This window comes from Castor canadensis, chromosome 6 (assembly GCF_047511655.1).
Source record: "Castor canadensis chromosome 6, mCasCan1.hap1v2, whole genome shotgun sequence".
Taxonomy (NCBI): domain Eukaryota; kingdom Metazoa; phylum Chordata; class Mammalia; order Rodentia; family Castoridae; genus Castor; species Castor canadensis.
Genome location: NC_133391.1, coordinates 130,374,186 through 130,518,364, shown reverse-complemented (window position 1 = coordinate 130,518,364; position 144,179 = coordinate 130,374,186). Strand labels below are relative to the sequence as shown.

Below are 144,179 nucleotides of genomic sequence, written 5' to 3'. Positions count from 1 at the left end.
TGGGTAAAGCTGTGATAACTGTATTATCATATTTCTGAAAAAAATTAAGGTCAGCTTTTATGGTTTGGATATGTATGATATGTTCCTCCAAAAGGTTCTTGGGTTGAAAGTCTGGTCCCCAAATGGTGGATGTAGTTATTGAGAGATGATTGGGTCATGGCAGCTCTGATCTAATCAATGTATTAATCCACTGATGGACTCATAATTTGATGGCATTATTGAGGGTGACAGAAACTTTCAGAGGTAGGGCATGGTTGAAAGTAGATCACTAGGGATATGTCCTTAGGGGCTATATCTTATCTTCACTTTCCCTTCACCCTCTGCCACCCCATTTGCTTTCTAACCATTACGAGTTGAGCAACTTTGCCACATACTTCTGCTGTAAGATATTCTGCTCTACCACAAGGCTCACAGCAAGGGAGTAAGCCAACCAAGCCTGAAACCTCTGAAATTAAGTATTTTGTGGCAGCAATGGAAACCAACTAACACATTAGTGAATTACAATGAACACTGGACTAACGGTAAAAAATCTGGTTTCTTAAATAAGGTCAGACACTAGTAGAACTCTCAGATGAACTTCTGTAAATCTTAAGTACCTCAACTCAAAGTGAGAAGAATATGATCTTCTCATCTCAAGTGTGTCCTTCAGAAAACTTAAGTGTTCCCTAGAACCCATCCAAGGCTGATAAGAACAATGGAGAGCAAAAATTGTATTTAAGTGGTTTCTATATTTCTTCTCCAACTTTAATTGAAGACTCTACATTTCTCTCTTTTGAATTTTGAACTTTTTAGAATATTCCCTTTTGAGAAATAGTGTCTCTGTCTGTTTCTTTATTGTTAGTGAACTAAATGATCTCTGAGATTCTTTGCTGTACTAATATTCCCCTACTTTGCTCCTACTGAAAGTTAAGACTTTAATACACGGACACAGTTAATCCTTTTGAAATTCAGCTTGAGATATTTGCAGAATAAGTCAGACTAAGCAGGGGGAAAAGGCTGGAAAAAAACATTTTAAATTAACCATAAATACCTGAGTTTTGACTTATCTAAAATATAAGAATAAAATGTGTAGCATATTTTGTATGATATAATGAATATTCATTTAAAGTAGATTTTATTCTTAGAATAGAACACCAAAATCTAAAGAAGTAACATCTTATTTTGGAAGTCTTTTACTGAAGGTTAATATTTTTTAAATGTATTCTGGTCAACATTATTTGCATATATATCATGTACTAGCCACATACTGTTAGGTTTTGAAAAAAAATTGTCACCAACCTTGAAGAATGTAGTCTAGCATGGAAGATAGAGCCAAAGAATAGTTAATTACAAAATAATGAGGTATGTATAAGAATAAAAGCATAAAACAAATGAAAAAGTGACAATGAAGTATGGTGACTAAAAACACAGGGTCTGGGGTTGGCGATATGGCTCAAGTAGTAGAGCACATCTTGCAAACATGAAACTCTGAGTTCAAATCCACACCCCCCACACACAAAAGAGCACAGAGTCTGTGTTCAGATTCTAGTTCCATTGCTAAATAAAGGCTTCTAATTTAATGACTTACTGAATGACTTACTAATGGCTTCATTTTTTGCAGTTAAACAGAGTAAAAAAAAATACTTCCAAGGTTTTTTTTAAATGTCAATTGAATGTTGTAATCAATGTTTAACACTTGGAACAATGTCTGCATTTACCTCTACTTAAATGGTAGCTATTATTATTATATCAATTAAACAATTGCTTTTTATTCTTGTTTTTTATGTATTAAGTGTTTGGAGGCAGTTTCTGCATATCTTTGAAGCAGAGACACTGGCTTCGTTTATTGCATACTGTCTTTTCAAAAGTGCCTAAGTGATCAGCCTTGGAAGATAGAGCCATTTTCTTCTCCGGGAGGAAAATATAAGTTTGTTTACTATTCCTTAGAATGAATATACTCTCTCCCTCTGGAGTACACATCAGGCAGGCTTTTACTACCTACTGTGAGAGGTTTAGATTTTCTGAACTTGGATTTCCTTCCTGTAACAACCCATAGCTTGTGTAAGCGTCACAGGAGTCCCCTTTGGGGACTGGGACTTGGGGACCTTGTACACATGAGGGTGCTCTGGTTGCTGTGATTGCTGCAGGTAATAAAGTCCTTTGTCTCTGAGTCAGGAATCTTATGCGTTTTTACATTTTCCATTCAATTGTGTCAGGCTAATTTGCTAGCTTGAAAGAGGGGCAAAATCTTTGACTTTTCACAGTTCTTGATACTAAAGAGACTGAGGAGGGAACATGGTGCCATCCAGAGGATCATTGCTTTTTTAAAGCCCTATTTTCTTTCTTTCTCAGCAGTTTATTATGAAAATTACCAAGTATATAGCAAGGCAAGCACCTATGTACCCACTATCTAGATTATACCAGAAATATTTGGTTACATTGCAAAACTGTTTTGATTAAGAGAAAAAGTAACACTTTGATTGTTATTACAATTGATATTCATACTTTACAAACAAACTTTACATTATTTCTCACTGAAAATACAAGCAATGAATGAAGAAATCTTGGACTAGGGAATGGCAACTCCTTTGGGGTTTTCTGTATCACTTTAACTGACATCATTGGATTTATCAGTACCTGAAGCATTGCTGTTATTGTGGCCAACAAAAACCTGGACCCCAAGAGCTTCTATAACCTCTTCATAAACAACAAAGAGGCGTTTTTTGTTGTAGTCATCATCACTAGAGGACGTGAGGGGAAATACAGGGAGAAAAGGCAAGAGAGACTATTCTGTGACAGGCAAGTCTCTTGTGGTCTGAAATGAAAGCAGAATCTAAAAATTGAATGAGTTGTGAATGACACAACATTTATGATCTGACCTAGGCCCTGTTCAAAATTTATCTTATTGTCCTATAGTAAACAGTTTTAATTTATAAATAAACTTTTAATTGACAATATGCTACAATTTGGAGATAAATGATAAACAATTATGATCCTTAGGCTTTAATTCTAACATTTGCAACTTTAAAAATATATTGTTTTTATTTCATATAAGTATATCATGACATGCCTGCTAGGAACATGCCTTATTGAGTTATTTCCAAAAATGTATCCATTCTGAACTCCAGATTCTTGTTTACAGTTGTCAGTGGGTTCACTCAATGAAGTTCTTCTCTCAGGATTCATAAAATCAACAATATCTCTGACTGGTAAAAATCACTGGTACTTTGGTCAGGGAGCTGACACATTTGAGGTATTAAAAGCATTCCTTAAAAAATTAACTAACGAATGAAGGAACCCAAACTGCAAGAATAATTGTGTACAAAAACACACACACATATATATATATACCACATTTCATTCCTTCTAAGATACAAATTTTTCACACTCAAATATCCCTGAAATTAAGAAGTGCTTTAATTAGATGATATAAGTAGACTTTTTCTTTCATGTAAATTCATGATACATCTTATTATTATTATAATTGTGAATACTCAATAAAATGCAGTTTGTACTTCTACTCTACCTATGTATTATATATTCCTATTAGGTAGACCTGTCCCTTTGTTACTTAAAGAGATGATCTATTCATTTTTCATAATTCATAATTCCAAATAAAACATTTCCATTTGCTTTCATTTCATAGCTTTAACTATATGTTCGTGCCTACTACCATTCATATACATGAAGGGTGGGACCAAAACCTTTTTCTCTCCTCTGAAAAATTGTCAGCTGCAATTACCTAACAGCATAACAATGACAATTTAGTGTCTACAGATATATAGCAGGTTAAACTCATTTGTGTTCTACATTTTAACAGACTAAACTCTACCTGAAGAAATTTCCCTCAATACTCAGAGGTCACTTCCCCATCTCTCAAAGTTTCCATCACTCCTGTGTTGTCTGGAGCTTGACTTCTTAGCTTTTGATATCCACTTCTGTGTGGGCTTCATTTTCCTTCTGTGTTCATGACTTAAGTATTTCTATTGGAGGGAGTGGTACACATCCCAGGTTTATTTTTCCATCTGTAGAAACCTTTTTTAAAAATATTTTATGATGAATGAGACATATTCTAAATTAACTAGATTAAGAAAAATTTTAATCAGTTTGTCAACAGAATGAAGTAAAGGACAATGAATATTTTGTGAGTTTGGAGGTAGGGGCAGTAATATCTTAATATAAAACCCAGAGTCCCTGGGTTTGTCCAGTATATTTATATTTTCTCCTTTTTAATTTTCTGAGATAGACTCAATTCTAGAGATTTATAAAAGTAGAGTGCTCATTTCTTACATGTAATACTTTAACGTGTCACCTTGAGAGAATTTCACTGGCTTCTTGTTTATAAATTGAAATGAGTTTTTATTTTGTCGAAATTTGCATAGCTTCCTATAGCAATGAGATTAAAAAATACTACCAAAACATGCTAAATGCCATCTCCTCATCCAACTCCTGGAACACAGAAGGGATGTCAGTAAGTGTAAAGTGAAAAAGCATGCTTTCATGAAGGATTTAAATTATAGTGTTTCATTATGAATGCTTGGGTTTAAATCATTGCTTACATATTAGATTTACATAAAATCAAAATTGTTTCTAGTTACTCATTTTGACATGATTCATGATGGCCTCATTTGATATCAGAGTTGTTGACAAACATGCTTATCTGGTATTTCCATTACATCTCAGTGGACTCTTACCACCTAGGGAACACAAATAGGATTTCTGCAGTTGTAGCTCAGTTGATGGGACGATACAAAGATACTTTGTGCTGTGTGCTATATGCTCTGGAATGTGCGTTCTATAAATATTTTTATGAGCCATCAACTTACTGAGCAATATCTTAGCTGATTTTTTAATGAGGAACATAGCATCTTCTTTGGCTATTTAAAATTTAATTCTTTATGCCATGTTTTCTTTTTCATTTGATGGTTCTCTGAATTAAGTCAGGCAAAAATAAAGGGAGAAGACAAATGAGGATAGTTTAAAAACACCTAAGTTGTAATTTAGCTTGAATTCCCTACACCCAGACAAGGGTGTATGTCAAAGAAAACTTGAGGAGCTTTTTAAAGTAAGGACTTTAGAGCTGCCTAAGACCTCCCCATTCAGAAACCTCCAGAGGAAAGGCCCCAGGCAAGTCTTTTAAAATAGATTTCAGTTGCTTCTGGCCCTTTCCCCTGACTGAGAACTGCAAATCTAAATAAATATTTTGTTAATGATTAATTTGGTATGTACACTTACAATTTGTGTCTTTTTTTTTTTTGAAAAATTCACATGCCACAGGATTTTTCTAAATGTCTTGTTTAGATGACAATATTTGATTATATCCATGTGTATTTATTCCCTTAGAGTTGTGTTGCACTTTAAATGTTATAAAGTACCTTTATTATTTCTTCACAACCAATCAGCTATGAGAAAGGCCATGGCGAATGTGCATGGATGTACAAGTTGATTCTCTTTCCATGAGCAACTGGTTGAGAGCACATATGGGTCTCAACCTCCATCTACATACCTATCAGTACGTGTGAGTCCACACAAGGACGAATTTTCCCACAGGAGATTATTCCGACAAAGGTATACCAGGGGCTAGTGGCAATGCCAAGGTGAGTAAACCAGGGATCATTATCACCACATAGGATGTGAATAGTTCTTTGTGGTAGCCATTCTAACAGGAGTGAGGTGGAATCTTAAAGTGGCTTTGGTTTGCATTTCCTTTATGGCCAGGGATGTTGAGCATTTCTTTGTGTGTTTTTTAGCTATTTGGACTTCTTCCTTTGAATAAGCTCTGTTCAGTTCTTTTACCCATTTCTTCATTGGGTCATTGGTTTTTTTCTTTGGGAGTTTAGTTTTTTGAGCTTCCTGTATATTCTGGTTATTAATCCCTTGTCAGATACATAGCTGGCAAAGATTTTTTCCCATTCTGTGGGTGGCCTCTTCAATCTGGTGACCATTTCTTTTGTTTTGCAGAAGCTTTATAATTTCATGTAGTCCCACATGGGACTGACAAGTCCTTTCTCTTAGTTGCTGAGTCATTTGGGTTCTAGTTAGGAAATCATTGTCTATGCCTATTAATTCAGTGTATTCCTGGTTAGTGAGGATGTAGGGGAAAAGGAACCCTCATAAACTGTTGGTAGGAAAGTAAATCAGTACAACACTATGGAAAACAGTATGGAGGCTCCTCAAAAAAACTAAAAATAGAACTACCATATTATCCAACAATTCCACTTCTAGGGATATATCCAAAGGAATATAAGTCAGGTTAAAGTAAAGGCCCCTGCACATCCATGTTTATTGCAGCATTATTCACAATAGCTAAGATATGAAAATAGCCAAGATGTCCCACTACTGGTAAATAGATTAAGAAAATGTGACATTTATATGCAATGAAATTTTATTCAGCCATAAAGATGAATGAAAATTTCCATTCATAAAGTCCATTCATTTGCAGGTAAACAGATGGAACTGGAGAACATTACCTTAAGTGAAGTTAGCCAGGTTCAGAAGGTCAAAAGCCACATATTTTCTCTTATATGTTGACAATAGACCTTATACAAATACAGCAATATTATGAAAAACAGGTCACACTAAGGGGAGGTCACATATGAGAGAGGGAGGGTAAAAGAAGGAAGTTAAGATGAATATGGTTAATGTATTTCCTATACAAGAATAAATATAGAATTTTCAGACCTGCTGAAATCACCATAAGAAGGTGACTAATGTTGAAAGAAGAAAAATAGAAGAGATGAATCAATTTGGGTTATAATCCATATATACATGGAAATGTCACAAGGAAATGGCCTATTAGCTAATTTAAACAAAAAATATCATTTTTTTCTCATTTACAAAATCAGAGAACAGGAGGGCAGAACAAGTCATGTCTGGAGGGATTGGTACCAGAGGGAGGGGAAGGGTGTAGGGAAAGGGTGAAGGCAGGTGAATATAGTGTAAATACTGTGTACACATATATGTAAATGGAAAAATGAGACCTGTTGAAACTATTCCAGGAATGGGGGGGATAGGGATAAAGGAGAATGATGGAGGGGATGAATTAACGTATAACACATTTGATATAGAACTTTTGTAAATGCCACAACGTACCTCTAACCAACAATGAAAAACAAGTTAAAAATTTTAAAAATGTGAAGTGTTTGAGAGGCTCAGAGAGGACAGTAGCAGGCTGTCCTCCTGTTCTCTCTGACTTTAAGCATGTACAGCATTAACCTGGTTTATGAAGAAATGTTAACTGCATAGCTTTGTGTATGTGTGTATGAATTAGTAGTACTCAGATGTGTTTCTTGCTAATCTGCATGGCTCTAAGTGTAGACCTTTTGTATTCATCTATCTATGTCCCTGTGCCCTCACCAGATGACCTTATGATCAGAATCTCCCTTCTCATTATTTTCTCTGTTGACCCTTGCTTCTCAGAGAACCAGTTGTTCCAAGGTTTCACAGGTGATGGGTGGCCAGCTCTCTTCTGTTCACTCTACAGCTGACAACATTGTTCTTGCCTCTTATTTTCCAAGTCTGGAACAAGACTATCCTCTCAACTCTCCTTATAAGACAGAGACTAGGCTGTGAATATTTACACATCTTTATTAACACATAATAAATAGTGACTAAGAATAGTGGATAGGAAGTTCAACACCAAAAATACTTCATAGCTACTAAACTGATCCTAGATCCCTTTCTGGGTCAGCTTCCTTACTATATAACCTATTTCCGTGTGCCAGAGTGGCTCACTCAAAATATTGACAGATCTTAAGCCTCTCCACATATTGCAGTCCAAACACGACTATCTCTCAGCTACAGAAAGGAGAGAAGGTTTTTTCTCCTATCTCATTTTGAGATATGTCTCCATAATCCTTAGTCTGTGCTTCAGGTTTTGTTTCTGTCTAGGTTTACTAACAGTAGCAGCATCCATTCAGTGTAGGGGAAACCTCACTGTTGCCCAGAGGTATATGGTATGTTTCTTTAGACCATCCAAGGCAGGCAGTTGAGTCAAAAACCATGTATCAGTCATAGTCAGACATTACTACATTAATCAACATTTGAGTTATTTCATCTTAAATAAACATTTAAAGATTCCATGAAGAATATTGAAGCTCCACCAGTGTATAGCTATCCCATATTTGATATAGTCTATCTATAATCTATTTGAAGATTTCAAATAATGTTGGGTTTAGTCTTGAGTGTCTCTTTTTATATGTGTCTGTTCTCCATGTGTTAAATGGAGATAAAAATTCTTTATAGGGTTTAAAAGGATCAAATATAATGCATGTTATCATGCTATTTGAATGGTAGCTTTTGTACAAAATTCCAAGTATTTAATTTTTTATAAACATATTCATGTATTTTAATTTAACAAACACAAAAATAGTACTCAACATATTCCATGTACTATTCTAAAAGCTTTAAAAATAATTTCATCTTTACACTTCATTTTTTGTGCAATTCCTTTGAAGAGCTATAGTTATTTACATTTTATCTTGTCTATGAGGCTTAGAGAAGTTAAGCAATTTGTCCAAAGTCACACAACTTGTGGTGGAAAAGTCAGTCTAGTTCAAAATCCATGTTCCTAGCTACCTTGTGTAGGCTTAGAATTTCGCTATCCTGCAGTCATGAACAAAGGAAATTAAAAAACAATGTACTTATGTCATAGTTATTTGTTTGTGTCAATTTGCTGGAGTCAACATATCTGTAAAGGTGATTCTGGATGAGATTAACATTAGAACTGGTGGCTCTATAAAGTAGATTTTCCTTTTCACTATAGGTGGATATCATCCAATCCATTTTGTTCCTGAATAGAACAAAATGGAAAGGAGAATTCACTTGGCCTGATGGCTTGAGACAGGATATTGCTTCTCCTGTACCTGGACGAGACTTGCACAATCCTGAGTGTCAAACTTCTGGACTTGAACTGGAACTACAGTGCCATCTTTCCTGTTTCTTCAACTTTCAGATAGCAGCTCATGGAACTTCTCAACCTCCATAGTTGTGTGAGCCAATTCCTCAAAATTTCCCTCTCTCTCTCCTCACACATATTATTGGTACTGTTTCTCTGTCAGATCTTGACAAATAACCAATACTACTTTCAACAGGAATAAAATCTTATTATCCAAACTTATATCCAAACTTATAAACCACCAAGAAGATAAGGATTCTGTTCTCTAGGATGCCAGTTCTGTGTGGTCTATTATATTATTCTTATACATATCAATCATAGAAACAAAAATAAACCATTCATCCTTAACCTAGTGCCTTGTTACTTAAGTGTGGTGTTAGGAGTAGCCACATCAGTACCATGTGAGCGTTTATTGGAAATTTAAATTCCCAGGTCCACCTAGGCTTATTAAATCTGAATCTGGATTTTAAACAAGAATCCCAGGTGATTTGTATGCATATTAAAGTTGGAGAAGTGCAGTTCTTCAGGATTAAATATTCAAGCAGTAACAAATGATTGTAATATTACAAAAATGTAAGCATCTCTTTACCAAATGTGTCCAGGTAGGGGATCAATATGCTGGCATATCTGCAATGCATTTGTACTATGCCATGGTACATCTCCTGAAGAACTGGTGATAGTAAATGGCATTTAGTATTAAGAAAGTTTCTTCTATTAGATGCAAAGATCTCAGAGCACCATTTTCAAGTGCATTTCAAAAGTTTGAGATGATAAGGATTGAGATTACATGGATATATAATTCATTCCAGAACATGATTTATTAATCTGCTTGTGAACAGGCACCCATGTAGGCTTTTCTACAACATCACTGTGTGTTTCAGAGTCTTGATACTTTTATCTTTTGATTTACACTTTGACTCTTCTCTTCCCACTTAGGGGTTTTCTGACTCTTAGCTATCTGTAGTGACTTCTCCTGTCTGTGTGCTGGGTTCTGGTATGAATAGCCTTGGCAAGTTTTTCTTGTGTCTTCTTTTGTTTTGACATCCTGCTCCTCATCTGAGCACTCTTCAGGCTCTACAAATTCTTAAGCTATGCTATATGTAGGTCATCATTCTCAATGTTCACAATAGCTACATGACTGGAATCTATAGGATTGCTCACACACATGCGGTTTATCTCAGATTCAAATCCTGCTCTTTAAGGTTTTCTTGCCTCCTGTCTGTCCACAACCCATCAGATTCCCTTGCTCTCTACAGATGTTCAAGAACTGTAGGCACATTTTTATTGTGTATGAGAACACAAGTACACAACAAACAAGGTGACTGTGAACACATTTAGCCAGAGTCTAATTGTGTTAACAGAAAAAATTGAATCTCATAATCAAACCAGATTGGATATTTTATGGTCCAATCAGCTGCTTAAATAAAATAATACACCTCAGGTTCTTAGGATGATGCTTGACCTACAATATGTGTGTTAGTAAGTGCTAGTTCTCCTTCCCCTGGCAATCAGTTCAAATAACACAGAAAGGTAATGCTTTAATGCAGTGAGTAAAATTGGCTTTGGTGATTTATTCTGAATTTGTCCTCCCTGGAGAAGATTTTATGATTTTTCCCATAATTGATAAAAACTACAGAATAGTTTTTGCAAAACCCAGGGTTGCTGGAGGAGTGTGATGCCAGCTTGTGAATGAACAATATGCATTCTGTTCAACTTGGTTCAAATCATTCAACATCTGGTTTAGGCAGATAATGGAGAGAATTTGTCCAGACACCTGGCATGTGCAAATCACCTCTCATTTTTGTACTTTCAACTCAGGAATCCAAGACCCATGCAAGGTTATGAATAAATAACAGGGCTAAGGGTTTACAGACCAAAGTCAACATTAAAATAAACAAGCTTTAGCTCAAAATTTAACAAGATAGCCACTCCACAAGAACTGCATTCCCATTTCTTCATTGTCACCTGGGTTATGTTCACCAGGAATTTCTCTTTCCAAGAGATTATCCTCATTTCCTCATTTTGTTAGCTTTTGGCAGATGGGGCACAAAAGAAACATGGCTTAGTTGGTGAGGATGGATGATATAAGAATGATTTGCTACTCTTTGTAAAGTCTCAGAAAAGAATTGGTTCTGGACAAATTGTGAAGAAGTACATCCTTCCATTCTTTGAGGTTCTCTTTTCTCTACTCTGACTTTAACTTTTGGGAAATTGGTACTCTTTGATGTTCTTTTACTTCTTCACCTTCTGAAAACTTGTTTTCAGGAGTATGCAGAAAATCCATACTAATAAGCACTAATAAGTTAACATTGTAATATGCTCCTTTTTCCCAGAAAATTGGTATTTTAACTGGAGACAAGAAGTCACATATCAAAAGGAATAACAAAGAATTTGTTAATTGGGAAATGTTAAGCATTAGTGAACAAGAGGAGGGAAATTTTAATGTGGGGATAAAGATCTTAAATTCCATTAACATCACCCCACACAGACTATTTGCTCTGCCTATACAGAGAAAATATACTTGCTTCAGAGATGGAAAGTCAGGATTGAAATGAAATAGTGGGAAAGAAGTTGGTAGCTGTAAGGATCAGGGAAGGAAAAGAGAAAGAAGAAATTCATATAATGCTAAGGGATTGAAATTAGCTTCCAATGTAAAGGTATTCTTTTGAGACCTAAGTAAAAGCTTCAAATCATTATTCATTTGTAAATATTTTCATTTGTTTCACATTTGATTGGTTTCAAGTAGACCACTATCATATAAAAAATAAACCATAGGCAGTAAAATTTAATCAGAAATAATGTAATAACAATCCTTTAAGATGGCTCCCAGTGATTCATGCCTCCCAATATCCATACATTTGTATAGTCTTTTCTCACATTGAATATTATTGAGTCATGGGACAAATAGCATAGCATGGAAATGATCGTATGCGACTTTTGCAAGGTTATGTCACAAACTTATTGCACTTTCTGCTTGGTATTATCTTGAATCATCTGTTCTAGAAGAAGCCATGTGCCATGTGATAAGAATACCCACCCAGATCCTTGGAAGGCCTATGAAGAGAGGAAGTAAGTCTCTGGCTGTCATTCAGTTCCAACTCATGACCAATATGAGTGACCCACCTTGGAAGTAGATCCTTTAAACTTTGTTGAGCCTTCACGTAACTGTAGTTCCAACTGATGTTCTAACTGCATCCTCATGAGAGACTCCGAGCCAGAACCCTCCAACTAAGCTGCTCCCAAATTCCTGACCCATGGAAGATATGAAAGCTAATAAATGCTTATTGTTATTTTAAGCTAGTAAGTTTTGGGGTGATATGTATGTTTCCATATACATATATACACACGTGGGAAGATGAGTTTACATTCTGCAGATATTTGGAGCATAGAATGGAGAAGACTATTGTAATATAGACCAGAGGGTGGACATGGCACTTGAAGTGTCCCAGGAAAGAAGACTTAAGGACAGATTTAAAAGAGGTTTTCTTGATGAAAAGAAGTGATTAGAGGGAAAAGTAATAGAAATGACTGACCTCATTATGAAAGATTTAGTGTGTGTGTGTGTGTGTGTGTGTGAAGGCCTTCAGTGCTAGCTTCTTGGAACATAATCTGAGAAGTAGGAGAGTTTTTAAAACTTTGAAGCATTAGAAATGTAATTTTGTTTGAAACTGAAGGAGCAATTAGGAGAGAGTGGTGATCATTGAGAAGAAACTTATGGGAATCCAGGTTTGAAAATGATTTTGTTGGGGATAGTAGAACTCAAGAGAAAGTGCAAATCTTGGAAGAAAATGGGTGAGGGTTGGGGGTGGAGTAGGGAGGAAATCCCTGAACTGCAAACCCTGTGGCATTGGGAATTCTGCTCCTATTGCTGAGCACATGATTGGCGTTAGTAAACAGTCAATGAATGTGTAGTGAATGAATAAAATAAATAGAGTCAGTCAATGGAAGGATGTCAATAAACAAATTAATTAATCGATAATTGGGAAATGGGAGCCACAGGAAGTATGAACAACTCCCATCCACAATCATGCTCTTTTTACTATCATCCTGGTCACTTACCCCATTCTTGATATACTGGCCTACTTTCAGGGTGTCATGGGGTCATTTTATTTACCAAGTCATTTGCTGTCCCTAGGCTCACCATTTTTATATTGTTAAGGTAACAACAGGTGTGAAGACTATTTGATTAGTGTCTGGTTCTCCTGTTAAAGTGCAAATAAACTCCACAAGGAGAGAGACCTTGTCTGTTGGAATCATCATATCTTTAGTGTGTTTTATTGCACACAGCTATGTTAAGCATGAGATACCATGTAGTTCTGCTCTTCTGGTCTTTCACACATGCTTTTTCAGTGCTTAGGTACACCTTATCTTCTATTTCTCTACGTCAACAGCTCTTTATATCATCTCTTATATTCCATCAATGTAGAAAAGAGTGACCATAGCTCTGTGAATGATATACATCAAAGGGCTGCTTGCTTAATTGGTCTTGGTGAAGAATTTGAATTTCTGGAGGAGTTTCCACCATTTTAAAAGTAGCTTGCAGTACCTAAACTGTTTGAACAATATTCATGTTGCTTCCTTATGAGGGGTCTGGAAATTCTATGCAGGGGGTAACTATAGTGCCAGCCCTCAATATCAAGCTTGGCACCATGTATCTGTGAGTTTCCTGCTAGACAATTTTTCACATCTGCTGTTACAATTCTATGCTAAAGAATTAAACACATCCTGTGTGATTCCAAGGAGAGATGAGACGTAGAAGGTTGCATTCATTTTCTTTGGCCTCTTACTCATGTGTTTTCCCCTTGCTGAGTTTTTCTGTGTCCTTTTACTGTAGAAAATCATAGTCAAAAGTATAAGCATCTGCCGAGTCTTATAAGTCCTTGTAGAAAATCATAGAACCTGGTAGTGGTACTGAGAACCCCTGAGAAACTATTGACAACTTCTGTTAGGATTGTCTTCACAATATATCCAAAATATGACTGCTTCTCATCTCCTCTATGGCTTCCATCCTTGTCAAAAACATTGTCATCTCTCTCCTAGATTGCTGATCTTCCTAGCTGTCTCCCTGTTTTCATTTCTATTTTTCCAACAACAGAGCAGAGTTAACTGATCAAAACATAAACATGACTCCATTGCTCTTCAATCAAGCCCTCCAGAGACCAGACATCACACTCAAGGAAAAAGCAAAGTGCTTACTATGACTACTATGACCAAATTAATCTGAATATCCTTGTTGCCTCCCAGCCTACATATCCTCTTTTACCTTCATTCAGGTTTCCTCATAGACACCTTCCCTCCTCGTATCCTTTCCACTCACAGTCACCTCATCCTGGACTGTCCTGCCCTGAAGAACCTGTGTGGCTCAATATCTCACTGCCCTTAGATGGTCCATCAAATATGGCCACCCTCCTAAAGATATCAACTTCTTTCCCATATTTCATGGCCTTCTTTTTTTTTTAACCTAACACTTACTGTCTACCTACTGTATGTGTTGTTTATTTATCTTGTTTCTCTGACTAAAATGTAACCTTAGTGACAGGGGGATTTTTGTCTATTGTGTCAACTGCTGTCTCTAAAAGAGTTCCTGACATACAGAGGGTATTCAATAAATACTCGATGAATAAAAGAATGCATAAATGAATGTATGCATGAATGGTATGTGACCTAGCCCAAGTCTTACCTCTTCTGTACATCTGTTTTCAATTCCCCAGAGAATTTTATATGTACCTCCTTTTTAAAAAATTTATCTCATTCTCTTGTTCACAAGTTCTAATTGACAATTAGAAATATTTCATATACCTAGACCAATATCTGACATGTAATTGCTAAATGACAATAATCATTTTGGGTGAATAAATAAATCAATTAATGAACTTTATTGTGGTGTCAAATTGCTTTCCAAAAGAATATTCTAAATTATACTACTATTATTGCCACTAAAGATAAATTAGGACTTGGGTTTGGTTTTGTTAATGTAATCTTAAATAGCTATATTGTGTTACTGTTTTCTTGGTCTTTTTTTTTTTGATTAATACAGCATAACTATTTCAATTATTTTTGTTAAACTTAGAAAGTCATTCTGCTGGTATTTTGTGGTTTATATTAGAAACCATGAGAAAACCAATAATTTCCCAAGAACAGGGAAGGAAATTATTTCCTTGCTTAAACAGGATTGGAGAATGTGTGAGTTCTGGACCCAAATGCTCCCAGGTACTAGATGGACAGAATCAGTGAGAAAACCTGGAGGTGAACGTGCAGACCCTGACCAGAGGAAATCTGGGTTTCACAGCCTGCCTTTGGCACTCAGTACACCTATTAAGCACCACTTGGGAAGTAGGGTCAGTGTTGCCAAATCTCTCTTATCAAAACTAAACCTTTTATTTTTTAGCCCCAGAGGTTAAAACTTAGAGGTGAAAATGGACATTAAAATTTGTAGTAAAAATATTTATCTAAAAGATAATGAAATAGTTAAAGCACTAAAAGATAATCAAGGGTACTAACATGAGACGTGTTCTATGGTATGTGTTCCATGATATACATGCAACACCCTTAAAAGTGTTGAGCATACTGTGTGTTTCATATAGAATTTCATACGGCCTATGATGATTAAGGAATTATTTTTATTCTTCTCCCCTTTATCAGCTCTATAAATTGCAATGATTGTAATGGTAGCTGGTTGAAGGCCACTCTCCTGTTTGGTTTGGAATATGATGATTCATTATAGTCACTAACAAGTATCTGGCAGAGCTTTTGACGAGCAGAATGCACACAGAGTGCACATTCTATCAACCACACAGGGCAGCAGAATGACACATTTGTATTACCAGTTACCCTGTGCAAACACTCTCCTGGAGCTTATATGCGAAATAATGAGACTTATTGTCAAAAGTCTGTATTCTGGAAGAGATTACTTTGTTTTCAAAGAGTCTCTTGCCATAAAAGAGAACTGGTATTAATAATACAGGGGGGGTGTCTATCATTCACACAGCTCCTTTGGTGATCAATTATAGCTGGCATCCTAGGGTAAGGAGCATCTGTTATATAGATTTTAAGTTTTCTTCTCATAATACAAGATTGAGAAGCTGTTGAACGTACATTGGGAATCGTCCCAAGTTCTGTAGGTGGCATTTCCAAAGCCTAAGTCTTGGTAATTACCTTGTGTTAATCTTTTGAAGTTTTTCTTCTTTAAAATCCGAGGTTTTTCTATCAATGCCTAGGGGATTTCATGACACATGAATAGTGCACACATGCCTTTCTGTGAAAATATCTACAGTACTTATACAGTACTCAAAATTCCAGAGGAAATGGCATTTGCCAAGTGCAGCGTTTCAATCAGGTATAATGGATGAATAGAGAGAAAGAGAAGTTTGTTTTATAAGGTGGCATCAAATGTGTAAAAGTAGTTTGTTTAGTTTTGCTTGGGGCAAGATTGTTATGTTCATATACAAAGGAAATTATCCAAAGCCCATTTTCATAATATCCACTAATGACTATACTTTGTCATAGTACCATCCTCCTGTTATCTAAACATTATTGCCTTTTTCATCATACCAATGCATTATCTTCAAATCATACCTGTTTGTTTCCACTGTTAAAGAAGGCAATATGTACACGAAATTGCTTTAACTTTCTTTGGGCAAAACCAAACAATAATTAACCTTTTTCCCCTTTAAATATAATATTTTCTACACTTAGAATTAGACCCTTGAAATTTGAATGGCGTCTCATCTTGTTATGTGTCCCAGTAAAAAAGAGATGACTGTAGTTTCCTCTTAAAAACAAGATCAAAATAAATGCACAGTATAATGTATCTGAGAGCCTGGTCATTAGTCTGTAAGCATGTATGTGATTCAGAGCCCACTGTGTATTAGATATGGATGTGACGATTTTAAAATATTCTTCATTTCTATAAAGAAACAGCCTTATTTAGTGAGTATTATATTTCTCTTTTTATAAAGAAAAAAACAAAAAACATGTTTCAGAGAAGTTAGTAGCTTGCCTTATTGAGCTAGTAAAGGTTAGGGACATTTCTATGAAACTTCTATATTTGAAACTAAATTCTCTCTTTGTATAAATAGCAGAAGGATTCAGGACACATCTGTGTAGATAAATTAACTGCATGCTGAAACTTTGGCTTGTTGACCGCAAAAGGAACAAATGCAGCAAACCAATTTATTGTCATAGCAGCTGTGTTCTGTTCTGCTTTAGTTGCCCTTTACGATGGAATTGAGTTTTTTAAACTCACAGGACCAGGTGCTTCTATATGAGTTCTGGGTCCTTTAGAATAGACACTTTTGGGATGCTGAGCATCAAGAAAGTAAGCCAAATATTTCTATAGCTCTTCTTGTAGAATTACCTGGAGAATGCCTGCCACTTTCTTTTTAATATTTTCAGTGTTACAACTCTTAAGTCTTTGATGGTTTGAAAAATGCAGAAAAATAAAATAAAAAGCTGTCTAGAGCTAAGTCTAAACATTATGGCAATAATTGCATTAATCAAGGTCCAATTTAGACATGATTATGAATTAGCAAGCATAATTTTTCCTCTTTTCTCCCTCCCTCCCTCCTTTCCTTCCTCCCTTCCTTCCTTCTTCCCTCCCTCCCTTCCTCATCCTCCTCCCCTTCCTCCTCATTTCCCTCCTCCTCCTTCTAGGCTCATAAAGTACTTCTGTTGGGGAAATTTCAAGAGTGTGTTCAAGATGAAAAATTTTGAAATAAGTTTAATATTCTTCCAAAGTGACAACTCTGAATACTAAAACTTTGAGAAGCAAGTTCTATTGTGTTGATTAAAAAAGAAAGATATCTTTTTACTTATAGTCAACTCTAGTGGAAATACCTTCTCTATCAAGTACTGTGTATAAACTATTTCCAAACTTAGTGGTGTAAAACAATATTTTTTTTATTACACACAGTTTCCTGGGTCAGTAAATTGGGCAGACATCACAGGCATAGCATATATTAAATCATGATAGCTGGGATCTCTTCTGGCTCTATGGCAAGAAGTAACTCAGATAGGGCTATTCACCTGCTGCTTTGGTTTGGTTCTTCTGTATATCCAAGATCACTTGTTTCCACTCATGTGTCTGACATCTGGCATATGATGTCTGGAATGTCTGGGCTGGCTGGTCTTCTCTCTCCATGTGAACTTTCAAAAACTTCTAGCTTCAGCTTCCTCACATTGTCTTGGTTTCAGTAGTTAGACTTTTATATGGTGGCTAGCTTTTCTCAGAACAAGTGTTTTTCCTCAGAACAAGAGGCAAGAGGTGGAAGTTGCTAGTTTTACCATGCCTTGGCCCAGAAACTGACATCTCTTCTGCCATATTCTGTCAGTAAAATCAGTAACAAGTCTGCCCAGATTCAAGGGACACATACATGAACTCCCAGAACTTGAGAGAAGTGGCAATGAACTATGCAACCACCTTTAATCTACCACAAAACCTAAAGCTCTCCAAATAGATAGAAGATACACTCTTCTTTGGATTCTCTCTTTTGAACACATTAAAAGTATTTGAGGCTCTATGAATTAAGTGTTAAACATTAGGCATGTATGTGCTCAAATGTAGACATATTTATTATAATGTAGAAATAATTCTGGTCAATTTTTATGTCTATGTGGCACACTCATTCTAAGGATGAATCTATCAGCTAATTTTAGACACTTTATTTGGAAAGGAATCACCTGATATATTAATAGTTTACTTATTCTGCATTACAAATCACATATTACTCTCTTCTTTGCTTATCTTCCCCTTAAAATACCCCATTCATATCCATGTTGCTTTGCTTCCTGAAATGTCTATCTATTTATAAAAATCTATGTCTTCTGCTAAGCCTTTTCTCAACTCCAGGCCGGATATTTTATGCCTTTCATCTAACTTCTCCATAATTTGAGGAAGGGAGCCTTTATTATGATTCTTTACAGACTTTATCTCAAATTAAAGCTATTCCTTTACTTATTATCTTCTCATTCTCTTTAAGGTCTTAGGAGGTGGGGCTACATCTCATTTATTTTTTCATCTGTCGGTATTCTTAGTGTGGTGCCTGCCCAGAGTAGTTGCTTGAGAAGTATTATTCAAAAGGGATAATTGAAAGATCATATATGAGGATTTCTGTGGATTTTGCCACTTTTATAGGAGGTCCATTATCTAAAAGGTGTGGTTAAGCACTTAAACTGGTCAGAATGATGCCAGTGCTTTACCTACAAGATCCATTCAGCAAGTGGTAAATGAGTATCTTATCACTTGCCTAAGCATGGTGCTAGGTAAGCTTGGCAATAGTTCATCACTCCAGGACAATTGTTCTAGTAGGAGAACTAGATCTAAAAAAGAATTTAGACAACAATTTTATAGAATTGCACTAAGTGCTATTAAGGAGAAGAAGAGAGGTAAAACAGGGAGACCAATCAGAAGGGTGGCAGTCAAGAAAAGCTTCCCTTGCTGTCTTTGAGCTGAATGCTTAAGGGTAATTGGGTAATCAGCCAGAGGGGCAAGAGTGACATTCCAGGACTTGACGGGGGGACATAGGTCCTGATGGAAGACAAAAGTGATGCTTTGCTGACATCAGAAGGACATTTAGGAGTTAATAGGATACATAGGTGAGAGAGGAGATAACAGGCTGAAGAAATGACTTATATAAGGGATGTGAGGTAGGAGGGCACAGGAAATAGAGAAATAGAAGGCTGGCTAATGGAGCTTTTCAAAGAATATTCATTTAACCTTGATTATGACAATTTACTTCTACTTTAAACATTAGGAGTTTGTCTAAGGTAAAAAAATGTATTGCAAAGATGGGACTTAAATTCAGGCTCTGGGATCCAAAACTCAGAGCTTTTGCTTCAAAGAATACTTACAAGTACCATTCCTTCTAAAGTTTAGTGTGGTCTATCCCACCTATTCTTCAGATCCACTCAAAATTAATGATATCTTCTGCATGCCCAATGTGGCTTCTTCTCTCCTCTCTATTCACAGCAGAAACAGGGCCATGGTTAGAGAAAGCAAACAAATGATGTCAGTACTCCACTCCAGAGTAAAGACTGCAGCTACAAAATCCAGGCAGCATTTTCTGAATAGCTGTAAATTATGTTCTCTGAGAAATTCTTTCTCTATGCAGTGAAGAGGAAGTCTGTGGTCATCTCTTCAGTGTCAGTGTAGAGTGACAAACTGCCTACAGACACACTAGAAACAATGTAAAGAAGTCTGTTATAGGAATTGAAATGACTTACACTAGATGTTTGGGCTGGCTTAATTTAAAATCCTAGACTAAAATTACTAGTCTATAACAGTGTTCACATCATCAGGCTTAAGTCTTTCACCTGTAAGTATGATCACCTGACTCCATAGACGTTCTGCTGGGATTGTAAAATACTTCCATAAATTCATGTTAGAATTATTTTTGTTGTTATACTATTTAATATTTTGTTTCTTTCAGTTACCAGAGCAGGAATAATTGTTATTCAAATATTTAATTATTTTTTCTCTCTTTGTAATATCTCTATGTGTGGCACACAGAATAATTTTCCCATTCCCAGAATTGGCTACATTAGTCTTTGGGACCCAACAGGTCTCAGACCTTTTATCTTTTTGTTTGTTTGTTTGTTTTGTTATTGTTGTTGTTTGTTTGTTTTGTTTGGTGGCACTGGGATTTGAACTCAGGGCCTTTTGTTTCCTAGGTCAGAGCTCTACCACTTAAGTCATACCCCCAGCCCTTTTTCCATTAAACGTATTTCAAATAGGGTCTCACATTTATGCCTGGCCAGACTGGACCATAATTGTCCTATTTTACACTTCTTGCATAGCTGGGATGACAGGTGCATGCCACCACACCCAGCTTTTATTGTTGAGATGAAGTCTTGCTTCCAACTTAGATTCTTCTGATCTCTGCCTCCCACATAGCTAAGCTAACAGGTCTGAAATACAGAGGTTGGCTCCAGGATTTTTAAAATGAGAAAATTTTCCTTGATTGCTCATGTGGACTCAATGTAGTATCACAATGGTCATCAAATATTCAAGCAGGCCAGAGTTAGAAAGACTGAAAGGTTCTACATTGTTGGCTTTGAAGATGAAGAAAGTATCCACAAGCTAAGGCATGCAGTGACTTCTGGAAGCTGGAAAAGACAAGGCAATTAATTCTCCCCCTAAAGTCAGAAGGGGTGCAGAGAAAGCAGTCCTATCAACACCTTAGTTCTCCACCCAATAGGACACATTTTGAACTTCTATCAGACTGCAAATTATGTTGCCTTAAGCCATTAAGTTTGTGGTGATTTGTTATGGCAGCAATATGTGATACTAATAGACAATGGAACAAAGAATTTTAACTGGAAATTGTTTGTGCACAACATTAGTGTACATGAGGACATCTTTGCTTATATGTATGAGTCTTAAATAATTATTTTCTCTGATAATTGAAAGTGCCTTTACTGATAGGGAGAAAAAGCATGCATTGAATCTATCCCTGGATATGAATTGAATTTATCTCTGGGCTGGAGCTATAGCTCAGTTGGTTGCATCCTTGCCTGGCAGTGTTTGATCTCTAGTACTGCACAAAAATAAAAAGAAAAGAAAAAATAAATTTATCATAGTAATTATTTTATTCTCTTTCCTTACCCTAATATTTTTCTCTATGTATTTTAAGAGTGTAATAATCAAAATATAAAATTAATACACTGGAAAGCCTTTTTGAGAAGAAGATTTCCTAAAATGTCACTATATCTGGCATGATGAAGCAACTATTTCCCCCAATGAAACTTGTAATTGGAAGGCACAAGGTTTTCCAGAGTTCACACCGAAAGAGAATCCGGCCTCTGGGCAGACAGATGCCATCTGTCATCACTCTGACTCTCTTCCAGAAGGCCTGCTTGCCTGCTCTAGGAAGGACACTTTCAGGCAAGAGCTGACAGTAAAATCTGCTCCAATGAAAGTGGAATTTTAGAGCACTTTAATAATTCTGCATTATTGTTGGTACTGCTTGGTTTAGTTAACAGAAGCAAGGTGGACATTTTTCTTTCCCCCTGCTTATTCTTATTTTCAGACTATAACTATCTAACCTCTCACCTGTAACTATTCAGTACTCTGCAGCTGAAAGTAGGGCATTTTTTTTGCTTGGGCGTAAGTCCAGTGTGCCTGTTTGTGTATGCTTTACTTGTTAGAAAGTAAAATTTAAGGCATTTTAACAAACATTTCTATCTGATGAATAAAGATAAAGCCAAAAAGTATAAAATTCAATATAAAAAAAGACAGTGAGGAAAATTTTAGAGTTTTATTAGGGGTTGTTTTTCTAGAAGTGTATTAACTTTTATATTTTATGATTAAGCCGTTGAATCTTCAAGAACATAACAAAGCTTTTGAAACAAAATGCCAAGAATATTTGCTAATGTCATTTATTTCTGAATGCTGCTCCTAGAGGCACAGTTTTCTTTTATTCTTCTGAATATAAGCCATGGTTTTATATTATAAGCTATCAAAATTGCTCTATTTAATTAAGTAATTCTTTTTACTGATGAAGAAAAATATTTGCTTAGAATGGTTTAAGTCATACTAATGAGCAAAATAGTTACATTAGTTGAAACTCTTATGATATCTGGCTTAGGAAAATAGAATTTAAATTGTTTTAAAGTCACATTTCCCTATTCAGAATTAGTGTTTAAAACTATGACAGTTGGGCTGTTCACAGAGAACTTTCATACTTTTCTTGACATATGCAATGAACTTCCATTTTTTAGCACAGAGCATTGCTTCCCTTGGTAGGGAGGGGACAATTTGACAATTTCCTTCAAAACACATTGTGGGATGTTGCAAATTCCCATATGTTATTCTGATCCAGGGATCCCCACTTTTACACTAACACCGAATATGAAAAGTGCCTCTTTAGAGTATCTTTTAGTTTATGTAAACCTAAAAGCTAGTAATCTATTCTCTCAATGAGGCAAAGGACGAAAGAAATGTTATAAGCCCAAGAAACTGGAATGACACTTTCTAGAAAGAAATAGTCATTTATCTCAAAGTTGAGGTAAAGGAGGAGCTTTAGTAGATGTTGTTGGTACTTTGCCCATCTCCCCTCATCTCTACCTGTTTAGTACACTCTGACCAAATTCCAATCAATTTCTCTGCCTAAGGAGTTTCTCAACACTCCAGAGTTCACTTTGCTGCCCAAGAGACAGGCTGGAAGAGGCATGGAGTTAATTCCCTTTCTTGAAATAGCCTTTGACTAATGACTAACAGGGATTGTTGTCTAAATATCCCAGCCTCATCATCCCTCAGGTAGGATAAATCCAAGCATACATTTTATACTGGTTATCTCTGGAAGAATTATCCAGCAGTTACCCACAGCAGGGCTACTTGCTTTATTTTTTAAAATCCTTTATTGTCTCATTCTTCCATGTATTTGTGGGAGTTTCCTGGAGTTGTCTTCAGTATTAACCATAGTGTACACTCCTGTAGTCCATCTCTAGAAAATAAGTTAATAGCTTTTTAAAAACTACATCTTACTAGGCCCTGGCAAATATGACACTCTGAGAATGGACCCCTAGTGACCATGAGTCCAGAAGTGCCCCTCATGAGCTAGGATCTGTAAGCTTCACCAAGTTTTAAGATTGTGTGGGTCTAGTGACAACCCACAATGTAACAACAGTGATACAGAAGTAGCTCCACTTCAGTGAATAAGCAGCAGGATAAATTTGAGTTTTTATAGATATCAGTTGGCTTTAAGAAGATTTCAGCTACATTAAGGTTCACTCAGGTATAACCCTGAAAGTTTAGAAAAAACCCTCCCAAAAGAGCAGATTTTTTTCACTTTGTGGGAAGAAGTAGCCTAAATTAGAATATATACTAACTCATGGGCAGTAGCAGATGGGCTGGCCAGATGAGGAGGGACCTGGAAGAAAAGATTGGAAGGTTGGGGAAGATCTGCAGGAGAGGCATGTGTTTGGGCATATGGGAGTAGGCACAAAGTGTGAACATCTTAATATCCATTACATGGTATACACCATGGAAAAGGAGCTCAAAAAATATCTTGGTCAGTGGGCATCAGCCAGTCTGTCACTTATTGACTTAATGATGGTATAAAGTGTGGGCATGATGGTGGAGGTGAAGACCACGTGTGTGCCGACCAGCATGTATTCCCATCTCCTTCACTAATCTAGCAGGTGTCACCACTGAAAATCCAACCTGTTAGCAACAATCTATGAGGTGAAAATCCAAATTGCACCATTTGTCAAGGAGGAGAACCAGTCTTTGGGGGCAAGATTACATTGGGTTCCTTCTACTTTAAAACTCCTGGTTTGTTCTCTCAGAAAAAGACTTGTGTTACAAGTATAGGTTTGCCTTTCTGGCTAAGTAAGCTTGTTGATTCCTTGGATACATAGGGCATTTGAGTCACCTGCTGCGATCTCATGTAATATATCAGATAAGGGAACCCACTTTGTAGCAAAAGAAAAGCAGAAATAAGATCATATCAAGGCATTCACTAATCCTGTCACATACTGGATCCCTCCAAAGCTACCAGCTATGCTTTGCAAGGATGAGACACCGTCCTTCAAGAGGAATCAGAGACTTTACATGAGACTTTACAAAGGATGGAAGCAGAGATGGTTCCATTTGCATGACTTCCAATAATCAACTTTGGCTTTCCTCTATGCAATTATGGGACACAGATTCCAGCCTTCAAAGGGTTCATATTTTCTCCAGGGGATAGAGAGTCTATTATACTGTAGGCCAAAACTGCTGCCTGAGAATTTTTTGGTGTCCTTCCTTTCAAAAGCCAGCAAATAAGGAAAGGAGTCATCACCTTACTAGGGATAATTGACTTGATCATCAGGAAGTTGTAAACTGACCATTACAAATGGGGATGGGGAAGAAGCTGTTTGGCATTCAGGTGATCTACTTGGTTTCCCTTGATACTTCCTTGCTGGGTTGTGACTATAAACAGACAGATTGAGCAACTCCAACCTGCAAAGGCATGGTTATCAGAAGCAAGGACCTCTTGGTGATATGAGTTCTGGGTCACATCCCAATAGATTTAGATTCAATTGTGGGAAAGGAAACAATGAGTAACAATTGTAATTCAAGAGCAGGGTCAGAGGCTATAATTCATCTCACTAATCTCCCACTTCTATTTTTCCCTTAAGAAGGGAGGCCCCCTGAATTTTGGAGGAGCTGCTGCCTGAAAGTATATGGAGAAGGAAATCTGTAAAGAACTAGGGGTGTGCTGTGACAGACACAGAGCTGCAGATCCCTATCTAGAGAAGGATTATTGCCCAGCTATGGTGAGTTCAATAAGCAGACAGTATCTAACTGTTGCCAACTTCAGGGTTTGCCTTATCTGCAAAGACCTGTTTTGTTTGAGGTAATATCTTTCAAATGACAATCCATCTGGTAACCAAGACAGCAAGGACATAAAGTCATTTTGCTCAAAATGAGACAATTTTAATAGACAATGTTCATTCTAGATTTTTCTGCAGGTTGTCTGCATTTTACTTTAGCGAAGTAAAGATGCTTAAGTACAAATTAGTCATTATTTCACAAAAGGAACATTTCATATGCAAAGATTCAGTGAGGAGAAAAGAGTTTTCTTTCCTTTAAGGAAAAAAATAACTGTATTGTCCTCAATTTTGTCATTTAACCTTGGGTTTTTGACAATATTATTAAGGTAAATACATAACATAGTCTAGCTTTTGGGTTCTTTGGTGCCAAAGACAGTCGTTCAAAAGAAGGAGGAGAGCTGTATGTAGTATATCACGTAGCTTATTCCACGAAGCTAGGAGGTTTCCTTCTAAACTTAAATGCAGCTATCCTAAATTTTAGATTATAAAGGGTAAGTTTAAACATAATTACTAAGAGCTTCGTGGAGGACAAAGAAAGATGAAATTCACCGTGTAGATCAATTCACAGCTTCATCTGAAAAAGAAAGATGCTCTCATTGTTGACGAAAATGGCAAATGTGTCCCTGAGCATTTCAATGAGATTAATCCAATTTCTGGATGTTAGGATAGCATCAAAGGAAGCATTGTGTTGGAGGTAAGGAGGTACAATCACAGGTGTGGAGATTCTCATTGGAGGTACTGATGAAGGAGGAAGCTAATTTTCTATCAGTTCCTCTATTATGTTCCTTTTATGTCAAACAGGACCAAGAAGTATGAGTCAGAGAAAATATTTTCTGACTAAAAGGTTTGGTTTGAAAGAGTTCTAACGCATGGTTCTAATTTATACAGGTAATAATAATCACTTTCTAACAGTTCATGCCAGTAATTCAACAGTTTTCTGTCAGCAGCATTTTAAAGGTTTTTAAGGGAATAGCCATGTTATAAAATGATTCACTGTCTCTTAGCACTCAGAAAATATGATTGTCGGTTTGACTCAGAGATTATAATTATTATATGGTTTTTGGCTCTTTTCTAAAGTTCTCTTTAGAGATTGTCTTTTAGCTTTCTGTTGATTTCCTTTTAAAAATTGTTTTCTTGTCCTGAGCCCTAAGAAAAAAGAGAAGTATCTAAGGAAAGCATGTTGGATAAAATTGATATTGAATTTGACCTTAATTTATTACATAATACTTTTTTCATAGTGAAAATTGTATCAGAAACAGATTAATAGAATCCGGATGGGGATCTGTGCCAAATTTTCTAGGACTGCCCAGGGTGGTGGTATTTGAGTTGGAGCTCCAGTAACGAGTATTGCATGAATGAGAGAATAGTCTAGTCGAATCCACAAGCTCGGGTGTAAAGCATTTTGCATTTCTGCAGTTCTTGAGAACTGTAAATAAACATTCTAAAACCAAATGAAGTGAAACCCTACCAATGTAATCAAAATAATGTTTTAAATTCTTCCTTCTTCCCATAATGAACATTCAAAGGACATTCAAGATCTGTGTAAATTAATAGCAACCTATCAACTCATTAAGTTCTTCTGAAGATACTGAAGACAAATGGAAAAATTACAATAAACATTAATGATATCCTTCTCCTGTTTATTCTCTAGTATTTCCTTAGAAACCTGGGGATGCATAATATATCAGAGCAGTTACAGTTCTATAACTGTAACTCATTTCTCATTTCTAACTAGAAATGAGAGCTATCAATTTTAAGCTCTGTTGAGTCTTTGCTTCTCTTAACCTGAATTAGATTAAATGACCTAAGGTATTTGGTACAACTTTAAAATTAGCAATAATAAAAGCAATAATAAACCCTACTAGCAATTTATTAAAAGGACAATCCCTTTTGTATAATAGTCTCAGTTTATCCATAGGGGATACATTCTAAGACTCTACTGGATGCCTGCAACTGTGGCATATATATATATGCCACAGCATATATATATATATATACAGTGTATATATATATATACACTGTAATTTCTTGTACATAATTACCTATGATAAAACTTAACTCATAAGTTAGGCACATTCAGAGATTAACAATAATAAATAATAACAAAATAGAGCAATTATGACAACATACTATAATACAAGCTATGTGAATATGGTCTCAGTCTATGCTTCTGTGTCAAAATATCTGACTATACTCTGCTCACAAATATTCTTCTTGAGAGGCTACAGTGCCTATACATGATGAGGTAAAGTGAGGTAATGACATAGGCTTTTGTTTATTTTTATTTTATTCATATGTGCATACAATGTTTGGGTCATTTCTCACCCCTTTCCCCCCCACCCCCTCCCTTAACATCCCCTCCTACTTCCCCCCTTACCCCTCACTACCAGGCAGAAACTATTCTGCCCTTATCTCTGATTTTGTTGAAGAGAGAGTATAAGCAATAATAGGAAGGACCAAGAGTTTTTGCTAGTTGAGATAAGGATAGCTATACAGGGAGTTGACTCACATGCTTTCCCGTACATGTGTGTTACCCTCTAAGTTAATTCTTCTCGAACTATGACATAGGCTTTGTCATGTAGTATTAGGGTACTATGTAAGGGTAACTTGAACACAGGCACTGCAATACTGAAACAATCTGACAACTGAGATGGCTATTAACTGGTGGAAGGGCAATATATACAGCATGGATACACTGGACAAGGGGATGATTCAGGTCCAGAGTGGGATCAAGTGGGACAGTATACAATTTCATTACACTATGCAGAAAGGTGAATAAAAGTAATGAATAACTTATTTCTGGAATTTTTTGCATTTTATTTATTTTAAATTTTATTTTATTAGCATATTATTGTTCTACTGGAGGTATACTGTGACATTTACAAAAATGCTTACAATATATCTTAGTTAAATGCACCCTCTCCATCATTCTCCTTTATTCCCCTCTCCCCCTTCTTAGAGCAGTTTCAACATCTAATTTTTCCATTTTCATACATGAATAAATAATATTTCCACCATATTCACCCTCTAACACCTTTTCCTTATATCCTCTCCCCTCCCACTGGTACCAGTCTTTAGGTAGGACCTGTTTTACCTTCCTGTTCTTTGTTTTTGAAAAATGATGTTTTTGTTTGTTTAAAATAGCTGTACAGGGAGTTTCATTATGACATTTCCATATATATATTATCCTGAACTGGTTCATTTTTGGACCATAGTTAATAATGAATAACTTAAACCTCTGAAAGAAAACCCACAAGTAAGGAGGAACAAAACTATTCAGGAAATAAGACTAGTAGAAGACAGACATCCCTGAGTAAGCTGATTTAAATTGATTAGACATGTGTTAAGACATGAGATTGCATGAAAAAGTAATCTGTTCAGAATTGTTTGAATTAGTCCCTTTGTTGGAACACAGAACCTTATAGCTTTTAAATCAGTCTGTTTCCAGAGCAAGATAGTCCTATTGAAAAAGGGAGGGTGGAACTAAGTAAAGCCCTGACAAAAAGTGGTTGAAACACAGGGACAATGGGAATGGTAACCATGTAGGAGTAAATGACTACCACACTGCTTTTATACAAAAAAAGTCTGGTAAGTTTTGCTGACTGATGGTGAGCAGAACCAGAGGAAAAAGGCTTTTCTCCAAAATTGCCCCATTCCCAAATCAGGGCAGGTTCTAAAGTCCTAATGATACACACTTTGAATAGAACTTGAGACTATTTTATACAGCATCTTAGATATAGCTTTGGGAGAAACTAACATATTTTTGTCAAGTCTTAGTTTTATCACCCATAAACTAATTGTCATTTTTCCTACCTGCTTCCAAGGAAGTTTTAAATTTCTTGAACTTTTAATCATTTAGTATAAATGGAATTTGTTAGCAAATCATGGTTCTAGTCCGTGGATGCTCTAGGCTTCTCGGTTAACAACCTCATTTTTACAATATTTTCTAATATACAAAATAAAGACCAGAAAAGCTTCTGGACCTTGTAAATGTTGGACTAAGCTTGTAGTCTTTGATTCTGTGTATCCATGTCCTCCAGTGCTCTTCACTGCTTAAAGACAAATCATTATTTCTCATTCATTATGTGAGCCTTCACTCAAACCGAGCTCTTGTTGTCCCCATCCCATGCCAGTCTTCCTAATTCATTTGAACGTAACTGAATTCTTAGTGTATACACACACACACACACACACACACACACACACACACTCTCACACACACACTCACACATACACACACTCACACACACACACACACTCACAGAGGGAAAGGGGAAAGAGAAAGAGAGAAAACACAATGGTTCTAAAATAATTCCAATTATAACTCTTAATTCTTGTGTGTGTGTCTGTGTGTTTGTGTATGAGAGACAGAGACAGGAAGAGAAAAAGAGAGAGAGAGAGAGAGAGAAAAGGAGGGGAGGGAGGGGAGGAGAGGGGAGGGGAGGGGAGGAGAGGGGGAAGGAAGGGGAGGGCAGGGGAGGGGTGGAATGGGAGAAAGAAGAGAAGAGAAGAGGACATTAGGGATCAAACCCAGTACTGCATGCATGTTAGGCAAGTGCTCTACAACTGAGCTATGTTCCCAGCCCCTGATGCTTGATTCTTAGTTGGCCTAATTATGTAAGATCCATGGACTAGATGACATATTTCAAGAGACATATTCTGGGTAGTTATTAACTAAAATTCCACAAAAAATAGACTCTTGCTAACTAAAAGTTGGTTCTGGATTACTTTTGAAATGATTCAGGTGTCAAACCTATAAACACAGCAAAAAAATGAGTTGCAGCAGTATAACTTATTGACTTTCTTGTTTTCTTTAAGATCATGATGTTCTTCAGAGGCACAATGGAAGATATGCAGATAGAGCAGTTTTCACTGAAAGACCATATGTGCAGCATTGAGATAGAGGCTGGTATGACAAGAGTGGGTGGAGTGCACTGTCACACCAAGCTGGTGTTCAGAATCCCAAAGAACAGGTTGTGGCCCTGATGGTAGCTAGAATTATGCTGCAACATATTTTTGTCTCATGAACTTTCCCCTCTGTCTTTTGAAAATGTTTATATTGGTAAGGTTTGTTCAGAAGACAAGATAGTTTCCTAGTACCAACTGAATTAAAAAATGGAAGTCAAAACCTCACCATATCCATTAGAGATGAATAATTGTATTTCTTGAATGTCCTTCCAGGGAGAACAGTTTGAATATGAGTCATTCCTAGCACTTATTTTTCTTTCACTATTCATCACTGAGAGAGGTGAATATTAAGACTATTTAGTTACTAATAAAATTTTAATCATACTCTAATAAACAAAATATTGGGACATAGGTGGTTTCTTAGGGATGGTGTTTAGGAGTGGGAGAAGTATGATAAAGAATATTTTCCAATGAAGGAGCAATATTTCTTTCAAGGATAGAAGCAGTTAGAAAAAAGAATTCAGGAAAAACATAGCCTGCCTTTACATGATAAACTCTTTGATACCAGGCTTCCTTCCTGAAAGTAAAGGTCCTTGGTAAAACTAGCCCACACCTTCCTGTGACAATCTTAGCTAGTGTGTAAGAACATTTATAGGCAGACAGTTCTTCCCCATAACTAACTTTCTTTCTTCCTTATTTCCTCTTTTTTAGGCCTGGAGGAAATGGAACCCACTAGTCACTCTTCTCCATTCAAATAATTGAAGACAGTCCTTCTGTGTCCAAGTTAAATAACCACAATTTTAAAATATTTACTTAGAGGGCCTGTCCTCTAATTCTTTTATTGTTTAATTTCCCTTCCCATTGAACTCTAAATCAATTTCTTACATGTACTTTGAGCACATAGTACCCTGAACCCTAATTAATACTCAAATGAAAAACATAATTTCTCCTCTCTGTTTCTCTTATTTTTAAGTAATACATTACATTTCATAGTTAAGAGTGTGTCACATTTAAACCCCTAGGTTTTATGTCACAATCCTGAAAAGTAGTAAACTTTCTGAGATACCTGCAATATTCATATTTTCAAATTCTTGGTTGCCTCCTGATTTCAGTAAGTTAAGTTGAAAATTGATATTTTTTTAAGTATGCAACTTATTTGTTCTGATTTTGAATAAAAATTAAGTTCACTTTCATGTATATGAGTAAAAAAGCTGGGAATTAGAGTTCTATTTTCCTATCCCTTTAAATTTAACTTAGATTGTGTTGCTTGTTTACCATATCGATGTGAGAAAAGAGATGGAATAACTAAAACTCTTCATTTCATAATACAAATGAACCATCATTCTAATTGTGATAAAATTTGTTTCAAGAAATGGGATTTGCTAGGGGACTATTCAAGTGATGCTGAATACTAAAGAATTACTACCTAACCGAGCATAATCTCCTAATGATATAGAGTCTGTATTTGTTTTCTCATAATGTACCACAGCCACCCTATTAATCTTTACCCTCAAATTCTTGGCCATTGACTTTTTATTCACATATATTAAATTGTACATAGTAAGGGTTTCATCATGACATTTCTATATATGCATATAATACACTTTGATCATGTTAACATTTTCCACCACTCTTTCTTATCCCCTTTCTCTCATTTTATCTCTTTCCCTGCTATTTCCCTAGTATTCCCCCTTTTACTTTCATGACCATGGTGTCTTTGTTTTGGTTGCTTTGCATTGTTTTCCCCTTGCTTCCACAAACACAAGAAGACATATAAAACTTGTCTTTGTGAGACTGTGTTTAACATGTTGATCTCCAGTTCCATTCATTTTCTATTAAGTGATATAATTGAGTTCTTTTTAATGGGTGAGTAAAACTCCATTTGTGTGTGTGTGTGTATGTGTGTGTATTTCCTTAATCCATCCATTGATGGGCACCTAGGCTGATTTCATAACTTGGCTATGGTTAATAACGGCACAATAAACACAGATATGTAAGTATCTCCATGGTAAACTGACTTTGATTCTTTTGGGTATATACCCACGAGTGGTATGGCTGAATTATATGAGTCCTACTTTTAATACATTGAGAAACCTCCACACTGATTTCCATAGTAGCTGAACTAATTTACATTTCTACCAGCAGTGAATAAGAGTTCCATTTCCCATCCCCTACATTCTTCTCAGCATTTGTTGCGATGTGTTCTCTTGATGATAGCCATTCTGACCTGGGTGAGGAGGAATGTAATATAGTTTTGATTTGCATTTACCTGATGGCTAAGGATGCTGGACATTTATTTTTTCATGTATTTATCAACCATTTCTACTACTTCATTGAAAAAGTATCTGTTCAGTTCATTTGCCCATTTATTTATTGGATTATTTGTTATTTTGGTGCTTAATTTTTTGAGTTTTATATATCTAGATATTCATCCCCTATTAGATGAATACCTTTTCCCATTGGTTTTATCATAGAACATAGCTGCTTTTGAGCATCTTTCAAATTTGTTTTTAAAATTCCCCATCATAAACTGTTGCTAGTTTTGTTCATTTATCTTTTTTTAGTACTTAAGAATTTGTATTTTATCCAAGACAATCTTTTTGAAAATTGCTGTTATGATAAAATTTCTTATTGGATATACATTAAATCTTAATTAGTATTTATCACTTTCTTTTTGATCTTTTATCTGAAAACTTGATGTGAATGAGAGATCAGGGTAGAAGTAAAGCATAAATAAGTTTATGGGGAAGGTAAGATGTTAGCTAAGGTCCTTGTTCACAGCTTTTCACTTCAGATGTGAGCTTGCTTTAGTCTTTCATTCAAGGAAAGACTCATAGGAATTAGTACATGCATGTACCACAATTCTCTCCTTTTGAGCTTTTGGCAGAACAGTGAATTAAGAACAGAAAATAACATGTGCTAGTATAGGATTTATCTTTTTTATATCACAATATAAAAGCCTAAATACAGTTTTTCTAAAACCATTCAGAGCACTGGAATCAATGTTGTAGGAATTTCAGGAGCTAAGTATAGGTGCAAAATGTAGAAAAGTATGCTTGATACTTCACATATCACAAGTCCACTCACATATGTTCTATCTTCTTATACTCATAAAGCTATGAAGCAGGTAGGGTAAACCCCAGGTAAAAAGAGGTCAGGAAAGTTAAGGGACTTTTCCAAGTTCACTCACTATTAAGAAGCTGACCAGTTATTCAGAGACTCTATTGTACTTCCTGTTAGACTAGAGGCTTTCACCAGAGGCTTGTTAACATAACTCACGGTATATTACTCTTGGATGAAATCCTCTTGATAGGAATTGTCTAGGATATTATTCATTAATTCTAATACTGTGAGGTTGTTGACAGTAGCATTGCTTCCTTTTTGTAGACACAAATTATGTCACTAAGGGCCAAAAAGACTGTCCAAAGGACAAGGAGAAGGCCAGAGATACATCAGGATAGTTTCACGTTACTGGAGAACACTGTGCATGTGTATGAACTACACTAAGGAAACTTGCTTGTGATAACTAAGAAGGGTTTTCATTGTTGGACATGCATATAGTATAAGAAACAAATCTGTATAGCAAATCTGAATTGATGTTTATAGTTTTTAACAGAATTAAATGATGTTTTCAACCTGAATAAAGGGAAGAAGGCTATACAACACCACCACCACATCAACCTGAAGTTTTGAAATCTGTGCACAGTAATTATCAATTATCAGAGTTGTCACCAAGATTCCAGGAAGGGTACCAGCTACATGCTGATTAATTCGCTCAGGGGGACTGGAAAGACAATACCTAACATTACACTGCTTTCCTTAGTGATCAAGAAGAAGGCCTTCCCTGGATGTCCCCAGATCTTGCTAAAACTATTGGCACAAAGTAATCCTACCTAACTGAGATCCACAGAAGAATCTTTCAAACTCAAAAAGATTTAAGATGAAAAGAAAAGATTTAAGATGGAGTATAAAAGTGTTTAGGAGAATTGAGAACCCATGATAAATATTTTTATGTTAAAAAGAAATGAAAAAATATTTGAAGTTTTATATGCAATAACCTTTTAAAAACTTTAAAAGAATTTGGGCACATAAGAGTAACCACCTTATAAATTCAAATTAAAATCCATAATTGAGTTACTTAATTAAGACTGGATCATAAAAGGAAGTACTTATTTTATGTATTGTTTGAAAATATGTCCAGAATATTTTCTTAAACTGAACTAGATTTTGAAGTTTAATGTAATATTCAAGGAGATTTTGTTTTTTTTCGGAAAAGAGAAGTACTTGAAAAGAAAATGAAATATGAAATGTAGTTTCAGATTTTGAACTAAATTTTTAAATGGGAACCCTTTCAACTAAGAAATTTTTTTAAATTTCTGGATAAAAAGTGACAACTTTTAGAAGTTAAAGTGGAAAGCTCTTGGAAAAACTGGGTTTTTCCAAATCAAAAACTTTAATAAATCAAATATTTATTCTTTCATCAGCACAAAAATTACTCTGAAGGACACCAGAAAAATCTAACACTACATTGTACCATTCATTTTGGGATTTTTAAAATTAATTTTTCTCCAAATATTTCCATTTTATTTGCCTTAACTCACTAAGAAAAAGATAAGGAAGTCTTTGGCAGCCATTAAGCATGCAAAATTTTACCATATGGAAAAGCAATATTAAAACCTGGCACCAAAATTATAGCTTCCTTGCAAATGTCATTGTGAGTCAAGGAAGTCTGGCTCTGCTTAAATAGCACTGAGGGATAGGGAAGGAATGGGTGACTTATTCAGCTTACCAACTCAGTCCGTAAAAGCCACCCAATCCAGTCATACATCCCACACAGGTGTATGAGCATCTTTCTCAGAGCAGTGGTGGTCATCTAAAATGAGATTCCAGATTCTGATCTAATTTCAGCTTTGTGGTTGGTTTATACATCCAAGATTTTATTGGTGAAAGCAAAAATGTATGAGAGGGACTAGTAACTGTGAAGGAGATGTTTCTGAAGATTCTCTGATTCTTGAAGTCCTTGTTCCAGTTTCATTTTCTAAAAGTTTCTTTCATGGAAGGGGAGTATGTGGTCTAAGTTTTGCCCTTTGTGCAACAGAAACTCGGTTTCTGTTTGGGGAAGTTTTTAAGCAATGAATTTGTATTGAGTGTCTCTTACATGGATAAAAAAAGAGTTTCTCTTTTCTAGGATAGAAAGGGGATCTCTAGCTATGCTCTGTGTATGTGTGTGTACTTCTGTGTGTATATGTGGCTTTGGGACTAAGCTGATTCAGTCTTGTGATCTTTCCAGCAGAAATAAGGCTTTATTGAACATTAAAGCTCTCTTCAAGGAGTCGTTCTGAGATTTTAGTGAGGGTGTTGTGCAACACAATCTCTTTTTTTTTTTTGCGGTTCTGGGGATTGAATTTAGGGCCTACACCTTGAGCCAGTCCACCAACCCCTTTTTTGTGATGGACTTTTTCGAAATAGGGTCTCAGAAAGTATTTACCAGGCCTGGCTTCAAACCACGATCTTCTTTTTCTCTGCCTCCTGAATAGCTAGGATTACAGGCATGAGCCACCAGTGCCCAGCTCACAATTTCTTTTTGAGTACTATCTCACCCAGTTTAGCAAAGTATGGCAGCCAGCAGCATATGCCTTCTGTAGTGTGGGACTTATCTTTCTGCATCAGTCACATAAGCAGTAGTTTGTGTTACAAAGGAGAGATAAAACTTGGGAATGTTTGTCCATAAATTAATTTAGCATTTCAAAGATAAGTTGGGAATTCAGTTAGAATTTAGTTGCAGATTTTAGGTAGAAAGAGGATCATCTATATATGGAACTACATAAAAACATTGGAAAAGCTAAAAATGGGATCTGTACTGGTATTCCAGAAATATAACGATCTCAACAAAACCAAAAAGAGAGAAAGTAGGAAGCTAACTGGAGAACTTCAGAGGTTAGAAATACCCCTTTTTCTGTGGCCTAGGCACCAAGAAGCTACTGACATAACTATTGGCTTCAGAACCATATGGCAACCGCAAGGTCTCACTAGGAGGAAAAAATAGGGATTGCCACCTCCCATCACTGGCACCCAGAAAGCCTGTTTTGTGAGAGTGGAAATTCTGTTTTTTAAAAGGTCAGGGTCTGTAGAACAGAAACATGAGAAATGTAGTCTTTCTCTTATTTTTACATCTAAATATTATGAGAATGCAAAAGGCTAACCAAACTCATTCCAAAAACATAGCAGTCTGAGAAAGAGTCTTTAATTTTTGTAGGCTTTGAGTAATGAAGGGTGTATTAGAGGGTGGTTTAGTTGTATGTTTAGCAATAGTCCACCATATCTAGTCTTCTTTACTTAAACTTCCAAATAACAAGGACACAACAAATATATCACTACACCTATTGTGTTTAACTATTGTAAAAATCATGACCACAGTTACTTCAAAATCAGAGATCAGCCCCCTCCTCTGCATTCATTGTGAGCAAATGCTCATTCTATCCCTATTTCAATCACAATTTTCTTTTGATATCATGTAACTTCTAGGTAAATTAAAAAGTTATATACTTATAACAAAACTTGCATGAAATAGAAGGCTAAAGGAAGGAGGAAACTTTAGTATTAGATGCACTAATACAAGTAAGCATAAATATGGCTGGTACTATGGTTTATATTTCTACCACAAAGCAGAAGATGGCATTTTAAATCTCTTTAATCACTGTCTGCACAAGATTTCCTTAATCTGGGGAAGGTTTTTAAACTCTGGTATATACCTGGTAGAGTCACTGAGAGCTACATTTGTGAAGTACCTGCATTCATAAAACCTAGTGATTTTGCTATATTTCATTGCTTATAGTTTTCCATAACCTTTGACTGCAGACATGACAATACTGATGTACCTTGGAGGAGCCAATCTATTTTTTTAGCAGCACCCCATCTACCTGTAATAATCAGAACAAATCACTCCAGCCAACAAAATAATTGACTTTTATGCTTATTATTTTGGTGGCATAAGTAGCTTAAAAATTTCCAGGGATTATTTAAATATCCTATTCAATGTGAATATTATTGTGTACCTTGATCTCTTGAATGCTGAAACATTGAAAACAATATCCAAAAGCCAAAATAAGCATTTTGTCAGTGGATCATTGTATATAATAGACACAAGCTTCCCTCTTGAATGCTCAGGCTCTTTGGTTCCCTAACCTATGCATTTTAGACATGCATCTACAGAAAACATTGGAAAATAGATCCCACTATAACCTGACCCTTGTCAGTTCCCACTAACAACTTGGCCATAATGACATTCTAAGCTTTTAAATTAGTGCTAACTCAGCGCCATCATTAACAGTAATCCTCCAAAGGCTTGAAGATTCTTCCTCCAATGTGCATAGCTATAGATCCCTCTAGGAAAGACTCAGAAAAAATTATATTCCATAGCTGAGAAATCATCACAACTATTTCCCAGTGATGCTAAATCTATAATTCATTCAAGGAGTTCTTAGATTGTAGACTGACAGTACTGGTTGTAAACTGACAGTACTGGTTGCAAACTGGCAGTACTGAGGGGCTGTTATCTCCCATCAAGATAACTCAAGTCATGATTTTATTTGGTCTGTCTAAAGTTTGTGTTTGTTTTATTTTTTATTTATATAGATTAAGTAGGATTATGTTAGATTATTTACTATTTCTATTCTAAGAATATTTATTAAATAGCCACTCCCCAAATGTCTGTAAGCCAAACCATGCTGACTACTACTCTGTCCCTTGGCGCTGTACCCTTCCTCAGAGAGGCTTCCTGTCCTCTGTCATTCAGGATGTTATTATTGTCACTGAAATATGAAGCTTCATTACATTTTTGTAGCACAGTCCACCTTCTTTTTTGTTGTTTGGCCTTCATAGGATGATCATGTCTTTTATTACCAGAGTATTTCTCAATGCCTTGGTGGAGCAAGTTCCTTTCAGAGGGAAAAAGAAGGTAGTTAGACATGTTCATTTGAAATGAGTGTTTAAATTACTTTTTTCTAAATATTACCAAGGAATATAACCTCATCCATATACACCACCTGCTGCAGACTAAATGTTTGTTTCTCTCAAACACAAACAAAATTCATGCTGTAAAATCCTCACCTCTAAGATGATGATGCTATCAGGAGGTAGAGCTTTGGGAAGTAATTAGGTAATGAAAACAAAGTTCTCATGAATGGGATTAGTGCCCTTACAATGAAAGCCTCAGAGATACCCCTTCTCTCCTCACCATGTAAGAACACAACAAAAAGTTGTCATTTATGAATTAGAAATTATCCCTCATCAGACACCACATCTACCAGTGCCTTGATTTTGGACTTATCAGCTTCCAGCACTCTGAGAAATAAGTCTCTGTTGTTCAAATCACTAAGTTCACAACATTTTATTTTAGAAGCCTGAATGGACTAAGAGACTACCTTTGAGATAAAAGTTTGATTAACTAATTGAGCAGAAATGAGAATAGAACTCAGCTTCTTGAGCCCCCATTAGGTGGGGGTTGAGGGTTTGAATTACGAACTCCTCTCAAATATCACCATTCCAGTTTGAGAGGTCTCTTTCAGGATGAATAATACCTCAAGTCACACACATACCTGGATTCAGATGATATTTAGATGAGTTTTTGGAATTTAGAGTTGATGTTGGAATGAGTTAAGATATTTGGGTCTACTGGTATGGAATCAATGTATTTTGCATATGACAATGTTATGAAATTGAAGGGAACAGAGCAGAATCCTATTGTAAGAATGTTTGTGTCTATCCAAAGTTAAAAATGTTGAAATTCCACTCCCCAATGTAGTGGGAATGTCTTTGGCACTGACAGATCTCCAGGAAGAAATGTTGCTTCTTCCTTGTGTCCAATTTAATCTTCTGGTTTCTGTTTGGGTAATTGCAAGGAGCACCATCATGACAATTGTTCAGAGTGTTTCAGGACTGTCATTCTAGAAACTGGAGGTCACTCTTCCTTGTTTAGAATTATCCCTCCCATATGTGGACACATAGTGGTAAAATACTATCAGGCAACAAGTAAGCTATGGAATGTGCTTCTGAAAAAGGGGTCCCCATTTGTCAACACATTAATGAATGCACTGTTTGTGGCTTCAACTAATGGACAGCCAGGAAGAAATCTATAATGATAGAGTGGTATTCACATCATGCAATCATGCTTGTGTTCTTTCTGTAGTAAAGACCTTGTCAGTATCAAAAAAAATCTTGGCTGATTAATAATCACATTACTAGGTACTAAATATGTAGAAAGCACTAAAAGAATTAAATTTATTATGGTAGATTTTTATAGTTATTGTTTTTATCTATTCATAGAGTCTTTTCCTTACTGGTTTTGAAAAGTATTAAGTTACTTGGCCCAACTCTCCCTATGTGTCCCAATACCCAACTGCTCAACCCTGATCACAGTTAAGGAAGTGACTTAGGCCTGACCTATGATAATTTTTCATTCACTCTGGGATAGATCCAGCAAGGAGCAGGTTATTCAAACCAAGCAACCAGTGAAACTTGCTATTGAGATCTTTGTTTACAGAAGGAGAAAGAATATTCTTCCTTCTTGAAACATATATTAGAAGAGTATGAGTTGAAGCTGTCATGAGCCACCCTCCCATCCTTACCTGTCTCCTGTAAGGATAAATGAAGCCAAGCAGAGATAAGGTAAACCTTCTCTTTCACTCAGAAAGACTAAGATTTTTTCCCAAATACAGCACCTACTTATTTAAGCAGCAATTGGTTCAACTCTTTGTTTCAGATATGGAGCAGTGACCTTTTGGTGAGTAGAATAAGAAATATTGCTGATAAAGAATTAGGAATATTGCTGATAAGGTGTTAGTCTCTCCTGGCTTATAACTGTTGAATGACATTTTATAGTTACAGACCTATTGTCTTGTCTTGAGCAGTTCCTTTTTCTTTTGATTTATTTTAATATATAAATACTTCTGTCAAGGAGGTAGCAACATAATTCTAAAACTTAAATGTAACTCAATAAACCAAGTAACTCTGTCCTCAACAAAAGGAGCATAAGGCCGAGGCAGAGAGCATATTTTTGACAGGCAGCCTGGGAATGTAGCTCAATGGTACAGCACTTGGCTAGTTTGTGCACAGCCCTGGGTTTGAGCCCCAGCACTGAAAAAATAAATAAATAAAACTACCAAAAAGTGGATAATCTTCCACATCTATAATCCATGTGTCCTTGAAAATTCCTTAATGTTCTTAAATTCTAGTTTTCAACATTTGTAAACAAGCAATAGTAAAGTCTACCTCATAAACGTACAGGAAGGATGAACAAGAAGGTGAGAATATCAATCTAAGAAGCCTGAATATTAATCTTAACTGCTTTGTTTAACTAGTGATGTGACTTGGGGAAATCTTTTTCCCTGGATGAGTCTTAGTCTCCTCATCAGTGACACACATATTAATGCCCATTTCATAAATTTAAGTATGAAATGGGGCAGAATGTATAAAATACCTAGTGTTTATATAATACTTAGAGTTACCTAGAGTGCAACAGGTAGAATTCTTTTTTTTCTTCTTTTTTTTTTTGCATTACTGGAGTTTGAACTCAAGGCCTTCACCTTGGGCCAGTCCACCAGCACTTTTTTGTGATTTTTTTTGATTTTGAGATAGGGTCTTATGAATTATTTGCCCAGGCTGGCTTTGAACCTCAGTCCTCCTGAGTAGCTAGGATTACAGGCGTGAGCCACCAGCACCTGGTTCTAGTTTTATTAAGATGTATAAATGATAAGAATGTTGTCTCAAACACATTAGCTGCTCAGTAAATATTTATTTGCTTACCTCCCACCCTACACAAGTGTTGAGAGGGAGCAGTCACTGGAAGAGAGAAAGAGACAGAGATGTGACGAGGCCAGCTTGTATCATCTTGCAAGAACCAATTGCTATATTTTCACGATGTCATGAGCCAGTGTTTTAAACACTTTTGTTAAAATTGAATTTGTAAATCTATAATTAAATAAGTTATGTTGACAACAAAGGCAATAAATACTAAAAACTCATCACTTTCTAATTATATTATTACCTTTCGCTATTATTGCCACATTGTTCAGATTACTTGCTTCCACTAGATGTGCACGGGAATGTAATGATCAGCCTTTGCACGTGTTCAGTGGCACCATGTTGGTCACTTGAGATCAGCCATCGTGGCGGTATTTACACCCTTGAGATCAGCAAATGCTACAAATCAGATCGTATTCTCCCCACAGAGATCTCAAACTGTTACATATGTCCTAATCTATCACTGGAAAACACATCCATTTGTACCCATTTGGTACTAAAGATAAAGGTTATCTTCTATTTACAGAACTTGCAAGCATGTACCAGGCTGCTTTGGGTCCTAAAATGACAGCCTTATTCATTAAGAAGTTTCTAACCTTTGAGAAAAGGGTTATTTTTAAAGAAAGGCATAAAAATTGCACTCATATTATGATACAGTGGGTTTGTGTGGGTTGGATCATTTGAGCGACACTTTCTATGTGTCATTGAGAAATGAGATCACAATTGTACGGAAACAGTCAGCAAAGGAAGCCTCAGTCACGCTCTGCTTCAGTGTGACAAAAAATAAAGGTGAATAAAAAAGTGCCACTTAAAATAAAATCAGACTCTCTAAGTAAAGACTTTGATAATTAGAACTGAAAATAGTTGTAATTTTAAGATGTGAAGAACACAAGCACTCTGCTTTTGTCCTGAAGTTGCTACATTAAAAATTATAGCATCTATCTGGTCTCAGTTTTTAGCCCCAATAACACAGGAAATAAAGAAGAAGAAGGCAAAGGAGAAGGAGCAAAGAAAATCACTTTCAGAAACTTTGTAATAGTTAGGAGCAAGGATGCTGACATCTCAAATCACATACTATGGCAATTAAATCATCAAGAAAAGTAACACAGATGCTACTCAGCTAAATGTACTCTGAAAGCTATTTACATAATTCAAGGTGTCTATAAGAACTAATAAAACACATGTAATGTAATAAGACTGGCTTTTTGCTAGATAATAAACTATTAATATTCCTCTAGCATAAAAGTTAGACTCAAATATTAAGAGGAAAATCTAAGAGTCCAGACAATATCTGTTATATTTCATACTTATCACAGAAAAGTCATATTTTTTACCTTATTGGAATAAATATTTTCTAATAGTCCATCAAAATGCAACTTGGGTCCTAATTCAGGTTAAACGTTTAGATAAGGAGAACAGAAAGTGACAACTCTCAGAAAGCAGCCAGGTTTTTAGATCAATGAAAGAAACTGCTTTCTGAAGGCCTGTGATATGATAACAAAGAATGTATGCTTGTAGCGCATTGTATGGTTGGAGATTGTGTATCCGTAACAGTGCTGTCCATATCTACAGTCTTGCTTATATTGAGTTGCCATTCTGAATAATGAGAAGAGAGCTTTCAGGGTGCTAAAGCTTACATGAGATTTTCTAACCAATGTTTCCAGTATGACTGGCAAAAACAAGAAGTCAGTTGTGAGTCTAGGAAAAACTAAAGTCTAATGCCATTGAAACTAGGACTCAAGAAGGTCTTCATTATTCTCCACTCAACCCTATTCTCTTAAAGAATTTGCATCAGCTACAGGTCAGAGAGATCCACATGCTCCTGCCAAATGTGAAATTTATAGCTTCATTTTATTGTGCTGTTGGTAGCCTAATCATCTTCAAGACACCCGTGCAGGCAAAGTAATCTGCTAAACTTCAGAATTAAACATACCTTCAAGTTAAATGTTGAAGAGTACTGGTAAGGTCTCAGGATGAATTTTATTCTCATGAAAAGCTGTCAGATTCTTTATAACTGTCTTTTTTGTGTGTTTTAGTCCTTTTGTAGCTGCTGTAAAAAAATACCTTCAATTGGTTAATTTATAAGGAAAGAAAGTTTATTGCTCATAGTGCAAGGGGCTGGGAAGTCCAGGATTGAGGTGTCAGAAGATTTGGTATCTGATGAGGGCTCATGCTTTGCTTTATAGATGACACTATCTTGCTGCATCCTCTCAGAGAGGAAGGTCTGTTTCACAAGGACATTAATCCCATTTATGAGGGCTCCAACCTCATATCCTAGTCACTACCAAAAGGTCCCATTCCTTAACACTATCACATTGGGGATTAGATTCTCACATGAGTTGCATAAATTCTATAGAAAAATTTTTGAGAGGTACATACAGGGGCTGTTGTTGAGACTCACAAAGAAAAGCAACGTCCCGTAATACTTAAGTGTCCGCTCTTATCTCTCAGGTCTTTTAACTCTCTTTATTTCCTTTTCTCTCCCAAGCCTCTATTAATTTCTAACATTTGGGCCTCATTTTTGGTAGCTGGTCTTCTACTGACCTACTTTTTGCTTCAAGTACCTTGTTAATATAAATCCCTGTTACCTTAAAGAACTTTAGGTTCTATTGCAGCTGGTATAATAATTCTTAACTCTACCTCATAATCATGAGTAAATCATGAAAAGTTAATAAATAACACATGAGTTCCCAAATAGTTATATAAAGTAACTTCACTTCTGTGTGTATTTGAACACCTGTTCTTTGGTGTAGAAATAGCCACACACAGCACAACCATTCACAAAAATGCTCATGAATGTCTCCATGAGTTCAGTTTTACAGAACATTTCTGGATCACATGGTGCTGTCACCAGTATCGCCTACACCTTACTTTCCTTGCTGGAAATATCTGAAATAGAGGAAAAATAATGAGCTGTTTTGAGAAATGCACTTAACAGAACTATGGGAATGGAAATATGCAGAGAGCATGGACTTCAGAGTCAAAGAGATCAGGAACTAAATTTTCATTCTGCCATATATTTAGCTACGGTAACATGATAAATTATATAAGGCTTGATAAGCTAAAATTGGTCATAAATGCTCACTGAAGATTTTGCTAAAACTTAAAAAGAAAAAGAGTGTAAAATTTTCAAATACTATGTCTATCATACATTATGTATTGAATAAATATCATTATTATTAGTTTTATTAAAACATTAAGCATGTGAATCAACTCTGTGGAAGCAAGAGACTTTCTCAGGGCCTTCATTCTGCAAAAGCAGTTTGTCTATTTGCAGCATTAGTGCTTTAGTCCTTTCCAGATGGACCTGGAATTCTGAACAGCATCTTGTTTCCTTGCATTATATATCAGTTTCCTACCCTGAGTCCCAGAAGTAGCTGAGAGTTCCTTTTATCTTCTATCTGTAGAGAACTGATCTCTCTTTCACTGTGACTTCAGGGGTAGGAGTGAGGGGATATAGCTCTCATTATCTAGTTGCTAAATAACAAGTCAGAAGTGAAGCTATTTCCCTTCTCATACCTATTACTGACCCTAGTTTTAATCAGAGGCCACTAATTGTCACTTTAAAACACAAGAAAGCTGAAACGCTCTATCCCGAAAAATTCACTTGCTAGTCATCCAGCACAGTGGGTCTTGACACATAGAAAAAAATTAAGTATGGATATTTTAGCATGTGATGTTTACATTCATATGTCAATTCCTTTTACCTTCTGTAAATTGTACTTTGATACCCTTAGATCACATTGCATGAGACTCTATTTATTTCAGCCCTGATCACAGCCTCTATTGCATTTCTTCTGCAAATGAAAATCCAGATACAAGGAAGATTCTTCCTTATGTGTGGATTCATAGCATTGATCTCCTGCTTCTAAAAATGACTGGAGACAGTTCAGACATAAAATAACAATGTAGCATGTTTCAGTCTATATGGAATCCTTTGGTGGCTTTAAAAAATATGTGAGCATGTCTGGCAAATGAGTGGGAGACACCCATCAGAGTGCCATTTTCATGATGATCAAGATACTTTTTGGCACCCAGTAGATTATAGAGAACAGGGTACCCACATGGTATTATACTTTGAGAATATTAGCCTTTTCAATGGTAGCATCTGCTGTGGTACCCAACAGAGTAGGTGGTACCCAGTAAAAGCTGGTGATACCCAGAAGGGTATAATAGTTTCTGCTAGAAGTAGCACTGGTGCCCAGTGTGGTGGTGGTACCCAACACAGTGGGAACAACCTTTGGAGGAGACAGCTGGTTTTTTGGCACTGGAGGCAGTTTGGAAGAGTTAAGCAAATGCATTCCAAGTGCACAGCTTATTAGAATTTGCTAGAAGAAGAGAACTTGATGTAGACATTGCTTTAATGATGTCTCTTGAATATCATTAATCTGAAAGCCATTTTTGACAGGAGCTCTCTGGAGAATGACTGAAGGGCACTTATTTTGAGTTTTATCATTAATTATAGAGAAGCAAGTGTGCTCTCAACAGTGAGGCAGAAGTGTTGTTATTCTGTCAGAGAAATTAAGGAGCCAAATGTTTTCACCTGAACACAGCACAAATCTCTTCTCATAGGAGATGACTCACTGCATACCCACAGGCAACCAAAAAATTCTTCAGAAATGAGATGCAAATCTGTGAGAAGTACAAACAAATGGAACTGGGAAGCTATCTTCTGCTACTAGTCATGAAATCACTTGTTAATTAGGATGCCTACAAATAGATATTTTATTCTTTTCACATTTTAGGAAGGTGATGATAAAGAAGTTCACAGATTCATTTAATTAAGCTAACAAACTCTCTGCATTACCTGAAAGAAAATTAGATAGGTATAACAATTAGCAGGAAATGTGGCATTACTTCCATTCTGGAAACTCACTGATTTAATGTATAGTTAATGACAATGAGGAAACATATTGCTACTGTGATAAGTTCAAGGTGTTTGTTAAGTGCAAGTTATTAGATAGCCTTCACCATTTAGTCAATTTAAGTATCTCTGTTGTTTTCCTCTTGAGTCAGTTAGGAGACTACTGAAATCAAAATTGAAATGCAATAATAATAATAGCTTAATGGGAACCCAGTGTCTCAAGCAACCTTTGACCAAGAGGGGCAATTTCAATTCCATTGCTTTAAAAAAAAAATAAAGTCTGTTTCTGAAAACACTGTTGAATTACCTCACACTTGCTTAAATACTTGGTAAATGTTGAAACTAAACAATGTTGGATTTTAGAGACTAGGAGTTGGTAGCCAACTAATGAGGTAGGGAGAATAAGCTAAATATTTTTTTCCTCGTGAAACATATTTGTATACAACAAGGTTGTGCCCTTTGTGACTAAGAAAGAAGACAGATTCATGTTGGAATGGGAAAGATGGGAAGGAACTATGAAGAAACACAATTATGTGATCACTTCTATCCTAACCCAGGCATTTTATATTCACCTAAACTTAATGTCACAAAAGATTGATCAAGGAGGAATTCCTATAAAATATTTTACTGCATACATGTTTGTGAACATTCTTTTGGGTTTGCACAGTATTCAAAGTATTGACATAGAAAGGAATATATTTTTGGTAGGATTCTTAAATCATAATGCAATTGATGAGAATGACAGGGGTACTGAGAGCTGGTCCTTTTGTCTCATAGAAAGACGAGCAAATTAGAGAAAGCAGATGTGCTCAAGGTGCACAGGCATTAAGTCCCACAGCCAGGAGGAGAGTCTAGCTTTCTGAATCTTTCCCAGACAGTAGTGCAGTGTAGAAAGAAAGAAAGAAAGAAAGCTGTGCAGAAATACCACAGCCATCAGGGCAACATGCCTTTTTTTCTCCCATCAAGCAGAGCATATTTGATCTTTCTTGTTCTACACAGTTTTGTGTGGTAATTTGATTTTGCCCATGTGTACACAGATCCTCCTTGCCACACAATACTAGTTTAATTCTCTGTCTATTGGAGAAGTGCTTTTGGCTTTTTTCTTTTAATGTCTTCCTTTCCTCCCAAATCCAATGAAGTCTATCCCATATCCACCATTTATTTCAATTCAAACTCCATTAAAGCATTAAATGATAAAAGTCAAATAATTTTATCATGAGTACCAGATCAAATCAGTCAGTGTTGCTGTTCCAATATAAGTTCAGAATGATTCCCAGAGGCAGAAGATCTAATAAGAAAGTCTGAAGCTCACATTATTTTGTGCAGCCTACGATGATGATGGGGAAAGGAGTGAGGGAGTGGTCAGAAAGTACATTGGAAGCTTTTGAATGTCTCTGTTGTTGTTTAAAGGAGACCAAATACAACAGAGTTAAAATTCAGAGTTGGACCTGTGTGGGCTATTAGATGTAAAGTTGTCTGAATGCATTGTAGTGTGTGTTGTTTGAGTATAAATATCTCTCATGTATTTGAAATGCGTTGTGTATGGAAGGCAGGTAAAGGAAACTGTCAAAGACTGTGCTCATCTTGGAAATGGCTTTGTTTGCTGTACTCTAGAGTTAATGTACTGCCAAAGCCATTAATCACTTGGGTTAAATGCATGGCAGATTTGAAGCTCTTTAGGGGGACTATTAACCCAGAAGCAATGTACAGAAAGGATCTCAGGAAACAAGAGAGGAGGTATAAACAGTAACTAGTGGGTGCTTCAGAAGCTATGTGAGAAGCAACAAGAGCTTAAACTAGGGCTTTGACTGCAAAACTGTAAGCAAGAGGGGTGATACAAATGACACCATGAAAGTAGAGTCTATAGTACTTAGTGTCTAATAAGAGGGCAAAATAATGAGAAAGATATGGCAAAGTAGCACTAATAGTTCATGCCTGGAATATTATGGTGTTATCAACTTTAGCAGGAGGGATTACAGATAGGGATCAAAGATAAAATGTGATGAGTTTCATTTGTTAAAACTACTCCTTCCCAATTAAGAATTAATATTTCAGAATTATAGAATATTTAGGTGCAAAGTGACTTAAAGAGGCAAATATTCCCATAAAATCATACTTGCAAGTACTTCTATTTTTCATATCTATTATATTTAGCAACTGCATATCTATGGATGTATTTTCATTTGCAGACAATTGGCAAAATATTCTAAGCTCTTTTTTTTCTGTAAAATGTTTGCCCAAATAGAGAATAGACCATTTCCTAATCTTTAATCTAAAATAGGTTTTTATCTATGGAACTAGAGCTACATGACTCAGATCTTATAGATAGTACCCCATTGCAAATTATCTCAAACTCTCATTAAGAAATTAACATTTTTACATTATTGAGAGCTGTCATGTTGCTAATGACTCATTAGCACTATGCCATTTGTAATGAGAGCACAAACTAGATATTTCTAAAAGCAACCAATATTAGTTTTGTCAACCACAAAGGACAACAAGGGGGGAATCAAGAATGAATCTTGAAGAATGAGAAGCAATTTTTCAAGAAGAATGTTAGTTAAAACAGAACAGAAGGTTGGGGGTATGGCTCGAGTGGTAGAGCACCTGCCTAGTAAGGGCAGGCCCTGAGTTCAAACTAAAATAAATAATTAAATTAAATTAAAATATTTTATTAAATTAAAAACACACAGGCATAAAAGCTCACCAAACTTGTTTTCTTAACATTGAAAGGACACATCGTGAATAATACTCTTTTGAATTGAGTGGTTAAGTTTATAGTCACAAACTGTCCAAAATCTCAAAGCTTTGCTTTCAAATTTTTCATATATTACATGTAATACTGAAAGCAAGTTTACCTGGGCCATTCTTTAGCACCAGTAGAAAGTATACATACTTTATATGTTAGATGTTTTATGTGCTATGTGTCTAATGACTGCAGTGCCATGTGGATTTTATTCCTTTCTCCCAACTTTCAATTTAAAATGTTAAAATCTCAGGATCATACTCAAAAGTGAAAGAATGAGAATCTTGTTGATAGTTTAATCCAGTATGTGCATGTTTAACAAAAGTTAAAACTAAATTCATCCACAGAATTGGAGAAAATCTTTGCCAACTACTCACCTTATAAGGGACTAATATCCAGAATCTACAGGGAACTAAAAAAATTCAACCCCAAAAGAATCAATACCCTAGTAAAGAAATGGGCACATAAATTAAACAGGGAATTCTAAAAGGAAGAGGTGCAAATGGCCAGTAAACACATGAAGAAGTGTTCAACTCCCTGGTTATAGATACAAATTAAAATAATACTTAGATGTCATCTCACCCCAGTTAAAACAACAAATGTTGGCAAAGATGTGGCAAAATAGGAACCCTTATACACCGCTGGTGGGAATGCAAGTTAGTACAACCACTATGGAAAGCAGTATGGAGATTCCTCAAAAAACTAGAGATAGAACTGCCATATGATCCAGTGATACAACTCCTGGGGATCTACCCAAAGGAATGTAAGACAGAATACAGTGGAGACACCTGTACACTGATGCTCATCGCAGCACTATCCACAGTAACCAAGCTTTGGAAACAACCCAGGTGTCCTAAAACTGATGAATGGATCAAGAAATTATAGTATATATACATAACGGAGTATTACTCAGCCATAAGGAATAATGACATGTGGTTTAAAGATAAATAGATACAATTAGAAGACATTATGTTAAGTGAAGTAAGCCAGGATCCAAAACACAAAAGTCACATGTTTTCTGTCATATGTGGAAGACAGATCCCAAGATAAACATATACACAAAACAAGCATGATCATATACAAACTCAGACGTAGAACATGTTTGTAACATGGAAGTACTCTATGGAACTCAGGGAAAGAGGGAAAGGAAAAGAAAATGATAAAGCATCAGTAATATGGCATAACATAAGATGTGAAGGTAGAGGATATAAGGATGTGTGCTGAAAGCTGTTGAAATATGGGAATGGGGAGGAAAAGGAGTAAGGGAGAGTAATGGAAGGGGTTGAATGGACCAAAGTAAAGTACACCTACAGTGAGCATACAAGTTGAACATCAACTTACATATTAATAATGAAAACCAGGACTGTAAAACAGATACAGTGGGACGAGGTACTAGTGGGAGGAGGGAAGGTGAAGGAAGGAGATTAAGGTGACAGTATATGGTAGGTGGGCTTCATATACCTATATGAAACAGAACTAAGAAATCTCCTGCAGTTGCTTTAAGTGAGGTAGGGAGAGGGTTGAGGGGGAGAGATGAGGAGGCAATGTAAATAATGTACAATGTAAGTCTCAGAATTGTCACTATGAATCCCCCCCGTATAATGAATATATCCTAACAAAAAATTCATTAGAAATACTAAATATGCTTATACTCTCACCATACTATGTTAAGTACTTTACACATGTCACCCCATGTTCACATTCTTGTGGTGTTGGTATTTTATTTTTCATATTTCTACAGATAACTGAGATTTAGAATATAATTTCCCAAGGTCATACAACTAGGACATACTAATCAAAATTTTAAATTAAGGTCATAATTAAAGTACTATTTGTCCCCAATATTGACACATTTGCTCAGATTTAAATAAAGCTACACAAATTATCAGACTAGTCATATAAACGAAATACAATAATATCAGCATAGATTTAACTGTGAATGTCCCTTGACAAAAGATAGCTGTGACTGAGAAATCAAATCAAAAGTACTTTTGAGCCTTTGTAGGATCTGTAGCTCACTAAAACCCCTGCCTTCCACCTTAACATTCCATAAGTTTGAAGGCAGGTCCAAATTTATTATTATATTTTAATATTATATTTATTAAATATAATGTTATTGTCATTCTTTTGGAATTTCCCTAAACAGTCTAATTTTTTTTCTCTCCATGGATAGGTTGACAATTTATTTCCCTGTTCACACAAGTAAAGAAAGAAAATTGGCTGAAATGCCCAGCCAGGGTACCACATCTCTGCAGGAGATAAGCTGACATATATTGTGCACTTGCAAGAAAGATGGCAATGTATATAAAAATAAGTTTGTTAAATGAAAAAAAACATTTGGATATTTGACAACAGGCAAAGGACAGTGACATACATTTTTTTCAAATTTCTCCATACTTTTTATTAGACGAGTAAGAATAAAACACACACAAGGGAACTGAATTCTTTTTTTTAAATTTTATTATTCATATGTGCATACAAGGCTTGGGTCATTTCTCCCCCCTGCCCCCACCCCCTCCCTTACCACCCACTCTGCCCCCTCCGTCTCCACCCCATCCCCTCAATACCCAGCAGAAACTATTTTGCCCTTATCTCTAATTTTGTTGTAGAGAGAGTATAAGCCATAATAGGAAGGAACAAGGGTTTTTGCTGGTTGAGATAAGGATAGCTATACAGGGAGTCAACTTACATTAATTTCCTGTGCGTGTGTGAATTCTTAAAAATGTTATTTAGCTGCACCATTGGAATAAGATACAAAATATAAACAGAGAAGGTAACTGCTGTAATCACAAGATTCTTTTAAGCTATTTTAACTAATAATTTATTGTTTAATCAATATATTTGAAACCCCTTTGCTATACCATATACTTATGGTATATATCAGTTACAATCACAGTATCACTGTCTGTTCCCACCCAGACCAAATGACCTTCCCAGTGAGCCACACATATCAATATGTACTATGCATTGGGCCTTTATCAGCAACTGTGGATCCATTCTGTTGTGTAGACATACCGTGTTTCAGTTATTGTAGTACCAGTTTTCACAGATGTAATTATGTAGTATAACTACCTACATGTCATAGCTACCAAAGTGGTTTTTTACTTTTGTTTGTACCATGAAGAAGATACTCCCACTCTTTCAAAATCTCTTCTTCTTTGTTCTCAGAGTATTAGAAAACAACAATTAGGTTTCTCTTCTCCAATGAGACCCTGTCATAATTTTGGCTTAGGGTAGTTTTTCATAAATTAACCACCTTAGCCCAACCCCTGACCTTTAAAGACATCAGATTGCTTGGTGAAAGGATTACCTAGTAATCTTTTCAGGGAATGGTGAGTGTGCTCTTCCAGTGGTGAGAATGCCTCTAAGTTCCCACTACATCAATTATTTGATTGGCCAACTCATTTAGAGTGCTTCATTTCCCCCCAAACTCATTTTCATCCAGTGTTCTATAAGAGATGCCCATCCAGTATCTCTTTTTGGGTTAGTTGCTCTTTTTTTTTATGGATAATTTTGTTAGACATGCTATGTTCTGGATGTTTGTCCCCTTCAACTTATATTGGAAATATACTCCCCAAACTCATGTTAATAATATTTGAAGGTGGCACACTTGGGAGGTAATTGAGACCAGAGACAGCCACAAGGATGACTCCCTGTGCTGACATTAGTGGCTTTATAAGAAAAAGAGACCTGAGGAAGCACACTTGCCTGTTCTCACCATGTGATAGATGCCCCTTGCCATGTAATCTTGAAGAAAGAAGGTTCTCACCAGATGAAGGTACTATGTTTTTGAACTTCCTATACTCAGAACAGTAAGCTAAATATATTTCTATTATTTATAAATTATCCAGTCTGTGGTGTTATACCTACAGAAAATGGGCTTATACAGAGATTTCTTAGTTCTGATGAGAAGTCTACTGCAATTACTTACCTTACAGGTAAGGTGTCCACCTCCTTTTTTATTGTGCTGGGTGGGAGGTACATTGTAGCATTTGAAAAAGTTGTTATAATGTATCAAATATTTAGAACTGATAGAAAAAACCACAACTGTTACCACTCCCTGCAAGTAGCCCATTAGGGAGCACTGAGAGTTGGTGGCTAAATAGTCTTGGTGGCTCACCCATAAGTCTGAGTCATATTCTACCTCATTTTCCAAAGTTTCCAAAGTTTCCCAGGGTCTGAGCCCTTTTTGTTACAATATAACCTGTGGGAGAATGCACCTTTAATTTTCTCCTTTCTCTATTCTACTCCACCTCCCCCAGCTGGCATTACTTCACCAGTAAACTAAGTACACCCAAAGCCTTATCACAGACTTTACTTCTGGGGAAATCCAACCTGAAACTTAGAGATATTATCAAAAACAGTCTCAAAATCCTTCTCCTATCAAAACCTGTGAACTGGCTATAACATCTTTCCATAGAAAACAGACTTTTGCTGAGATCACCAGTGTGCCAGGAAAACTGTGTTAGAGGCTAGAAACACAGGTGAATGAGATGAACTGGTTTTTAAGGAGTCTGTAGACGATGAAGTAGACAAGTTAAGAGCAGATGATGACGTGATGTGACAAGTTCTCTGGCAGAGAGAAGGGCCCCATTAAGTTGGAAGAACAAGGAAGATTTCCCAGAGGAAAAGAACTATCATTTAAATGGAATCGTAGGAAAGGAAACTGAATTAGTTTCAAAAGAGTAGAGAAAGGGAGTTGAGAGGAGAGGATGCTGCAAGTGACAGAATCAGCCTATGGAAAGGCCTGAAATTTGGAAAGGCCCATGGCAGGTCTGGGCTAAGGAAACCACTTAGTATGAATAACACTTAGAGTGATGTCGATAGCAACTAGAGTACAATGGCATTTCTCATATTTTGAGAAATATTCTGTGGTGTCCCTGTGAGTGTCCTACAGTGTCCCAGGGTGCTCTGGGACCAGCAGAAGCACCATGGTGCATTATGTCTGTACATCTCCACACAACTACCACCTAAAGGTATTTTGAAATTTCATACAATTCCTTTAGTGATACTATATCTTTGTGGAAATAGGCTCTTGACTATTAGTGTGATAAAAGCAAGTGCCATGAGAAAATCGAGGTAGAATAGGAAATGAGGAGGGGACACACCTCCTCCACAGTGTTGGGTGGGACACAGCCATGAGAGGCAGTCATGGGAAGGGGGAGAGTCAGATTCAGGTCTGCTGAAACATCTGGGTAGCAGGGAGCTCTGGCCATGAAGGATGTAGGGGCTGATGGCTCTACCCTCTGTGGCAAGGTGTGAACCCTGCTGTATGCATATCACTGCAAAGACTGATACAAGTTTGAGCACTTCAGAGCTGCCTCCTTACAGAATGTGATTGCTGCTAAGCAGGACCAAGAGCTCTGAGTCCAGGACCAGGAGACTGCTCTATTTCCCCTGCTTCCCTGATCCCACAGAGTGATTTACTTCTGGACAGAAACAGAAAGCTCTGAGATTGGCAGGCAGATTGATGCCAGCTCTCTTCATTCAGGGCACATCTCAAACTTCTGTTTGCTTCCCCACCACTCTCCTAGGTACTCAGGGGAAACCCCTAAGCTACAGCATTTGCCACACCTGGGTGCACAAATCAGGAATCTGGAGTGGGAGGAATAGGCCAGAGGGGACAAAGTTTTCTGGGGCCAGCAGTGGCTCCAGATACACAAAGAAAGGAAGCTTCTAAAGAAAATACAGCCCAGACACTGACAACTAACCCTTGACTAGCCCAGCTCTCTACACAGCACCAACATGGCACAGTTGATTGTTATAGGAGTTTGCTTTATTCTTTTTGAAATGCACTGGAGATGGAGCCTTCAAGAGAAGACTGATCACTAAGCAGTCTACTGAATAAAACTGGAAGGGATATTCATCCAAACATATGTACAAATCCCAACCTAGAAGCACAAAATATTTGGAAAAAGCAATGCAATATAATTGCTCTAAAAACTCACCCCCTCTCATGACTAACTGGAAAGATCAGAAATAGTTGAAATGCCAGATAAAGAATTCTGAAGTCTGCTTTGAAAAGTGATCCATGTCCTCAAAGAGGATTCAAACACCTGAATGAAAGAAGTCAACTCAAGATATGGAAGAGAAAGTCAGCAACATGGATGATAAATTCAGCAAGAATATCAAAATTCTGAAAAGTAAAACCATAATTGTTGAAATGAAAAGCTCAATAAATCAAATAAAAAGCAGTGTGGAGACTAATACCAATAGACTAGACCAAGCAGAAGAACTACCAGGGACTGGAGACAAAATTGAGGAAATGCTATATTTAGAGAGCAAAGTCAGTTTTAAGAGGGAAGTTTATAGCTATATTTTCCCATATTAAAAAACTAAAGAGATCTCAAATAACCTGATGATGCACATTAAACTCTTAGAAAAATAAGAACAAGCAAAATCCAAAACAGTAGGCAGAAACAAATAGAAAAGATCAAGGCAGAAATTAATGAAATGGATACAAAAAGCACAATACAAAGAATTGATCAAATGAAGAGTTGATTTTTTAAAAATATAAAGAAGAGTGACAAACCTTCAGCCAAACTAACCAAAAGAAAGAGAGAGATGACACAAGAGAGGAATGAAACAGGATTTCACAACGGAAACTAAGAAGATTATCAGGAAACATTTTGAAACTTTATATTCCAATAAACTGAAAAATCTCAAAGAAATGAATAAATTTCAAGATACATATAACCTACCAAAATTGAACGAAGAAGATATAAACAGCCTAAGCAGACCTAAAATGAGCAATGTGATTTAAGCAGTAATAAAGTCTCCCAAGTAAAAAAAAGCCCAGGAACAGATGGATTCACTGCTGAATTCTACCAGACCTTTAAAGTAGACCTAACACAAAAGCTCCTCAAACTATTCCATAAAAAAGAATGTTACTAAACTCATTCTGTGAAGCCAGTATTACCTGACTTAAAAATTGCATAAGAGCACAACAACAAAATAAGAAAACTAAAAACCAAATTCCTTTATGTACATAGATAAGAAAATTCCCAATTAAATTCTTGAAAACCAAATTCAACAACATATTACAAAAATCATATACCATTATCAAATTGGTTTCCTTCCAGGAATGCAAGAATGGCTCAATATACATAAACAAATCAATAAATGTAAAGCAGTACATATACAGAAAAAATAACAAAAATCATTTGATCTTTTCAATAGATGCAAAAATTCAACATCTCTTCATGAAAAAGGCCTTTAAGAAATTAGAAATGTGCGTCAACTAATAAAGGTTATATATGGCAAACATATAGTCAACATTTTACTAAATGGACAAAAACTGAAAACATTTCCTCTGAATTCAGGAACTAGACAGGGGTATCCACTGTCTCCATTTTTATTCAATCCAGTACTTTAATTTTTAGCCAGAGCAATAAGGTGAGAGAAGGACATTAAAAGGATACGGTAAGACAAGAATAATTCAAATTATCCTGATTTGCACATGATGGTATGATGTTATACTTGAAAAGCCCAGAGACTCCACCAGAAAGTAGCAGGATACAAATACAGCACACAAAAATCAGAGCTTTTCTATACACTAATAACAAACAGGCTGAGAAAGAAATCAGAAGACAGTCTCATTCATAACAGCTTCAAAAAATAAAGTACCTAGGAATAAACTTAATAAAAGAGGTGAACAACCTCTACAATGAAAACTATAAAACTTGGAAAAGACCAATTAAAGAAAACATTAGAAAATGGAAACTCTTCCATGTTCACCAATAGGCAGAATTAATATTGTGGAAAATGCCTATATGACCAAAAGCAATCTACAGATTCAAAACAACTTCATCAAATCTCAATGATATTCTTCATAGAAGTAGAAAAAAACTAAGAGTTCACATGGGAGCACAAAAGACCCCAAATAGCCAAAGCAGTCCTGATACTGAAGGTATCACAATATCTGACTTCAAATTATGCTATAGAGCCAGAGTAACAAAAACAACATCTAAATGACACAAAATTGGCCAAATAATCCAATCAAACAGAACAGACAAACCAGAAATAAGCCCATGGCACAACAGTCTTGTGATTCTTGACAAAGGCACCAAAAAGGTATACTGGAGAAAAGATAATCTCTCAGCAAAAGCCTGGATATCCATGTACAAAAGTCTGAAACTTGATCCCTATCTCTTACTCTGTTCAAAAAAATCTATCCAAAATGGATGAAAAACCTCAATGCAAACCTGAAACCATGAAACTTCTAGAGGAAATCATAAGGAAACACTTCAAGACATAGGTATAAGTAAGAAATTTCTGAATAGGATGGCAGTTGTTCAGGAAATAGTAGCAAAAATTGACAGATTGGATGGTATCAGATTAAAAAGCTCTGCACAGCAAGGAAACAATTATCAGAGTGAAGAAAAAGCCTATAAAATAGGAAGAAATAATTGCCTTGTCAGTCATTCTTCTGATAAGGGCTTTATATTCAGAATATATTTTTAAAATTCAAAATATTAAACACCAAAAGAACAAACAATGCACTTTATAAATGGGAAAATGAATTGAGTAGCCTTCAAAAGAAGAAGTAAAAGTAGCCAATAAACACATGAAGAAATATTCAACATTTTTGACCATAAAGGCAATGCAAATGTAAATAACACTGTAATCTCAGCTACAAAGAAGGTACAGGTAAACGGATTATGGTCCAAGGCTAGTCAGGACAAAAATGAGAAATCCTATTTTAAAAACAACTTAAAAGCTAAAAGGACAGGAGCCATGGATAAAGTGGTAGAGTGGAAGCCCTTAGTTTAATGCCTAATATTGCAAATAAATTAATTAATAAATAAAATGGATAGAAAAAAATACATTGGTTCCATGTCAACCTATCAAGAAAATCAACTACAGCTGGGCACCAGTGACTTCTGCCCATAATCCTATTTACTTGGGAGACTGAGATTGGGAGGATTAAGGTTTGAGGCCAGCCTGGGCAAATAGTTTTCAAGACCCCATCACCAAAAATAACGGAAACAAAATGAACTGGAGGTGTGGCTCAAATGGTGGAGCCTCTGCTTGGTGAGAAGCCCTAAAGTCAAAATCCCAGTTTCACTAAACCTAACCAAACAAAAAGCCATATAACCAAAGCTAGCGTGGATGTGAGGAAACCCCATACACTGTTGGGGCTGTGAGTGAATTAGTGCAGCCTCTATGGAAATCAGTATGCAAGCTCCTCAAAAACCTGAAAATAGAGCTGTTATATGATCCTGCTATCCCTCCCTTGGGCACGTATCTGAAGGAATACAAGTACCCAGTAGTGACACCTGCACACCCATGTCCGTTCCCTATAAACCAACAGTTATCTCCAACTAAAGCAGATTGAGTCCATGTTATACAAGACTTCATTGTAAAGAGTCCTCTTTGTAAATTCACTTACATCAGAAGCTGCATGCTATCTGCTTTCTTTCTTTTTTAATTTAATAGCCATTAATAATTATTTTTGAACTCTATTAATTTAATATGGGATGCAAAATGGTTATATTTCTTCTTGATTTTTTGGTAGAAACTTCTCCTCATCAAACTATTTGGTTACCTTGAAATATAACTTATATGAGAATATTTCTTTCATTTTATTTGCCAGTGTTTAAGATAATGAGCTACTGGTGATCAGTTTTTTTTCTTTTTTGAATAGAATCATGAGTTCATAGATCTAAGTATATTTAACGTTTGTTTGCTTATTTATTTGTTTATTTATTTACTTTCTTAATAGTGTTGGGGATTTAATCCAGGGCTTTGGGCATGTTAGGCCATCACTTAAGCTACACGTCTTGTCCTTTGGGGTTTTTTATTCTGCTTTTGAGATAGGATCTCACCCCTACCTTTGCGCAGGCTGCTCTCAAACTCATGACCATCCTGCTCCTGCCTCCCAAGTAGCTGGGATTACAGGTGTGCACCACCACGCCCAGCTTAAGGTGTTCTATTTCATTAAAGTTATATTTTTTTGATGCCAACATAGCCCCAAGTTTGGACAGTGAAACCCTTGTTAAGTTGGCTCCTGAGTCCTTTTGGTGTAAATCTAATAGTCGCTGATAGCTTCCTTACCTTTATCATGATAATTGAGTCCAAACTTGCCTTTACCTTTCTTAACTCAGAGCTAGTATCATCTATCTTTCAAAGTATCCTTGATTCCTTTTTTTGCAGAAATGATATTTACAGACAAAAATCTAGGTCCTCACTGTCAATTCTTTGCCTCAGACATTTTTATGGATACAATTAGAACATGTGTATTATTTAAATACAAATACATCCAGTTGAAATTAAAAACTACAAGAGTTATACTTAATCTTAACTCTGTTTTACCCAGACCCCAAATCTTAGTTTTTAATAGCACCAAAATAATTACTCAATTGCCTTATTAACTTATATATGTGACAGGGATTATAACCTTAACACTACTTCCAACAATAAGACCAAAAAAACTGTTTAAGACTTTTTTCCCCCAGTTCTCTTTGTGCTTAGATATATACTTTCAAAATGCTGTGTTTTAGTCATTTGGAATAGTGCTTACCTTACTTTCACCACCTGAATACACAGATTTATGCTATTACAGTTTGGTTTTCATGTTCAGAGTTTACTGTTTAAGTTTTGATTTTGCTTTATAATTATATAAAATGCTTAGTGGTTCTGAAATCAAATGCACAAAACAACTGATATTAGTAGAAGTTTTGCTTCGATTTTTGTCTCCCCCATATTGTTCTTCTCTAGTTAACTCTTTTAAATCATAATTATTTTATAATTTCATGTAAATACCTAAGTATATCTGAGCATAGTTAAATAGTAGCATCCTATACACATTTTTCTTTGTTTTTGTTTTTCCTTAACATACTGTAGAGATTGCTCCATGTCAGGATCTAGGTGTAGCAATCATTTCTATGGTAGATACATAGGTCTCCATGATGTTAATTGACCATAGTTTATTCAATTTCTCCCTTATTTTTATGGGTTGCATTGTATCCACATACATAAAAGATGTATTCAAGTCTTTATTCCTGGCTCTTATGAATGGGACCTTATTAGGAAATAGGGTCTTTGTAGAAGAAATCAAGTTATGGTGAGATCATAGTCATACATGAGGTGAGCCCTAAATCAGTATTTCTGGCAATGTTGTACAAAGAGAAGAGACACACACAGGAAGAAGGTGACCTTGTGAGTGTGGGACAGAGACTGGAGTAATGCAGCGACATGCCAGGGATCACCAGAGCTGGGAGAAGCAAGGAAATTTCCTAAGTTTTCAGAGAGAACACTGACTGCACTTGACCCTTGATTTCAAGCTTCCAGTCTTTACAACTATGACACAATAAATTGTTGTTGTCTTAGTCTACCTAGTTTGCAGCAATTTGTTGTGACAGCTCTAGGAAAATAATATATGTACTGATGGCCATTTTGGAGTTCCTAGTCTTTAGTTGCTTCAAATGAGGCAGAGGACAAGCCTTATGAATGCATCATTTTGTACCTTTCTCCAGAGTATTTTGGAATGAATTCCTAGACAGGAGCTTGCTGGCAAAAGGCTAAATTCATATGTATTTTTTAAGAGCAGTCTTACATTCCTTCCCATATGGGTTATTCTGTTTTGTCACCAATGATTTTCGAAAGTGCCTGCTTGCTTACATGTAAAACTTTGACAATCTGATAGGTGAGAAATGGTGTCTTAAAGTAGCTTTAATTTTAATTGTGTCTTACCAGTAAGATTGACCATATTTTCATATAGCCAATAGCCTTTTGTATTTCTTTTGTTGTGGTGGACTATTTGTTCATATACTTAGCACATTTTTCTTTGGGCTTAAATGCACTCCTCTTTCTACCTAGAAATTATTTTATATTAGAGTTATTAATCATTTGAGATATGTCGCAGTTTTCCCAATTTGTCTTTTTATATGCTTATGTTGGCTTATTTAGCTGTTTATCACCATCCTTAAAATATTTTTAAGCTATTATTTTCTTGAACAGTTTTGATGTATAACTAACTAGTCCTTGGAGAAAATAGAGGTAGCTATTAGAAAAAAACTAATGCAGAGGACTTTTTGACAGTGTTATAGACTTTTTCATAATTTTATTGGTTTCATACTTAAAATTGATTTTGCGGAAGTCTGACAGTCTAAATCCTCTGGCTCATAGCACTCAGGTTAGATAAGTAAAAGCATCCTTGTTTCAGTTAAAAGTTTCTCCTCAGCTTTTGGTGTGTGGATACAAAATAACAGAGTAACTATTAGTAAGGAATGAATCAGCAATTAGACATTAGCAAGGACATTCGATGGATAAATTACACTCAATTGACATTTAAATACACCACAGTTATACTTTGACAATTCAACCTTTATTGAACACTAAAAATGTATTGAGCCTGAGACATATAAGTGCATGCTCTTCCAAATGAGTAAGTCATTAAAAATTGATCTATTTTATCCAGATTGTCTAAGTAATTGTCTTCAAGTAATTATCAACCTTAAAAATAGATGCTTCAGTTCCTCTTTTGGTAAGATGAAGTGGTTGGAATAAAATATTTCTAAAGCTCATTCCACCTCTGAAATGTACTAATCTGCTTCTGTGATAAGGGTCTCACAACCCTTAAATCCATCTGACTTCATTCCCTCTGCATAGAAGTCAATTTCCACACCTTTTGGTTGACAGGCACACAAAGTGAATCACACCATCACTCCCTGCACTGCAGGAGTGAATGGCCCTTCTGCGTGTACATTACAGAGAGGAGCTGCCAGAATGCAATGACAGTTACAGCAGAGGCTAGCTTATTTGAGCAGCCTTGGCATAGGTGTATATATCTCAAAGAAATGCTCCTTCTGTATGAGCACTGGATTGTTTCCTTATTCCCTCCAGGAGGCAAAGAAGAGTGGGAGAGGAGGTTCACCAGATTCTTTCTGAGTTGACATTATTGCTGTGACCAGTAGCAAAATATGTACTTGCCGGTGACCAATTTGGAGGTAAAACTCACATCATGAGCCCTTATACCCTATTCTTTTTTTATATAAGTTGTATTTAAAAACCATACATTTTCTATTTGTGTGTTTACTCTTTATCTTTGGGATTAGATTGCAAGCTCCCTGAAAACAGAGATCAGATTCTATTTTGCTTTATTTCAAATGAATGAAAATGTAATGAAGTTTTACTTTAAGTATATTTTTATTATATTTTCAACTTGGCTTTATTAATTGTTTAATAATTTTAGTATGCTTACTATTCATCCAATTGCTGACTCTTACTACTTATGGATTCCCTATTGGTAAATTCATCTATTTGCTACAGTTTATTTCATGACCTCAAAATCAATATTCAGGGCGCTTTAGTGGCCATACCTGGACATGTACATGTAAACAATGAGGAGAATACTGCCTGGTGTGCACATTCCTGACTGAGATTCCCAGCTGATGAGGAAAATACTGTCTGGTGTGCACATTACTGGCTGAGATTCCCAGCTGAGGCTGAACAAGTGCTTTCTTGTTTCAGATCTCATCCTGAAGACACATGTACCCTTGAAGATTTATTTAGTACCTCTTTTTTCACATTCTTGTGCTTTCTGTTGATAGCTTTGCTGTTGATAGTGGCCCCCAGGATAGTGCGAAAGTGCTATCCACTTGTTTCTAAGTGCAAGAAGCCTGTAGCACACCTTATGAAGAAAATAACTTTGTTACATAAGCTTCCTTCAGGCATGAGTTATGTACTGTTGGCCACGAGTTCAATGTTAATGAATCAACAATATATATTAAGTACAGTGCTTTTAAGTAGGAACAATATAAAACAAAACTACATACTAGTTGTTTGATAAAATGTTGTGACTAGAGTCTTGCAGGAATCTAATCCTGTATTTCCCAAATGGAACAATGGTTCATTATTTGCTAATTTAGCATTTGTGGAGACTATAGGATATAACTGCTTAGAATGATGAGGCTGACCTGTATTTAATTTTACTTCCGTTTTATTAAACTAAAGAATATCTCTACTTGGTATATAGTTAGTTCGTCAATAAGAAATGTTTGTGTTGAATGAATGATGATTGTGATCAAGATCAAGATCATGATAAAATGACTTTTTCAAGGTGACTATGGGCAGTAGTCACTAATTAGTAGGATGAATTGTGCCAAGAAGAAAGAGTACATGTCACAATTTATGTCTACCATTTCCTGGCTGATGATATGCCTTACCTATGTCCTGTAATATTCATGCTTCTATTTTGCAACCTTAAAAATGGTTCTAAGAAATGTACTTTGCAACATCACTATGGGGTTCTAGCTACAAGCTTTTCGTAAACGAGTGTGGAAGCACTTATCAAGCTTGTTATCATTATTTACAATGACAGTATGTCCTAAGGCAGGAACCTATGAACCAGTTTCAGCTAGTGGAGTTCTCTTGCCTCTCAGTGTCTGTGTCAGAATTCTTTTTTAAAAATGAAGGCATGGTACTGTTCAATGCCACCATGGGGGAAATAGTTCACAAAACCTAGTCTCAAAAACACTTAATACACTATTTGATGTATTGCAGGAACCTCTGTAAATGCCACAATGTACCCCTACCCAGTACAATCATTAAAAACAAAAGAAAACAAACTATATTTTCACACACACCAAAAAAAATTACCCAACGCAAAACAGGGGAGTGACTCAAGTGTTAGAGCGTCAGCTTACCAAGCATGAGGCCCTGACTTCAAACTCGAGCAATGCCAAAGGAAAAGAAAAATGAAGATATGGATAATTTGTAAGCTCTCCTCTGGCTATAACCTTCTAAGGACCATGTTACAAAAGCTTTGATCTCTGAACACTGGATAATTCATGGATTCATTTATATAGTGGGGACAAGGACAAACCATGATCGTGGTCCAGGTCCTTGCAATGATTTTTTTTTTTTTTTCACTTAGGTTCTTGTAAACTGATTGTCTCCAGGGAAGCCCTCTGTAAAATCTCTTCAACCACGACATTATCTGTTCCGGAAGCTAAAGGTAAGTAGTGCTGAAACTGAGTCTTTCCTAAAGTGTGCAATGATAATCCTGAGAACTGGAGGTATCAGATCGCTGAGACTGGTGCCTACGAGCACCAGTCAAAATGACAAAATTCAAAAATTCAATATTCAAAAATAAAATATAGGATGACCACTAAACTGATGTATTTATTTTGTGTAAATAAAGTCTTATAGATATAGGCTAAAATCTCTGCATTCCATAACGAAGCATCTAAATTTTATAAAGTTTAATTCTGAAGGGACACAAACTACTTATGCAATATAGATCAGATCACGTGACTCTGAGCTTCCATTTATTCAGCAGTGAAATGGGGTGACAAAATCCTACCCCACCTAATTCATGATACTGACACAACAAACAAAATGTACACTTTCTGAGCTTGCAATGAGTATAAGAAAATTCTAGTACTTTTCACTTGCTTTTTATTACTATAACAAAGTATCTGAGACAGGATAACTTTATAATGTAAAGAAGTTTATTTAGCTCAGAGTTTTGGTGGCTAAAATCCAAGATGTGGTGGTTGGTTCCTGGCTGTAATTCCAGGAAGGCTGGAACAGAAAAATTGTGACTTCAAGAACAGCCTGGGTAACAAAGTGACACTCCATCTCAAACAAAAAGAGAGAAAAAAGAAATCCAAGGTCAAGTGGTCCCTTTGGTTTGATCTCTAGTAAAGGGTCTAATGGCAGATAGCATCATCATGGCAGTGGTATATATTGGAGAAAGAGATCACATCTCAGAACAGGAAGCCAAAGATCAATTTAGGATTCAGGAGTTGGACTCTTTCCTGTAACAACTCCTCTCAGAAGAGCATAGTATTCCCATAGAGGTACCTTAATTTCTTCCAAGGGCAGAGTTCCCAATGATGGACGAACTTCCCAATTAGGCCCTGTCTCTTAAAGTTCCCTTCACCTATCAGCGCTGCCTCAGTGCCTCACTAACCAAGCTCCCAAAACATGAACACTTGAGAGACACACTCAACTCATACTTAATCCATAGCAGTACTATTTGTTATAGTGTAGTGGAAACTGAGTAAATATTACATAATGACAATGACATGAGGCTTTTACATATATCAGACACCAAAGGAAAAAACCCTGAAAGTTTCTATAGGGTTCAGTTTTAAAAGCCTTAATATATTGCATGATAAGAGAAACAAAACTTCTCTTTTTTTCTCATGTTAAAGCACCCAGTTCATTTCATTTCAATATCCCAGGAAAGCTGACTACAGCAAAGAAAATCTGATGTGTATGGATTCTAGTACTGAATATCCCCAAACAAAATAACAAAAGCAATTATCCAGAGACACAATGAGAAAAAAGAAACTACTCTCTATGAAATGGTCTTTTAGTCCTGAATAATAAACTCACACTTCTGAAGCCAGTAACTATGGGGATTGGTGTTTAAATGTGACATCTGCAACTGCCTCATTAGAGTTGCAATTGGCCAAGTAGCTGAGCATATTCATATTGATTAAGATGATTTTGGCAAATCCTTTTACCTGGGAACAAATATATCATATCAAGCCAAACTAGTATAGTTAATAGATACAAACAGATTCATTTTCTGGATTTGAATAATCTATTCAGTTGCTAAAATGCCCTTTCTCATGCAATTCCTTTCTTTGGATTCAAGCCTATTCTTTCCACTTGCATAGCTGCCATAGTGAGAAACAAGGCTCTTTGAAATTTCAGCATGGCTTATTCCTAAAGTCATTTTCCAGTAGCAGAGTGGTGATGACTCATCCACATAAATGACCTTGTAGAAGTCATCTAAAGGGAGCTGTAGAACTTTTATTTAAATTAATAAAAACAACAAGAGGTCCATGTGTAACTCAAAACAACCTTCTTTATGGCATGCTGCCAAAAGTAATTTTGCTCTCAGGCTTTTTTTTTTTTTTTTTAAGAGTGACCCTGGCCAAAATTAAAAATAATAATATGAATAGAAAGAAAATATCTTCGAATATCCATTAAACGAAAATTACCACTTTCTATGACAAATAGAACTTTCAATCAGTTTGAAATTTATACATTTATTTAGTTAATTAGCTAGTAAAAGGGTCACTCCACTTCCAAACAGTTTGCAATTAATTTCTTTCTTTTTTAGTGGAAGGGTCATTTATACAAGGACATTCCCATCAAAGACTTGGTGAAAAAAAAAAAACAATCTATAGGTCTCTTTTTATATCAAGTCTTCTATTTTTAATTCTGTCTCTAACACCTACTAGCTATGTGATTTTAATAAGACAACTAATCCACAGTGCCATTTCTAAAGCCCTTTCTAGCTTAAATCTATTATTCCAGTAATTTCAGTTAGTAGTAAGGTCAGGGGAGGGTAGAATGTATTCTGAAAGTTAAAACTTCTTGTTCCCCAAGCACTCAGGTTAATGTTGAAATTTTATTAGAGAATCTAGATTAAAAAAATGACATGCTAAACCTGCAATATTTCATTATTTTGGTGATTCTATATGATGATTCATTATATCCTATGTCATATTACAAAAATGTGCCTCGCTGGGCACCAGTGGCTCATGCCTGTAATCCTAGCCACTCAGGAGTTAAAGATCAGGAGGATTGTGGTTTGAAGCCTGTCCCAGGCAAATAGTTTGTGAGACCTGGTCTCAAAACAGAACAAAACCTTCACAAAAAAGGGCTGGTGGAGTGGTTTGAGTTGTAGGCCCTGAATTCAAACCCCAGTACCCCCCCCACACACACACAGTTCCACTTTTGTAGATAAGCACATATATTAGCCAGAGATCTTAGCAATGCGGCCAGTGATCCAGAGCATCAGGGCAGGTGCAGAGGGTACAGATGCCTGCCTAATGTTTCAGTGTGGATATCAGTCCTCAAGACAGACATGGTGAAGCAAAGGTATATAAACACAGCCTTGGGATGCAAATACATGGTATAAATTACAAACTAATTAAATTCTTTTGTGATGTAGGGAAACAGTGTTACAAAGCAAGAAGCAGCTCTATGTAGGATCCTCTCGACAATCCACACTGGATTTCTTCTCTTCTTTTCTGAAACTTGACCACTAGATCAGTGCAGAATCCTGGCTAATGGCACTATTATCTGATGCGCCTGGGCTCTGGAACCTAAGTTCAAGGTGACTTGACTCCAGAGACTGTGGCCTTTTCTGCCATTTTGAGATTCAGATAAAGCCTATTATTCCACTGCACGAATATGATGATGTGACTAGATCAAAACTATTGTGTATTATAAGATTTTGGTGACAATCCTTGTAGCTTCTCACTGTGACAACATGTGATTCACCTGAAGACAATACAGAGAAAAAGGCAATTAAGATTGGCAAATCTAAGCTGATGTGACCGTAATTTCCTGACTCTGACTACAAATGTGATAGACCTCTTCTTTGAGGGAATTTGCTCACATGCATGACTGAGTGTGAACATTTAAAATAATTTCTAAAAGCCATTATATTTCTTCCCTCTCCATTTACTTCTTTCTCTTTAATAAAGAAGAGCATGTTTCTTCTACCCCCTTACTCTACCATACCCCTAGATCCCTTTCACTTTTTTCTATGTAGAGAATTTCTGCTCATCCCTGCAAGTGGTGTTAGAGTAATGGATACCCACTACTCCAGCCAGTCATACCTTTGAAGGGCTCAGAATCAGTCAAGGACTCTTACTGCTTTTCCTGGTTACCATCATCTGTGTAAGATTTCTGGTTGCCTCCTTTCTCTCCCCCAATGCTTTCATTACTACTTTGGGAGAACTTCACAAAAATACATTCCTTAGCGCCCTGGACTCTGTAATTGTATGATTTTATGTGCGTTTTACTCCTCTACTCCACCCCAGCTGCCAAGTATTCTCATGGTCCAATCTTAGACCTTGTAATAACCAACAACAGTGCTTTGGCACCCAGCCCTTATCCTCCACTAATTGGTCCAGCTTATCTTTCTAACTTCTAGTTCACCAGTGGAAACAATTATTCAAACCCATTGGGCCCTCAGTATATGTGCTCATGATTGGCTCCTTTTCTAAGTCAAATCACTTCCCTTCTTACCCAACTTGTACTACATAGCTTCTAAGCTCCTTACTATCTTTATTGCATTTGCCTAGAAAAGTTTCATCCCTGCTCAAATTTAGTCATTTCACTGCTCTTCCCTTATATCTGTGTAGATGGGCGTGGCTAGAGAAAATTGCATAAACATAATGGAAAATTATGAATAAAAATCCCATTGCCAAGCTATCTTATTCTATTATCCTATTCCATTCCAATACCTCCCATCTCACCCTGGATCTCTGAGATAATTTCATCTCTTCTCAAAATTCCCAAATCACATCTCTTATTCTTTCATAAGGCAAGTCCCCCATCTTAGCAGTACACAAAATACAAGTTCAAAGATAAAACTATTAAGAACGTCAAGACTCTGAAGCAGAACATTTTGCTAAGGGTGATTTCTTCTGCACCAGGATTCTGTGTGACTGAGTTGCCTGTGAGGCTGGCCCTGCTCAGCCATCACACACAGGAGGAAGACAGGAGAGTACAGCTCCATGGCAGGGGTTGACAGCACAGAGGCCATCTATCCCTTTATTTTCTACCTTTTAGGACATAGTATAAATTACCAGAGTCTAGTTAGATGTATTTACATGTAATACTGTCTTGAGTCAATCACTATAAATGAATAGTTGGAAATTTAGATAAAAACCTAGGAACGGGGAGATGTGGAAAATGGCAGAACTAACGTTAAAAACATTTATGATGTAATGAGATCTCATAGCAGCTAATCAAAATTTCAAAAGTAATAAAAGAACTTATGAAAATAAATAGGTATTTATATTTACATTATAAATTTTATTATTACTGTTGAACTTCAACCAAGTGTGTTGTGTGCCTTGCCAAGGTAAATACTGATCATAAAATATAATATGCATACGTATAATGGAATTACTTGCTCAAATTTTTTCTATTCATAGAGGTACATAATCAATTTACTTCATTACATATCTGTAATATAACTATATAGAATTAAAGATGAAATGAGGATGAAAGCATAACATACCCTAAGAAATTGAAATTCTTATATTTAAACCTAGTCAACAATCTTGATAATATTTTATTGTACTTCATACACATTAAGGATTAAATTGTACTTTGGGCATATGTATGAATGAGCTTTTCATTACTAAAATATATTTCCTTCTGAAATATCACTACCACCAAACACACACTGCCTTAGTTCACACAGAACTTACTACCTATGAAGACAGTCTCATTGCTAAAATTTTTTCACACGTGAGCATGCATACACATACAAAGCAAGACAGAAAAAGGAAGTCTCCTTGGGTATGTGCACACCCTGTTTTCTCCCAAAAGGAGGTGAAGGATTTGCTCCAAAAAATCAATGTCCTTCTTCTACAATTATATTTAGTGGGAAACAACATGTTTTAAAATCATAGGAACAGAGGTAAAAAGACAAAAAGCATGACTTATGAGAAAAGATGGGGTGCATTTTACATAAGTAAGTAAAAACTAAGTAGTGTTCACATGTGTGGTTTTATTAATTTTTCAATTTTAATGTGCAGCAGTCTTTCTTTTTAGGCTAATTTAGCTTGGTCATTACAGACTTGCATCCTGAGGATGCTTATAAATAATATCTTTCATAAGGCAGATAGATGCTTTATTTCCAAAGGGTTTCTGGCATTGGACCATGAAAGGTATCCTGGAACCTCCCCTAAAAGAAAAATAATTTAGTTGTAGGGGAAGCTTTGGAACAGCCTAAAAATGTGTATTTCTCAGGTGTTGTCAAGATACAAAGCGCCCCATGAGCCCACAAAGAACCAGTTTTTAGGCCTGTGAACACTTTTTAAGACAACACTAGTCAAGTCTTGCTCTATAACCCAGAGCATCAAGTTGAAAAAAAGTAGGTTTTAAAAATAATGTCATAGTTTCACTCATTCATAAAGTGTTACATGAAGTGGTAGAAGCTATGCACAGAAGGACAAACAGCAAATACTCACTTATATGTATAATCTCATAGAAGTAGAGTAGAATATTGGGTACCAGAGGCTGAGGGGAAGGGAAGAGGCCAACAGGAGCAAAGTTATAGTCAGTTGGACGAGTAAGTTCTGATGATCTTTTGAACAGTAGGTACTATACCTAACAATAATGTGTTGTAGATTTCAAAATAGCTACAGGAGAGAACTTTGAATGTTTTTACCACAAAGAACTGATGAAAGTAATGGAAATTCTAACTGTCCTGATTTGATTACTACATAACATATCCATGTATCAAACTTCACCCTGTACCCCATAAGTATGTATAATTATTGCCAAGTAAAAATAAAACATTTTTTAATGAAAGTACCCTTTTCCAAGCTTTTTTCCTTTTGAGATGCTTGTGCCACTGTCATCCACAAAGTACAATCCACTTGGTACAGTAGGTAATAAACCTAAATTTATTGTCTATCCAAAAAAAATTGAAAACTCTTCTTTTTCATGTTAGGATTTACCTTAATTATAGCAAATTTTTATTTAAAATATAGTAGTCCCTTTATCCTCAGGGGACACATTTTCAAGACTTCCCCTCCCCATAGAGGGCTTAGATAATACTTCCTATAGTTTGGATGTTGAATGTCCCCAATGGCCTAAGAGTAAAGACTTGGTACTAGGGTGGTGTTACTGGTAGTTGTTGGGGCCTTTAAGAGGTGGGGCCTTTTGGGAGGTCTTTAGGTCATGAGGGTGTAGCCTTGAGGGGACTATGGGACCCAAACCCATCCTCACTTTTGTTTCCTGGCTGTAAGGTGAGTAGTTTGCTCCACCACACCATCCTTCCACTGCCATCTCTCACATGTGACAGAGGCCCAAAGCAAGGTGGCAACCTAATCTTGGACTGGGCTCAACACTGTGAGCTCAGTTCACAGTGAGCTTTTATCTTTATAAATAATTATCAGAGAAACTTTAGAGTGACAGAAAACTGACTAACACAGTATCAAATTCTATATATACAGTGATTTTTTTCCTATACATACATAAAGTTTCATTTTAAAATTCGGTACAGCAAGAGATTAACAATAACTCATAATAAAATAGAAGAATTACAACAATATCCTGTGATAAAAATTATGAAATGTGGTCTCTCTTAAAACAGTCAAGACACATATTAATACAGTGTTTTCAAACCATGGTTAATCATGGTAACTTAAATCACTGAAAGTGAAACTGCAGACTGGCATGGATTGGGGTGGAGCAGCACTACTGCGATTCCTGTCCTTACAGTGTCTTCTTATCCAAGTTTGCGCAAATGCCCGTATGTAGAGGTGCTTCTCTGCAGCTTAAGGCCCAGGCGATCCTGGCAGCCCACAGCTGAGGACTCCACCTAGGAGCAGGACCAGTAGCAGGCAGCTTTGCTGCTCATACCATGCAGTCCTATGTCCTGGCACAATGCATGTCAGTAATAATTGACAGAGGAACAGGCACCTTCCTTAATCTCAGAGTGTGCTTAGCTATGTAATTTTCACCCACATACAGGTACCATTGAGTTATCCTTCTAAAGCCATAAAATATACCATTTAGGCTAAAAATGTGTCTTGTCTAATGAATTCAGGATATTTTTCAGTTTTTTAATATTCATGAGGCATTACTTTGATAGTAATATTTCTTTTGTTTTTCCCCTTTCAACAGCAAGCAAAAGATTAAATTCAGTTATCACAGAGCTCCAAAGCAAAGTGGCAATTATCAAAATTTTGTTTCTTCCCCTATATCTCTCTACATTTCCTGGAATGTAGGATTATTTTCCTACATTACACATGTTTCCTCCATGTTTCTTTTTGCATAGCTAACATAAATGTCTATTATGCATCTTTTGGGGGCGGTGGTAGGAGGAGACAATAATGAGTTAGATTGGCTTTTTCTAACTGGAGATTGCACGCAGCTTCTACTGCAACTCTGCCTGAAGGAGGTGAGGTTCTTCCACATGATAAACACTCTTTGTTCTTCACTTCCCTCCCACGCTATGTGAGAACTGAAATAGCTGAGATTCACTGAAAGGCAATCAGGACATTTTCACATGGCAGCTGTTAGCTTACTGCTGTCCTTACTCCAAGAGAGTAAGAGACGTGTTTCTCAAATATAGGCTTGAAGTCTAAAATGTAGACTCAAATTTGAGGTATCATTTCATTTCTTCACAAGATGCTTCATGGATTCTGTAAATTGATTTACATCAGTCAGTCAATAAGGGGAAAAAATTGCATTTCCAAGCAACAGAATATATTCATAGCTGACAAAATAGTTGAGTTGTTTCAATAGTATTTCAAGTTTCAGTATTTCCAATAATAAAATAATGGTGAGACTTTATGGAAGTCTACCCATTCCCAATACCCTTCAGGTTGAAGGCAACTTCTTCTGTCTAGGGTATAAATAAGATTTTTTTTTTGACAAGGTCTCATTATTTAGCTCAAGCTTGTCTTGAACTCCTGATCCTCCTGTTTCAGCCTCCCAAGTGCTAGGAATAAAGGTGTGTGCCATCACACCAAGCTTATACACAAAATTCTTGACCCCTCTTAGCCTTTACTTTATAATAGGGGAAGACTCAGAGGTGGAGGTCAAGCAGATGGAACACCACAATATTCTACATCTGCCTTATACATCATTTCCTAAGAATACTCAGGACATCATCCTGAGTTTAAATCTCAGCTTTCTTATTTACTAGTACTGTAACCTTAGGTTACTTATCTTAGTCTCAATTTCCTCATCTATAAAATGTGATTCTTCTATGAACCTAATGTTTGTGTTACTCCCAGATTGATGCATTAATATCCTCTTCCCCAAGGAGTAGGTTTTTTGGGAGGGACCATGAGAATTGGATTGATGGCTTTATAAAGAGACACAAGATTGATTGCCATTTCTCTCTCTGTACTCTTGACAAGACAGTACACAATGAGAGATGATCATCTGTGACCAAGTAGCAACTCCTTCTCAGACACTGGATCTGTCAGTAACTTGGTTTGGACATCCCAGCTTGCAGAACTGAGAAGTGTTTGCTTTTTAAGCCATCTAGTTTATGGTGCTTTTGTTACAGTGGCCCAAACTTGTCTTGCATGTAGTTAGCCATTTGGGGTGTCTAAGAATTGATTTCTATACAGATAATCTGACTAGCTAATCTAACCAACTAAATAAAACTGTGACATCAAGTACTAATTGTAGTTTAATGTGTTAATTATTAAGTTTTAGAGCTAGAATATTGATTAAAGAATCCAATCTAATCTAAACCTGTTATTTGACAAGTAGGAAAAAAATTTCCACTCAGGACAAGTGGGTTTTACAAGGTCTTAGAACACTTACATATCAGCTCCATTCTAAGATCCTGGATTTTCTGACTCTAAATTCACCCTTTCCCCATCACACGATGCCTACAGCAACACAGAACAAAGTTGAGTCTACACTCATTCCATGATGTGCTTAGAAGAATGGTCTTTTGCTGGCAGTAATGTGATCAGATCAAGAAAAATATTAAATTGCACCCCTTAGATACTTAGGTGATATGCCCATGTAGATTGTGTAACTTTCTGATGCTGGGTTTTTAATTATATAGATTAAATTAGAGTATATTGATGGGTTATTTATTTAAGGCACTAACCCCTTCTTAGCAGTTCATCTCCCTAAGTCTAAATGCCTACCTCTCATCATACCCCCTTCCAGGAATGAAAAAAAAAGTACACCATTTTCTTTTTAAATTTATTATCTTTAGCCTCACAAAGTCAAATATTTACCTAACCTCTACTATTAGCTTCTTAGAGGCTGGTTGATAAATTTTGCTCTTCAGTAATTAATTATAGTATTTTTTTTATTCCTACTCGAACATTTTTTTTCTCTCCTTCATTTCTTTATAGCCTCATGGCTTCAGGCAAACCCAATGGATTAATGTTTATAACTATTGAATAAAATAGTTGTCCTTTAATGTGCTCAGGGTATTTACTCCATTGACTAAGTAAATGCCTTTTAAACAATCATCAAAAGAGTTTCAGTTCAATTTCCTGCAGCTTCCTTTAATCACATGTGCTTTGGACTCATTAAATCTTATCTGCAACAAAAGATGATTCCTGACATTTCCTCTTCAGCTGAGGCTTTGGCCAAAGACTGTCCAAAGAACTAACACATTTGAGTCTGGGCCAAGCTGCAGACTCTGCAGCAATCAAAGCCATGGCCAGGACAGAGAACTGATGAGTCCTTGGGTCACCAGGCTTTTTCCAGCAGGAAGCTGTGGTTTCTGTGATGACATGGAGGCAGAATTTATAAAGGGAAGCTGAGCCAGAGTTGTGTGAAGGAAGGACACATATTTTGCCATGAGTTCTTAAGAGCCAATGCCTGCTGAGATACAAGTGTCTTGGAAATTGTCAGCATTCAAGACATTGGTAAACTCAAGCCAAAGATTGGCATCAAGTCACAGAATGGTTGCCAGTGTTTTACTTCAATTCATCTCTCTTCATTCACATCCTCATGCTTCCTTCCCAACTGGATTTTGACACACATGTTAGAAACAAGTGGTTAGAAGAAAGGACTCTCGAGTGTGTCCACACCTATTGTCTCAACTGTGGAGTTTTAAAGTTCTCCCTAACTTTCTACCCACTCTGCACATCTATGTTTCTGGGATCTGCTCCATGGCAAGTTGTATGTGACTGTCTTCTAGCTGAATATAACTTTCTCCAATAAAGTTGTTGGTTCATTGTGCTCATATTGTATGGGCCATGTAAAAGTAGGGTAGTGGTTGGCTATATTTTACTCTAGTGACAGCATTCTCTTTTGCATGGTAACTACATTTTATGTGATTGTATGTGAAGTGACTGTAGCACAATTTACCTCTTTCAAGAATGCAAGAACAATGCAGGAATGAGCCAAGCTTTCTCTCTCTCACTTCTCTCTCTTTCCCTTCCTCCCTCTTCCTCTTTCTCTGTCTTTCAGTAGAGATACACAGAGATATACTATTTTACAAGAAGCTAGAACAACTAGAGAGCATAAGCTCTTAAATATAATCTCATAGAATATTCTATACTTCAAGAAATTAGAAACATCCAGTTGAGAAACACAAACTAATCACTTGACACATTATTTTATTTCAGCATATATTTTTAAGCATTCCCAAAGTTTAAATGACAATAAAGCTAATTTTTATGGTTTGAGTGTTTCTGTCTCCCCAAAATTCAGATGTTGAAATCGTAGCCCTCGGAGTGATAGCCTTTAGGAGGTGAACATTTTGGAAAGTGGTAAAAAATGAGAACAGAGCTACCATGAAATGGAACCAGTGCCCTTATAAGAGACCCAAGGGACCTCATTCTTGCCTATGCATATGGTGATACAGCAAGAAGGCACAGTTTGTGAGCTAGAAGGCCTTCTGACACGAAACACTCCACTCTTCATGACCTCAACTACCACAGAACTGTGAGCTGTTGTTTATAATTATAGTATTTTGCTCTAGTATCTTGGATGGATTAAAACACAATTTTTCAAAAATGCAGAAATGATCCAATTAAAGAATCCAATTTATAGCCCTTAAATCTTAGACAGTCTTTTATGCTCATTATGTTCCATTAGAACTTTCTGATCAAAGTCATGCTTCCCAGATAGTAAGAGAAGTGTACAAAATGTAATAAAATAAACTCCTTATTGTTTCTAATGTGAAACTTTTTGCAAGAGAAGTAGATACAGAGGATGGCCAGAGGTGAAGAGCATTGTATGATAAACCGAGTCATTGCTGATAATTTCAGGGAAATCACCAAAGAGTCTGTGTAGTTATGGTAAAAATATCAGAAATAAAAAGGAGAGGAATTATTAGATACTACAGTTGCTAAAATAGTACCAAATATTTTGGGGGTAATAGTGGACATTTTGCTGCTCTGCCCGAATCAGCTTTTCCCTTTCTTGCATCCCTTGGTCCTCAAAACTTGGGGATCCATGGGTTTAAGGGAAGTAAACTGTACCTTTGCTCAAGGGAGCATCGCCTAATAGACAAAACTTATGAGAGCATTTCATCCCCTATCTCAGAGTAACTGAGTCAGTATTGGTCAAATGACCTCAATGACCTCAGGACTTCTTGAAATGCTGAATCAAGGACAACCGTTTTTCCACTGAAGATACAAATGATGAAGCTCAAGCAGCTGTTGTCAGCATTCTCAAGATCAGAAGAGGAGGCATTGCCAAAATCAAGTAATGTGCGAGAATTGGAGCTAGAAAGGGATGAAGAAAGCTGAGGATTTGTCACATAATTTAAGTCACTGCAATAAGTATCACTTGAAACTTGTTCTAGTTTGGACTTGTAGTGTCATTAATCAATATATACCCTTTCTTGCTTATTCCAGTTTTAGTCAGGTTTTCTGTTTTCTTAAATTGGAGGCATACAACAAAACCATTGAATAAGTATGTGTCATAGCCCTGACCCCACATTCCTGATCCCGACTTCATTCTGTCTTGAACTCACAGAGCTACTAGCTGCCAGAATTCAGAGGAATTCTTCCAGAGGCCAGTATTCCATGGAGAACAGAATGCCTGGCCAGAGATCGTCTTGGCTCCATTTCAAATCTGTTGCTGTAGAAACAGCAGAGATATTTACATACTCATGTCCCTGGGTTGGACAGACTGATGGACCCATCTGCAGGGCAGGAAAACCCAGAAGAGAAAATTGAGCAGGAAGCTGATGAAAAGCTGGATAAATGCCAGGAAATAGAAGACTCGAAAATAACATAAATTTGGAAAGAGAACTGGAAGTCAGTTACTCAAAAGGGAAGGAGAACCTGCATAAAGCTTGGTGGAGAGTGGTCAACTTTCCATATAGAGACTGTGAATCATGATTCAAAGAAATCGACACTGCTACTACTCTGCAAATCACAGGCTCTAAGGAATACACAGGAAGTCTGTGGAGAGCTGCTCATGTCTCCTTGGTTTTCACCTCCCTGGTACCTGAAAAGGAGAGGACAATTCAACCAAAAGGATGTGAGAAGTTAATAACGGTAGTCTTCAGAGAGCCCCCCCAGGCAGATTTGCTGAAACTTTCAATCTACTGACTTCCTCCATTTTCTTAGAAGGCCCCTAAAAAGTGTACCATTCTCTTCCTCACCAAAAAAAATGAAGGTAAATAATTGATTGTTGTAAAGTACTATGTATTCTTTATTATCTGCGGACTTACCTGAATACCCATGTTTATCACAGCACTATTCACAATAGCCAAATTATGGAATCACCCTATGTGCTGTCAACTGATGAATGGGTAAAGAAAATGTAGTGCATATAAATGGAATATTATTCAGCCATAAGAAGAATAAAATCATGCCATTTGTAGGAAAATGGATGGAAATTATAGATCATCCTATTTAACAAAATAAATCAAACCCGAAAAGATAAAGATAAGTAGCACATGTAGGGAATACAGGAAGGAGAGAGAGAGAGTGTGAGAGAGAGAGACATAGAGAGAGAGAGAGAGAGAGAGAGAACTATTGGACAAGAGAAAGAAAGGGATGGGATGGGGGAGTAATGGTGGTTGGATATGATCAAAGTATGTTATATGCATGAATTAAAATTCACAAATGAAACACATTATTCTAAATAATTAGTATATACTAACAAAAAGTTTTTAAAAAGTAGTGTTTTCTGTCTTAGCATATTGTAACTTTAGGTTATCAGAAAATAAAATTATTTGCTCAATTTATTTTTCCACAGACATACTTGACTTTTCTCCTTAAAAACTGTCAGTCTTAGGACATAAGAAGAGATAGTAATTAATTTCAGACTTTCTTAAATATGAATACAACCACTAAAAGAATAAAATAACATGAATCTAGTAGAGGGGGAAAAATTAAAGAAAAGATTTGGTCAATTTGTTCAAGGTAGGAAAGGAGAAAAAAAGCAAAGAAAATAAATGGCACAAAATGGATTAAAGTAAATATATTAAGAATTATAATAAGTATGAGTGATTTACAAGCTATAAGGCAATGATTATAAAATTAAGTTTTAATAAATTCTCCATGTATCACTTATAAAATACACCATTATAATGATAAAGGCCAAAGGCATAGAAATTAATAAAAGATACACTAGACAATTACTAAGAAATATCTATCAACTAAGATAGATATTAAAGAAGAAATATTTCTGGAGATAAGGAAGTTTGTTATAAGTATAAATGAAACAAATAACCAAAAAAACCCATAATATTCTTGTATCTAGGTGCTTTGAAAAACTTACCCTCAAGATATATAAGACAAAATTTGAAATTATTACAATGAAAAATGGACAAATCTCAGTTAATAATGGGAGACTTTAGATGTGTCTTAGAAATGAGAATTTTAACAGACAAAAATTATTAAGATTACAGAGAATTTAAAAAACCCAAGTAACAAACTTTATCTTATGGGCATAATATATCTAACAATAAGAGGACGTACAATATGTTCCAAGCATATATTGAGCAGTTGTGTTTTCAGTGATGTCTACCCTGTCTGTCTGAGAATTTGCCAATTGTTGACATTCCTCTAAGGTGTGTCACTTTGAGGTGTAATGATAGAGCATTTTGGGGTGACAGTTGCAGACTTTCAATATATGACATGCTGAAGGTTGGGAATCCTAGTAGGAATTGAGGTAGAGGGGCCAGTGAGCAGGGAACTGGTTCTGCTAGGTTCTTTTGCATAAGAACATGTTCTGACTTAGACTGTATGTTTCTCTGAGTTAGTGGAGAGGTTGATTCAACTCCCTTACTTAAAAAGCAAGGTGTTTCTACTGATCATTGAGACCTACTTGGAACTAACCTACTCATCTGTTTCTTGTTAAAGTCTAGAGATGCCTGACATATATTGACACTTATAATGTAGTGTCTTTTTTCACAAGGTATCATGAACAGAACAAAGTTAAGTTTCTACCTACTGATACCTGAATTGAGCTGGTTATTAAAATCATTTGGAAAAATTATAAAATATAAATCCCTAGACACCAAGATAGTGTTCTGAAGTAAAATCTTTTGAGAGTTATCTGTAGAAATCTGGTTATTAGACCAGGCATGGTGGTTCACATCTGCAATCCCAGCTATTCAGGAGGCCAAGATTGGGAGGATCATGGTTCAAGGACAGCCAAGAATTTAGGAAGATCCCATCTCACCAAGTAAATCAGGCTTACTTTCCTATAATCCTAGCTATATGGGAAGCCATAAGCAAGAGGATCCAGGTCCGAGGCTAGCTCTGGGCAAAAATATGAGATCCTACCCATAAAATAGCTAAAGCAAAAAAGTGGCTTGAGTATGTCTCAAGTAATAGGGCTTCTGCCTAGCAAGTGCAAGGTCCTGAGTACAAACCCCAATGGAGCCAAAAAATAGAGATGAGAAAGAAATCTGAGTATTAGAAAATTCTAAGAACCTTACTCTGATATAGATAGTCTGTTGGTTAGCGTTTGAGGAGCACGGTTATCTTTTGTGAAGGTTGATGTTTCATTCAAACTGTATGGCTAACTCTATAGCTAAGAGCTGCCATACACTTTAAAGTCCCACTGTGTTTCCCAATCTGTGACACATTTTCTGAATTTGGAAATTGGTGTGAAATTATACTTTTGCTTCATCTACCTTCTCCAATGAGTTTTTTTTGAAGGATGAATAGAGTAAGCACAAAACAAAACCACATAACAGCATTTTTTATAAGAAAATATCCTCTCTTCATCCTACATTATTAGATGAGCTGTTGTATGGTGCATTTTAGACCAAGGCTTAACTGCAAATTGTCCATTTAAGGCAGAAATGGTGTGGCTTGCAAGGTAAAATGCTTACCAAGGAAGAAAAAAATTCTACACCATGAATATACAAATGTATAACATATATGTGTATATACATGTGTATCAAAAGTGCACATAGTATATGGACTATATATCTCAGGGTATGGGTTGTAATGTGTCTGTTCTGTAGAAACATTCACAGATTTAATCATCTGCATAAAGATTTAATAACATGATAAAATTAGGTGTGTCTTCTTTTACATAAGATGTCACTTGGAATGATTGGTTCCCCGAATCTTAACCTTTCAGGTTGCAAAATGGTATAATTTGTGAAAGAGATTGGTAGCATGACTTTTGACTTTCATGTTACCTTATACAACTTTGCCCACACTTACATTCAGGAAAAACAAAAGAATGAAAAAATGAAATATAGAAGATGGAGAATAACATAGCTTCTAGGTATTAAGGAAAGGACCAAGTCTGAGGATAGCCCCACTATCAGGGAAGAGGTAAATCATTCTGAGCAAGGACCTTGGGTGGAATAAAGGTTGGCCTCATCAAGAGGTGAATTGTCCCAAACAGCAAAGCATTGCAGGGTTCTGGTTTCAAGTTAGTGGGACATCCTTCATAAAGCAGATATTTGTAGAAAGCTTATCACTCTTAGTGGGGTGCGCTGCTTAAGCCCAGATGTCAGGCCCAGATGGAGTTCTGTGCGTAAGTTTACAGCTTTGCCATTTATAAAACTGAGCCATCAGACGTGAGTAAGTTCTGAATGTTGTTTTCCTTCCAAGTAAAACTCAAGACTTGAGAATTTAATCTGTCGCTTTTGCTTTGAAGTCAAAATCTGCAGAATGCAAAATTGAGACTGGTAGCTTCTCTTCGTTTCCTTCTTTATATTCTTATGTAACATAGCATGCTTTCCCAGAAATAGATGATAAAATTTTCACATCAAAGGTACACAGCAAAATTCCTGCAGATTTAAAAAAAAATTTCTTCCTTTGAGGAGGAGCACGTTGTCAGGAGCTATTTTTCAACAATAAAATTTCCTCAGGAGTCCTTCGTGATAAGAAAGAATATAACGAGTAAAGGAATATATTCAATGGCAACAAATGAAGAAGGTTAAACTGATCAAATACAGTATGGTCACAGCTGAGATACTTTGAGAAACGCCTTTGAACACTGACTTTATAATTAAAAATGCAAGGGAGGAAGAATGAATGGAGGAGATAAAGGATGATAAATATGGTCGATGTACTTTATAAAGTTATATGAAATGGAGCAATGAAACCTTTTGCAATCATTTTAAATAGAGGAAAGGGGAAGAGGGAGAGAGATGGTGGGGGTGAACCTACCCAAAGTACAATGTAAGTATATTCAGAAATGTCACAACAAATCCCTCCCACACAAGTAATGTGTGCTAATAAAAATGCTTTGAGAAAAAAAAATGCTCAAGGAAAACATAAGTTATTAATCTATTTTTGTTCAATAGTGCAATGTAGTTATTTAGAAAAATAATTTTGAAATAAATATTTATTGTCATTTATTTGTTTAACAAACTGTTCTGTATGAGAACTGTTATATCAGGAGCAATATTTGGCCTTTAAAATGCCAAATTAGGACCAAGTGTCTATTAGCAAAGAGCTGAATTCCAGAGAGCATGTGACATCACACTGATTATTATTATTATTAGATATACTAAATGTTCAATAGGATTTTAAGGGAAGCAAAGAAGAGAATAGGTTAACCTATGATGATAGGGAAAATAGAGATGGATGTAGGAGAAATTACACTGTGTGGAGCTAAGGAGCATGAGCCACTGACATCAATTAACATACTCTTTGTTATTTAGTTTAATTTTTACATTTTCCCCAAGTGGCTCACACTATAATCCTAGGTACTTGGGAGGCTGAGATGGGGACAATTTTTGTTTGAGGCCAGCCAAGGCAAATAGTTTAGGAGACCCCCATCTCTAAAATAACCAGAGCAAAATGGATTGGAGATGTGGCTGTAATGGTAGAGCACTTGTTTTGCAAACACAGACTCCTGAGTTCAAACCCCAGACACACAGAAACATAAAAAATTACTTTCTCCTCTATGGACTTAAAGCAATAGAGCTAGAAATGATAAACTAATTTTTTGTCTTCATGCTTCTCATAAGCTAATGATCCTATCACAAACATAAAAGTTTTTCTTTGGAAAAATCACACCACTAGGTAGCCATGTTGAAACTTTATAAAGTTAGGTGCATGCTAAATATCACAGATACTCCAAAAGTGGTTAATATTTTAAGTGAACTAATCTAGTAACTTTTTTAAAAGTCCAATTCCAAAGTTGATAAAGAGGATTCTTTGTCAAGAACAGTTTGGTACTTTGTCCCTGAATTTCACAATGTGACCAGCTCCCTGTCTCTAGTATAAATTCTAACATGTAGCTGGAAGTATTTACAGAATCCAGTGTGGGGCACAAAGATCCGGCTTTGTCCTTGAAGGGCTAGCTCTGTATTTCTGGCCTATTGTTATGTCTGGGATACCACTTTGAATATTGAATTTCAATTTTATGACAACATTCCGTTTTTTGCGTGGTGCTGGAGATAGAACCCGGGGCCTTGTGGATGCTAGGCAAATGCTGTACCGCTGAACTACATCCCCAGCCCAATATTCTTTTCCTGTCCTTATGTTTGAGCATTAATTTTGAAATTGTATCTGCTGATGTGATCTCTTTGCTTGAGGTCTTTTTCTGAAAATTCAACCGTGTCTGGTTTTCTCCCTGAAGAGAGGTGTCCTTAATAGTAATGATCTACAGCTCTGATTATCATTAGTTCCTGGAGTTATTACCATCAATCTCGAACTGCATTTTAGAAAATTTTTCTGTGGTCTGTAAGTGTTTGATATAAATGGTGGTTATGGACCACTAACAGTTGATCACAATATACCAAATATTGTGATTCTAGGCACTGTGTTTACCTGCTACACTGAAATTCTTCCCCAAAGTTGACCAGTTCTTTTCCTTGTAGGTTTCTATACTTAATTGGTTTGATCTTACTATTTCAAAGAACATGAACTTAACGTATCAATGGAGAGCAAACTGTACATTATTAGCATCATTCTAGGATTTTGAAAGGGCTATAGTTTATCTTCCTTTTTAGCCATTCAACTTCTGCCATTCTGGCTTGATGAACTCCTGGGTTGATTCTCTCATGTCTCCACCCAGCTGATAAATAGATTTCGGCTATTATTTTATCTCTTTTTGATCTCAGTGGGACCTTCAACAAGTGTAAATTGCTCTTTCTTTCAACCGTTTCTAGAAAGAACACAGACAACTTGGCTACTAACCTTCACTGTATATGATGGGAAGTCTACTTCTAGGTCCTGAATGTCCTAGCTCCTTCCAATAGGACATTATGTCATTAACCACCTACCCTGCAAATAGTAAGGACTTAGTAAGGATTTGTAATAAGTTAATGAAATCTATAAAGTCTGTTTCAGTTCTTTTTTAAAAATGCTGTATCTGCCTAGGTCTCAAGATACAGCTTTCCTCCTTAGCCACCTTTCTTTCTCTTCTTTTAGCTCATGTTCTGGTTTGATTTTATAAATTTTTCTGAATATTAATGTAAAGGGTGCTGTGATACTTCGTCACAGACTGAAAAGACTGATTGCTAAGGAATCTGAAGAGATTAGATATCCAAACACTGCATTTTTAACATTGTGTAGATGAATCACCTCCATTTTTACCAAATTCTTTTCTTATTTGAACTTTGCTAAAATGTGAACTCATGCAACCTGTCCAAATTTTGTTCATTTCTGAAAAAATGACATCTGTTCCTATAAACTAGCATTGTGTTCTTAAGATGTTTGGATAGATTAAAGACACAAGAACACAGTGTTTGCTGATGTACTATGTTTTGTAAAATTGAACACTTAGTACAGTTAAATTTCCTGGTTCCTCATTACAACATAAATTTCTTGAAGGCATGGCATTACCCACAGCTACCATTACAATGTTTTGTACAATGTAAATATTGTTATTCTTTGTCTAACTCATTCTTTCCATTGTTATTTCTAAAAAGAAACATGTATTACTGAATGATATCTAAGCTTTTCAAAATTTTGGTTGTATTTATGCTATATGGAGATAATTAGAATATGGTGGAAGCCCTATCTTCAAAAAATTGGGATTTCCCATGAGTTGAAAATGTTGGTAGAGAGTCCTAAAAGTATATATATATATATATATATGTGTGTGTATAAATATATATAATTTATTTATTTTGTCTTTAATTAAAAAAATATATATATAAAACAGAGAAACACTAATATATACTTTATGCTTAATTCCAAAGGTGGTATTAGAGCATTGTCAACATAAATAATGAAGAGCTAATTATACAATTCTCAAGTTCAGTTTCTGACCATTACACAAAAACTGATACAGGGCTTGTTATTCTAGTACAAATAACCATATAATAAGGCATAATTATGAAACAACAATTGTCAGGCATTGGGAAATATTGAAAGAGGTCTGTGATTCCTGAGAAAAGGGAAAACAAATGAGGTAATCATTACTCCAGTTGTCTGCCAGGTAAGACTCCCAACCATGGTGCTGGATGGTGATAACCAGCTCAGAGGTCTCACTGAGCTGATGCTGGTATTGGAGCATGTGACTGCTGAAGTGGCAGGAATTGAGGGGTGGGCTAATGGAGATAGGAACACTATGCAAAAAAGAAAGCCAAAATCATCTCAACATACACTGGATAGGAGGAAGCTGTGCAGAATATGTTTGGCTCAGTTTGCATTCGCAATGGATATACAACAGGTCTATGATAGTTAAATTTTTTATGTCTTCTTGGTTAGGTGCTTTTGCCTAGTTGTTTGGTCAAACACTAATTTAGATGCTGCTGTGAAGACATTTTATAGATGTGATCACCATTTATAATGGTTTAATTTAGACTAGATGATGTAAGTAGGTCTTATTTCATCAGTTGTCAGACTTAAGAGCAAAGACTGGGGTTTTCAGAAGAAATGGACATTCTACTCATATGTAACACAGAAATTGCACCTGAATATTTAGCCAGTAAGCCTGTCTTGTAGACTTGGACCTGCCAACTCCGTCATCACATTAACTGGTTCCATAAAATAAACCTAGACAGTTACAGATCCTACTTGTTTTGTTTCTCTGTAGAACCTTGAGTGATCCATAGTCTTTGGGTGGGCTGTGCACGCATTTGATTAGACTTGTGGTCTAGCAACCCAGGGCTCTGCTGAATGGACGGACATTCAAGAGATTGTGTTGTTCTGGGTATTTCAGCACAAGCAAAGCAGAGAGATGCACTGAGGCCCAGGAGCATTCAATATAAAACCAAGCAGGACAACACATAGGATGTCTGAAACACTCCAAAGAATAAGGCTCTTGCACTAGAAATAAGAACTTTTCTATCAAAAACAACAAAAACTAAGCCAAGTATGATCAAGCCTTCTAGTAATTTATCTGCTTACCAGAACACAAATACAGCTTTTCAAAGAAAGAGAATGATACATACAATGGTTAATACAATGAAACATTCCCATGTTCAGCTTATAGTCACAACAAAACAGACTTTAAAAGAAAAAAATAATTGTAACTTATAATCAAGTAAAACAGCAGTAAAGAGAAACAGATCCTGCAGTAATCTTAGTGTTATCAGACAACATTTTCAAACATTTAGTATGGAATCTATTAAAGACATAAAAGAAGAAATAGATGAAATATGTGAACTGAAGGGGAACCTCACCTGAAAAAAAAAAAACATAAGAGAGAATCAAGAGACTGAAAAAAATATATTTTGAGCTCAGAGTGGTGATGCATGCCTAGAATCCCTTCTTTTTTTTTTTTTTTTTTTTTTTAAAGATTTTTGAAGAGCTTCTGGCTCAATGCAATGATGCTGTTTTTTTTTTTTATATGTTGTTTATTTTTTATTTTTTATTTTTTTTCTTTTATTATTCATATGTGCATACAAGGCTTGGTTCATTTCTCCCCCCTGCCCCCACCCCCTCCCTTACCACCCACTCCCCCCCCTCCCGCTCCCCCCCCCTCAATACCCAGCAGAAACTATTTTCCCCTTATCTCTAATTTTGTTGTAGAGACAGTATAAGCATTAATAGGAAGGAACAAGGGGTTTTGCTGGTTGAGATAAGGATAGCTATACAGGGCATTGACTCACATTGATTTCCTGTGTGTGGGTGTTACCTTCTAGGTTAATTCTTTTTGATCTAACCTTTTCTCTAGTACCTGTTCCCCTTTTCCTATTGGCCTCAGTTGCTTTTAAGGTATCTGCTTTAGTTTCTCTGCATTAAGGGCAACAAATGCTAGCTAGTTTTTTAGGTGTCTTACCTATCCTCACCCCTCCCTTGTGTGCTCTCGCTTTTATCATGTGCTCATAGTCCAATCCCCTTGTTGTGTTTGCCCTTGATCTAATGTCCACATATGAGGGAGAACATACGATTTTTGGTTTTTTGAGCCAGGCTAACCTCACTCAGAATGATGTTCTCCAATTCCATCCATTTACCAGCGAATGATAACATTTCGTTCTTCTTCATGGCTGCATAAAATTCCATTGTGTATAGATACCACATTTTCTTAATCCATTCGTCAGTGCTGGGGCATCTTGGCTGTTTCCATAACTTGGCTATTGTGAATAGTGCCGCAATAAACATGGATGTGCAGGTGCCTCTGGAGTAACAGTCTTTTGGGTATATCCCCAAGAGTGGTATTACTGGATCAAATGGTAGATCGATGTCCAGCTTTTTAAGTAGCCTCCAAATTTTTTTCCAGAGTGGTTGTACTAGTTTACATTCCCACCAACAGTGTAAGAGGGTTCCTTTTTCCCCGCATCCTCGCCAACACCTGTTGTTGGCGGTGTTGCTGATGATGGCTATTCTAACAGGGGTGAGGTGGAATCTTAGTGTGGTTTTAATTTGCATTTCCTTTATTGCTAGAGATGGTGAGCATTTTTTCATGTGTTTTCTGGCCATTTGAATTTCTTCTTTTGAGAAAGTTCTGTTTAGTTCACTTGCCCATTTCTTTATTGGTTCATTAGTTTTGGGAGAATTTAGTTTTTTAAGTTCCCTGTATATTCTGGTTATCAGTCCTTTGTCTGATGTATAATTGGCAAATATTTTCTCCCACTCTGTGGGTGTTCTCTTCAGTTTAGAGACCACTAGAATCCCTTCTAAGCAGGAAGCAGAGATAGGGTGATTATGGTTTGAGGAGAGCCTGGGTTAAAAAAAAAAAAGATTAGCAAGACTCTGTCTCAAAAACAAATCAGGCATGGTGACATATATCTGTAATTCTAGCTATGTGGGAAGCAGAGGTAGGAGGATCAAACCCCGAAGCCTCTGAGGCTGGCCCCAGGTAAAAGTGAGATCCAACTTGCAAAATAAGCTAAAGCAAAAGGGGCTGGTAGCATGGTTCAAATGGTAAAGTACTTGCCTACCAAGAATGCAGCCCTGAGTTCAAACACCAGCATGTATATATATGTACATATATACATATATAATTTTATATATCAATAATTTAATATACATAATTTTTAAAGTTATTGGTTCAGTTAAAACAGATTGGAAATGATAAAAGAGCTAATCATTAAACTTTAAGGAAAATCAAGAAAGAAATTTCACAATCTGAAGATTTTTTTTAAAAATTGAAAAAAGTGAAAAACTTTTCACGTAATATAACATAACAATATTTGAAGAAACAATGCCTTTTAATTTCCAAAATCTTAGCAGAAAATATTTAGATATAAGGAGTTCAGCAAATCACAAGTGGATAAATACAAAGAAAAGAAAACCTAGGTACATCTAAAAGTAAATATTAAAAGCAGCCAGACTGAAAAGGAGGTAGATGGAGATGTAGATATATAAATATAAAGATAGTGTAGTTGTGAAAAGTGAATGTAACACTTTTAAACTATTCCTCCCAAAAAAATGTTAAATTAAATATCTATTTAATTAAATATCTTCTCCAAAAATGAAATCCAATATACAAATTTGCAGATGACAAAATTGGATATAACTCATTTCCAGCAGAGTTTCACTATAAGAAATGTTAAGAAAAGTTCTTCAAACTGAAAGAAATAAATTCAGGAATAAATGAAGAGAAGGAAAGTAGTAATAGAAGAACAATAAAAAAACAAAAACCTAAACGGAAAAAAAATCAAGAAAACAAATAGCTAAGTGGAATGCTTACACCCACCATATTACAAGTAGAGAGATTCAGATGCAATAAGAAAGCAAGAGCCCAATCTATTCTCTGGGAAGATGTTATTAACAAAATTGATTAAGCTTGAAAAATGAAAAGAAGTTGTTCCCTGAAAAGACTAAGCATAACAGAGCTAAAGTGGTTATGTTAATAGCACTCCGGTTAGACACCAAGACAAGTCATACCAGAGACAACGTGGGGCATGCCATGATGAAGCTTAACTCACTGAGGCAGAACAATCCTATGTATGTGTGCTCCTAAAAACAGAGCTATCCAACATATTAAACAAATATGCCAGAAATTAAGGGAAATAGACAAACTCACAATCATGAAATTGAAAACATTTCTTTCAATAATTAATACAAAAGAAGAACAAACAATAAGTAAGATTAGAAAAAATTCCAATGCCATAATACCATCCACCAGTTTGTCCTAATGGTATTTATAGAGTGCTGCAGTAGAGTACTACATCCAACTGGAGAGTATAAACGTAAATATATATGTATTATATATATGTATGTATTTATATATGTTGCGTAAATATATGTCTATTCAACTACAATGCGGTATTTAACAAACTAAATCAAAGCTGGGCCACAAAATAAGCTTTCAAAACGTAAAGGACTAAAATGTTGCATCTTATGGATTCTGGCCATAAGTAATTTTAATCAGAAAGCTGTAATGATATGATATCTTGTGAATTTAGAAATTAGATCACACATTTAAACATAATCTATGAGCCAAGAAAATAATTGCAAGGAAAAATTTTGAATACTTTGAATTGAATGATAATGAAAACATATTTTCAAAATCTGTGGGATGTGGTTAAATTAGTACTAAGAAATATTTACCTTTTAAAATGACTTTCTTTTTTAATATAGACAATAATCTATATAACATAGATAATATAACCAGTATTGATAATATGAACTCAATGTCCTTCATTAAATTTACTCCAAAGTATTTGATACTTCTTATGCTAATGTAAATTCTGTTTTTAAAAAGTAATTTCTAATTGTTTACTGTTATATAAGAAGTGGCCTTTGCAAGGACTGGGCAAGTGAGCCTTGTCTAATTGATATTCACAATTTCATTTGAAGTGAAAAACTGCTTCTTTTAAGCCAACATTGAGTTAAGTATTTTTATGCTTTTATAAAATCAATTCATGAGTTTTTATATGTGAAGGGAACATATCTTGCACATATATCATGATGCAAATCACTCAGGAGAGGAGTTGGATTCTCAACTCGGTAATATCCAGAGCCCACTCTCTTCTTTATTCCTCATTAGCTAACTGAGAAGAGACTGCAAATCGTCATGTTTCCTGTGACTGTAATGACGATTCTGTGCATGGAAAGAGCTTCTGAGGAGTTCTGTTCCAGGACTCTGTGGTTAAGCATTTAGAACGTTACCTACATAACGTCAAAAGGAAGTGAAATGTATGGAAGCTCTGAGTTACAAACGCAAGGACAATTGACAGACCTAAAACCTTTAGGGTACCTAAAGCAAGTTTGCTTTTCTCTAAGTTTTCTGTGCTCTAAACTGTATGCAAATGTTAAACTAGCAGCACAGGGTGGACAAGAATGGACAGAGCATCTTCATGGATCACAACTTACCATGCTTCTCAGTGTCTTTTGAAATCTGTTAGATGACAGAGGACACAGTGAAACATGGAATGAAGTTGTCAGTCTGTCTCCCATTTTAACTTCTTATATTACTATAACCTCATTTCTGACTGTCACATTGTGCTGAAAAGACTTAAAAAAAACTTCTTATGAAGCTCAGATTTGAGTAAGCAAAGGTGTAAGAAACTGGGAACTCTCTCAATTCATCAAGCTTACTTCCTTGCTAAGACTATAAAGCATTACATTTTGTTTTAAAGTTGAAAATGCACTTAAAAAATGTTCTCATCACTACAGCTCATGTGGGAGGAGAGAAAAACAGGCAAGTATCTGTGTTAGTAAATGGTCAGGGGAGTTAAAAATCTTGGTAAAATATCAATGAGTTGATTACATCTGGACTTCCTAAAATATACTGGTGATTTCATTTAGATCATATTCTTACCATAACCCTTCACCCCTAAAAATAAACACTGTTGGGTGGTGGTTCAAGCATTGCTAAAAGATAATTTCATATCAACCTAAACTTGCTGAATTATGGTTGAAATAAGTTGGTTGGAAAGAAATTGAAAAGAAATGGTCCTCTGCAAGTGCCTGTTATTTATTATTTTTATTATTGTTTAATAAAAACTGACAGGACAAATATATTTACCTGAGAACAATTTTATAGGCTAAGTCAAAAAGATATGACTAGTTTAGTTATGCAGTTTTTACTATTCTTTGTGTGTGTTTTTTATTTTGTTTGACTCCTTCACATATCTTCCATAGTGAATTGTTGAAATTCACATTCAATAGAATTTTTTCAAAGGCACAAATGTTATTTTAGTAGCATCAAATTACAAAGAAGGAGCTCGTTGAGTAGAAAGAATTCTGTTCCTCTATATTCCTAAGACCAAAATTGTTTGCACGAACATTGACCAATTATGTCCTTGAACTCAGAAAAAAGAGGAATCTCATTCTTTCCCTGTTTTGTATCTCTTTTCAAATTGGGACATCAACAAAGAAACATTAACTACAATACCTACTTCAAAACAAAATCCAAAAACAAGAAAAGAAAAAAAAAACTTAGAAAATTTGCAAGAAGAGCCACTTGTCTACCTAAAACAAAGAAACAAACAAATGGACAAAAACACCAAACACTGTATGAAACTTGCAGTAAGATTTTTTAAACTACACTGAAGTCACCACAGGTGACAGGACCTGTAAGTCATTCATGAATGTTCACCACTGGGAAAGGAAGTGGTGGGGAACAGAGAGGGAAGAGAAGCAGAATTGCACTGGAAGACTTGACTTCATGGCTGCAATGTTCTTTCAAAGCCCATGATTCCTCTAGAGCTTGTTCCAATCCACCTTCTATAAGAAATCCTCTTTCAGCCCCTCTGACTACAGAGCAGAGGTCACTTTCTGGGAATTCAGCGCAGGTGACCAGCTCTGGTCCCTTCCTGACTAGCTGTTAGGAGTTCTCTGTGTCTGAGGACCTCAAACACATGGCCCCTAACGAAGTGTGGGTATCACAAAGTGTCATGCCACTTTATTCTCTGTGTTTTCCCTTTCTAGAAATTAGCTCCATGACAAGAGAACAATATAACACTTTTATAGCTCCATGGACCTCAATTCTTGAAATGTCCTGGTGGCAATCAGTCCCAGTGAATATTCATAACTTGGAAGAAAGAATTATCAGCAGCATAGATTAAAAAGGCCAGTTCTCAAACCCACACTAAAGTCATGAATCAGAATTTCTGGTAGTGGGACAAGAGATGGGCTTTTAAAGAAAATTTACCGGGTGATTTTTAGGCACAGAAACATTCAAGAATCACATTCCCTTCTAGGACTGCATTCAGGACTTGCTTCAGAATTTGAACTAAGCCAGAACCAGAAAATAGACAAGAGAGATCACCAATGCTTGCCTTCTAAAAGTATAGAAACAATGTCCCTATGTTGTTCTATATTTAGCAAGTACCTTTCCTCTCTTAAACAGAGAAAGATTGCTCTAGTTTGTAATCTGACCAAAGGCATTTAGAGGAATCTGAGTAGCAGAAAATTCATTAAAAAAGCTTATATGGATTATCATTTTCAAGGAAAATAAATTCAAATATGCTTAATATTGAATCGATAAAAATCTGTGTCTAATGTCCAATTTCTCAAAAGAGAATTATCCAAGCAAAGCATCTAACCCTTGGGAGACATTTAATAATGTTGAATGAATGAGAGAATCCTATTCTCTCAGGATCAATATTACGATCTTGAATTATCATTGTTCTCTAAATATGAAAGAATATTAGTGAATTAAAAAGTGTTATTTGACAGAGTGCATAATAAACTGGCTTTTAGTGAAATCGTTTGTTAAACTGTAGGAATTAGTCTCATTTTTCAAACTTATTTTCTATGACAATGAATTAGATAACCTGTTCTCATATACTTCATATTATTCACCTCTACAAATTTAGAATCTATGGTAAGAAAATTAAATTAAAATAATTGTGTGTATTTGGGAGGAAAATTTTGTATTAACTTATTGAAAATTAAGAAAAAATGTAAGTCTCTTAAAAGACTATTTTGAAAGTCATATGTAATCTGGTACACATCAGATTTCATGGATTGTTTTCTTCATCCTCACTTTTGCTCATTTGGCACTGATCATCTTCATCTGTTCTTCTCTGGCATTATAGGTCAGAAGAACATAAAGCTGGTTGAGATCAGTCACACAGAAAGCCTTTGATTCCTAGAACCACCTTTTTTATTTTTTTAACTGTTGGAGGGTATGTAACTCATGCAGTTCTTTGTAAAGTAGTTTTGTACTTAGTTCTTAGTTAAAGAAAACACATTTGCAATTCTAATTGATAATATTAATAATTGGTTATTATCAGAGTTCAATAAGCAATGTTCCCTGCCAATCACAATCTGAAGTTTTAGGTAAAAATTAACAAGCTAGTTTTAAAGTACAAATGAAAATGCAACAACATAGGCCAGCTAAGGTAAGCCTCAAGAAGAATGAAACTAGAGGATTCATATTGCCAGGTTTTGAGCTTTCTCTATAATCTTCAGAGGTTAAGAATAATCTCATGTTGGCATAAGGGTAGATAAATTAACAAATGGAGCAGAATAGAGAGTATTATACAATACCTTGATTTTCAAAAGCTAATTTTGGAGCAACTGGGTATCTATTTTTAAAAAAATGAGCATTTTCCCCTCCTTTATAGTACACGCAAAATTTATTTTAAGAAGGATTATAAACTTTAAAAGCTAAAACAAACAAGCTTCTGGAACTATGTTATCTAACACTATAGCCACCACCTACATGTAGCTATTGAACACTTGAAATGTGGCTAATTCAATTACAGATGTGCTATAAATCTAAAATATGCATTTATTTTGAAGTAAAGTAGCACATTAGTAATGTTTATATTGATTAAATTTTGAAATGATAATATTTTGATATATTGGGTTAAACAATGAGTTACTAAAATTAATTCATGTGTTTCTTTTTTATTTTTGTTCAATACAATTGCAAAAAATTTAAAATTTAAAGTGTGGCTTATGTTTGTGGCTCACGTTGTATTTCTATGGACAGTGCTGGTATAGAAAAAAACATTAAAAACTTATACTTCTTCAAAGTTAAAACTTCCACTTGTCTAAGGACATATTTAAGAAAGTGAAAGGACAGGCTTGAGAGAAAAAAATTCAATATGCATATTAAACAAAAAATGCAGGTACAGAATAAATTAAATATTTCTATAAATCAATAAGAAGACAACCAACCATAAGAAAAAATGAGAAAAAGATTTGAATAGATATTTCACAAAGGAAGTTATCTGAAAAGCATATTAAAACTGTTTTAATATTATTGATTGTGAAGAAAATGTAAGTTAAAACCATAGTGAGTTCATGCAAATACATCAACTGCTTTTGACAAAGGCACAAAAACAATTCCATGAAGAAAAGATGGTCTTTTTAACAAGTGGCACTGGGACAATTGGATGTATAACTTGGATATAACAATGGGTCGCAAACATGTCCACATGCTAATTCTTGGAACTCCTGATTTTTTGTTAGGTTTCATGGCAAAGGGCAATTAAGATACAAACAGAATTATCCTTGGTAAAGAGCTGACATTTAGCAAAGGATATTATACTGAATTATCCAGGTGGAGCCTCTAGAAGACATGCAGTGCAGTGAACACCCTAACTTTTACCCAGTGAGATCCAATTAAGGCTTGACTTCAAGAACTATAAAATAATACATTTGTGTTGTTTTAAGCCACTTTGTTACAGAAACAATAGGGAAACTAATACAAATTTCCCCATCCAAAATGTTTTCTAAATTTACACATTATATCCTTCTAAAAAAAATTCAAAATAGATCACAGATCTATATGTAAAATGTGAAACTTAGAAGAAAACTAGATAAAATCTATATGATCTGAAGTTTGGCAACAAGCCTTTAGATAAAATGGCAAAGCATGAAGACAACTAATAAATGTTCCATCAGCTAAGTGATCAAAGTTTACATCAACAATAATAAGTCATACTGATAAGTATGTATCCTCGATATAATGTGATAAGAATGACTTCTCTATTCCTATTAAGAGAAATTTTACCAAAGATATGACCAGTATTCTTTAAAACTGTCAAGGCCATTGAAAACAAGGGAGGTCTAAAAACTGCCATTCTGACTAATGTAGTATGGTTCTGAATGATATCTTAGATAAAAAAAGAAGGTAGTTGGTAGAAGCTAAGATAATTGGGATAAACTATATACTATAGTTAATAATAATGTATCGGTACTATTTCATAAATTGTGACTATGTCACCATAAGATAATCATAGGGAAACTGCATGTGGCATATGTGGAACACTTAGTACTACTTTTGCAATTTTTCTGTAATAGTAAAAAAGTTCGTTAAGGAAGTAAACACAATGAGAGACCACTTCATTTCTTCTCACACGACTGAAATGTAAGATGGTTGATACCAAGATGACAGACTCCCTGGAAAGAGGCAGTAGTTAGACATTGATGTGGACAGAGAAGGGAAAGAATTAAAACAGAGAAAGTGGGTTCAGGAAAAAGCTAATGCAAAGCACAGAAAGATTCTCTAACGCGGCTTTGTCTTCAATTACCATTCTCCAAGCCAAAATGAGGACCAAGACAATTGTCTCTCTGATTACCAACTAGAACTTTTGGATGCATACCTCCTAACCAGTAGAAGTGAGATTTTTGTTTGTTGCCCCGTAACATTTCCTAATTATGAGGGCAAAGCTAGTTGTGAGATCAAATCTTCACTTTTAAAATGAAACACAGCCATTTTGAAAATACATCAAAAAGGTCCCTACGTGACAACTCTTGGCTTTAATAAATCTTTATCAGACATTGCATAGGATAAGAAAGTGACTCCTTTAGGTTGTGAGCTATCCTTTCCCCCACCTCCAATCAATATAAAGCAAAGAACAGACAATTATATAATTAGATTTTTTTAATGGCCAGACATCACCAAGACTGTTGTCCCAATTGCAGCATTTTATTGGATAAGATTGGGACAGACTCTCCTAGAATTGCTGTTATAATAGTTTCAAAAAAATCCAATGTAGTTTATTTAATTTCAATAAAATTAAACAATTTTTTTAGACTTTTCAATAATCTTATTGATATATTTTAGCTTAAGGGAAGGCATTTTGAATTTCTCCTGTTGAATATTACTGATCTATTTGTAAGCATATTACTCATTTTTTTCAAGTACTTATGCTTCAGTATAATAATTTATTACTCCTTGGACCACAAGTACTCTTAGTTTCTATCAAACTTATTCGGTTCAAGTAGATAAATTGCCCATGATCACCTCCTGGATAAACACATATATAATAAATAAATAAACACCAGAGGATCGTCTTTGATTCCTTATATCTTTTATCCCTCATATCCAATTAAATGTCAATTATAATAATGCCATTTTTAAAAATTCATTTCATTGTGATTAATAAGACTGTATTTTTCTTAAGATTTATTGAATTTTAAAAATTTATCCTGAGGACAAACTTACCTTGATTTATAATTTTTGTTCTGTCAACTTGTTTGAGGTATCATTCTATTATTTCTTTTTTTTTTTTTCTTTCAGATTTTTTTTTATTGTTTTATTATTCATATGTGCATACAAGGCTTGGGTCATTTCTCCCCCCTGCTCCCACCCCCTCCCTTACCACCCACTCCGCCCCTTCCCTCTTCCCCCCACCCCCTCAATACCTGGCAGAAACTATTTTACCCTTATCTCTAATTTTGTTGAAGAGAGAGTATAAGCAATAATAGGAAGGAACAAGTGTTTTTGCTGGCTGAGATAAGGATAGCTATACAGGGAGTTGACGCACATTAATTTTCTGTGCATGTGTGTTACCTTCTAGGTTAATTCTTTTTGATCTAACCTTTTCTCTAGTTCCTGGTCCCCTTCTCCTATTGGCCTCAGTTGCTTTTAAGGTATCTGCTTTAGTTTCTCTGCGTTAAGGGCAACAAATGCTAGCTAATTTTTTAGGTGTCTTACCTATCCTATTATTTCTTTGGTGGTTCTAGGATTTGATCTTAGGGCAGCAAGCACTACCACATGAGGTATGACCTCAGCCCTTTTTGCTTTAGTTATTTTTCAATAGGGTCTCACACTTTTCCCCCCAGGCCAGCCTCAGATTGTGAATCCTCCTGCTTATGCCTCCTACATAATTGGGATTTCTGGTATTCATGGCCACACCCCGCTTGTTTGTTGAGATGGGATCTTCCTTACCTTTTGGTCCTCAATCCACAGTCCTTCTGAACTCCTCCCCATGAGTAGCTGGGATTATGGATGAGAGCCACCAATCCGGCACCGGCATTCTCGTTTTAACAATGGAATTTCCTATCCTCTGAGGAAAGAATGTGTGTGGCATGTCTGAGGGGCAAGAAGGTGGCCAATATATGTGTGTGTGTCAGGGGGTCAGGAGTATGCTGGTAAAGTCAGAGAGTTGGTCAAAGTCTTAATGATGTAGGGCCTTGTAGGCTATGCTAAGAATTATACTTTGGGTATTACTTTTTTTCTCTAGCAGAGAAAGAAAACTATTAGAGAGTTTAGTTTTGAGCAGAGAAGTATTATACTCTGAGTTGAGTTTTAAAGAATCATTTTGCTATGGGAAAAATAAACGGTGGAAATTGAGAGAAGACCAGAAAGATGTAATTTCTCAATTCTAAGGAAAAAAATGATGGTGATTCACCTTATGTTGTTGATGGTGGCCGTAGTAAGATACTGATGGTTTCAGGATACTTGAGGTGGGAATGGAGGATGCTAGAAACTATTTGAAGTATTAAAGTTCACCAATAATTGTAGTACATTTCATGCCATTTCCTATAATGGTGATCTTCAAGAAAGGAAAAGATCAAGAATTCAGTTCCGAACATTGAATTCTGATGGTTCCAATAGATAACCAAGTGAAATATTCACATAAGCAGCTACATATGAATCTTGAATTTAAGGGAGAGATTGATGCTAAAGACATACATTTGAGAGCTATCAAAAAATCGATATTGGTGGGACTGGATGAGATCACCTAGGAATGAGTATAGATAGGGATGAGAGGAAGTCATAAGACTAAGCTTTGAGAACATTTGGAGCTCAGGAAGAAGAGATGGAATTAACAAAAAACATGGAGAAGGAAGACACAGCCAGGCAAGCAGGAGAGTTGGCATTCTGGAATTGAGATGAAAGGGGGAGTGATCACATAGTTTAAATACTTGCTGAGTGTTCCATGGGGTGACAATGGAGAACTCCCCACTGGATTTAGCAATGTGGAATCACTGAAAAGACCAATACACAATTATATTATATGTTTCTATTTGTGAAATGGTCCCTACCACATTCAGCATGTGTGACTTTATAGTTAGAAACCACTACCTCAACTTATTTCCGTAACTGAGACAGATTAAGTACATAAAGAGGAAATCAGGGCCAAGCCCCAAACTGGCAATTAGGGAACTAGTTCTAGTTCAATCTCTTCCCACTAAGAACTTGTGTGACACAGGCAAGTCATTCTGCCTCTTAAGTCCTCAGTTTTCTCACAAGTAAAATGAGAAAGGTGGAAAACTTTTCACTTAAGTATATCTGTGCTAACATCAAAATATAGAAGGTATGTTTTGTATTTTATAAAGGAAACTTGTATAAAACCAAGTCTCTACTTGATTATATACAGCTGGAAGAAATTTCTCAGGGACATTTGTCACTTGTATGCAGGCTCCCCTCATTCCTACTCATACGCCCTTGTTAACCATGCACAGAGGCTCTGCATCCCAGCTCCCCCTCTTTTTCCTTCCCCGCACACCTACACTCATATGTCATCCTCATCATGTCTGCTTGAAGGTCACAGGCCAAAGAACTGACAACTGGAAACATGGCTGGCATAGAAACATCATAGTGCATACTGGGGGCTGGAAAAGGGCTCTGTTTTCATCATACACATGAAAACTATGTACAAAGTTCCTCATTATGGCTGCATTTAATTATCATAATAAGAAATAATGAAATTATTACTCAATTCATTTTGTGCTTCCAAGGAGAGGGGAAATTAACAGAATTCAGAAACCTCACTTCCAAGTTACTTCAACTTAGCAAGTATAATACTCTTTCCTGGAAGTTGAAGGAGACCTAAATTGATGATTTAGCTATTAACTTCTATTAAACTAAATAGAGAATAAATAAATGAGTTGGCTGTGGTAAGACCACAGGAGCCTGGTCTTTCCTGGTGACCCAGTGTCTCCTGATTCTATCCCAGATGACCATTGGGTACAATTTCTGTTCTTTGCAGGGAAGAGGAAAGCATGGTGTGGAGATAAATGCTTTGACTGGCTACTTTTCTCTGTGAGGTTTCCAATACTAGGTGCTTTAAACTTGTGAGATCATTTGATCCTAACAAGCTGCTGAGGTCTTAATGACCATTTATAGATGAGAATGAGAGTGAAAGAGGGATTTCTCATGGTATACTCCAGGAAAGTAAAGTGTGAGCCATAGAAAGTCAGTGATCACCTTCAAAGGTATTCTCTTGGGGAAGTAGGTGTGGCTGTGTGAGCTACCAACAACAGACAGATGGGGATTGTTTAGATTCCAAGGTGCTGCATCATGAGGCCACATAACATTCATAAGCTCCACTGGGCCCTGCATTTTTGCCAAGATTCCTGTGCTAGGGCATTCCTTTAACACAAGCATATATTCCCTGCTTTAATGGAACCAAAAAGCAAAACCAAGCCAGATCAGAATACTTCTAGAAACATTTCTAGACACAACTGACATTAGATGAGGCAAGTGGTGGTAAGTAAGATATGCCTTAGTTCCCTCACAGTCTCTCCCTTTACACAAGTACAAGTAGACAGAGAGGTTAGACAAAACAGAGGCCACTCTAGCTATGGAAGAGGAGCCACTCCTGTCCTCAAGGGGGAAACTACATCTGGATCCTTACGGACTTTCTCATGGCAGTTCCCCTAAATTCAGATCATTCTGGGTTATACTGAGCAGAGCTTAATTAAAAACAAAAAGCCAACTCCTTTGCTTTTGACAATACTCAAACATAGTTGTTTCAATGTCTTCATTTCTCAACCAGTTGTTGAACATTAGGAAGTTTAGTTGCTCTTCTCACAACCTCTGTTTGAGAGATTTTAGTCTACAGAACATTCACTTAAGCTTTCTTAACCATCTTGTTGCTATTAGTTGGGAAAAATGAATTTTGGGAGTTGTAAAACATTACTTTATGTTTCCTATGCTTTTGGGAATATTAATTAGCCAATGTTGGTAATTCAATTTTCATTTAGATTTTAACTAGCCAAATAAATTCTCTCTCAGTTTGTGTATTAGTAAGAGAAAGATAATTTTTGCTGAAAGAACACACCAAAGACAGGAGTCACAGAACACTTTCTCTGCCATTTTTTTCCCCTAGATATTTGGAAATTTGAACTTCTCATGTTTGATAAATTTCACTCCTTCATTCTTCAATATCTCTCCTAAAGCCAGAGATGCAGCACAGTATGCAGTAGATAGGTACACAGACACTTGAGCCAGATTGCTAGGATTTTAATCCTAAAATTTTAATCCTAGAAATCCTAGCTTCACTGTTTACGAGTTGCATGACTTTTCAAATGTTATTAACCTCACTGTGCCCGAAAAAGAGGATAATAATAATAATAACTTCATAAAATTGCTTGAAAGGTATATGAAGTACCACATATAAAGTCCTTAGAACTGTGTCTGGCCTAGAGCAGTCACTCTGAAGTACAAGCTGTCTTTGTATCGTCTATCCTCCATTCATCTCCCTTGCAGTCTTGCACCTCACCTTTCTCTATCATTTGGCCTTGCTGTAAGTTTGTTATTACCACTCTGCTCTCTCTTCAACTTCAAAGCTCCTCAGACTCTAGGTGGACTCTGCTTAAAAGATATGCCAGTTTGAGGGCTTTGGAAATAGAGTGCTTACCTAGTATGCATGAGTCTCTGGGTTCAATCCACAATAACACTAAAATAAAATAAAATAATATAACAAAGTAAAATAACCCTTTTGATAGGAGACAGTCAGATTTATAAATCATGTTTACCTAAACCAATAATCATAGACCACAAAACAGAGGAGGTGTGAGTAGAGGTTTGAACATTGAGCGATGTAATATATTCTACTTTTGAGGGTACAACCACTTACTTTCAAAAGATGAATATACATTTGTCAGTTTATTCTTCAAACTTTTCATGAGTACCTGCTCTGCAAGCAGTGGTAAAATTTTAAAGGTTATTATTAAAAAATATGAGACATTGTCCTATAACTTGTCTAAATCAATTGGTAGATAAAGGATGAAAAAAAAACAGATGATAATGCAATAAGACTAAGAAATTAGTAAAGCATTTGATATCATGTTTTCCTTTAGTTATCCAGTGCTAGAAATTATTCTGCATTGCCTAAATTGGAAACAAAATGTACATTTCTTCTTTTTCATGTCACATTAGAGAGGTTGAATTTATTTTACATTGATTAAAGCATTTAGAACAAGTAGCAATTAGACTCTTGCAAAATTTAATTTGTCTCTGGATCAGTTCAAGAATTCATTTTCTAAATTTTGGCTCTGAGGTCGGTTCTGTTTGAATTTTCAAGCTAAATTTTAGAGATTGCCACTGTGTAATAAAATCATAGGACTCGATGAAACATATATCTTTACATTAAAAAGAAGCCCACCAAAATTTAATACTCTCTGGAAAAGAAGGCATCTTATGGTCTTAAAATGCAGTGCTGGGAGGATGCACTGTGCCAACTCTCAAAGTCCACTTGAAGTTCTTGAGTTTGAATTTCAAATTAAACTAGAACTTTTCCTGTATTCAAAGGGAGGAAAGAAACTTTAACATCCTCTTTAAAAGCATAAAAGCTTCTGGAAGTTCTAATAGCTCATAATAAACATCACACAAAACAAAAAAGTAAATGAATCAGAAACAGATGCGTTACCCTGCTCTTGAAACATTTATGAATTTTAATATTAGGAATGTTGAGGGAGAAAAGAGCTGGTGAGAGATCATAAATTGATCATGGCTGCACTACATTATCTTCTAATCAAAACAATCTTCTCCAGTGAACATGAAAGATCTATTTCTAATGAGTTCTGAAATTTGAGTTTGTTCCAGGATCCCCAATGTTACAACACTGTTAACTTATTTATATAATAAAAACCTTTGTAATATTTTCTAAGGAAGTATATATTCCTAGAACAATAAGTTTCCTGTTTTTTCTAATTGATTGCACATTCAGCATTGTTCTCCTTTAATCTACTTAATTATTTACACATGATTACCTAAACTGTACATGGACACACAGCCACATGAGAATACACATGCATAATTTTCTGCCACTGGACCCACAAGATGAGGGGAGGAGAGTGTAATATTTTAATTTTCCCTTGTTTATGCCAACCATTCAATTCTTTTTTAATGCAGTGAATATTTGGTGAAAAAAATCTGAGCTCAGAATCTAGTTATGTATTTTCAAACCCACAGATTCAAAGGAGGAACATTTGGTGACTTTCCAAATGCTCACAGAGAAGTTAAGTTGGGTAGAAGGGGAATTTGGCTTTCATTTAGAAATTGCATTTTATTGCAGTTGCTAAAATTTACATGAGTGTAGGAAATAGAGACTTACTATTCTGTTTGTGGCTTCTGTGCTCTCATGCTAGATGAGATTAACTGCTACTTTCTCATGAACATATAGAACAATCATAAGGATAGAAGAAGCCAGAAATACACATATTTCCCATAGTTTGGATGGCTAATTTCATAGACCTTAGAATCTTAGTAACACACAAAGTCTGAATCACTCTGGAGCTAAGGAGAATAGATGAGTATCATGCCTGGAGAAGCTGTGACCCATAATGCTTAGCATTGCATGATTGAGACAGCTCTCCAGAGAATAACTCTCTATGTCCTCACTGTAGGACTATCCAATCCTTTTCCTAATCCTTTTAAGGCCCATTACATCTATGGGCACCATATTCTCTGGTCTCTGAGCTTCCATTTACTAGAAATACTCTATGATGAACCCATTAATGTATTTCAATTTCCACCCTTTCCAAATGTCTGAGATGGCTGGACTTTGAACACTCTTCCCTTCAATTCATTTTATCAGGAGACTAGCCATACTTCATTAGCGCTGTAGTGGATTGACAGGTGGCAGAATATGCTACTGCCACTCAAAAAATATGCATATTTGGCATTATTATTATTATTATTTTGAGCCAAAGGCTCTGAAAAACAATAGGTATGAGAACTCTTCACTTTTTTCTTCTGAAAAGCAAGAGATAAAACCACCGTATGAGAGATGTCCATCCTGCAGCAGGAGAAAAGTAGCAGTCTTATGATTGGGGATGGGGAGTTGATGCTGAGAAAAATCTGTACAAATAAATTTTGTTCAAGTAATGCTTCCTTCCTAGTGACTTTTTCACTATTAACTGGCCTAGCCTGAACTCCTTTGTCTTGTCCTGTTTTCATAATTCACTATACTTTGTCTAATTCAGCATACAAGTGCTTGACTTTAACTGCCCCTTTGGATCTTCATTTACTCAAGAGGGCTCCCAGGTCACATAAGATGAACTTATACACCTTTTTCTATTAAACTGACCTAAGACATCAGTTTTAAGTCAGTTTAATTCTAAGGTCCTCCTGCCAGAGACCTTCAGAATAAAGAGAAGATTTTCTTCTACTACAGTTTAAAAATGTCCTTTCTTTCTACTCTACTAGATTCTTTACCTGGGAAGCTATAAATTAGACTGCCAAAACACAGATTAGCAAGAGATAAAGTTTATTGACCTACATGTGCACATCACTTGGAAGAAATCAGTAACTTGAGGGGATGGTTAGAACTTGGATTTCCATTCATCTTCAACGAAGAATAATAACTTTGTAGAGAAGAGATAAGACAGAAAAAAGGGTCAAGGAAAAGAGTTTTAGACTTTCAAGGGCAGCAAGCTGTAGACGGGAAGTATTGAAGGAAAACTGATGGAGTAAGGTTTGTGCAGGTCTGCTTCTGTTGGCTTTCCATCTTCCTCATGACCACAAAACTTCCCCAGGAGAGACCTTATGGAAGTCCTCATTTTTCAGAAGTTTCTGCTTTTAGTCAGATAAAGGAGGCTTTGAGAAGGCTTCTTTCACATCTGTTGATTCCCATTTGCTTCCAGCTCAAAATAATTTTTATGACAAAGTGGCATATTTTGGGATAACACATTCTGGTCTCTTATAACTCCTTGCCCTGTTATAAAGCTCTGTGCTAAAATCAAGCCGTTTACAGATTAGCTCTAAAACATTCTTATCTGTATTTTGCCCATCCTTCTTGCTTAGTTTTATTCTCATATATTCTTTACCTACTACTAAAAATTAAGATATAAGTATCTTGCTTTCTAAACAGTTTTGTAATTCAATCATGTTATTATCCTTGATGAACTTCTCCTTACATAGTATGACTGCCACTTATAATCCCTCTCTTCTTTATTTCTGTCACATTTAACCTTTTTCTAATTTTGTAACCCTATCAACCCATCTGGACTTCTTGGAGTTCAGTCTCATATTATGGAACAAAATTTTACCTAAAAGAATTTCATTGGCAAAATTGTAAGGAAATAGATTTTTGTCCTATTGAGGTGGTCTGGCCCCTTTAAAACAGAGTGCTGGTAAGGGTGTGTATGTTCACTGTGTCTACACTGAGAACTGTCACATGGTCTTCCACGCACTCCCAGTCCAATTAGATTCTCAACAGTTTCTCCCTCTGTTGTTTCCTTTTGACAGATGGCATATTCTTTTTTGGTACTCTCAATCCTGCTTGTCAACATGTATTAGTATATATAGTAGAATTCTATGTGAGATTTGTTTTTATTGTAATATTCACCTGGCAACAAGACTAGGGAAGAACTACATCAGAGACCACCAATATCTGCTAGAAGAAATCAGATTGACTTAGTCTATGGCAATAATCCCTTTCCATTACCCCTTTAATCCCCTACCACTACCTTTATCTCTACATTAGCAGGCTAATTGTGCAACACATTTTGCTAGACTGCTTTTAAAATGTAATGAAACCCAGAAGACCCTCCCTCTAAAACATATATGTATGCCCATATAGCTGCTAATTTGCATACAATTTTCAGGGTATTCACAACCTGTCTCTGCATTTGTAGTGGGTGGGAGAGGATGCACACCTGGTGAAGTAAGCATAGTCTGAGAGACACTAATGGCACCCTCATTACTGCCAGCAGCACAGGGACCCAGCAAAAGGAATAATGAAGTGGGACAAGGCTGAAGAAATGTAAGCAATTAAGTTCAGCTAGAAATTCTGAAAAATCTGTTCTCCCCATGACTCCTCCTTTAGGGGATCAGTTATTATAGTCATATCCCAAGTCTCTGATGGAATTTGGTTTGGTGGGGAAGATCAAAAGATGCACTTGGCATTTGCTGAGCGTAAACAGCATACCAGCCTCTCTGCTGACCAAATCAACAGATCCATAACCATGTGAGAAATGTGAATGCATTTCTGAAGAGGGGAGAGTCATGGGCCTGGAAAATGTCCAGTGTCAACAATAAGAAAGCAAAGGGGGAAGGAAGATAAAGAAGGAAGTATCTGACTGATGTTCACTCAAGTACATCAAATACATCCCTTTCACTTGTAAGAAAAATCTTGACCTATAATTCCTTACCTAAAAGTTGTTCTTTTTGTGAGAATTAAATGATGAATAGCTATTTCCAAGGAGGTTCTAGGAGTTTTCTGTTTGTTCCATAATTGCCTTAAAGAAATTCCTGTCTGTGTCAATAGAAGTGGCCTTTCTTCTGGATTAATTTCTAGAGAGATTTGTGATTATGGGTCAGCAGCTTTTTTTTTTCATTTATTTCACATTTTAATTACCTACTATAGACCAGACTCTGAAGAATACATACAACATGACCCTTGTTCTCTGAGGGTGCTTGCAGACTGATAGAGGTGGCACATATCAAGCTGTATCCTAGATATTCTGAGATTCACTCTCCTGCCAACACAGGTAGATCATATAAAACCCAATGGCCTAATCCTCTACTGAGGATAGGATGGCAGGATAGCTCTCATGATAATTACTAACAAATTTCATATGAATAAGCATAAGATATGTTTCTGCCTCCAGAATTTGGTATAACACTTGAAAATCCTACTTTTTAATTCATTAAGTTCTAAGGGTTTTGGCAATACAGAGTGTTTGGAAGCTAAACTTTGACTTTAAGGATTTTGGCTGAGAAGATTGTATAAACTGACTATAGAGGTGTCTATGCATTTAAATTGAGTGTCGAAGAATTGGCTACACTTCACATAAACACATAATGCAACCCCCCAATAGTGTGGTCTTTTTTAAACTAACTACCATCTGGCAAGGGACCTACTTGAAAGAAAGTCCTCCCATTCCTTTGCACACTTGCCCTTGTTCATATACTTCAGGAGAAAGGTGCTGTAGCAATGAGAAAAAGAAAAATAAACAAGTATTTGAAGTTTGTGATGAATTATAAGAACTCACTGACCATAAGTAATGGTTATACAAGTACTCAGTAAAAGTCAAAAGCACATCACACAACAACCTGATTCTAATTCTCAGGTAAATATTGTCACATTGACAATTGGTAAAATACTAGTAAAAGTTTTTCTAAACTTAAGCGTGTCTTACAAATTATCTAAAAGACCAAATAGTTTTCTATGGCAAAGTCAAGTTCTAAATCCAACATTAAAGTAAGTTATTAATCAGAACAGTATTCTTTATGGGTCATTTATAAAGTCTTGTGACTTGAGTTCATAGACTATTCAGAAAGATGGTGTAGGTGTATGTGTCTTTCTGTCACCATTTAGGTGCAGTTTAAAGCTGTGTACATTATATATCCAACAAATATATGAAGACTCTAAAAGGTAGACTGGATAGGGAACTTGGAACTTGAGGAAAAGCACAAAACAAAGAGATCCCTGTCTCTTTTTTGCCTCATTTATCCTAGACTTGGAACTGAAGAAGCCAACACTTGGAAACAGTAATGAATGCAAACAAAAACAAAAACTAAGTAGAAAAAAAACCATATCAACAATTAACATTAGATATCAATGGCTTAAATATATTAATTAAAATGCAGATTGTCCAAACGGATTTAAAAAATCATGATCCAGCTATTTGATTTGTACAGGAAAATCATTCCATACATAATAATACCCATGTTAAAAGTGTAAAGGATAGAAAGTTTAAAATATATATCATATAACATTAATCAAACACAAGAGTAATTATATTAATATTTATATTAAGATTAGAATTAAAATTTCTTTTCAAGTGTCCATTGGACCTCTATCAAGACAGATAGTATCCTGAATCATAAAATAAGCCTCAACCAATTAAAAATTGAAATTGAAGGTGTTCTCTGATCACAAAGGAATCAAATAGAAGTCAATAATAGATAATAGAAAATCTCTGAACATTTGGAAAATAAATAATACCAAATAAAATTTAAAAATATATTGAATAAACTAAAATCAAAATATATCACAAGAAAATTTATAGAAGTTCTGAGAGGGAAATTATTAGTGCGATAATGCATCCATTAGAAAAGAGGGAAAGTGTCAAATAATAATCTATGTGACTATGTCAAGAGTATATAAAAGAGAAGAAAAATAAACCCAAAGCAGGAAGGGAGAAAATAAGATAAGAAGAGAAATCAATGATACTGAAGACCAAACCAATGAGACAATCTTTGAAATGTTGGATCTTTGAAAAGATTAACAAAAATTGATAAATTTCTATAAGAGAGATGACACAATTTACCCATATCCAGAATGAAACAGAAGCTATCACTTCTGTAAAGATCAAAAGCTTAATAAGGGAATACAATGAACACATAATTTGAAAATTAGACCAAATGTATTAATTACTTGAAAAATATAAACTACCACAACTTGCCCAATGTGAGATAGATAATTAAAATAACCTTTAACTATTCAGGAATTTGAATTTATAATATAAAACTATCCTAGAAAAGAAATCTCCAGGCCCACATGGTTATGCTGGAGAATACATACAAATATGTAAGGGAGAATTAGCACCAACTCTATATTCTCTTCCACAAAATAGAAGAGGAGAGAATACTCACTTTATAAAACTAATATTACTCTAATACTAAAACCAGATGATGACAGTACAAAAAGGGAAAGCTACAGATTAATACAGAAAACAAAAATCCTTTACAAACTATTAGTAAATAGAAATTAGAAATATATAAAAATCATTTTATTACTTGAGTAATTGGGGTGTATTCCAGGGATGTAGGGCTAGTTTAATATCCCTGAATCAATCAATGTAAATCATCATATTAACAAGTTATATAAAAGTATAACAGGTATCATTCTAGCTAGTATGTAGCTACAAAGTTTTATATAGTTATCATAATAAAGACTAAATGAGATTGATTGAGAGATAGACATACAGATCAGTGGAAGAGAACAGAAACTCTTAAAAGTAGACTTAAATATTCATATAAATATGTTTTAATTATAAGAGGACAATGTTAATAGTTGATACACTATCATCAAAGAAAGAAAATCTTTGAGTTTGAGGCAAAATCTGACAACAGTAAGTAGATAGCATCTTTAGTCTCCAGAGTCCTTAGAAGTGACCAAAGCTGCAAACAGAATCTCTCCCACACTCTATCTACAATCATAGTTCAACTACTTTGTAATCAGTTTCATTCCTAATATTTTAGATTGCCAGTGTTTTATATCTATATTTAAACATTTTGTATTTGGAGATGTTTAAATATTAATCATATTTAAAAGAAATAGTGATTCTCCAGCATTATTTCAACCATCCACAATCACTTTATGAGTTAAATGGGCTTTGGTGTACGGCCTGGGAATCCAGGCAGCATTTGTTAGATTGTTTCTCAAACAATATGCGTTTCCAGTTCCCAATACCATAGTTACAATAAAACTCTGTGAACACAATAAGTATTGTCAACTCAACTATTCAGTGAACAATAGGAAAAAATATTAATAATGCAGCCTATTCTTCAATTCTATTTTCCTAAATTACATTTTTTTCTCTTTTCAATTTGTGGTATACTCTTTAGGTTAAGTTTAAGTTCTAGATCATAGCACACATAGAAAGTACAAACATGAAATCTATGGCTCAAATGACAGATGAAAAATTTTCATTAAAATTGTGCCTGTTCAAATGACATTGGGAAGGTTTCTGTCATCCTTGGATTAGCCGGCTTGCACATGTTCTTGAGGAAACATGCATTCAATCTGTAGGAAGGAATTCACAATTCATGTTTTGGAGTGATTCACCCATTTGTGATTAACCTGCAAAGGAATTTCTAAAGTTTGCATCTGTGTGACTGCTCTGAAATAGCTGAAAGATAAGGCTGGGTTAATTTCTTGACAGTCACTCACTCGACTGAGCCCACTGCACTCCAAAGCTGAAGTCCTTTTCTCTGAGAACGCCAAGATTGAGACAAACATATCACCTGGACTAGAGGCAGTTCCATCTCAGTGCAGGTCCAGCAGCAGACATCTAAATGCAAATTCTAATATGAACTGAACCTACAAGAGACTCAAGTTGCTTTTGTTTACAATATTCAAGGGCCAAAGGAATCAGGTAGATTTCGAGGTTATGGAGGACAGATGTTATATTGACAAATGGAAGAAAAAAATGCAAATCCTGCCAGTGGAAATAGAAATCAAACAATCAAGAAACACAACTGAGGACAAACTATTTTTATGGGATAAGTAGCATTTTACATTTCATAATGTCTTTTGTAGCATACTCTGAATTGCCACAAACTTATAATCTTATGAGGGAAATCTGACAATTTTAAGTGTTACATTAAATTGATTTTGCTGTTGTGTTGATGACTTAGTAAACCTTGCTGTCCTGACAGAGAAGAGTGTGTCACATCACCCCGATAGTACCTGTTCCACAACAGATGCTCAACATTCAAAATTAAAAGTGCTTGTGCAGGCCTATCATGTTTAATGAATACATCATTCATTTCACATCTAACACTGAGTTGCCAGTTCAAAACCAATCCCATTAAAGTAGGTGGCCATGCACAAATCACTTTAATCAGCACCTCATTTTTCATTTTGAAGGAATAATAATGAAAACTACCAATCCCACCTGACTGCCCAAAGTTATTACTCATTCAGATTTCTCTCAAGAGATATCTTTGGAATATCTACTATATGCTGACATTATTTTTAGCACTGAAATTTCATTGTGAGCAAAATTCTAAAGCTCTTGCACTAGAACTTCTATGCTTGACAAAGAGATATGGTCAATAAATTTATCTGGAAAATGGTGATAAAAATATGGAGTAAAATAAGGTAAGGAAAGAAGAAAGACTGTGTTGTGGGGTCAAGGCAAACAAGTAATAGACTAGCTAGAAAGCTCTCACTGATAAGATAATATTTGAGCTGAGTCCTTACAAAAGTATGGAAGCAGTCAAGTGGCTGTCTTGGGGAACTGCATGCAAGGCAAAAGGGACAGAAAATTCAGAGGCCATGAGGAGACCTGTATGGTGAAAGAAAGTGAGCAGGAAGGACAACAGCAGGAGATGACAGTTGTGCAGACTATGAAGGCCATATATATTGCTAGAAGGATTTTGGATTTTATACTTAGTGAGATGGTAAGCCATCAGAAGATTTTAGAAGAAGACTGATAGTTCTATGTTTTAAGGATTATTGTAGCTCAGTGTTATAATTCTATATTATGCATTTCTAAAGCTTATCTATTTCCTTTATGAAGAAATGTAATGTGAGTTATATATGTAAGTTAAAATTTTCAATTTGCCACATTAAAAAAAGTAAAAATGAGCACATACATTTCAGTTTTTTCAAAAAGAAATCAAACCTCATTCATTATTTTCCCCATTTTTGTGGCAAAATGTAACGTAAAATTTTTTATCATACCCATTTTAAGCATTTATCAAATGCTATTAAATATATTCAAAACATAGTGTGCAACTATCACTACCACCATGTCCATAAATCTTTTCATCTTGTAGAACTAAAACTCCACATCCATTAAATAAGAGCTCCATTCCTCCCTCCCTCATTCCCTCCTGCCTACAATCATCCCTGGCAACCCCATTTTACTTTGCATTTCTGATTTGAATATGCCAGTTCCTTATTAAGTGGAATCACAAAGTATTTACCCTCTCATAACCAGCTTATTTCACTTAGCATAATGTCTTCAAATTTTATCCACGTTGTGGCATAACTCAAACTTCGTTCCTTCTTAAGGCTGAATTATATTCCATTGCATGTACATATTGCATTTGTTTACCTCTTCAACATTGAAGAGACATTGGGATTGATTACATGTAGCTATTGTGACTGGTGCTGCAATGAACACAGGAATGCAGATATCTCTTGAATGTGCTGTTTTCATTTAATTTCGATCTTGCCCAGTAGTGACATTATTGTATCATATCATAGATGTATTTTTAGTTTTTTGAAGAACCTCAATATTATTTTCCACAATGGCAGCACAAATTTACACTCCTACTAACAGTGTATAAAGTTCCTTTTCCTCCACACCCTCACCAATACTTGTTAGCTTTTGTGTTTTTAATAATAGCCACTATAGCTGTCATAAGGTGACATCTCATTGTGGCTTTAATTGGCATTTCTCTGATGATAGGGATGCCGAGCATTTTTTTCATGAACCTATTGGTCTTTTTTTGTTTTCTTATGAGAAAGGTATTTTGCCCATTTTCTGCTCAGGTTATTTGTTTTCTTGTTATTGAGTGTTTTGAGCTCATTATGTATTTTAGATATGATTCCATTATAAAAGGCATAGTTTTCAAATATTTATCCCTTTTTATAGGTTGTGTCTTCTCTCTCTTCATTGTCTCCTTTGCTGTGAAGAAGATTTTTCAGTTTGGGGTAATCTCAGATTCTTAATTGTTAGCATATAAAAATGCAGCAGATACATGTATTGAATTTGTATCCTGCCACTTTGTTGATTTGTTCCTCAGTCACAACAGAGTGTGTGTGTGTGTGTGTGTGTGTAATCTTCAGCATTTCCTACATGGGAGATAATACCACCTACAAACAGATAATTTTCCTTCTTCCTTTCCAATTTGGATTCCTTTCATTTCTTTTTCTTGTTTGGTTACTCTGGCTAGAACTTCCACTCCTATGTTGAATAGAAATGGTGAAAATAGGCATCTTTGCCTGGTCCCTTATATTAGAGGAAATGTTTTCAATCTTCCACCATTGAATCCAATGTTTACTCTATGTGTTTCATATATGGGTTTTGTTGTGTTGAAATGTTTTCTTTTTATTCCCAGTTTGTTGCGTATTTTTATCATATTTTTCTGACATTTTTAATCAAATGTTTTTCTACAACAATATAGATAATTGCGTATTTTCTGCTTTATCTTGTTTAGACCATTGTGTATTTTTCTTTTCATCCTGTTAATATAGGATATTACACGAAGCAGTTTTTATATGTTGAGCTATCCTGGCATCATAGGAGCAAATCTCACTTGGTCATGATATATGATCCTTTCAATGTGCTATGAAATGTGGTTTGTTAACATAAAATTAATTTAGAAAATATACTCAATTTAAAATAGTATGTCAAAATATTATACTTTTGGTATGTAATAAATATAAATTGTTTTTAATGAGAAATTTCATATTCCTTTCTCATATTGAGTCTTAGAAATCAGACACATTTAGACACAGCTCAAAAACACACATTTCAAGTACTCAGCAGCCATGTATGGTTGCTGGCTGTTTTATTGAATAACACAGCTCTAGTCACTGTGTTAGGAATGTATAGTAGGTTCATACATTGTGGGTAGCAATTTGATATAATTCAACTGCTCTAGAAAACAGAGTGACAGTACCTTAAAAAAATTAAACAAGTCTATGAGCTAGCAATTCCACTCCTAGGTACGCACTCAAGAGAATTAAAACCATATTTTCATGCAAAAATGTGTATGTGAATTTTGGTATAATTGTATTTATATGAAATGCCCAGGATAGGAAAATTCATAGAAACACAAACTAGATTAATGTTTTCAGTGGCTGATGGTAAGGACAATGTGGAAAATGGCTGGTAATAATATGGGCTATCTTTTGGGTGTAATAAAAAGATTCTGAGATGGGATAGTGCTGATGCTTGTGCAGCTTTGCAAGTACTCTAAAGATCACAATACATTGTAGGATCACAGTCCATGAACAAATAAGATTAATAATAATAAAATAATAAAATTCAACAACAAAATCCCATAAGACCCTATCTGAAAAATAGCTAAAGCAAATAAGGGCATGGCTCAAGTGTGACTCCCTGAGCACAAATCCCAGAAATGCCAAAAAAGAAACAGAATCAGGAGACACTTGAGTTCTGGAAAGAGAAATGAAATTAAGATATCAAGATGGTATAGATATATTTAAAACCATAAGACTAGAAGAAATCACTTAGGATGTGAGTTTAGATAGAATATGTCTGAATCCTGATTCACTCCACTATTTAAAGTTCTGGAAAATGATTAAGAACCAGCCAGAATGGCAGAGAATTAATGAACAATTGAGTAGAAGAAGACTCTAGAGTAAATGATGGCCTGGAAGTCACAGAAGAAAAGTGTTTCAAGAATTGAACTATCCATAGTGCCAAATGCTATTGACAAGTCAAGCAAAATAAGATCAGAGAAACGCCCATTGGATTCATTCAGTGGCACACAGGTGATTGGTAACCTTTGTTGTGGTCAGGGTGAAAGGATAATTACATTGGATCAAGAGAGAACAGGAGGGTTGTTATGCTTGGGAGTAGAAGGATGGTTTTGTAGATTAAAGAAAAATAGAGTCAACACATACTCTTAAGGTGGCAGTCCTAAGTCTATTTGTATGTTAATGTGAAGAATCCATTAAAAGAAAAGTAAAAAAAAAAGAAAAGTCAAGATTCAGGAAAACATAGTTGAACTGTCATGGAATATAATGAAAACAATGGCTGTGAAAATACTTACTCGAGTTGTTCATGTACTCTTATTTTTCCTTCCGAACTTTATAAACTCATTGAGGGTTGTGGTCAAGGTAAAAGTAATGACATGCAATTCAACCCACAGAAAACAAGCAGATGGCAGCATATGCATTGGTTGAGACAGGAAACTAAGGGATATAGACAGATACATCAGACAGAACATGGAAACAATGCCATGTGTTAGGTGATACTGCTTGTCAGAGGAGATCAAAAGCTTTTTGTCAGTGAACTCAGCTGCAATCTTTGAGGTTTCAGAAGACATTTCTCTCAGGATCTAAAACTTCAGGCTATTCCTGAAGTTGAGGCAAACTGCTCATCAAACATTTCCCTAATGATTACAAAATCGCATGCCCTTCCTAAAACTCACAATAAATCAAGGGCTCAGGACAGGAAATAATTGTAAAGTCTCTTAAGTCATCTATTTCCACTTTTCTTTCTTCTTCCATCTGTGGAGTTAGATTGAGTCAGCTTTTGATTTCAGTTGAAAATATCTTCAGTGCTGAGCTCAAATAGCAACCAGTTAGTTCCAAGAAAGGGTCTGAGAATGTTCACCATACTTCTGAGATGCTCCAGGGATCCCAGCACCTACGTCACTCTTTCCCAGAGGACTTTAAATCCCTAGGCTCAATTTTCCACCATTTACAATAAAATTCTGTACAAGCTCTAGAAGGAGTGGCTTCCTGTAGTGGGTAAAATTGATTCTTACTGTTCACTTTTTATCTCTATGCTCCACCTTCCCCTGAGATATGTGGCTCTTTTTGTCTGCTTGCTTTTGCTTTTTATTTTTGAGACCTGGTCTTGCTACATAGGCCACGCTGGCCTCAAACTTGTTATCCTCTTGCCTTATCCTCCTGAGTGCTAGGATTGCAAATGTGCACATCTCTGGTAGAGATGTGACTTAAACTTGATCCTTGTTTATCAGTCTATCCTGGGTATGGATATATCATTCTTATAATTTTCCTTTGAATAGTCATGAACTGGTTGAATGTTCAAACCAAACTCTACTAAATAGCAAGGAAGAAAACTGAAACATACCAAAAGGTAGAAAGGAAGAAAACTGAAACATATCAGAGAGAAGTAAACCAGATAACGTGGATTGGAAAAGGGGATTTTTATATTTGCAAATTGAGGTCTAGTGAGCGATTGATGCTTCCTTATGAAATTCCCAGGATGCTCACAAGTAAACAAAAAAAGGGAGGGAAGGGTATTTTTAATTTCTTATTCCTCAAAATATACTTAAGGTCACACCTATTAAGCTAGCAAGATCTAGAAAGCTATGAGAGTTCACTACCACTTGCCTGATACCTTCTTCTTGGGTAATTACTATGTACCTCCACCAGGAACAGGGTATTATAATTTTGTCTACCTCAAGGAAGAAAGGAATTTATAAAGAAATAAATAGCATAAGCCCCCAGGCCTATTCCAAATTCTCATGCTAGCTTTGTGAGATGAGACCTTCTTTCTCCAATTACCACTTCTCTTAAGAAAACAAAACAAATTAGAACAAATGGGACAGTGAAAAATCCCAAAGAAGGACCATTGCCCAGACATCTTTGCACTCCCCCATTGCTCTGATGATTACCTCATTCTAGATATTCAGAAAAGGAGCAGGTCAGCATGTGCACTTTGCTGAGTGCTTTCCTCTCTTCTTTCCCAGGATAGCTGGGTGGAGCTTCTGAATGTTGGTCATAAAGAATAAGAGGGAAATACCTTGGAATTGGACCTGTCAGGTTGCAAACATCATAAGAGAATAATGCAATTACTCTTATCACCAAATGAGTTTTTCCTGACCCTAGCACAAATTATGACACTTCCTTGGTATAGACAGCCATGCCTTGAAGACTCCAAGGTGTCAGGTTGATACTTGGAAAACTGGTGGACACAGTGGCCTGGTATTCTTTACATTCCAGAGGTGTGTCAATGCACAGAAGGCAACTATACTTTCTAGAAGTCATAAAAGCACTAGAAAGAGATGGTTAGAGCAGATGACCAGCATGGTCCCTTCTACATACCCAAGAACCAGAATCAACAGCATACTAGACTTATTCTTAAGACTTTGCAGAACACTCTGGAATTCCCAGAACTACTCAAAGGAAACACTTGTAAATTAGGCTCCCCAAAACCATACAAAAACAGGAGCCAGAAAAAAAAACACAGGCCACGTTTAGAAATAATTCTTTGCCTACAATTGTTTCGAGGAAGCAGACAAGTTAGGAGGCTGATGTAGTAATCAACATGAGTGATTATATCAGCCTCAACTAGGGCAGTTACCGAAGGATTAAGTTAATTGGATATGTTTAAGTCCTCCTTCTATCTATTGAGTTAGAATTGACAGAAGCTGGTGATTGATTTGACATGAGGTGTGACTAATCATACATGCTGAGGGAGAAGACCACTTCCTGGAAGATTCTCAAGGTCACAGCCTGGATGTCACAGATGAGCCATACCAGTCAGCGCCCTTGCAAGCTGCATGTACTCTCTCTCTCTTTCTCCCTCTCTGAGTTTTAAGTGGCCTTCTCAGAAGTGGGGCTTTTGATTCCACAAGAATATGTACTTTGCTCTAGGGATGATACCAATTTTGTTGCTTGTTGGGTAGAATTTAAGAAGCCTGGAGAGCTGTCTTTGCTTTTTTTTTTTTGCGGTACTGGGGCTTGAACTAAGGGCCTTCACTTTGAGTCACTCCACCAGCCCTAGTTTTTTGAATGGTTCTTCAAGTTAGGGTCTCATGGAAGTATTATTTGCCCAGGCTGGCTTCGAACTGCAATCCTCCTGGGTAGCTAGGATGACAGGCATGAGCGCACTCACCTGGCCCAGCTTTGCTTCTGATTCAAACTAAATTTGTGCATCCACTCCATTTCCATGGCTCCTATGTTTTTATTCAAACATCAGCCACTGCACCTTTGTCTTTAAAAACTAAATTTTAAAGTATCTTGAGAACTGGGTCAAATACACCCCCTTACCAAAACTGGAGTTCTGCTCTTATTATCTGATTCCAGTCTCCAGGTGTCAATCATCTGCATTCCTGGATATTTACATCATTCCTGCCAGTAGAGTACCTCACCCATTCATTTTCGACCCTCCTTCTGGGAGGTCTCCTGTAACCCATTGTGGACTGTTTTTTTGGTAAGTATCTGAATATTGTTTAACTTTTATTATAGTCTCCTGATGCCATACTGTCTTCTCTTTTTTAGTCACTGACCTATTAGTATCTTTTCAAGTATCATCCCCCAAGAGGTTTTCTGGTATCTGAGTGGGTCCTTTCCTCTTAAATTTGATGCAGTCAACCATCACTAATACATTAACTGGTCCTCTGGAGTGTTCCAAAAAATTGGCCATCTCATTTTTTTTTTCAATTTCTGTTTGGGACATGACCTCTGAAACCCACATTTTCAAAGGCTCAGATTCCTTAATGGAAAAATCTACGCTAAACAGAATAGATAAAACTGAGATTTTTAAAGTATGTTAAAGACTGGTCATGGGGAATTCAGCTGCTTTGATTTCTTTTTTTTTTTATTCATTTATTCACATGTGCATACATTGTTTGGGTCATTTCTCCCGCCTGCCTCTCCCTCTGTTCCCTCCTCACTTCTAGGCAGAATCTGTTCTGCCCTTATCTGCTTTGATTTCTAATATGATTTATTAAGCAACTTTTAAGTTATTTAGGAAAAATTATATTTAAAATCTCAAGATTTCATAAATTTTTAATAGGTAGCACCTCTTGACTGTTTAAGGACTTGAATTTAAATACATTGAAATTAGATCAGAAGCTCCTAACTTTAGCTGCAAAATGGAATCACTAGTGAGTTTAAAAAATTCTAATAAGTTCAGCCCTGACATCAGAAATACTCATTGAATTGTTCAGGTATATTCCTGACCACTGGAATTTTTAACAGGACCCCAGATGATTCTTATGCGAAGCTAAATTTAAGAAACTTAACTTAATCATAAACTTCTTAATTCTTAATCCTAAACTTGAGAGACATAGGATTCAGGTGACACATGACTATAATCTCAGGTCTCAGGAGGTCAAGGCAGGAGCACTATGACTTTAAGGCCAGCCTGGGCTACATAGTGAGCCCCTGTCCAAAACCAAAAAATTAATAGAATTATATCAATAATATTTGACAGTGTTTTGAAAAATATTAAATATTTATATGTGAGCTTGAAAAACAAAATTTCATATGCCATCCAGAAATAACCACTTTTTAATTTGTTTGCTCATTACACACACATACATATATGATATTTGAGATTTCAAAAATGAACTCACAGTGTTAAATTACAGAAAAGTAATAAAAGAGCGAGTTGAGCTGGTTGCCTCATAGAAAAAAATTTCTTTTCACATTTTTCATTATTATATTATTGCTGTACTAGGGGTACACTGTGACATTTACAAAAGCTCTTACAATATATCGTAGTTGAATTCACCCCCTCCATCATTCTCCTTTATCCCTCCTCCCTCCATTCTTAAAAATAGTTCCAACAGATATCATTTTTCCATTTTCAAACATGAGTACATAATATACAGGGAGAAATATTAAGGAAAAATTTAATGGATATTAAAACTTAAAGGGAATTTTGCAAAATTTAGCTTGATTACCTGTACAACACTTTCCACTATGACTCATATATACAAACGTATTAAGATTGGCATTCAGAGAGGTTGAAGCACTTATGCAAGGTTTAGTAAATGATGCAGCTATCATGCACCCCAGTCAAACTGGACACTCACTTCTCATACCTCACTTTATGAAGCTTGCATAGGAAGGAATTAAGCACACAGGACCATAATGGGGTAGAGTTTAACAGTCTTCTTTCAAAGGCCTAGGAACATATTTTTACTCTATTAAATACTAATTAGATTTAGAGCAACTGCCTAATTCTAGCATATTCACAAGACACAAATGTATACAAATGTCCATGTATTATATAAAAACATTCAAGTAGATCAGGGCATTTTTAGAGCTTTTTCCTCCCTTGAAAAGAGTTATAGCAGGTTCTCAAATTATCAAAAATTTTCTTAGTAAACAAGTTTAGTGTAGATTTTCATTAAGCTACAGAAAGCCTGATGCTTACACCTTGGTTGTAAGGAAATAATCACCATGAAATCATGATTGCCCCTATCCAGATATTCTCTTTTTGAATTCTGTAGGTCACAAATTACTGGGCTTTGATTTTTTTCTTCTAAAGCCCCTGTGCAAAGCCTCCACACTTTTCTGCTCAATTTTGTTAACACCATTGTTTAGGCTAGGGTTCCTTTTTCCTCTATTACGTCTTCATTAGATTTCAAGGGTTGCTTTTCCTGCTTTGTCTTATGGAATATCCTGTTCCTTGATTTAGTATTTCTCAATATCAGCATCATAATTACTTGAGGTGCTTGTTAAAAATGTCAACTCATGGGTTCTTCACCAGCAATACTAAATCAGAATCTCTGAATGGGGGCCTGAGAATCTAGATTTTAAGAAAATACATGGGGGATATGTATGCAAACTATAAGGGAACTTCTTCAGAGGGCTCATCATGTTCTGCCTGTACTGGTTTAACCTACAGACTGAGTACAGTACAAGTTGGCTCAAATTAAAAGGAAGATGAATTATATAATTTGGTTACTGATTGTTCAAACAACAGACAAAATTAATCCACATTCTTTCAGTGACTATAAAAGGTCATTTTATAACAAATCAAATAGATTATCAATGCTTAACTAAGGTTCAAAAATAAAGGCCCTTAGAAAAGAGAAATAAAAGTAAGGAAACTTCTTTTATATCTACAACACTAGATACAGGAAATTTTAAAAAGTCATCTGGAGCTGTGAGTGGGTTTAACATCTGGTTTTTGTCATAGCATGGTTGATTTGATTATCTTTGATATTTAATCCAGCTGCAAAAACATGAAGAATCGAAAAATGATCATTTCTAAATCCCACAAAGACATGGGGAGAGCCAGCTTTATTTAAGGAAAGGGGCTTCCAAAGGGACCAAGAAGGAAGAAAAGGGAAGTCTTCTTCATGGTTCATCTAGGACTAATTTAATGGCCTAACAAATGACAAAATGATCAATAGTGATTTTTCTAAAATATAGGCATTAACTGATTTGTCCCCAAAATCCTGTCTTCAAGGAGGTTATTCAGAATAGAAAATGACCATTCTGAGAATCCAGAAAGTATCTAAAGATATTTATTAGCTTGAGTAAGAAAGAGTTGAGCCTTTCATTAATCAATCTTAGCCTGGGATTACCTGACAGATGTCTTTGCACAGGCTAATGGGAAGCTCTTTGCTATATCCCTGGAGAATAGTGGAAGAAAAAGGCTTTGCACTATATCCAAGCCTTGCACCAACTCACAGAAAATGCTTTGAGTCAGTAAGTGTATTGATGGGTTGTTAAGAAAACAAGTTTCTCTGTATCTCTGTAGAGAACTTTAGATCTCTAAAAGGCATTATTGATTTTATCGTCTCTCTTTCCCTCTGCCCCATTCTCAAGATACAGAAGTGAGAAATGTCTTGGGTCTTCCTCAAACTTCTGTTGCTTCCTTATGCTTTTCAGCCTTCTGGACAAGTATCAGATCTCTCAAACTGAGATCAAAACTGATCTACACTTGTATGGCCCACCAATTGTGGTAGATTTTCAGTAAATCAACATAAGACAATGCATTCAAGACTATTGAAAGGTATGGAAAAAAATGTATATATATACACTCTTATTTTTTTCCTAATTACAATGAAATTAAAACAAAGAAGAAAACTCAAGGTCTTGAGTTATAACAGTTCAGGTCACCATGGGAACTCTCAATTGTTGAGATACCCAGAACTGTGGTAAGTGCTAATGAGAAATATATTTAGAACGACAAGACTTTACAAAAAAAAAAAAACTGTAGCAAAATAAAGGCTGAGTGACTGCCAGTGTTCTCTGTTGTGCATTAGCATCTCAATCTCACATTACAACCTAAATTATTTGGGTCTTAGTGTATCTTAGCAGATTCCTTAGGGATTCTTAGGAAATATTGTGCTGCAAGTCTCAAAGAAAAATTCAGAGAGTGAGAGCAGAACTTTTTAGGATGAGGTGGGATAATTAGATTTATCATAATTTCTTGCCCCCTAAGTAGGTAACATCTTCAGGAGTTGTGAGTCCCCTTTTCCCAGCAGGATAAGCTGACGAGGTCTGCAAGTTGAATACTGCTCAGCAGTGCCCTTCACACCTTTTGAAGTTGAACAGGAAGGAGCACAAATTGGATGATGACACCAGTATTCTGCAATGCAAAGGGAGAAAGCCTGAAGTTTGACAAAGAGTTTCTACATGGTCACCAGCACTGCTACATGTGCTGGTGTCCCTAGAATTTTTAAGTAAATTCCACCTATTTTAGGCCATTGTAGAACTGAGGGTTTTCAATTATATGGTTTAGTGACACAGTTGGAATATTTTAGGAGTCACTGCACAAGGCCTAGAACCAGGTGCCTGCATACACAGAGGAGTAATTGCCCTCTCTTTGACGTAAAATTGTTCTTTCTTCAGTACGCCAAATGACATGGCCCTGCCTCGTTCAAATGTTTCTCCAACTTTCCTGGCCTACATCGACAGATGAACAAGCCCAAGGACAAGCTCCCAAATTTCAGGATGGGTCTGTTGCTGAAATCCAAATGATAACACGGTTTGTATAGATTATATAAAGGAGACCTTTAATTTAGCTTTGGAAATAAACACCAAGCCCAAAATAAGTTAGCTTTAGCTTAATTGGCAATAAACAATGATCTTAGAAGTTTCATGTTTTTCATTTTTATCATTTAATGTGTTCTAGCGCACCTATTTCAATTTACCTTCCAGTTTAATCAAATCACAAGTCAACTTACTCAAATAATGTGCTTGTTTTGATTTAAATGAGTCGACAGGTGTTTTTGAGCTCTTCAGGATATTAACTCTGAGACTATTTGCTCCTGTGTGAATGTGTGTGTGTGTGTGTAAAACTATAAGAAACAGAATATGGCTTTATGTAAATGTAGGTAAGGCTATGCAAACATGGCAGGTCAAATATAATCCTATGTGACTTAATTTTTTTTTTAAAAGTTCAAAATTCAGTAGAATTGTTTTCATATGAAAAGACTGAATCTTATTTAAACAACACTGCTAAGTTCCTCTCCATATTTGAAGAAGTATCCATTTGTAGCAATATTTAAAAACATTTCTTTGCATTATATCATATTCTCAAACACTTCTTACATTTGGAAGGCAACTGAATCTTAAACTGTCATGTTACCATACCTGCCTTCATCAGAAACTGAGTAAAAAAAATAAGTTGTCAGCACTTGTACATTTAGAACATTCAATGCTTATCGAGTGGTTTTACTTCAAATAAATTTATAAGTAATGCAGAATGGCTATTTTCACAAAGGAAGGAGGAAAAGGCAGCCAGAGAGAGGGATGACAGAGGGAGCAGTAACCATGGCATGTTTCATTTCTTGCTGTTAATATGGTGTCAGAGCAGCTCATTGTATTACTTTAAATCACAGTTTATGTCTGAAATATTTAATAAAAATTGTTCAACTACTTCCCCATCTGCAAAGGCATTGTGCATTGCCATGGAGAGACAGGCTCAAGATGCATTTGAACACATTTTATTTTATTTTATTTTTGTCTATTGTTTTATTATTCATATGTGCATACAAGGCTTGGGTCATTTCTCCCCCCTGCCCCCAGCCCTTCCCTTACCACCCATTCCGCCCCCTCCCTCTCCCCCGCACCCCCTCAATACCATTTGACACATTCTAAAATTGAGTTGCCCTGTCTCCTGAGGTCTGGTAGGGTTAAGCCTGAAGAGTGTCAAGGAAGTGGGAGGGAAAGTATCCAGGTAGTACTTTAATTTGCATCCTTTTTAATGGAGGAGCATTTATAAAGCATTTATCCCCTTACAGATATCCATTTGCTATTTACTTATAGGCATCCTGAGAGCAAGAAGGTATCAGTTTAAAGGTTGGTCCTATCATTTCAGGAGCAAGCTCCAGTTCTGAAGTCACAGGCCCCAAGAACAATAACCAAGGTCACACTTGCACAGCTTTGTGCCTTTGTTTCAGAAGAGATAGCCCTTCAATGCTGAGAAAGCCAGCTTCCAGGAACTGCGGGGCACTGTCTTTCACGTAGTCCCCTGCAGAACAATTGTGTGAAGCACAGTGACCTCAGAAGCCCAAAGCCTTATGGGCTATTTATGAATGTCGTGTACTCAGAAAAGGCTCAGGGTGAGGAAGCCCTATCAGAGCCAGATATAGCTCCCACTCTGCCTGTGAGGCCATCCTTTGAGAAAACAAGGGTAAATACAGCAATAATCACTTCAAAGGTACAAGGCCAGTTGCATGTTGTGCTTCTGAGAAAAAACAAAAACAAAAGCAAAAAAAAAAAAAAAAAAACTGAGAGAGCTCCAGAGACTTTATGGCCTGGACAAGTAGAATTCCGGGGGCATTTGTTGCTAAGCTAGATTATCAAGTTGTGTGTGTGTGTGTGTGTGTGTGTTTAATTTAATTAACTTTTTATCTTCTCTGAGGAAGGTAGAAATGTGGAAAATGGATTCTCACTGTAAGTAAGAAAACATTTTATAATGCATATGAGAGTGAATACTATTTATTTATTATGTTTATTTATCTTTGAAAAATGGTGGCCCCACTGTCCTTTCCAGAGTAATTTGAATAGATAAAATGGTCTCTTTTTCTAGCAGTTTGGCTCCTTTGGGCTAATGAAATTTATCATCTGTGGGAATCACATCTGGCCTGAAAAAAACCTTCTATAGGCTTCAGTGCAATATACCTGATGTGAAATATACATCTCAGTAATAATGACAGAGGACACCACTTACAGATGTCAGTCATGTAGCAAAAAGAGAACAAGTACCTCTTTGAATGAATGCAGCAGCTACTGCAGAGTGGTGCAAGACTAGGACTCACTGGTTTGAAACCTACTGCTGAGTTTTGCTTTTGATTTTTTTTTTCTGTCTTCACAGACTGTATCTTTCCCTCTAAAAGGCTTAAGATTTACCATTCTTTCCAAGAAGTGTCACATACTTAGGTGAGGCACATGCTAATTTATTGTGTCAAGGAGCTCATGCATTATCCCCCATAACTGCTTTTTAGTGGGAAGAAAATTGGACTTAGTAGCAGTTGCTGTTTGTGATAACCAATAAAGTAAAGGCAAGAAGAATGCTGGGAGTGTAAAATGCTACAACCGCATTGAGAAGAAACACAGCAGCACGCAGCAGAAGTGTAGGGAAGTCACAATATTGAGGCAATTATTCTTTTGGAGTATTTCATAAATAGATTAATAAAAAAAATCCCCAATTGTTGTTAATATAACATCTTAATTTTAAAAATTATATACTTAAATTATAAACACACACACATATATGTACATATGTTTTGAAATGTGAGTCATACACTTGTTCTTCAAAGGTCCTTGCCAAACTAGCTCTAATAATCTTTATGTAATTCCCTAATATTCTCAGGAAAGACTGTAAAACTTGCATTGAGTTTTTCTACAGTAAAACAAAACAACTCTATTCTACTTTAATGTTCTTTGGAAAGGATATGGGATCAGGTTTAAATGCTTCTTGTACTAAAAAAAAAAATGCATATTCTACTCACTGTTGGGCAGAGAATCTGTTGGTCACCCTTTATAACTATAGGCTGGTGACAATTTTTCTCCAAAATTCTAAGTCTGCAGGCAGTGAAAATAAGTGATCTGAGGTCTTGTCTTCCTCCTCCTTAATTTTAACTAACAGATGTAAAGTCCCTACCCAAGACAATGGAAACATTTATGAAACAACAAAGTCTTAACAACACAATAACTGCTTAAAAGCAAAGCTTTGTAAGTGGTATGAAGGAAATGATATCACTTTTGGACTGAGTAAGAGTCACAGTATTTCACTGTGGGCATGGATGTAATTCCTACCTTTGTGAAAAATATCCCATCATAAAAGTAATCTTCAAGAGCAGGGCTAGGGTGAGTTAAAAGTTAGAGGAGATGTCAAAAAGAAATAGCGATCTTTTTTATTCTGCATAATTATTCTGATGATTTTTAAATGATTCATGACAATGGCTTGCTGACTGAAAATTTCACCTGCATGTGACTTTAAGGAATTAGAAAAACATGAGATTTTTAAAGTCAAGCATATAACTGAGAACTATTAAACTGAAAATTATAAAGAACACTTTCACAAAATTATTTTTTACTTTAGGGAATGTATTTCAAGTCATTTCAAGATTCTGATTGATGAGTTGATAGATGTGTCTGAACTCCACAAAGGAACATAAATTCAAGAGGAAAATGTGTTTGGGGGAGGAAGCAGCTTTACTTAAAAGACATTGAAATAGGTGTTCAAAGAACTGTGTGCTTCTGGGGAATAAGAGAGGTCAGATTTTCTAATGAGAGCCAAGAGGGATGTGAAAGCAAGGGAGAAGAAGGAGCAAACACACACAGAGAGGTTTACTGATAGTCTCTGTCTGTAGTCTGAAGTACAAAAGTTCACTTTCTGGGCTGTGACATATAAGAATACTGTTGTATTCTGTAGAGGCCTCTATAAATATTTAGGATTTTGATTCCACAGCTCATGTCAGAAAATAAAGAATAAAATATTGAATTCCCCTGTCTGAGTTTTGTCAAGGGTTTCATTACAAATTTCCAAATCCAGCAGCTTAATTAGGAGGTAGACCTTGACAGCAAGCATCAGGATGTGTCAATACTGCCTGCATCCGGTGTGTGATTTCTGAACAAACTTTAGACAGTGTAATACATTGACTTCAACCACCAGACCTAGCAAGTCTAAAGGCATCTGTGACATAAAGCTTACTTAAATGAATAGGTGCGTAAACTTAAGTATAGACAGAATCCTACATAAATCCTTCGTCATTCTATGTCCATCTTTTCAGCTACTCCAAACATCTCTTAAGGAGGAGGTGTGCTTTCACAATTTTTATTCCTAGCTATATTTCAGATTGTATTTATAAAGATGTGTGTTTCCTATATACGCATAAGTAGATCTTCATAAATCTTCCTGATTAAAGGAGAATTTTCATACATTTTTGATACTGTTATTGCTTCTAGCATGACTTGCCTTCAATATATATACCAAATATAATAAAATTGCTTCCCTTATACTTTACTTCATTAGCATAATGAGAAATTATTTTTATTTAATTCTCAGGATGCTTGCTATATATTTCTACTGACAATTTGCACATCACACATAGGAGAACACTGAATTTAGACTCAAGCAGAGGTGTGTTCAGCTGTTGATCCTTTTTATTAGCTAGGAAATCTCCTGGAAGGTCATGGCTATTTGAAGACTCTACTTCCTTAACTTGAAGACAAGGAAGGAAAACTTACTTGGCTTAGTTCATAAGATGTTTGTGATGGTTCATGGAGATTTGTGAGTACATGGTATGAACCATACAACCCACGACAATGCGAATTTTGATGAAGTTTAACAATCATGTCATCCCCTTTATTATTATTATTATTATTATTATTATTAATTATTATTATATTGTTGTTGATGTGATATTGGGGGTATATTTTAACATTTACCAAAGTTCTTACAATATATCATAATTGAATTTACCCCTCCATTATTCTCCTTTATCCTTCCTACCCCCCATTCCTGGAATAGTTTTAGCAGATCTCATTTTTCCATTTTCATACATGACTACATATTATTTTCACCATATTCATTCTCCTACACCCTTTTGTTATATCCTCCCCACTCCTACTGGTGCCAACTTGCAGACCGGACCTGTTTTACCTTCCTCTTCTCCATTTTTGAAGAGAGACATTTTTGTTTGTATAAGATAGCTATACAGGGAGTTTGATTGTGACATTTCCATACATGTCATCCCTTTTAACATGATGTCTGTAATGGGAACATGGTCCTTATCATTTTGCTCACATTTATATTTACATTTTTCTTTTTCAGCCAGGAAAAATCACTAAGACTTTGTATAGAGACTAGTCAATGCATGTTTTTATGGAATGAGTAGTACAGCTTTTGAAAGCCATTTTCATTATATTGAAAGCTTTAATTTTGAAGAGAAACTCATGTTTTGCCAACCGTGTTTTGCACACATTCTATTGTGTGCAAACAATATAAAAATTACTGTTTGCAAGTCTTTTCATACCTAATTCAAGGATTGCCAAGGGAATGGAAAGAAGAAAATAGAGTACATGTAGTTGCCCCAAGCTTATGCTTCACCTCAACCCACCCACTTCACAAGCACCAAAGTTTGAGATTGGTTTCTAAATTTGGAACACAGTTTCCTAGAGTTTCTATATTTGGGAGAAGGAGATTTCCCTTGTCTAGAAATACACCCTTTTCCGGTGCGCTCTATAGAAACCCAGATGGGAGTTTTCCTAAAACCTTGTAAACAATCTCAACTCCTTTGCTATTATATTAAACTTGAATTGAGATCAGTAACTTTGGAAAAATTGTTGGTGATTCGACAAGAGCGGTGATGTCTTCTGGTACTGTGTTTGAAGAGTTAGACTGTACCTCTCCTCTGCTTTCATGATTGTGTACATTCCTGCATCACTGCACAGACTGTAATATAAATGCTGTTCTTTCTATCTCCCTGCTATAAATTCACTGAGAAGAGAGATTTTGTGTTTTCATTTACAGATCTCCTGTGCTTAGCAAGGATGTGGTATAGGTAAGTGACTGATAGTATCTGTTGAAATGATGAATAAATAAATTGGATATGTGTGTATGTAAATGACTGTCAATGTACAGCAAAATGAATTTATAAGATAAAACAATACTTATTCACAGATGTTATCAAGTAAATTGAGTCCACTGGTATCAGTACAGTAATAGTGATAAGAGCAGACCTCAGAATGAAATAGAACTGAGGTCAAAGCTAGTTCTACCCCCTTTACCCACCTCCTTGATTTGGGCAAAATATTGTATCTCTATAAAAATTATAATCTCTCAGAGTCTCATTTTCCTCATTTGAAAGCATGGGATAGGTACTAGGATTGAAGAAGGTGAAGAAAACTTCCAAAGTATTTAGCAAGGATTTGGTAGTGTAGCAAGTTCTTGATAAATGCTAGTTGTTGGCATAAAGTGGTAGTCATGGTAAGGAAATACAAATGTCTTTAATTGTTTTTAAAATACTTTTAACCACCAGAATCACTATGCCTTTTTGTTTTAAATAGTGTCTATATCTATCCAACTTTGCATTCAATCTTATTAAAATCAGGTTTTCCTACCGGCAAGTTATTCCATTTTCAGTTTTCCCTCATGAATGAATTATTTTCCTCTTTGTGATAGATACATAGGGCCAGCTGATAGCCACAAATCACTCTGACTTCCTTTGGAAATTGCTTCATTGATTCCTGAAATGATAAAGAACTCGTAATGTGCCTATAAATACACTCATTAAGTCAAAAATTGTTCATGGCAGCACAGGAAACCTCCATATACTGTCCAGGCATCTTCCTCCCCAAAAAACACATTTTCCCAAGGGAACTCAGCCCGGATCCATTATCCTAAGTACAGCTGGAAATGGAGTCATAAATCAGAGGGCAACTTTCCAGTTCCTCATCCTCTCTGAGTTCATTAGAGTGGACAGGTTTTCAGGGGAATGCAGTAGGTCACAGTACTGTCATAAAACCAGATGATTATTCACCAATTAAATTTTCTGTTATGCAATTAGAGTCTGGACTCTAAAAAGAGCCTCTCTTGAAACACAGAGGGTCTTGAGGAGAAGTCAGCACCCAAGGATTCAGAGAAGCAGAGTGGAAAATATTCTGTGACTTCAGGCACTTCACTGGGAAGTATTTCACCAGGTCTCCTGTGCTCTGCTAGTTGAGGGACAGGGATCTGCTCATGTCTTCACGGTCCAAGGAAACAACTAAGCTCTCAGACACTATGTGTTGCCAAATGGTAGTTTCCCTGCATGTAAGGTTAGATATCAAAGCAGAAATAGTTTTTGACATCCCTACCAGGAGCAGGGACAATCATTGGATCATTGCACTGAAAGCTGGTAGATACACTCTTTGTGAAAATTTAAGATGACACAAGTTCTGAACTCAGTGAGAGCCTTAATGGTAAAATTCATTTGCCCTCTCATGCAATTCTGGCTGTATTTCCCTTTTGGATTTTATTAATTTTGCTAAGACTGTCTCAATTTATTTCTCCCAATATCTTACAGTCTCACAGTTTAGGTGTTTAAAAAATACATTTCAATGCTATGTGGAAGAACATGAAAACATAGCAGCATCAGGGCAGGCACTAAGACCTGGAAAAGAAAGAAAAAAATCTCACATACGCCTTTTATTCCACTCAGAACCATCCAGCACACCTCACTAACTGAGAGCTAGCTTGCAGCCACAGCTCCCTGGTTTAGCCAAAATGAATTTCACAAGAAAACAGTTTATGTGCCAAAGGGAAGTAATTCAATCCAAGTAGAGAATAATCTCTTTGTGGTATTTTATATTTATTTTTTATGTGCCCTATTTGAACTTTTAATCATCCACAAGAGCAGGAATTACTGCCTACCAGAGTTCTTTGCACTGTATTCCAGAACAACACCTGAAGGATGCATATTCAATTCCTGTTTTCACTTTCTTGAATGTGTCCCATTTTCTCTCCATTGTCCTTGGCTTTTGTGAAAATAAAAGAGGTAAAATAAACATAGACCCATTCAGATCAGCAGCATAGAGTGAAGAAAAAGAAAATCTCCCATGTAGGGCTCATTCAAATCTCTATAATGGTACACTAATTACATATGACCCTGACAGCTGCTTTGGCATCTCTCTTTTTAGAAAAATGATCACATGCCTATCCCTTGGCTTTATGTTGTTTCTCTTGGAGAGAATCTGCCAAGTGTCTGAAATGACACTAAGACTTCTCTCCTTGAACCTGCCCAAAATTCAGCCAGAGTTTTTCATTAACTACAGATGGTTACTGAGCAATTAGAACAAGTAAGGACCTTAAGTGGAGGAGTTCTTAATCCTACTCATCAGTTATCACTACTAACCCCCCACACACTGAAGTTCTATTTTCTTCTGTTTGATAATTTAGGCAATTTTATTTGGGAGATTAGGTCTAAAGTTTTTATAATTAAGTGCTCTACCACTGAGCTACATCCCTAGCCCTTGGTCTAAAGCTTTTCTATTTGTCAATTGCTGTGAGATTTCCTCATGATGTGCTTTGTGTATGTATTTTTTAAGGAATATTTTGTGGCGATGTGGTAGAGGGCCAAGGCAGAACCATGGAATCACCTCCAGGTGTTTTCCCTGGTCCATGCTCCCCAAGGAGATGGGTCACCTTCTGGAAGCACAGCCACACCTGCATGATACCCTACACCAAGATGCTTGAAGATGGAAAGGAATCCAAGTCCTCCTGGGGACAGAAACAAGTCCTTTAAGTTTGTGTTAGGCAAGCAGGAGGTGATCTAAAGCTGGAAAGAACGGGTGACCCAGATGAGTGTGGGTCAGAGAACCAAACTATTGATGTGGGAATCTCAAGCTGAGATACAGGACACTGGGGCAATTTAGTAAGAAGCAATGTTTAATTGTGCTGGCACAGACTCATCAGACTCGTGGCCAAAGGCTGAGCACCGAGAACGAAGGGGGAGAACAAAGGGTTCTCACCTTATTATGCCCTTGCAAGCAGGTTACAAAAGCAAAAAGCAAGGTCTAACTTATATATGATTATATGTTATCCTATAGGCTATTTTACCTTAATGCTATGTGGCTCTCTCCATAACCCCTGCCCTCAGGGCTATGTGACCTTCTCCACATTTGGATTCCTTAGGTTTTATCTCTCTGCTATGCCATCCCTACCTCCCTGCTACTTTATCAGAACACAGGCCTGTCCGTTTCTCTTCTGGTCCTCCTCCCTGCTACATTATTCCCCTCTTTGATGCTCAGGCCCACCTAGGGTCAAAGAGCATCATCTTGGTGTAGGGGTTTATATTTCCATACCATCAGTACATGTTTGGCCATTTTTCTTTCTATAGTGGCCTCCATAATAGTTCTGATAAACTGCAATACCAGGGGAACAGGCAGGGTAGTATTAAGCATGCTCCCGAATCCATCTTAGGCAGAGAATCATCCTCCAAACAGGTCATTGCAATCCCATCCTTTCCAAATATGGACGGGGACACAAGCAAGCTCTCTCATTCTGTCTGTGATTTCTTCTATGACCTTCACTTCATCATCAATCTGTAAGCAACAGTTGCTTAGGTTAAGTTTTCCACAAACTCCTCCCTTAGAAGCCAGAAAACAATCTAAAGCCAAGCGGTTCTGATAGATGGCATTGCGCATCTTAGTGCTTGTGTTACTAGCAGATTGAGAGCTCTTACAGTTTCATTAGTTATAATTTCAACAACAGCCTGCAGCCTGATGATGTGATTGAGCATATATGTAGGGGTGTGATAGCCCCAGGACCCATCTTCTGCCCAAGTGGCAGGACCCATAGTACTGGATGATTTGCCATTCATTATCTTTCCAATTGCCAATTTGTAAGGCACCCCATTTTTGTCTACTTAATCTTTCTTCATATATGGGACATCTAGTTTTTCACCTTGCCTGATGGGGAAGCAAGAAGAAGGATGGTCCTATTGAGCCTAGGATGCAACATTCAAACCAGCTGTCAGGTAGCACCTTATAAGCTTGCTTCCCACAGATCTAATATAGCCCCCTGGGCACCCACCAATCTACTTTTGTGGTAAGATTGTCCCGAGCTTTCCAGAGATTAGAAAAGTCAGCCAGTGGGTGGGACTGGGTTCTGTGTGGTTTGGAGCTCCCTGCCATTGGGTCTCTGGGGCAGTGTAATTGTAAAACTTGTGTCCTAAACAAGTCAAATCCCCTACTGAAGTGGAGAATTGGCCTTCTGGGAGGGAGATACAATAATTTCCAATGATGGAAGTTTTTAGGAGCCAGACACCTTTCCTGTGTTTTGGGAAAGCCATCTCATTAAAAAGCTCCTATGGGTCCAGCTCCCTTGCTTCCCAAGGCCAATGCTCTCCCATGTTAGTCCCCCCACAAACATAGTACAAAGTGACATTCAGTGTCCGGGCTATAGACTCAGTGAGTGAGAGGAACAAGTTTTTGGCCTTGGTAGAGATAGAAAATTCACTCCTCAATTCCTCATAAAAGGAGTGAAAAACTTGGTATGAGGCACTCTCATGGGTATCAGTTACTAATTTGAAGTGCATCAGAGTCCCAGAGTCAAGGCCCTTTCTGCTATCTTTATGCTACTGATATGTCCCTGTTTCCAATCAGATGACTTAAGTACAGTGAAATTTACAGGGTTACAGGTGCCAGGAGTGCAGCCAAAGGCAGCTATCCTCTTGACTGTGTGTTTTGCCCTTTGCCATGTGGCCCATGAAGCACAACCCAATAAGGGCAATAATAAGAATCCACAACACCACATGGCCAACTGTTGTCTCCCCCACACATATACTTATCATTTGATGTATAGGCTCTTTCCCAGGCTAGACCCCCACAACCATAGCCTATACCTCCACATCCACCTTGGTCTATGGCTGCACATACATCAAAGAGCATTGACCTTGGTTTATCAGGGCTAAACATGTATGGCTAACAAGGTTCCCAGGGTTACGGATGCTCTGGATATCTAACCATGGCTCCTGAGGGTGATAGGTAGAGTTGAAGCAGATATGCTGATTACCATGGGAGCACAGTAAACAGGTGGTATGGTTGTGAGTGCATGACCCTATGACAGAGCCTGTGCAGGAATAGTAAGCAGAGCCCCAGTGACAACACTCCCTGTTGTCACAGAATGAGGGCTCTGGGACCACAAAGGGAAACCAGATCAGTAACAATAAACAGTAATTATGCATCCTACCAAAACAGGTAGAAGAGAGCTAATAAAAACTTGTTGCCATGAGTTCAGTCAGCAGTGGTAGTTTCTGCCAAACTTATGGTGAGCATAGGGTGAGATCTATACCAACACATACAGGCAAAGGGTGACAATGCATTACAGTAAAATAACTGGCATAGAAAACAGTCTGTTTATCCCATTTGATAGTTGACTCCTTAAGTGTCTGCTGTGCATCGGTTAGTCAGCTTCTGGAGTGACTAGAGCAGGGATGTCCCGTTGCCCATGGTCCCCTGTTGTTTCCTAGGGAGCGAAGTTCTGCCAAAGACTAGTGCTCTTACACAGCAAAGCACTCTCATTCGAGAGAAGCTGGCTTGACTATGTATGTGGTAGATCCAAGGTACAATCTCTGCTATTTTAACTGCAGTGGGGGTAGACAAAGTAACAACAAAAGAGTTTTTCCAATGAGGCTTTAGCAGTTAGACATTCCATTCCTTTACCCAGATGACACCTCCTGGCCTGTAAGGGTGGTAGGAGTTGTTAGGCTGATAGGAAGTCTCTCTTCTGGACCCAATCATTGATCTTTGAAGGAGTCAACCTGAGGGCCTACATCTGCTGCCTCCAGGTGAGGTCACCTATTTCCTTAAGGTTCCCCCTATGCACTTATAAGGGGGATGGTGTCCATAAAGGACTTCAAAGAGTGAGAGCCCTGTCTGCTTCATGGGACTAGACTTCATCATTAGTAATGCTATAGGCAACAACTGATCCCACTGCAGATGGGTCTCATGACACAGGTTTCCTAACTGTGATTTAGGGTCCTATACATGTGTTCCACTTTTCCTGAACTCTGGGAGCAATAGGCCATATGTAACTTCCAGGTGATTCCTAAGCCCTTAGCCACCAGCTGGACCACCTCTGCCACAAAGGCTGGCCCATTATCTGATCCAATTGACACAGGTATTCCAAACCAAGGGATGATTTCCTTTAACAGAAAGGACCTTTTCAGTTTCATGTGGGGGAGGCTTCCACTCATCCTGAGAAGGTACAAACAAACACCAACAGATATTTATATTCTCAAACTCGTAGCATTTCAGTGAAGTCCACGATCAAGTTTTCAAGAGGAGTTGCACCAACACTCTGCGCCTGCGGAGGCACTCTTAGCCCTTGTCTGGGGTTATTTTTAGCACATAGGCTACATTGCTTACACACTACTTTACTTGCGCTGGAGAGCTTGGGGACATAAAAATGCTGAGCCCAGGTGGTCTCAAAGGCTGTTTGCCCTGAATGAGATCCTTCATGGAACTGTTTGACAAATGAAGGGGCCAGAGATTCAGGTATGGCAATGTGGCCATCAGCAAACTTCCACCATCCATTTGGCAGATTTCCCTCCTCAGTCTTAAACCAAGCCTGTTCTTGTGGTGTGTTCCATGGATCCCGTTCATCTAAGGGGCCTAGGAACGAGGCAGCTGTCAGACAGTTTGGGCTAGTTCCTCTGTGAGGGCCACTTGTTTGACCTGTTTGTCAGGTTTCTGGTTTCCCCGGGCAATTGTTGCATCTCCCTTCTAGTGCCCTCGGCAGTGTATAACTGCAACCCATTTAGGGGCCCACACAGTGTCTAGAAGTTTGAAGATTTCCTGCCCATACTTGATACTTTTTTTTCCTGAGTTAATGAATCCCTTCTCTTTATATAAGGCCCCATGGACATGAATGGTTGTGAAGGCATATTTAGAGTCAGTGTAGATGTTTACTTGTACTCCTGTAGTGAGCTGGAATGCCCACATGAAGGTGACAAGTTCAGCCTTTTGCACAGAAGTCCCAACTGGCAGTGAGTGAGCTCAATAACTGAGTCCAAAGTCATCACTGCATAACCGGCAAAGCATGTGCTGTCCAGACAAAACTGCTGCCATCTGTGAAATATTCAACATCTAGATTGCCAATTGGCTGATCGGTGAGATCTGACCAGCTTGAGAAAAATTCATTCATAACCTCTAAGCAGTCATGCTCCAGGGGACCTGAGTCAATTGGCAATAGAGTAGCCAAGTTTAGAGACGTAACAACCTCCAGCTGGATGTGCAGGTTTTCACATAGCATACTCTGATATTTGACCATCCTAGAGTTAGTCAGTCAATAATTTCCCTTTTACTCCATGAGTGTCAGGATGGAGTGGAGAACCCAGACAGTGAGTTCTTGCCTTACGGTAAGCTTGTCTGCTTCTGGTCACCAGGGCAATGATGCCTGCTAGGGCATGCAGGCAAGGCAGCCAGCCAAAGGAACTGGCATGAAGTCATTTTGACAAGTAAGCCACTAGTCGGTACCAGAAGCCTGGTCAGGACCACAATAGCTGTTCCTTTTCATTCGTGGATATACAGGAAAAAGAGCCTCATCACATCCAGCAGGCCCAGAGCAGGGCATTTGTGAGTGCCTTTTTGATATCTTTAAAGGCTTTCTCTTGCTCCCTTCCCCATACTAAAGGCTCCTGCTCTCCCTGCTTTGTGGCTTCATAGAGCAGTTTGGCCATGAGGGAGTAATTAGGGATCAAGATTTGGCAGAAACCCATAACTCCCAAAAACTCTCTAATATGCCAGAAGGTTATAGGGGCTGGGATGGAACATACAGCCTACTTCCTCTCAGAGTCAAGACTGTGTTGCCCTGGGACAGGTCAAAGTCAAGCTATTTGACAGTGTTTTGCCAAATCTGGGCCTTTTCTCTAGAGACTATATCCTACCTCTCATAAAAGAGAAAGGAGAAGTTGCGTCCCTTCCATACAGTCCTCCCAAGTTGGTCTAGGCAGCAGGAGGTCATTTATGTACTGGGGGAGTGTGCAGTTGTGCTGATCAGCTGAGAAGACCTTCAATTCAGATACCAGGGCAGTTCCAAAAATAGTGGGCAAGTTTTTGAAAGTTAGTGGCCACTTAGTCCAGGTTAGTTGCCCTTTTCCCCAGTGTTGGGATTTTCCCATTGGAAGCCAAAAATAGACTGGCTCTATGGGGCCAGGCAGATGCAGAAGAATGTGTCTTTAAAATCTAGGCTGGTAGAAAAACTGCCTCATCTGGAACAAGGTCTAAAAGCAAGTATGGATTTAGGACTACAGATGCAACGTGACAGTTGCTGAATTTACTGCCTGAAGGTCCTGAACTGGTCTGAAATCATCAGTCCCTGGTTTCTAGACTGGTAATAAAGGGGTGTTCCAGGATGACTGACAAGGTTGGACAAGGATATTTTAAATATCTGTCAAAGTATTTTTGAGTTCTAACCTGGGCTTTGGAAGGAATGAAGTATTGTTTCTGACTGACAGGAGTGGCACCTGGCTTTAGTTCCACCACTACTGGGGGCACCTTTCAGGCTAGACCTGGTGGTGGGGTGTTATCTTCATACACCTGGAATCTGGAAGGAAGGCTCAGGAATCTCAAGAGACGCCCCTTCAGGAGCATGGAGTTGTCATTCCTCTTCTTGTGCAACCCTGAGGATTAGAGCCTTTGCCTCAGGTCCTCTCAACTTTAGAGGCCACTGTGCCATCTGAATCAAAAGTTATCTGTGCCCTCAGTTTGCATAGCAAGTCTCTTCCCAACAGGCCCACAGGACAATTAGGGAGATAAAGGAATTCATATCTTACTTTATGACTCCCAAGATTGCAACATCTAGCCATTAAGAAAGGGTGCAGACTTGCTCTCCTGTAGCCCTAATAATAGTTGTATGCTTGTCAGAAAGAGGACCAACTGATTGGGTCACAGTTGAATGTTCAGTGCCTGTGTCCACCATGAGGTCAACAGGATGGCCCCCTATTTTCATTTGGACCATAGGCTCCTGGGGGCCCAGTAGAATGGAGCCTGGTTTGTCCTAGTCCTCCTCATAGCTTTCCAGGCCTTCCAGACTGACAATGTTTTCCTCCCAGAGGTTGACTTCCCTGTGAGTGGGCTGATATTTTCTTTCAATGACCTGGCCCCTGCCTCTAGTCTGAGTGGCCTTTTGAGAGTCCCTGGCCCACTGGGGACATTCATTCTTCCAATGTCCTTCTTGATGACAGTAGGCATATTGGTTTCACCCTAGTTCCTCCCTTGGGGGGTATGCTAGAAGCATTTGTTGTAGTTTTTGGGGATTGCCTCTGCCTCTGCCTGGATTAGCTTACTGTCCAGCAAGGGCTGCTGCAAGGAGGTCCACTTTCCTTTTCATCTTCCTGTTGGCCTCCCATTTAGCCTCCTGATCTCAATCGACAAAAACCTTTGTGGCCACCTCCAGGAGCTGGCTGGCGTTCATCCCAGTGAATCCCTCCGGTTTCTGCAATTTTAGCCTTATGTCCCCCTGTGCCTAGCCAACAAAACCAGTGTTGATCATCTGCTGGTTTTCAGTGGCTTCTGGGCAAAAGGCAGTGTACAGACAGGAGGCCTCACACAAGTGCTTATAGAACTAGCTCAGACTCTCATCTGGTCCTTGGGACTTCTAATGTTTTGCTCCTGTTCATGGCCTTTTCCCTCCTTCCTTCATGTCCTCAAATAGTGCCTCCTGATACCGTTCAAGTCGCTGGTAATCTCAGCTATTATTGGGGTCTCAATGGGGGCTTTCCTCTGGGAAATAGGCCTGAGCATATGCTTGGGCACTTAGGGTGCTCTCAAGGGCACAATTCTCTAACCACTTCAGAGCTGCCAAAGTTATATGGTGTTGCTCTTCAGAATTAAACAGAGTCAGAAGAAGCTGTCAACAGCCTATCCAGGTGGGTCTGGATGATAGCCTGCATCAAATCAATCAGGCCTGAGGCTTTTCTGTGAAGGAGGGGGGATGATGCTTCCAGTTGAGGAGGTCACTGGTTTAGGGCTGGTAGACAAACACCCATCCTCCTCCTTTATTTGGCCCTCCTGGTCATAATACATGAGGCTCTAGACTTCCCTCAGGGGCATCTGCATAGCAGCAGGAGTCTTAGGAGAGGAGGGGTCCTCACAGAGACTGGTCACATGCTCTTGATCGAGTGGGGGATATGGGGTGAGCACTGCTGAACTTAGAGCGGGTATGGAGTCTCTAGGACTCAGGGGGGTTAGAGGAGTCAAGGGTCCCTAGGCTTCCAAACCAGATTTTACAAGTGTGACTGTCCCTCGAGATTCTCCATCCAATGTTGGAGGTGAGGTGTGCGACTGAGTGCTGGTGGCAGAGGTGGGTAAAGTGGCTCCCTGACCAGTACAGACTCTTGTTTTCTCTCTACACTTGGAAGCTGCAGCCACCCTAGCTACCATAATTTTATAGGCCTCTTCCAGGTAAGGCCTGAGCCACATTGCCTGGCTCAGGACAGCATCCTGCCAGCAATTGATAAAGGGAAATTGTTCCGGGTGCCCAGGCTTTCCTACAATTACTCCACAAACTTCATTAACCATAGTTTTATCCAGTGATCCTTCTGGGGGCCACCCTACACCAAGAGCAGGCCACTCTACTTTACAAAGGACCTTAAGCATCTTAGGAGTTAACTTTACTCCACAGTCTCCATTAAATCCCTTTTTAGACTTTTAAACTGTACACTCCAAGGGAGTGTTTTACTCTGATTTCCACCCATCTCCTCCTGTTACCAGACAGTAAGACAGACATTGGGGGTAGGGGTTTTGGAGGAGAGGTAAAGAGGGGCTCTCTAACACACAAGTAAGGACAATATGCACCCCTTATCGGTGACCTGGATGTCGTCCCTTGACCAGGAAATGCACCTACACAGGGTCCTCACTTCATCTGTCTCCAGCCAATCCCCTCGCAGGGATTTAAGCATCTCTTGGCTGTAGTGAGCCTGTTAGGGCTCACCCTTGACCATATATGTTAGCCATGGACCCACAGATTGGGACTCCACACTCAATTCGCAGCTGGGCTGTGTTTCATGCTCACACTTTCACACAGCACAGTACTTTCACCCCACTCCCTGAACCTGAAAAACCATTTCACTCCAAAAGGTGGTTACTAGGGTTTCTCACTGAGAAACCCCTTCTGCCTCCTGAGGCAGGCCTGAATTCAAACCCAGGTTCTTACTAGTCTGATGAGTGGTGCTCCCCTCCCCTTACTGGTGCCTGCATCTCACCAGGTTCTATAGTGCATCTGAGGCCCTCACCCCAACTGGCCAGGAGGACAAGTCTTTCCTCCAGATCAAGCTGTGCAGTGGAGCCTGGCAGGATCACTTTTCCTGGTGGTCCACGGGATGCACCCTGGCAACAAGGGAGGTGAAAAAACCATGGTCTCTGCAATCCCAGACAAGCTCCCAAGAAATGATGTGGCAATCTCAAGGTGAGATATGGAATACTGAGGCAGTTTAGCAGGAAGCAGCAATTGATTGTGCTGGCACAGACTTAGCAGACTCATGTCCAAAGGCTGAGCCCTGAGAACAATGGGGTCTCAAATTATATACCCTTGCAAGCAGGTTACAGAAGAAAAAAGCAAGTTCTAACCCATATATGGTTACATGCAATCCCATAGGATACTTTACTTTAGTGTTAGTGACTCTCTCCACCACCCAGTGCAATGTGACCTTCTCCATGTTTGGATTTCTTAGGTTTTATCTCTTTGCCATGCCATCTCTAACTCCCTGCTACTTTATCAGAACACAGGCCTGTCTTTTTCTCTTCTGGTCCTCCTCCCTGCTCCACTATCTCTCCACATTATGAACACGAAATCACTAGGCATCATCCCACCAAACGCCACTCTCATCTTTGATGTGGAGCTTCTAAAACTGTAATGACAGAGTGGCCTCTTCCCTTAGCTCCCTTCTCATGGATCTACCATGGAGGGATCTGGTGTCTCCAGATATGTGCACAGAGCTCCATGTGGAGCTACTCCTGATGTCCCACCACACTCAGTAGAAACACCTACCCTGCCTGAATGTGTCTGTCACTCAGCTTTGCTCTGATACCTCCATCTCCTCTTCCTTTCTTTCCAGGTACGTGTGTCTACCTGAACTATGTGCCATAAACCTTAACTTATTCATTTTATTTTGTTTTAATTTGGGAGTGAAGATTCAGTTTCAGTGTTTTGGATCTAGGTTTCCAATTAAGTATATCGTCATGTATTAACAGCACAAGGAATGGGTTAACTTTAGAGTAGGAATTGGTGTTCGGGGATGGGGGTTGCAAGCATCTTTATTTTATTTTGTTTTCTGGATAAATTTTTAATCTACCTTACATTAAAACATTCTTGCTGCTGTGCTGCAAAGCCACAGAAGATTTGAGATGCTACTGAGGGATGAATTCTTTAATGCGAAAAATATTCTTTGGTTAAATTAAAAGCCCTACCCAAAACTGAAGTGGGGAGGGGAAGGGCCTTTGCCTCCACCAACCCCGTCCATCTTCCCTGAAACCCTGTGCCTTTTAAAATGGATCACTTTCACTGTAATGTAGAGTAATATCAGTATGTGTCCTTAGGAGAGCAGGGTCTCTGAAGCCTTCGTGACCTGACTTGATTTTTTCTTTCCATTGTGGTTTTTCTAATGAATTTTCAAAACTTTTGTAATCTAACTATTCAAGCTCCACTTCCTAAATCTTAAGAACTTTAATTGAAAGTTTAAATTGAAGGTGCTGTTTGTAGACTTACTACCCAGTGAAAGCCCAGCCATCATGACAAATTCTTGAGTGTTTGCTAAGAAAATGATGTTGGTCATTGCAGCTTCAGCATCTCCTGGGTTTTGATGCTTGGTGCTCTGCTGATAACAGTTTCCTGGCTTTTCCTCCCTTGGCTCTTTCCTGACCTTTACTGTCCTGTGTAGTGATTTGAAGAGAAATTGTTGCTCTGTTCCTCCCCTCCCCACCCTCACAACATATGCATTTCAAGTTTTATTGCTATAATAAAAGTGTTTTTATGCTGGCTTTTCTCAAAAACAGAAAATTTTGATAAAGTCTTAACTTACTTTTCACATTTAGAATGAAAGGAGGATTCCATATTTCTCAGTCACTTCTTCTATTTTCCCTGATCCAATTGATGTGTGGCTAAATTTGTAATGAGACTATTTTATCATTTAATATCATTTGCAAGCTCTTTATGGCAAAGGACAGCATATTCTTTCAAATTTCAAAAAAAAAATTCTAAAAAGTACTATCTTTCTTAAGAGATGAATAACAGAATATTTTATATTGGTAAACAGTGTATAGAAAGTTTTCTGAGGTATATTAAGGAAATATTCTATGTATATTTTCAACTTTTTAATAACATAAGTAGTCATTATGGACATTTATGTTTTCCTCTGCCTTGGGAACAATGGACCTCTTTGTGGCTATTTCCCTTCTATCACATGGCCTCATGCTGCTAGATTTTATAATCCTTTGCCTGACTTTTGTAAATTTTCTATTTTTTTCATTGCTTTCAATCTGTTTGCATTCACTTCTTGCCGTACTCTAAGTATTCCTGAGAGCCCCAACTAATAAAACATGTGATCTCTGAGTCATGAACACTAAGGCACATATTTTGAGTGCTACTCCATTGAGAACATTGGATTCAGTTGATTTCCCTGTCCTGTATATAACTCTTATATAAACTACTCTGACATTGGAAGGAAACTTGCAAATGAGTTAGTCAAAATGGTGGAATACAAAGTATAGTTTATTCTCTGACTTAAAATCAGTAGATCATGAAATGCAGAAAAGGCAACAAATAGGTTTTGCCTATTAATGAACTCAGATGGGCTAAAATTAAATTTTTCTCCTTAAACCTTATATAAAAATATGTTGAAAATTTAGATTTACAGGGTGCCAGTGGCTCATGCCTGTAATCCTAGCTACTCAGGAGGCAGAGATCAAGAGGATCACTGTTTGAAGCCAGCCCAGGCAAATAGTTCTGTGAGATTCTATCTCAAAGCAAAATCCTTCATTAAAAAGGGCTGGTGGAGTGGTTCAAGATGTAGGCCTTGATTTCAAGCTGCAGTACTGTCAAAAAAAAAATTAGATTTGCTCTATAGCTTTTGGGTCAAAATTTCTGCAGGTGAAATTCTTAATTTTTTAGCATCAACCAATGTACTTCTTATAGAAAAGAAAAAAGATTTGGGGCCACTCTTCACAAAATGTCAAGTTAGGGGGTTATTATTAAATAATTATTAATATGTTGGTGAAGCATAGAGATTCTGGTTAAAGGAGAATTCCCAGTAATAACATTTCTTGCTAGTTTTTTCATCATGGTGAACCTTCTATTTTTAGAGAAGTTCTATGGAGTAGAAAACTAATCTTATTGTCAAAACACAATTCAGGTAGATTTTTTAAAAACTTTCCAGACACTAAATGCACTGCAGACTACCTGTGAATCCCATAAATATGCATATAAATTTTTTGGATATATGCATTTTTCTAGGAAGAAGGTTGATAAGCTTCTTCCTAGAAGCTTTTTTTGTTTTTTGGTTGCTGTTTTTCTTATTTTGGGAACAAGAAAGCTAAGGTCAAAGTGACAAGGGAATTTGCCTTTAATAGTTAAGAAATAAATCACTCTTGCCCCAAGTAGTAATAGCGCTGGGATTCTATAAACAGGTGTGTCTAATTACACACCCATGTTGATTTCCACTCAAGCTCAGCTTCTGATGTGGCTTTCCCTTTGGTATCTTGGAGGAGTTGCTGAGGTCATTCTTGCCAAGACTCTGGTGGTTCTTTATAAGCCTTGTTCACCTACTGCTTCTGACAGGTTGACCTTACCTTGATCCTCTGATCACATCCTACACAACTGCTTTTCTTCCCATTGCCCAGGTTTCTCTGTCATATCTGATCTCATTCTGCTTCTGGTGAGTGTTAACTCAGTTTCTCCAAGAAGGCTTTCCCCAAATTATCAGATAGCAACCATAGCAACCCTATGAAGCAGGTAGTAGGAACAGTGTTCTCTCCCATTATCCCCAGGTTCTTTTCAGCTTCTCTTGAGGAAGCATCTGAGGTTGCTCACACTTCATTGTATCCAAGGAAAGTTAGTCAGCTTGATTCCTGCCTAGCAATGCACAGAAGGACACTTGCCAATGGCAATGGTTGTTGATTTACTCCAGTGCCCACACATGTAGGAGACAAACCTGTCCTCTTTGTTGAATCATTATTATTCTTCTTAGTATTTTTTTTTCTCTTTTGGTGTGGGGGGATGGAAGGGGTGACAGCTGCTGCTCTGTGCATTAAGAACGCTCAGTGATGAAGAGTAGAAAAAGGGAGATAGAAGAAATAACTGCTTCCTTGGGCTAGCCTTACATTTGCTCCTCACTCATCACCAGCAAGAATTGCACCACCATGATGGTCCATTCTAGGAAAAAAGAAGAAATGTGCCTGAGATGGTTAAGTTTTTGAGAGTCATTAACCATCTAGAGTTGCTTCCCTAAGGAGGCTGAAAATATATCCCACAATTTATCCCTGAAATCTCCTGGAGACATGTTGTCCAGCCTAGAGGAATTAGAAATTAATCTTTTCCAGAGATCTCATCATTTGAAACTCTGTCCACGGTTGAAATCATAACTGACCCAGAGAGCAATATTCCTGGGAGTATACATAATATGATGAAAAGAAAGACTACAGCTGAATAAATCTATGGCTAGGCTTGAAATGTCTTGTTGGACTTGGAGTTTAGATTTTCTTTCTCAATTATCTTGCAATCATTGCTTCAAATGTTTTTTAAATTTAGATTAGGCCAGAGTTATACTATTAAACTAATTGGGTTGAGTTAATTTATTTTTTAAAATTTTTATTAGCATAAATTAATTGTACAAAGGGCTTTCATACTTATAACATGTGGATAGTGTACTTTGATCAAATTTAACTCCTCTACATTACTCTTTCTTAAATGCAAGTAAGAAGTAAATAAAATCCATTTTATACCAATTGTCTGACAATGTGCTAAAAATATAACAATATAAAATAAAACACATTGTCTTAGGAATGCCTTTGAAAAGTCTATCGCAGAGGAGTTGACTCTATATTCCTTCTTTTGGAGCATGCCAAAATTACAAATTTTATAATCCACAAAATTGTGTATTATATTATAAATATCAACCTGTCCTTTATTGACTTATTTTGAAAGCTTATATAAAACAGCTACAGATAGTGGGTTGCACTCTGGGTTCTGGAACATAGATGTTAATGGCGTGGATAGCCTACTTCCTAAGAGCTCCGTGTACTAGGGAAGACACACCTGAAACAAACCCAAAGCGCTTGGATCATTACTGTAAAAGAGGGAGTGTTTTAAAAGCTCAGAATGGGAAGCCACTATCTGCCAGAAGATTATGGACAGACAGACATAACCGTGGAATACAGCTTCAAATGTTAAAGAAAGAAACTCGATATGATCATATCTACATATCTGCCAAGCATAAGGAGAAAAGATGCTACAGCCTGAAATATTTAAAAATAATTTTTGGTAAAATATGATTAAGTGGTATGTACAACTTCATCAAATGGGATTCTAAAATATGGAGATGTTTACTGTAAGGTTTAAGCCATAATGATTCCGATTTCCTACCTTTCTCAAAATGAGAGGTGTCTTGTGGGTTTCTCACTTGAAGCAATGCCTGGCAATTTATGAGAAATTCTCACTTGCAAATTCAACTAACATTTACTGAGGAGCTACTCACTGTATTTCAGCCACTGTTCCTGGCTCTGGGAATAAAGTCAATGCCCTGATGTCACAGAGCTTGCATATTTGTTGGAAGAAGCAGTCAATAACCCAACAAATCAATAGGGTTACCAATAAACAAACAGAAAAGCAAATAGCGAGGAAAATATAAATTCTTTTGAAGAATTACATTTGCGTGATGTGATATACAGTGATGGAATAGTCAGGCAGGGCATTTGGAGAGAAAGATATTTGAGGTGACATCTGAATTACCAGAAGGCAAACTCCTGAGTTGGAGCTCATGATGAAGATAAAAGTGGTGGGAAATGAGACAGGAAGGGTCTTTATTATAAAGCCTGGTGATAATTTGCATGCTAGTGTTCCTGTGATGGCCAATCAAGTTCTAAAAGATTTGTCTGAGCCAGGCACTGGTGGCTCACACCTATAATCTTAGCTACTTGGAAGGTCAGAAGGATGGCACCTTGAGGATGGCATCTTGAGGCCAGCCCAGGCAAAGAGTTTGCAAGACCCCATCTCAACTAAATAGCTCCTTACCCTTGTCATTCCAGCTACAGAAGGAAACCTTAAATAAGAAGATTGGGATTCAGACTGGCCTGGGGGAAAAAACAAAACCTTATCTCAAAAATACCAAGAGATATAGCACTTGCAAGTGCAAATTCCCAAGTTCAAATCCCAGTACATCCCCCAAAAAGTTGGTAGAAAAGTATCAACTAATAGAGTTCACTCCAATTACATTGCAAAGATATTTAACATGCTACTCTAAAGCATCTATGTATATGCTTATGCTTACTTTATTATATTCTCAAAGAGCAATGCCTTATTTTGTTCTTCTGACTAAAGTTTTTATTTAATAGTGTTCTCAATGAATGTTTGGCTTGTTTTAGAACCAAGAATTCTCAGAATCATCAGAGCAAAGGGAGAAGCAGAAAGCAACAGTCTATCTAAAATCTTGAGTTTTCAGTGAAAAGTGGAGATTATGTGTTCCAGATGGGACCCAGAGCTGTGGTTTGTAGAAGATGGTGCTAATGTATTAAAAATGTCTGAAGAGCTGTTTCAAGTACACAGGGCTCTTTCTCCTTTGGGAATCACTGTCAGCTAGCTAATAGAAAAGGCACTAGGATATTAACTTTTGCCATTTCATAAAAAGCAATAAATCATCAAAGAATGAGTCATAGAAGTAAAGTACCAATTGCTTTATGTGCGATATAATATTCAGTGTATGATTACTGATTTTAGTAGTTTCTTTTA

General features: G+C 36.7%; 1 long non-coding RNA gene across 1 annotated transcript; it reads left to right on the top strand.

Moving 5' to 3' along the window:
* The first annotated feature begins 61,352 nt into the window (after positions 1-61,352).
* Positions 61,353-115,781, top strand: LOC141423927 (uncharacterized). Its single transcript, XR_012448693.1, has 3 exons — positions 61,353-61,457; positions 63,386-63,466; positions 115,586-115,781. It is a non-coding gene; the product is annotated as an uncharacterized lncRNA (long non-coding RNA).
* The last annotated feature ends 28,398 nt before the right edge of the window (positions 115,782-144,179 follow it).